Source organism: Condylostylus longicornis, unplaced genomic scaffold (genome assembly GCF_029603195.1).
Source record: "Condylostylus longicornis isolate FDR11 unplaced genomic scaffold, ASM2960319v2 ptg000049l, whole genome shotgun sequence".
Lineage (NCBI taxonomy): Eukaryota > Metazoa > Arthropoda > Insecta > Diptera > Dolichopodidae > Condylostylus > Condylostylus longicornis.
In genome coordinates this window covers 7613096-7757274 of record NW_026578018.1, presented here as the reverse complement: position 1 = coordinate 7757274, position 144179 = coordinate 7613096, and the positions used below count along the sequence as shown (strand labels likewise).

At 25.3% G+C, this 144179-nt stretch overlaps 9 protein-coding genes across 10 annotated transcripts; 4 read left to right on the top strand and 5 right to left on the bottom strand.

Annotated features, from left to right (window-relative positions):
- Nucleotides 1–9241: 9241 nt before the first annotated feature.
- On the top strand, nucleotides 9242–10533 carry LOC129611424 (uncharacterized). Its single transcript, XM_055524570.1, has 3 exons — nucleotides 9242–9452; nucleotides 9615–9910; nucleotides 9995–10533. The coding sequence occupies exons 1-3, from the start codon at nucleotides 9290–9292 to the stop codon at nucleotides 10502–10504; spliced, it is 969 nt and encodes a 322-aa protein (XP_055380545.1). The 5' UTR covers nucleotides 9242–9289; the 3' UTR covers nucleotides 10505–10533.
- Nucleotides 10534–10582: 49 nt separating this feature from the next.
- Nucleotides 10583–11471, bottom strand: LOC129611409 (39S ribosomal protein L17, mitochondrial). Its single transcript, XM_055524553.1, has 2 exons — nucleotides 11198–11471; nucleotides 10583–11096 (listed from the first exon to the last, which is right to left on the bottom strand). Exons 1-2 carry the CDS (start codon nucleotides 11393–11395, stop codon nucleotides 10692–10694), a joined length of 603 nt encoding a protein of 200 aa, XP_055380528.1. The 5' UTR covers nucleotides 11396–11471; the 3' UTR covers nucleotides 10583–10691.
- Nucleotides 11472–11915: 444 nt separating this feature from the next.
- LOC129611322 (required for meiotic nuclear division protein 1 homolog) lies at nucleotides 11916–13168 on the top strand. Its single transcript, XM_055524405.1, has one exon. The coding sequence runs from the start codon at nucleotides 11934–11936 to the stop codon at nucleotides 13077–13079; it is 1146 nt and encodes a 381-aa protein (XP_055380380.1). The 5' UTR covers nucleotides 11916–11933; the 3' UTR covers nucleotides 13080–13168.
- On the bottom strand, nucleotides 13095–15261 carry LOC129611321 (anaphase-promoting complex subunit 7). Its single transcript, XM_055524404.1, has 5 exons — nucleotides 15142–15261; nucleotides 14592–15081; nucleotides 13850–14517; nucleotides 13517–13797; nucleotides 13095–13451 (listed from the first exon to the last, which is right to left on the bottom strand). Exons 1-5 carry the CDS (start codon nucleotides 15211–15213, stop codon nucleotides 13232–13234), a joined length of 1731 nt encoding a protein of 576 aa, XP_055380379.1. The 5' UTR covers nucleotides 15214–15261; the 3' UTR covers nucleotides 13095–13231.
- A 938-nt stretch (nucleotides 15262–16199) lies between these two features.
- Nucleotides 16200–35874, top strand: LOC129611440 (protein purity of essence). Its single transcript, XM_055524617.1, has 16 exons — nucleotides 16200–16321; nucleotides 16428–16525; nucleotides 16641–17011; nucleotides 17072–19193; nucleotides 19264–19767; nucleotides 19827–21212; nucleotides 21330–21575; nucleotides 21649–22761; nucleotides 22818–25998; nucleotides 26068–26272; nucleotides 28847–29542; nucleotides 29607–31240; nucleotides 31307–31786; nucleotides 31851–33459; nucleotides 33515–35501; nucleotides 35591–35874. The coding sequence occupies exons 1-16, from the start codon at nucleotides 16200–16202 to the stop codon at nucleotides 35668–35670; spliced, it is 15834 nt and encodes a 5277-aa protein (XP_055380592.1). The 3' UTR covers nucleotides 35671–35874.
- A 991-nt stretch (nucleotides 35875–36865) lies between these two features.
- On the bottom strand, nucleotides 36866–38521 carry LOC129611369 ((Lyso)-N-acylphosphatidylethanolamine lipase). Of its 2 annotated transcripts, none has more exons than XM_055524492.1 (2): nucleotides 38383–38521; nucleotides 36866–38136 (listed from the first exon to the last, which is right to left on the bottom strand). In XM_055524492.1, the coding sequence occupies exon 2, from the start codon at nucleotides 38131–38133 to the stop codon at nucleotides 36919–36921; it is 1215 nt and encodes a 404-aa protein (XP_055380467.1). In that variant the 5' UTR covers nucleotides 38134–38136; nucleotides 38383–38521; the 3' UTR covers nucleotides 36866–36918. The 2 variants fall into 2 exon arrangements, with proteins under 2 accessions (XP_055380467.1, XP_055380468.1); XM_055524493.1 differs by having other exon boundaries at nucleotides 36866–38126; nucleotides 38383–38508.
- Nucleotides 38522–39343: 822 nt separating this feature from the next.
- Nucleotides 39344–44835, bottom strand: LOC129611366 (uncharacterized). The gene is made up of 5 exons (XM_055524490.1): nucleotides 44473–44835; nucleotides 40674–40792; nucleotides 40313–40595; nucleotides 39962–40238; nucleotides 39344–39861 (listed from the first exon to the last, which is right to left on the bottom strand). The coding sequence occupies exons 1-5, from the start codon at nucleotides 44779–44781 to the stop codon at nucleotides 39659–39661; spliced, it is 1191 nt and encodes a 396-aa protein (XP_055380465.1). The 5' UTR covers nucleotides 44782–44835; the 3' UTR covers nucleotides 39344–39658.
- Nucleotides 44836–46375: 1540 nt separating this feature from the next.
- Nucleotides 46376–49518, top strand: LOC129611351 (GATOR complex protein WDR24). Its single transcript, XM_055524449.1, has 10 exons — nucleotides 46376–46579; nucleotides 46633–46802; nucleotides 46857–47122; nucleotides 47183–47294; nucleotides 47350–47438; nucleotides 47492–47903; nucleotides 47955–48110; nucleotides 48170–48658; nucleotides 48720–48905; nucleotides 49060–49518. The coding sequence occupies exons 1-10, from the start codon at nucleotides 46480–46482 to the stop codon at nucleotides 49408–49410; spliced, it is 2331 nt and encodes a 776-aa protein (XP_055380424.1). The 5' UTR covers nucleotides 46376–46479; the 3' UTR covers nucleotides 49411–49518.
- Nucleotides 49519–53446: 3928 nt separating this feature from the next.
- Nucleotides 53447–114261, bottom strand: LOC129611348 (hybrid signal transduction histidine kinase A-like). The gene is made up of 8 exons (XM_055524443.1): nucleotides 114172–114261; nucleotides 100100–100231; nucleotides 74004–74325; nucleotides 56674–59504; nucleotides 56402–56597; nucleotides 54263–54458; nucleotides 54062–54181; nucleotides 53447–53864 (listed from the first exon to the last, which is right to left on the bottom strand). Exons 1-8 carry the CDS (start codon nucleotides 114244–114246, stop codon nucleotides 53678–53680), a joined length of 4059 nt encoding a protein of 1352 aa, XP_055380418.1. The 5' UTR covers nucleotides 114247–114261; the 3' UTR covers nucleotides 53447–53677.
- Nucleotides 114262–144179: the final 29918 nt, after the last annotated feature.

The following is a 144179-nucleotide window of genomic DNA, read 5'->3' as shown; positions in this document are numbered from 1 at the left end:
CATTTTATTGCTTACTTTATTCGAACTTATAATAATAAGTTGTAAATAATATGCAATTTTTAAATACAATTCTTAAAACAATTATATATCCTATAATTTTCTTGTATAACATGTAAAATATAGTGTTATTTCTATGTTTATGTTTATAAAAACCGATCATTGATGGTTAATTTTAATTTTGTTTTTTTTTTTTCTGTTTTTATTTTTTTTTTTCATACTCTAAAGCTTGAAAAATATTATGTTGAAGTACATTTTGTTTAAAACGGCAATAAATAATTTTCGCGTAGGACTCCTTTATTTTATCCTTTTTTTTTTGTTTTTTTAATAACATTAATATGAGAGTTGTGATTTCTGATCGAAGTATTTAAGATTTATTCTTATTGTAAAAGTTAATTTGTATATTATTTAAATATTTAAGTACATACATTCAGTTAAATAAGAGTAAATAATATAATTCATAATTTTAATTTTGTTACCCCTAAAAGTATGCAAAAATTATTAGGTATATAATTTTATGCAGATTTATAAATTGTTATTGAGTATTATATAATGTTAACATTTATAATGTTAAAAAATAATAAAACTTACATTGAAACCATGTTTGCAATCCGTACTTTTACTTAGCATAATCAAATTTAAAATTTCTAACTATACTGTTACGTATTTGTTTTAAAAAAGTGACTTATCTTAATACGTTTTACCTAACACAAATTGATTCCTAAACTGAAATTCTTAAATACGCATATAATAAAATTATTTGCGTACTTTCTCGATTTTAAATCAGAGTCCTAGTTTAATAAGCAGGTTTCGAATTCCACTCAAAATCCCGGCTCATCAAGAATTTAAAATATCAAAATTTAAATTTGAATAATATTATATATTGAACAACAAGTTAATAATCTCTTGCATATTATAATGGTGTAGTTGTACTTAAAATATAAAAATTTTTGAAAAAAAAATTTCCAATTCTTTTTATCTAAATTCTTATCTTCTTATTATTTTCATATTCTTGTTTTAATTTCGTTTTTATTTTTTTTTTTTGTTAATATATGGTGAATAAATAATAATTTTCGTGTTATATTTTGTTCATATGTTGAATATTCAAATAAAAATCATAACATTGAATAAATTTACATCAGAAACCATACGATCAAATATAACGTGTGAGAGCTTATACTTAATAATATCAGTATATAACAATATATAACAATAATATAAGAGTAAAAATTACAATATATGTAAGTATAGTTAAAAGAGTATAAAATCAAGCACATTGCATGTTTTCATCGAAGTTGTTTTCTTTTTGTTTTTATTTTTTTTTCTTATTTTGTTTTAGACACACATTATATTCCTTGCAATTTGTTTTTGGAGTATATACTTAAGAAGAAAAAAAAAAATACATGAGTATTTTGTATAATAATATTATAGCCAAATAACGCAATTAAGTAAAGTTAGATTAACGATGATAGGAGCAAAGATTGTGGTCAACAACTCAACAGATCAAATTAAAAAGAAAGAAAAGAGAAGAGGAAAACAAAAAATGAATGTAAAAGTTAAGTTATTTTTCTTTTCTAAATTTTTTTTTTGTTTTTTATTATTTTTGTTGTTTTTATTTTTCAGTTTTATTTTGCTTTGAATATTTGCAACCAATTGGTCAAAGATTTGTTGATGTTGCGGAAGTTTATGATTGTTGAGTCAATAAGACATATCATTTTTTAATAAATAATTTTACAAATTCCAGCTGTAATAATCATTTTTTATTTTTTATTATTTTGTTTCTCATTATGAGCAATTTTATCCTATGTTTTTTTTTTTTCCCTATAAAATTGAAATTAAATATTAAAAGAGAAATTATGAGAATTGTTGTATTTGTGTTATATAAAATTTTTTTGATTTTCTATTATTTTTTACCGCTTACTAGTTATTATTATATTTAATTATCTTCACAAAATATTTTAAATTTTATCATTACATTTTACAATATGAAATGTATAGTGGAGTTAACATTTAATATAAATTGTTAACATTTAATATAAATTATTTAATATTTTTTTAACATTTAATATCAATTGCAGTTTTATCTATACTTGTAGCAATTTTCTTAAATATTTAATTAGAACTTAAATTTTAATTGAGTTTTTAATCAAATTGTATATAATATACATATGTAAAATTTAATACATATATATGTATATATATCATATATGTATGTATATACTATTTGTACATATTTTGAGGACGATTTTTTAGAAAATATTTAATGTAAATTTAAAATTACAATTTTTTTTTAGCGAAATTAAAAGAGATAAGGTGATGAATAAATTATATAATATACGTTTCTTAAACAAAAAGCAAAGTGATATAAAATACGCTATAGTTTTCCTTCAAGATATCTTTAATATTATGCTAATTAAAAAGATACAATTTAAATTACAAAGGTTTAATTTAAATTGCAAAACAAAAAATTACAGATTATTACAATGTTAACTGGTTTAAATGACTATTTAATTATTCCTTTCCAGAAATGTTATTGCTATATGCCCGGAGCAATTATTTAAATCATGCACTAGATAGAGGATTAAAATTCAATATATTTTAGTCTAAGTAAAAATATCGCTGCATATTTATTTTATATATGACGTAACAACCATATTTATCAAAAATTTGCACAAATATTCCAATGCTCTGATGCTTCAATACTAGACTAATTTGCACTGTTATATATGAAATCCTCTATTATTTTAATACGTATTTAAGTATTAAACATTTTTCGGCAGGTTCCTTCATATTAATGAATATTTTTTGCAAAAGGTGAGTTAATTGTAATTTTATATGTATCATATATATAAAAGATATATATGAAAATTCTGTTCTCGAAATACTTATATATGTATTTTAATATTATGCTAAAATGGACTTATACATATGCCGCTTTAAAAAATCATCAATTTTTTAAATTAGAATAGGTATTTAATTTAGTTTAAGTTCAAAAACTGCTAGTATTTATTACATAAATATTATTGACATATGTTATGTAAATATAGATTGTAGATTGTAGATTCTAAGGGAACCGAGTAGGACAGTAGCATCCCCCCAAGCCACCGCAGCCATTTTTGACTTATTGTAGCCACCCCACTCCCCCGTCTATAATATCCCCGTCCCCATCACAAAGCCGGAGATATCCCTAAGGGAGTTGGACAATAGTTCCCGAACACTTAGGGACCCATGTCCAAGACAATTGCGGCGCCGAACAGCCAGTGCCGGACAGTCGCAGAGAATGTGCACGGCGGTCTCATCGCCACCCCCTAAAACCCATGTAAATATAATAAAAACTTCATAACAAATTATAAATTTTAAATCTACATATGTATAAAAATTATTAAAATAACATTCCATTTTTTATTTTGTTTTTTTAATACTAAAATAGAGTTAAATTTATTAATATTAATTAAATTAATAATATTCATTATCTATATATATAATATTTATATAAATATATTAAAAACTAATAAAATAGTTAATTTATTTAAAAATATTTTACATATAAAATTTATTAAAATGTTCATATACAAATATACAATAAAATATATATTTCGTTTGTTTACTTCAACACTGAGATAACTCAAAAATTTGAGCATTTAAGCAAAAACGAATTTTAAAATTTTAGAATTCTGATTATAACAATATTTTATATTTCATAGTAAGTGACAATTTTCAAGCTAGAGAAATTGTACTTTTCCACAAATAGAAATGCTTTAAGGCCTTATTTCTACATTAATAACTCAAAATGCTTATTTTTGGAGTTATGTCACTGTTGCATTAAATCAGTGATATTTACACAATTTATGTAAACGTTCACATATACATATATAAACTTTTTGAATATGATATGTTTTTTACAAAATATTTCTTTATAATATACATATATTGAATAAATTATTAAAAAATAAAGTTTATTCAAACACCCACAGATATTTAATGAGCTTAGTAAAGAAATCAAACTAGTGACAATAAGTATGTAAATAATATGTACATATATATGTATGTATGTGCATATGCGCCAAGCTTAAAGACAAGAAAAAAAAAGATAAAAAATTTAAAAAAATTAAATTTTCACTGCTTGAAAACTTTTACTGTTTTCAACCAAAAATAATATAAAAAATAAAATAGAAAATATTAAAAATAATATGTTGAAAAAAAAAAACAATTTCGATGTGTTGATTACTTTAACCTAGAAATATAATTTATAAAAAGAATAAAAATAAAAAAATATCATTACCACTCTCTTAAATAATTCTTTCTTTTGTACATATTATGCTTTTCTCCTTTCGGTAATCTTTAGTATTTTTAAAAGAGAAAAACAAAAAAAAACAGAAGAACAATCGACGCGTGCTGTTTTCTCAAAATATTTTTTTTTTCCATATTACGCTCTTTTCTAATATTTTATGTAGAAAAGAAAACTGTCGTTGTATAGAACTGTCGTATATATGTATATAGAATTGTCGTATAATATGGTATGTAAGAGTAAGTTTTTGTATTTTAATATAGGCGATTATTCTATTTGAAAAAAATATTTCATTTCGATCATATCATTAGTTTAAATTAAAAATTGATAAGAACACCATAGTGTTGCGTGCTTGTCCCGAAGTATGCCACAAAAAATAAAAGCAGTGATACTCCAAATTATATTGCTGAATTTATATTTAAACTCTGCAGTTTATTATTAAGCAATTTTAAGCAATTTTACTATACAAAAATTATATAATAATTAATCTTTTATAACGTTTTATTAATAAAATAAATTGAATGTTTTTATTCCATTTGTCCTATAATGGAACATCGAACACCAAAAAATTAAAATAATAAAAATTTTACTTTTGTATATACTCGTATGTATAGGTTAAGTAATTTTAATTTAATTGTTTGTAAATCTATTCATTCACGGTAATTAACCTAGTGCTATTAAAAAAATTTAAAATTGATTGGAATTCAATTAAATACTATATTAAATAATTGTTTTACTCAGTTATCGTTATTATTGTATGATTACTTTAAAAATTCTTAAAATATTTTATGTACATATATACATATAAATTAATCAATGTAGTATTGTACTGAATGAAAAATTATAATATGTATTTAATTACATTATAGATTTTCCGTATAGATTATTCAACCAAAAACAAATATATTATAATTTATGACAAGCTATTGAAGGATTTGATTTTAACTTATATGCACATTAACATGTGTATATATATACATATACATTGTGTCTGTTCAAATAAAACTGAAGAAAATATCCACTGTTTATAGTTTTCAGTTTAAATGAAAAATTATTTCAATATTATAATTTGTGAATGCATCTTTTATCTCTTTTACAATATACATACATATAAAATATATTTTATTGAATCAATATTGAATTCATTCACTGCGGGATATCCTTAAAAATATATGTATAAATATAAAGGTATAAAAGAATTTTTGTATTATGATTTTATTTTTATATTTTTCACTATTTAATCTTTTATTATGATAAAGAAAAAACAACTTATCTTGCTTGGTGGTAGTTAAAATTCTTATAATATTAAAACCAACAAGTTGTATAATATCGCTGTTGTCGTGCGGTGTCATATAACCATTTATATATAAAACATTTAAAAATGTCATCAATAAATTCATTTACAGTGGCACTATTTGGTGACGAAGATCTTTTTCCAAATTTACCATATACCATATTATTATAGTTTATTAAATATAATATTATCTTATATGAATATCAAAAGATTTTTATCATGAAAATCATATTTTTTTGATAGCATTATATTTATGTTGTATAAACGTACATATATAACAATAGTCTATAATAATTATACAAACATGTATAATACGTGCTTACTTATGAATATAATATAATACACGTACCATTTTTGTGAATTTAAGATTCCATTCAAATTGAATTTGAATTAATTATATACTCGTATTTGAGAAAATACAAGATTTATGTAAACCTAATTAACAACAATAATAATAATAATGTGCACATTTGTATATATTAATTATTGAATCATTAATTATATAATATATAAAAATATTGTATTATTGTTACTTAAAGTAATTCCTTAAATAATCATTAAAATATAGAGCGTAGAATCAAAAATGATAGTACTGAAAAAATTGTTGAAAATTGAAAAAAAAAAGTAAAAACGTTTCAGTCAGTATAAATCGACCGAATTATACCCTGCACGTTAGCAATCTGAGCTTAAAATTTATTTTTGAAATATCTAGAATTAGCTCTCATTGTTATATACCAAGTATTCAAACCTAAGAAACCACTCTATAGAAACTGCATGAATATGGTTGAACTATAATTGGAAACACAACTGCCAAGTTTCATGAATTTAACTCTATTATTTTCCCAAATTATTAAAATTTTCTTATGGAGTTGTATGGCAGCTACCCGAATCTGTTAGGTCATTCCAACAAAACTTCTGGAATACATGTGACCAACAATTGAACAAATGACTGCCAAGTTTCATGAATCTAGCTTTATTATTTTACCAAGCACTTAAAATTAGCTTTTGGAGCTGTATAGCAGCTACCCAAACCTGACAAGTCATATCACCAAAACTTCAGGGATATATGTGACATATATGTAATTGGACACACGACTGCCAAGTTTCATAAGTCTAACATTATTATTTTCTCAAATATTTAAAGTTAGCTTTTAAAGTTGTATGGCAGCTACCCGAACCAGTGCAGCCATTTCATCAAAACTTTCAGAACATATGTAGAATGTAATTGGACACATCTTTTCAATATTTAATAATGTTATCTTAATTATTTTTTGAAATATTTAAAGAAACCTCTTTGAGTTGTATGGCAGCTACCCGAACTCGTTGTCTGAATTGTCTCAATTATAACAGCAGCCCGTCGTTTGCGCATAAAAAAAAAACAACTTGTGAAAGTTTGGTATCGATTGCATTATTCGTTTTTGAGTAATCGTGTGTAACAAGCAAAAATTAAGGAAATTTCGAAATCAAATTTAGACACACATTTCATTAACGTCTATAATTAATCATTTGAGTTTTTATAGTTATCTAAAAAAAATCTAATTGAATATTTTAAATTCACTTTTCAAATTTTTAATCAATATAAATTTACTAAAATTTTAGGCAAAAAATATGGAAAATCTTGATAGAATTGAAGAAATTTTCTATACATATAGAAAATCAGAAATGGGAGAATTTCGAAAAATAAACAAAATGGAAAAATATACGGATTTTAACAAAAAGCCCTCATATAAATTTCAAATAAAACCTGAATTTAAACCAAAAAATATTTATACTAAAAATATAATTTCAATTAGGCATTTGACAACGCCTGATAGTTTACTTGTATTATGTTGTACAATATTAAGTAAAATGCCTCTTCCAGATGCATTTTGGTGGAATAATTTTAAAGTTATAAAATGGATTGAAAATTTAGGATTTCCGCAATATAAGGTGTAAACTTCTGTTATTTACCCAACAAAATAACATAAAATTTTTGTTTTTAATTTTAGTCAAGTTTTTTTGAAAATCAAATTACCGGTTTGAATTTACTTTTTTTGGAAGCAAAACATTTACAAAAAATGAACATTAAATTATTTGATGATATTCAAATTATTACGAAAAATATCCGTTCAATTTATGGCATTGAAATGATTCAATTTTCAAGAAGTATATCACTGCCACCTCGTTTACCATTAACACATTATTTTTATTATCGGGCACATACAGGATACAAATATAATGAAGCGAAACCATTTAAACTTTGGAATTCAATGAAAATATTAAGAAATTTACCAAATTATTATGAACATTGGGATTTATTGTATGAAACGCTTAATAACCGACGAAGGAATTATAAAAATCCGGAAATTTTAGCTTTTTCTTCAAAATTTAATTTATATAAAATAAAAAATTATAGAAAAATAGAAGACATGAGAAAACCTACACGACATATTTCAATTAAACAAGAAAATTGTAAATGCACTTTATTGCCTTGTACTTGTGATGAAACCTATACAAAACCAATTCGTACAAAACCATATAAATTTTTACATAAGATTAATGAAAAAATTGAATTAAGAAAAAAATTTGATTCTATTAAAGAAACAGAGCATGGGTTATGCCAGTGTAAAATTTTTTGTACCTGTAATTTAATTGTAGATACAGTAAAATCAACTTTGACAATATTAAGTAAAAAACTTCCTGAAAAATATGGACCAACAATAGTAACTTTACCTCATATAATTCAAACAGAGAAATCTTTTAAAAAGGGAAAAATCTGTTGATGTTAAATTTTTATAATAAATATAAAATTTCTATAATAAAATTTTGTTGGAAAAATTTCTTCAATAAAACTGCTTTTAAACTCTACTTCTTTAAAAACAAAATAAAAATTTTCTTTCAAAAAACTGCAAACAAATAAGATGTACATACAACATATATATGAATGGGTGCAATAAAAACAAAGATGTATGTACGTAAAAATTTTATCATAAATGTGCAATAGAGTGAATAGTTTATATTTTGAATAGCATTAAAGAACGAGTATATAAGAAAAATTGTAACAATAAGTATTGTAATTATTTCATGCTTAGTGACATAAACGAACCAAAATTGTTTGGAAAAACTACAGAAGGGTTCAAAATTTATGGTGTATAATGAAGAAATCATTACAAATTCAAACGGCGCTTGATAGTAAAATTGAAATATGTATGTATGTATTTAAAAAATGTTTAAATTTTTAAAAGTAGAAGCGAAAACTACATAATGTGTAGTAACAAATGTGTATTTATTTTTTAGTAAAAAAAATGGTATTTTAGAATTGTGAATTAAAATTTTTAATATTTTACCATCACCGGAGTCTGATAGCAATATATACATACATATATGTAATCTTTTGTGATAGTATAAAAATTTATAATTTTTAGTCATACATTTTTATTCCTCTTTCATAAATTGATTTGAGAAACAAATTATACCCCTATGTACACCTGTAAAAAATTATCAACTGATTCACTAAGGTATAACAACTTTAGTTTTTTCTTTATTATTATAATTGATCATTGTTGTATTATTATGAAAAATGAACAATACTAATAACACTAATGTTAAATTCAGCATAAAACAATAAATCTATTTAGGAAAAAAATAAATTCAGTTTTTGTAAAGACATGACTTAAAAAAGACGTTCACGGTATATCTGTTAATTTAAAAATATTGTTTGAGTCCAAAAAATGATATTGTTCAAAAGTGGTGCTTTACATATTTTTACATTATTCTTAGTTGTTATTTTAATATTATTATGGGAGATAGGAGAAATACAATCTAAAGAAATTGCTAAAAGGGGTATTATGGACAATATTAATAATGGAATACGTTTTGCAGGGCAAATTTTTGGTAAATTTAATATTTAAAAAAATTTTAAATAGCCAAATATTACAAAAACAAAATAAACTTTACAACATACGTTTACATATTTGAAAATTCAACATCAAAAACATTAAAAACAAATGTACCTATTACCCATATTTGTATTTTACGAAAAAAAATTATCTGTAGGTATTAATAATGCTGCCGATGTTGCTAATTTAGTGGCAAAAGCTTTTGCACCTAAAACTTTCCAAAAACCAGAATATTCTGCTAATAACCTTAACACTGCAGAAACTTTAAATACTGGCGAAACTGAGCAATCATATTCTATATATCAAAATGCAAAACAAAGCGAAAATGAAGATACCGAACCAACGCCCTTAAACACAGGTTTTGTGATTGCGAATATGTTAAAACTAATGGGTCTAGATACAGCAAAGTTAGGAGCTTTAGCTCTTAATATCATTATAGTGATAGCACAGATGGTAACTTTAAATTTACATTTTTATGCATACTACACTCCTTTTTTCGATGCTAATTAATTTGAAATTATTTGAAATTGTATTTAGATTGGAAGTACTTTTACCCAAAATCAAAGTTCAAAAATTCATTCACCTGAACAACATTTAGACTTAGATTCTGGGAGACAATCGAAAATATCAGATCCAATAAATGATTATAAAAGCAATATTTCGGATACAGACAAGTTAAAACCTGGTTCACCATTTGATTGGATTTTGGAAAATCCATCGGAAGAATTAAAAAAATTGCTTCAACAAATTAGAGATGAAAAATTACCAGAATATTTTATTAGTCAAATAAATGAGATAGAAAAGGAAAGTGGAGAAGGAGATTGTATTAAAATTCTAATTTGCAAAATTCAACCATTCTTTTGGAGTATGCAAAAGCAAGTTATCAAACGTATTGATGGTATTCAAAATGAAGAAAATGAAAGTGAAAATGATAACAGAACAGATGTGTTCTATAAATATTTGCCAACTCTTAACGATTTCAAAAAACATGGAGATTTATGCGAAAAGAAATTTCCAAAATGTAATTTTTATGTAAGATCACGTTAAAACTGGCTTAAATTTGATATTTCAGACAAACTCATACACTCAATTTTAAAAGAGAATTAGAATATAGCAAAGTTATCGAAAAAAATATTAGCTAATTATTTTGCTCATTTGTTTTCTTTTTCCATTAAAAAATTTTGCTAACCGTACAATTTGTTATTTAAGGCAAATAAATCAAATAAAAAATTATTTATTTCGTTTCTTTCTCCTGCTTTGTTTCTTCTGTAGTAGTTGCTTTAGTGGCCGTAGTACTATTTTCTAATTGTGTTTGTAATGCCTGCAATTTTTCTTTATTAAATTCCTTTTTAGCTTCATCTAATAAAACGTTATGTAATAAGTTCCTATTTAAACTATAATCGGGCAATAGGGATGGGTAAGGATTTCCTCTTAATTCTAAAACGGATCTACTATATCCTCGTTCCTGATATTCCCTCGGTGCTCTATAGATTTTAGTGAAAGAAGTATTGCAATTCTCAAATCTGGGAACTAATACTCGGAATAGCTTATACATTAATGGCTTTTCGGTCAACCAATAGTCTGCTATTTCAACAGTTGGTCTGTGATTCTCACCATAACGTATCGCATCAGAAATCAACTGCAAGAAAATTATTATGTGCAATATTACTTCGAATTTGTAATGATTGAATAAAAATCATAATTTGCTCTATTTTTTAAAGTGGTAAAATTAAAACTTACTCTTTCAGCATAACCTCTTGCTTCATCAGCACGATTATAATTTAATTCAATCCTTTCATGTTTAATTAATGCCGTAACAGTTTTTCGAAGTTTGTTTAACCTTCCTTCGGGACCATCTTTATTCTTCAAATTTCGTTGGCGACTTCGCACAGCAATTTTTAATTGAGACACCAATTTCGTTACATCTGCTTGATTCATACTTTATATATTATTTATAAATATTTTGGAAAATTTATCATGTAGTTTTTAATTTCTTCACTTAATTTAACCAACATATGTCATTGTCAAAAACATGAATAATGAGTTCACAATAGTAAAATTCTTAAAAAAATTGTCAAAATTTTACAATAGTAAAATTTATAAGAAAACTGTCAAAAATTCGTAGTTCCGTAAAAAAGCTGTCAAAATTGAAATTAAATTTCGAATTCGAAAAAACGGTTTTATTCAGATAATAAAAACAATATGTTTATGAAAATACAAACAAAAACTTTTTTTTCTTAATTTATATTGCTAACTTACATATATTATACAATTATGATTCTATATTTTATGTCAATTATCATTTCATATTTCGGAACAATAAAAAAAGATGTCAGTTCCTTGAACGTGGCTGTAAGAGCCTTTTCTGTAGAATTTCTGTAAAGTTATCGTTGTTGTATTTTCATATTCCAGCTGTTTTCTCAAAGTCTATTGGGATTATTAGTAAATAAATTCAAATACTATCACTATCAGTGAAATGATTAATATTTTTAAAAATACTCTTTTTTTTACCAAAAATCCTCCGTTGAGGAAAATATTACAAAAAAAAATCTTATTGTCCAAGCACTCTATACTATTTTATCAAAAGAACTGTTTTGCAAGCCAAAATGTTTTATCTAAAGGTGAAAAAGTTCAGGATGCCGAAACTATAGTAAAACTCAAAAGAGATCCTGCAAATAAGAAGAGCAAACAAGATTCTTTTAAAGCACAAGGATTCTTTAATGTTAATGCGTATACAACTGCAGAAGAATATGATCTTGAAAATTTACTTCTCGGAATAGAAGAGCAGGAACTATATACTCCCAAAAAGTTTTTCTCGACTGATTACTTAGGTGCTCAACAAGATGTTTTATATGTTCGTGCTAAATATGAAGTTGATAAAGAGCCAAGAGATATATTTTTTTTCCGGGAAGGTGTAATAGTATTATGGAATTGTGACAGCCTGGAAAATAACAATGTTTTAAATTTTATTAAAAATTATGAAAAGGATCGTTATTTAAAACCATTAATTCAAGGTGAAAGTGAAGTAATGCCTTACGCTTATGTATCTGAAAATGAAAAAGCTAAATTCAAAGATTCTACATTTTATTTGAGTCAACAGGAAGACAATTTCTTAGAAAAGTACACATTTTCAAATGCTCTTTCAACTACAATAAAATTGGGAATTTGGGAAGCAATATTGGATCGCTACATAAATAGCTTGCATTTTATTACTGAAGACCTAAAAAAAGGACGGAAAATAAAAATTACTAGAGCAGAACTTTTGCGGAAAACCGGAGAATTATTTGCTCTAAGACATTCAATTAATTTAAGTTCCGATCTTTTAGATACTCCGGATTTTTACTGGGATCGTGAAGAACTAGAAAATTTATATAACCAAGTTTGCAATTATTTTAGCATTTCCCGAAGGACAAGAGTTATGAACGAAAAACTTAACCATTGCATTGAACTAGCCGATTTAGTAAGCTCCAATCTTAATGATGCCCATCACGTTCGTTTAGAGTGGATGATAATCATTTTGATTATGGTTGAAGTAGCATTTGAAATAGTTCACTATGCCGATCGTTATTACGAATCAAAAATGGAAGAGGATAGACTGCAAACCAATTTAATTTCACAGTAATTATTTGTCGGAAAAAGTCATGACGAATTTAATGTGTTTTATTAAATTTTTTTTTTCAATCGATAGCTAAAAGTAAACATTTTTTTAAACTTACTGTAATTTAATAATTTCTTATCATTGTTTTTAATTATACTACAATTGTATATTTTATTTCACTGATTCAACTCAGCATCTATGTCGGACCAAAATAGCTCCGTTTCAGATTCCGCCTCATTAGCAGGAGATATTTCTACTAATTCAAAAGAAGGGTATTCGACGACCTCGTCTAAAGATGGTGTAGTGTAAGAATCAGGCTGTTTGTTAGCATTTCTTGCTGAGGGGTTTCCGATTGCATTTAATCCAGCTAAGGCTTGCGAATTCGTTGGGTCCATGCTTGAAAAAGAATTTAAATTTCTCTTACAGTTATTTTAATTGTATATGTTAGTATATATGATTACTTTAAAGCTGTTGTATAATTATCTAGGGCGCCCTCCATGTCGTTTTCAGTGGACAAAAGATCTCCCAACACAGAATACAACCAACAATTTGGGTGATAAGACACTTGTTTTCTTAACAATTTAATAGCTTCGCCAGTTTCACCTTCTTGTTGCAATATTTCAACCTTAAGTTGCACCGCCTGGTAATTGTACTCATCCAAAGCTAAAGCTTTATCTATAAACGACTTAGCCTTCTTTTTACCCGTGGGGTCTTTCGACAGCATTAAAGCTCTGGCTAAAAGCTAGTAAAAAGCTAATGAATAAAAATTAAGTGAGATTAAAAAAAATTCTTACAACATAACTTCTTGGATCGTTTTTAAAAGATCTTATAGAATGTGCAGCCATAGTTTGGGCATGCCTAAGTCTTCCTAGGGCAGAAAAGCAATGTGTTAGAGCTTTATAAGTTTCAAAACGATATCTAGCTAAGCTTTGAGCAGTTTTTAAACATGTTAAAGCTATATTCAATTTTTTAAGCTGACAAAATATAAGCCCTTTTAATAAATGTGCCTCAAAATTCCTAGGATTTTCCGCGATTGCCTTTTGAAGAAAATAAATAGCCTTACTATGTTTATCATGCTTATCTTCAGCTTTTAAATGTTGTGCTGCTACAAACCAATTTTCAGAGGAATATTCAATTATTGGCATTTGTGGCGTTGCAAGTTTTTCTAGCTCCTGGAATTTATTTTTTTTAGCATAAAGTATAGACAAAGCCATAATACCATCTGTCATTTGAGGGTTTGTCATATATGCTTGTGATAAATAGTTCAATGCCATATCCGAATTGTCGTTGTAGAAATAGCATTCCCCAATCAAACTTAATAATTTATCATTATTTCTTAATTTTGAGTTTTGATTAATAGTTTTGAATGTTTCAGTTGCTTCAGTCAATTTACAGTTAAAAAGAAGATCATATCCTTTTATCCAAGAAGCTAACCAATCTGAACATTGAGGTGAGCTGCAAGCTAAAAAAATCATTAAAATAAACCATGTATGGTTCATGTTAAGTCATAAATATTAAATATAAACTTTATTTTACCATTAATAATAATTGAATTCACTTCGTGACCGTTTACACCTATTTCTAATAAGCATTTAATTGTATCTAATGCTAAAGGACATTCAAAAAGAACTTCTTTATAAGAATGAGTAGCACTGTTGTCATCAGTTCCATAAACGTGTTGCAATTTCCCTAACAGGTAATTCATTTTGGGACTTTTATTTTTAATTGAATGAAGAACGAAAATTGCTTTTTTCGGTAACTGCATTTCTTTTAGACATATTGCAAAGCGGTATTTACTTTCAGTGTCTGAAAAATGTTCGTATGCTTGCTCAATTAGAATTAAACTAGCGGCTTTGGACCGTTGCAAAGATTTTCTAGTTTCTATGACATCTTTGAAATATTTAGCTGCAGTGTTATATTTTCGTTCAATAAATGCAGAATTTGCTTGGAAAAGCAACAACTGATATTCTTGTTCCTGTGTCAAAATACTGCGGTCATTTTTGAACACTGTTTGAAGAATATTAGCCTACGATTTGAAAATTCATTAAATTGATCGGAAATATGAAAATAATTAGTTTTTGCTCACCAGCATCAAAACTTCTGAATACAGTTCATAATCATATAATTTCTTAACATTCATAAAAAGAGTATTATCCATTTTATTCAAATTTTAAACCAACAACTAATTTATTTTGTTTTGTTTATAATTTGATCAAATAATGACATATGCTTCATAACAAATTGAATAGAGTTGTCAATTTCAAAAAATTTTAGTAGATATTTTTTTACTATTTCAATATGTACAGGTAAATAATTAAAAAAAAAAATTGGTAAAAAATCAGCAATCATTTTCACTTAAATTTTTGTTCTTCCTATTTCGTCTAGTAAAATTTTCTATCTACCCCTTCTTTAAAAAAAATTATACTTTGGAACTTATATAGCTCGGCACCCATAATAATATTTGTAATATGATAACCATTGGAAATATTTGTCATTTGAATGACATTATTTTTGATCTTGTTTTTTCCCCAACCCTCCATTTTCTAAATCAAGATGAAAACAGAACAAGAGCTATTTTCCGTGGCGGGATGCGGAAATTCACATAGAATACGGATTTATAAATGGGATTATTCAGAATGAAGCGAAATTATCAATGGAATTGGATTACCGGCCATGAAAGATTCCAAAAAGCAACTTCATGTGCTGGGGAATTTTAGACATTAGCTGTTTTAGCTGATGTCTGTGATATTATATGCAAAATACTGATTTTGGCGTTCCGCTGTTGTTTTGTGTGAGCAACGTAAATTCTTCGTCGTTTTCATTCTCCGTTTTGGATTTGTTTTAATACTAAGTTTTTCGGCTTCTTCAAATAAATTAAATATTATTGAAGAAAAACTGAAGAGGAACAAAGAGGAATAAATTACAAAATAACTCTTTGACTCTGTGCAAAAATGTAAAAATGTTAGCAAAAGAAAACTTGGCTATGTGCCATAATTTTTCCCTAAATAAACTTGGTTTTCTGCAAATAAGACTTGTTGTTCACCGTTATTTTGCAAGTCAGAAAAGTCATATGTAAAATGACGTTTGTCATTTGATATATTTAATGTATGTATATTCAATTTATAAAATTCATTAATCAAAAAAATGGCTGCTCATAGTGGAGGAGTAGATTGGGCTGCAATTATAAAACCTTTTATTTTATCGAACAATTATGGGAATTTAAATAAAACAGATATAATAAACATTATTAAGGCAATTTTAAAAGGGTAAGTTTTTCAATTCAGTATTAGGATGATTTTCAAAAATAGTTGTAAAATTTTTTATAAAGCTGCCATTATGAAATTCCGAATTGATTTTTTTTTCTAATTGTAGGGAAAATGAGTTTTTGGATCATGATTCCACTTTTGGTCAATTTTTCATGGCTTTTTCAGCGCTTGCAGCTGATGCAATTAGTGGCCAATGCAATTTAGGTGAGATTAAAAATTTTTTAAGAAAAAAAAAAAAATTTTTTCCTTTATGATTCATCTCAAACTATTTGACAATGAATTGTGTAATTCTAAATTGATCCTTTTTCATATTTCGTAGTTTGCCAACAGCAAGTACCGCAAATGATTGAAGCAAGTACTATATTGATTAAATATATATTAAATCGAATAAGCAAATCATCAGTAAATGATATTCTATTACTGTTACCACCGCTTAAAGGTCTTTGTGACGGAAAACAACAAACTACAAGCTTTGATAATGCAATTGTAAGCTCGTTACTAAAAAGTTCCAAGTTTCCGGAACATTCTAAAAATAACGTTACTAGCGGTGATAAAGATAGCCCAAAATCGGAAATGAAAAGATCGCGTTCTGATTTATCAACTGTAATATTGCAACAATTAACAACGCCTTTAGGAGCTAATACCGTAAATTGTTGGGCACCATTAAGTGAAGAATTAACTGATTGCACAGTAAGTCGATTTTTTTATTTTGAATTTCTGAAATTTATTAAAATTACATCAATTTTGTAGCAAATGTTTACAGTAGCAAACATAGCCTGCTTAGAATCATTAAATGCGGGAGATATAATATTAGAAGTTTGCTCTTCATTACCAATTTTGTCCAAATATAAACTTAAATATGAGGATTGTGCCTTGCATGGAAAGCCTCTTTATTTGCCATTAACAGCATCAGAAGCAACTCAACTAAAGAATCTGTTTCCACAAATGTCTACTGATATCAAAATACTGTCTCAAGCTTTGTCATTACCAATTTTAGAGCCATTAACTCCAAAGAAAATCTTGCAGTTGTCTCAATGTGCAATGTCGGCTTTGTATTGTGGAGTATTAGTTTCCATTTCTGGTAGTGTGTTGTCCATGTCAACGGGATATTCTTCACAAAAAAATCAACAAAGTTCGGCGAGTGCTATTCAACCACAAAAAGATAATGATGAGCTAGATGATCATGCTCGGGTTATAGTAGATAAAGCCTTGGAAATTTTTACAACTATTGGAGATTTATTTAGAAATTCAGCGCGGAGTCACATATATCAAAATCATTTATGCTTCGGAGCATGGTTGCTTGTCACAGGAATACAAGGAGCTATGGGAGCTTCTGGAAGTTCAAGTTCAAAACAGTCACATGATGAAAAAGGCAAAAGCCCCGCTAGAGTTAGTGGATTTGGTTCATTGGAGCAACAAATTCCATCTGCTCGTGTGAATTTGTTCAAAGTCCAGCAAGGATTTGGCGTGCTAAATGCAGCAATTGCAAATCATAGTTTAATTCTGTTAACAGAGTTAATAGAAGATTTGAAAATAGAAAGTCGATCTGGTGAAGAAAACAATCCAAATCAATCTAATATTAATGCTAGTGAACCTGCAGGTTTTGAGATCTTAGAGCAATATACTTCTTTGCAAAGAGTTGTGAGAGTACTGAATTCCACAACTTTACAACAACTGTTAACATTTTTAGCTACAGTATCTTATCGAAAAGCATGTAATTTGAAGCGATCGAACTTAAAAGACCGGACGGAGTGTGACCCAATAAGTTATTCAGATTCTACAACATATTTCAATGACACGCTTTCTTGTTCAGATGATTCAGAAACAGAAGAGGAAGATAGTGAAAGTTACTTGGGTTTGTGGTTCAAAGAAACATTATCTCCCGAAGCAAACGACGAACCAGCAGAAACTACTGGACAAGACAAAACAAGTGAACCACCCAAATCTAACATGGTTCCGGTAAAAGACGAACCGCATGAATACTTAGATTTGTCTTCCCAAATATTTTCATTCTTGGATCAATCTCTTGGAACAAATCATAAATTTTTGAATAAATACGTTGAATCTGGTTTGAGCGAACAACAAATGGTTTTGTTAGCTAATATTTTAAAAGATTTAGATCGTGATGCAGCAAGAGGAGAGCCAGATAATACGGCATGTATGCAGTGGCAAACAGCTATGATAAAATTTTCTGGTGCTTTAGGAAGATATTTGCATAACCTTATATCTGGTTCGTTATTAAACGAAACGTTACAGTCTTCGCTTTTATTGCATTTGGGCGTATCACCGTGGACTCAGGATACAAACATTTGGCCTTTACAAGTTTACTCCAGGACTTTGTCAGTTTTAGTACAAATTTTATTACTGAAACCTACGCAAGAGAAAGAAGCTGCATGTTTATCAGTATGGCATCGTCTTGTAAATACATTGGTGGAAGGAGTTTGCTCATCTGGAAATTTAAACCAAAATTCTGAAGATTATGAAGATTTAAACGTTGAACATGCGCAACTTTTATTATTTTTGTTTCATTCATTGAATTTAATGCAAAAGAAATCGATTTTGCTACTAACTGCTGGTGGGGTTATAAGATGTGCTGAAGTTTGTAGGAGCTTTTCGCCGGAAAAACCTTTGAGAGATAATCAATTAATGTTATTATCACGATTGTTACTTTTCCTGGAGTATTTAATGAAGCATTTATACAACGCTCCTATAGTTTTGTTGGAACAAGTTCGTTGGAATCTATTTAGTGTAATAACATTAGATGCTAATCAAAAAGTTTCCGATCTAATTAACAATAAAACAAAAATGTTATCTTTTTGTCGCAAAGACATTGAAGACCGATATAGAAAATTTTCAACAGAATATGCTAATGGTACGTTCATATAAAATTCTGGTTAAATATTTTCTTTGTACATATGTTTAATTTTTTTTTTTAATTTTAGCAATTCGGCCAAAATTCTATTCCCTAGCTATAATAGATTCAAAAACACAGCAAGAATTTAAGCTTGATGGTCTTGCTTGGAACTTTATATTATGTACCCCAGACAAGTTAAAATATCCATTATTAGTTAATGCCTTGATTGACATACTTTCGGTAACAGATATTTGTATGGCTAAAGTTCCTGTTCATAGTTTGTGTGCGGTACACTATTGTTTTAGTCTTTGCTGGAAATTATTGTTAGGATTGCCACCATCGACTCCGCATGTTGAAGCGTTAATGAATGAGAAAGTACCAAACTTACATTCTTTAATTTGGTCAATAAGATGTTTAAACCCTCAACCAAGCTCACATTACCTTATAGTTAATAGTTTGGTCAAACAAGGAATGTACACACAATCCGCAGAAACTTTGTGGAGCAAAGTAATAGAACATGTTGGAGATACACGTTATAGTCTAAAAAATAGTATATTAGGAATAGAAAATTTCAGCAAAACTTTTAACACTCGTAAGCATAAAGATTAACTAATATTTTATGAACATTTCTAAAAACTTGAATTTTTACAGAAAATCCGAGAATATCTAAAATTGTGCTTTTGGATGCAATTATTTCTCATATGCATGCTATATTTTGGGCTGAAAGAGAAGGTGTAAAACCATCAAAATTGAATCCTTCTAGCAGTGTGAATTCATCATCACATAGCAATTCACCTTCACCATCTTCATCGACAACATCTGTGGGTGCTCTTGTTGAGCAAAATGCTGCAGTAACCGGTTCCGATTCAGAAAACGTGGAACAAGAAGGCATTTCAAAAGATGATTTATCACGAGATCTACTTTCTAAATTATTAGACTCAATGGAAATTCTTCGTGATATCACTTTCAAAATAATGACACAAAATTTGACAGGCCCAATAAACTCTGAAATTTTGAACAATTTAATCTCTATAGCTGGAAGTAAAAGTTCATATTCTACAGAAATATCAAATCAATTCATTAATTTATTATCCGGCACTGATAAAGACATTATTAACGGCGAATGGAAAAAGCAATTAAATATTTCTGGAGAAGAAAATTTCACTAGCGGACATTATCCAGCGGAGGGCCACACTTTGGGCGTTATCGATGGCCATTTACAGGAAATATCAAAAAATGCAAATTATTCTATTCTGCTATCATTGAAACATGCTTTAAAATCAACTGTTCATTTAATTTTTTACCTTTTACCTTCATGCAAAAATAATCAAGATATAATGAATCATTTAAAGGAAATTTTAATTCCATTTTTGTTTGATATTCGAACAGAATATATTTTCGAAATTTCCAACAAATGTGTTGAGGCTATGTTAAGTGGAGAAAATAGTATAGATGATTACCAATTTTTCGCTTACAGTAATATTTTGAAATATTCGTATAAAGTCTTAATAGATTATTCAGAAGAGTCTCGTCAGGGTAAAAATGTAAATTTAGATGAAACAATATTAACTACAATTCTAAAATCGTATGAAAAAATGCTTGAAAAACCTATGGGAATGAAAGCGATGCAAGATTTTTTTTACGTAAAAAAATCTGGCTCATTAATAGAACTTTTGCTGTCTTTTACCAATACTCAACTTTCGCAAGGATATTCAACAAAAATCTTGCAGTTTTATGAAAAATTGTTCCAATATGCAGAAAAATCAGATTCCAAATTTTCGATGGATGAGTTATCGCAATGCATTTCAGAAATGGGGCAAATTGATATAAGTAAATTAAAAGTATGGCTCAGCCATATTCTTTTAGGACCCGGAAATCTTAATCAAATCCAGCAAGCATCAAGTGGTACTTCTAGTAACGCCCAAACACCCACTAATATGGCAACAGTTTCGGCAATACCAAGCATATCAGATCAAATTGCGGCTCATTCATCAGAAATGGAACCAGAAGATATGGAAGTTGATTATGATTGGACTGGTGGAGCGACTGGTGCCGGTGCTACCGTAGCTACTTTGCCAAGTAATAGTGGTGCCAGTGGTTGTGGTGCCCAAAATTCAGCCACGGGAGGTGTGCAAACTTCAAGTGCATGGCAAGTCAATAGTTTCCTTACCAACAGATCAGAAACTTCTCCAAATGATGAGTGTGTTGAAGAAAACGGTCGTTTATTGCAAAATATTACGAAATATTTAGTGGTTGAAAGTAAAATTTGTTCAACGGTTTCAACGGCATTATTTCAGGCTTTAATTCATCTTGGCCAGAATTTAGTGTCGTCGTCTCAAGACGTTTTAGATTTTACAGATTTATTACTAGTAATGGTTACTTTAGCTGATGCTTCCCAAGGTAAGTTAAAATTTTTAAAATAAAATTTTCATTCTTCACCATGAACAAAAATTATTTTTATTCTTTAATACAGGAAAAGGTCATGGTTTGTTATTCCCAGCTGCAGTATCATGGCTAGAAGTTTCTAAATGTCATGTTCTCGAAAAACAATTGAATAAAAGTCAACCGACTACAACAAAAGCTCATATTTCTCTCGAAAATGTTATTTCATTGCTACGATATATGAGTGATCTTTTACAGGGCTTGGGATATAAAGGTAGTCGATCTCTGACTCCGCCATGGGAAGAAGAAATGCAGGCTGATTTTGAAGATATTTTAGACGACTTAGGTGGTGATGAGGAAGATAGTGCTGTAGAAGATTCTGATGAAGATAGTCTCGGGAATAAACTTTGCACTTTTTCGCAAACTCAGAAAGAGTTCATGAACCAACACTGGTACCATTGTTATACTTGTAACATGGTGAATTCAGTTGGGGTTTGTTCAGTGTGCGCTAGAGTGTGTCATAAAAATCATGATGTAAGTTATGCAAAATATGGAAATTTCTTTTGTGATTGTGGCGCAAAAGAAGACGGATCTTGTCAAGCATTAACTCGACGGGTAAATACTTCTAATACACAAGAAATTACAAATGCTGGAGCGTCTTCCTCAAATAAAATGTTTGACTCATTCAATGATCACTCAAACATTTCAAGAAAACGGATTATAGCACCACCTTCACAAATTTTAACACCAAGCATTAATGGAACTACACGAATAGAAAATTCTAATGATCGTACTACAAACTTTTACATGACAAAAATGATTGAAACAAGTAAAGACCAACTAAATGATCATGAACAGTGGACGGTTGTAATAAAATGTATATTAGAATTCTTTGAATCGCTAATGCCTGCAATTCGGGAAAATTGTTCATTATATTCAACCGTTGGATGTCAATCAAGGGCTCAGCAAGCTTTAGACAGACTTCATCAACCAGATAAATCTTTTCAAATAAGTGATCAAATAATGGTTCCAACCCTGGGATCCCAAGAAGGGGCTTTTGAAAATGTAAGAATGAGTTATTCTGGGGAACAAGGACAAACTATAAAACAACTATTGTCATCTGGTTTAGTGAGACGTGTTGCTTTATGTTGTTTATCTTCGCCGCACGGAAAACGTCAGCATTTAGCAGTGAGTCATGAAAAAGGTAAGTTATTTCAATTAAAAAAATGTAAGTAACATATCAAAACATTTTATTTTTAGGGAAAGTAACGATTTTACAATTGTCAGCACTTTTGAAACAAGCCGATGCAGCAAAGCGAAAACTAACTTTAACACAACTTTCGTCAGCCCCAATACCTTGCACAGTTCTTTCACTTACTGCTAATCCAGCAAACGAGGATTGTTTAGCTGTGTGTGGCCTAAAAGAGTGTCACATTTTAACCTTTTCAAACACTGGCGCTGCCAACGAGCACATTGTTTTAACACCGCAGCTGGAAACAGGGAATTTTATTAAAAAAGCTATTTGGTTACCGGGATCCCAAACAAAATTAGCATTAGTGACAGCAGACTTTGTCAAAATATACGAGCTAGCTGAAGATACTTATAGCCCACAATATTATTTCTTAGTAGCTGTTGGAAAAATTCGTGACTGTACTTTTATATACCAAGAAGGTGTTTATTATATGGTTTTGATTGCATCATCTGGTTATATTTATTATCAACCTTTGGATGAAGAAAGTTTAGCGAAACATGGCGATTTTTATGTTACAAATACTTTAGAGCTTAACCATCCTCATATTAAAGATATTAGCGGTCAAGTTGGAGGAGGTGGAGTGTCCATTTATTATTCCCATACATTGCAGATTTTGTTTTTCAGTTACTCTCTGGGGAGAAGTTTTATGGCACCTTTAACTGACATTAACAAGGGAGTGAAGTCAATTATGTTGTTACATACTGGACCGCCAAATACTAAGAATTCTTCTAAAGGACCACCTCAACCATTATGTCAATGGACTGAAATTCTTGGACATCCAGGGTTGATTTGCGCAATGATGCAAACTTCTAATAACCCTGTAATTTTCATGTTGAAACCAGATGGAATTGTGATGCAAGAAATTAAAGCGCAAAGCTCAAAATCCAAAATAATGGATATGGTAGCAATTCGTCACACAGTTTCTGGGACTGAAAAGACTACCCTAATATTACTTTGTGAAGACGGAAGTTTAAGAATATTCACAGCACATAATGAAAACACAAACTATTGGTTATCTCCTGAAGTACAGCCCATAGGAAACCAAATGTATTCAACAAATTTATTTGCTAAATCGTCCAGGAAAAATAAAACAAAATCTAGTAGTGGAAAATCTCATCAATCGTCACAGAAAAATGGGGGTACAGCTTCTAACCCAGTTTTTCCCATTGATTTCTTCGAGCATTGTAGTGTAATGTCAGATGTGGAGTTTGGTGGAAATGATTTATTACAAATTTATAGTACACAAAAATTAAAAACACGATTATTTTCAACCGGAATGTATGTTGTATCTTCTAAAGCTAGTGGTGGGTTTACACTGGAAATTAATAATCCAGATCCTAATATAGTTATTGTTGGTATAAGAGTTCAGTTAGGGACCCAAGATCCTGTTAGGGCCCCAACCACGGTTACTATCCTAAACAGAGTTATTCAAACACCAGTATCGAGACCCAGATGGTTTGATATTCCATTAACTAGAGAAGAAAGTTTGCAGTCAGATAAAAAATTATCCGTTGTATTTGGAAAATCACAAGATCCAGAAAACATCTGTATGTTGGATAGTATTGAAATTTATGGAAAAACAAAAGATGTTTTTGGATGGCCAGAAGAAACAGAGGAACCGGCCGTAGCCAACAATGGTGCAGCTTCATCCAATGCCGTAGGTAATTCAGGAAATATTCAAAATGGTGCCTGCGGTAGTGTAAATGGATCAAACGATTCCGGGGCTCAAACTATTACTTTGCTTGATCGGATGGTAACTGCTATGTTAGAAGTGCTCGATAGTGGATTAGGTTTATTAGGAGGAACAAACGTTGAATCAAATTTAAAACAGAAATCGATGCATGTTGCTACGGAGCTCTTATTAATGGCTACACCAAATCCAGTACAAGTGCAAACGAAATGTGTGCTAGCTACATTACATGGAAATCGCAATGCTTATCATACATATAAAGATAAAGAAGTTTTAAAAGAAGTTGACTCTGAGCTTCAAAGATTAGACAAAATTGAAAATGTAAAATCAATCGATCCAGAAGGGTTTTATCGCCTTATTTTGATGACACGCGGAATAGCTGTAGCTCGGCCACAGACACTAACAAAGATATGTATTGAAAATAATTTCAAAATTTTGTCGTATTTATTGAAATTAACGAAAAAAATGTACAATATAACACCTAGACTTGATGAGCCTTGTTCTATTGTAAAATGTGGTCTTTCTCATACTGATGCAATAATTCATTGTTTGGTCGAAATTATATATGCATTTGCTTTATCAGAACCGTCACAAGTGGAGAGTATGACAAAATATTTTGTTGAACTCCTACTTGATCCTTCAAAAATGATAAGCCATAGCGCAAAAGATGCTTTAATACTTTTGATGAGCCCAAGATTAAAACGACGTAAAGTTGTAATTGTAAGTCCGCCAGCATGTTCAACACCAACACCTTTAACAACACCTGGTGCCACAGTAGCAGGCAATACAATACCTGGCATTTCTGGAGCAAGTTCAAGTGCCATTTCGGCCCCCGCATCAATTCCGGTTCAAATCCCGGTAGATGAACCGATTCAAGGTCAAGCAGATCAATTTGTTGAAGTAGATGACGCAATTGGATTAGATGTTGGTGGTAATCCAGCGTCACTAGCTTCCATTGAGGCTCTTTTAGGAGCCGGCTATCCACAATTATTGGATTTACAACAAGATGCAGATGATGAAGCAATTATGGACATAGCTATTGCTTTGAGCTTACAACAACATGATGGTGATTTATCTCAATTACCTCAAAGCTTGGGAAACTTGCAAAATGTACGAGTTGGTGCAAGTAGCTCATCTGGAGTCGCAGAAGCTTCAGTAAGTAATACCGCTGCTGGTGAAACAATTGCTACATCTGCTGGAGGGTCAGATGACGAGGGCTCAAATGCAGCTACAGATGGTTCAACATTAAGAACATCACCTGCGGAGCATGCTAGCGGAAGTGGAGGTTCTGAGAGCGGTGGTAGTGGTGTTGAAAGTATTGGCGGAACTTCTGGGCGTAGTAGCACCTATGGTGATCAACCCATTAACCAATCACCTCCAAGAACTGATATTGTTACACAGAATACAAATGAAACAACAACGCAAAAAAATACTCCGATTACAGAAGAACAGGATGAACATTCTGATAGTGAAAACATTGCAAAATTGCATAGTTTAAGGTAATGTACTAAACAAAATGATTTTAGTCTTTTCCATGTTTTATTTTCTTTTCTTTTATATTGTAACAGGTGTGCAATTTTAAATAAAATTGTTGAAAATTTCAAATCACTGGATGAATGTAATGGTCAACAAGCAATCCCATTATTGCAAGTAATTTTAATGCTGACAACGGATTTAGATGGCAATCGTGAATCTGATCAATTAATATTGAATAAACTTTTGTTATCACTAGTCGAAAAATTAGAAATAGTTCCAGCAGCTCAGGCAACACAAGTAAATATTTTTAAAATCTAATTTTTAATAATAAAATGCAAAATTTACTTTTTTTTTATTTTATTTAAAATATCGATTTCTAATCTTTATATAAAATAATTTAGTTATTAAATGATATTCGTATATGTATTTACTATTTATTGCATGTTACATTCTTTTTAACATACAAAGTATTTAAAGACCTTAACCTAAATAATCACGATAGGCTTATGATATCATCAATATCCTTTTACGTGAAATGCCATAAAACAATTTCTACTTGATGACATACATAAATGTAAATTACATTTATTACATTTAACACTAGCTTTTTTGGTACAATTCTCTAATTTACATCGTTGTGGTTTTTTATCCATTAAAGGCCAATGGTCCATACCATCATATCTAATATCTTTAATGTGAGGTGAATTTGATAATCTGCTTTTTTTATTAATTGGCATTAATCCAAGTTGATTAAATAAATTTCTTGAATTTTCATTATTGTTATCATCTTCACTGATTGATCTTGATCTTTTATTACTCAAATAAATATTTGAACTGTGATTAACTCTTAATAAAAGTTCAGCTGTTTTTAATGTAAATTCCAAAAAATCTAATATATCTTCAGAATTTTTTTGTTGTTCCATACAATCTTTTTGATATTCTAACCAACTATTTTTTATAGCTAATCCAACAAATGAAAATATAACACGTAAAACTTTTCTATGTTTTTTAAGTTTTATTGTATTTAAATATAATAGAAAAGGAATTATTTGTTCATCGACACAGGGATTCAAATCACTTGCCAATATTTGACATTTTTTTGTAAAACTATTTACAATTGGTCGAATTCGCCATAAATTGTCTTTAATTCCACTATTATTTTGAAATGTTGGTTTATTTTTAACAATAATCAAATTATTTCTTAATGTATCGAAACGTTCTTTTGACATTCGTTCTGTTATTGCTTTAATATTAAATAATGGACTCCAATACATATCATAACGTGGATATTTTAATATATTCATTAATATATGTATACCAAATAGTTCTTGTATTTCTAAAGGATTTGTTGCAATTGACATTTCATTAGAAATATTTGAAAAAAAATTGTCCGGAAAATAATTTAAAAAATATTTAAGTGCTGATTTCTGACCATTATCATCATGATCATTTATAATAATTGATGATTGTAAAACATTATTGTTAACTGTTTCAATTATTTTACATAAATTTTGTGCTTTTTTCGATATAAATTTATCTGCTGGCATTTTAGATATTTCACTTGAATTCTCATTATCACTTTCATCATCATCGTCTGTAGAAGATTTATAATTATTTTCTGATGGGATACTTGAATTTATTTTAATATTATATAATTGTCTAAGAAATTCATCAACATTATTTGTTTCCTCAGTTTTTATTTCTATTGACTCAACGCTTATATTTTTTTCTGGTATTTTTATGCTGTTTTCATCTTCTGTTATAATAACTTCAGCTTCAAACATTTTTTGCAAAGTTTATTTAAATATTTTTCTGAAATTAAAGAAAAAAATATTTTATCAAAATAGTTCTGATATATTCTGCAAGAAATAGCTTTCCTTTAAAATTCTTATATTAAATTATTTAAAGAAAAATTACCTTAACAGACTTGTGTTCACTTCAATATTCAAAAACAGAATAAAAGTTTTTCTATTGCTCTTTCTCTTTATATGAATTATCCTTATTGTCGTCCTTAATTTTGGTTACCTGGTTTTTATACCTACTACAGAAAACATTTTTCTATAACTTTTTGTTGTAAATTTATTGGTCCTAAATTTTTGATGAAAACTCTAAAGTCCAAAATTAAGATTTTTCATTTTTGTTTTGTTTAAAATTTTACATATTTTTAAGTAAATATCAGGTCCATAAAAGTTTACAACTATTACCTTTTTGTCATCCAGGTAGAAAAAATTTATATCTAACATATTGTGTTATGTGTGAATATTCTTTTCCTTTGAATGTAATAATAATCCATTGCTTTTATTATTAACACCCATACACATCTGTGTGTTCTTTTAATTTTCAGAATTTTTTTAATCTATCAGGTATTTAAAATAAAAGTTGTGTTTTATGAAATCTTGTCCCATTAGCTGTTTCAGTGGTTTCTAAATTGGCAAGAAAAATAAAAAGTTTTTTGATATTTCACTTTCTATAAGTTAAAATTTACTATGAAAATTTTCGCAAAATGATGGCAAAAAGTGGTTAATATCTGGGTCATATCTACAGCTATCATTTCCATTTTAAACTTTTAGAAAATTTTCTGTGAATTATGATATTATTTGTATGTATATTTCTTTCACAATCATTATTTATTGGAAATTTATATCTTTGCACATAACTCCTTTATACAATAAAATTTGTGCAATAACCAACGGAAACCTAAGAATCATATCAAATACTAGAACTTAGAAAAACTTTAAAATATCTGTAAAATTAAAATATGTAAGATAGAACTTTCATTAACTTTAAAAATAGCTTCCTTTTTTTCTATATTCAACATAAATAATATTATGTATATAAAAAATAATTTAACACACATTATTTTTTTATCAGATGGTTAATCGTACACCAAAAACTGAAGTTCAATTGGCAATGTTATGCTTATTTGGTGTTTTAATGGGTAAAACAAAATCATCATCAAAACAAGCTGGTACAACATCACCACCACATCAATTTAAGGATAATGCTTCATTTGTTGCAAATTCAACAGCAAATATTTTAATGAAAAGTGGAGCAATACCATATTGCTTAGTTATAATGGAATCATTTTTACCACATTGGAAAAATTTATCAACGAACGGAGATAATACTTTATCAAATTTATCTATAGCTCCAGTATCATCAGCCAATTCAACAACTAATAACCTACTTAAACCAACAAATTACGGACCGAAACCAGATATATCCTCATTAATACCAATAAATTATATAAAAAATTATCCAGATGTTTTTGATGCATATAGCGCATTGCTAACAGAATTCGCTGTACGTTTACCATATCAAATATTAAAACTATCATCTGGTCATCCATCTGCTTACGATTGGTATCATAAATTCTGTGAATCGATGACATTTACTTTATGTGAATATATGATGCTCAATTTATCGGCATTATTAAGACGACAAGTTCGCAAACTTTTAATGTATATTTGTGGAAATAAAGAAAAATTCAGACTTTTCCGGGATGGACATTCACTGGATGTGCATATTAATGCCATTAAGAAGTGCTGTGATTTGTCTTCTGCTAAAGTAAGTTAATAAATATACACATGTATGTATTCTATTTTTATGAGATTGATTTTTTTTTTTGTAGATGATTGGTTCCTCTAATCATCCCATTTTAAGTTATGATGCTTTGGTTGAGTTGACTGAGCATTTAAGGGCATGTTTAGAAGTAGCTCAAGTTCGTACAGGAAATTGGCAAAAATTTTGTGTTGTTCATGAGGATGTAATTTCATCTTTAATTCAAATATGTTGTTATCAATTAGATGATGGTGTGTCTCCAATAATTTTGCAATTATTGCAATCTGCTTTATGCAATACTGGTGGTAATAAATCCGATTCGAAGTCATCAAGTGGTTTAAAAAGTCGACAAGATCGTGATAAATCTGAAGAAAATGAATGTACAAGTGATTCAAAATTCGATTCTTCACATTGCAGTACATTTGTTCATCAAATATTTAGATTTGTACCAGATCAACTATTTTCGAAATTCATTAATATTTTCCTTTTGGAAACCAATATAACGTCAATACGTTGGCAAGCACATTCATTAATATATGCTGTATATGAAAACAGCAATGACAAACAAAAAGAACGTTTATTAAAATTTTTGTGGGATATGTGGCCGTACCTACCAGCATATGGAAGAAGGACAGCTCAATTTGTAGACATTTTGGGTTATTTAACACTTAGCACTAAAGCTCTATCCGATAAGTTGCCTGAATATACCGAAAAAGCTGTTGCTGTCCTGAGGCAACAAAATGAGCTACTTTCCAAACATCCTAACGGACCAATTTACACCGGATTAACGCAAGTGTTAGAATTAGATGGTTTTTATTTGGAATCAGAACCTTGTTTGGTATGCAATAATCCGGAGCTACCAATGTCAAACATTAAATTACCTACTATAAAATCGGATTCTAAGTTTACAACAACCACTATGATTGTTAAACTAATTCAAAGTCATACAATATCAAAAATTATTTTGCGAGTTGCTGATTTAAAACGAACTAAAATGGTTCGGACAATTAATATTTACTACAACAATCGTACAGTTCAAGGTGTAGTTGAACTAAAAAATAGACCTTCCATTTGGCATAAAGCACGAACTGTTTCTTTACAATCAGGGCAAACAGAGGTTAAAATAGATTTTCCTTTACCAATAACAGCGTGCAATTTAATGGTAGAATACGCTGATTTTTATGAAACAGTTACGGGCTCAAGCGAAAATCTTCAATGTCCAAGATGTAGTGCAGCCGTGCCAGCCCACCCAGGTGTATGCGCTAATTGTGGAGAAAATGTATTTCAATGCCATAAGTGTCGGGCAATCAATTATGATGAAAAAGATCCATTTTTATGTCATTCTTGTGGCTTTTGCAAATATGCTAAATTTGATTTTAGCATTTACGGTCGGGCTTGCTGTGCAGTTGATCCCATAGAATCAGCCGAAGACAGAGCCAAAACAGTTCAAACAATACATTCATCGTTAGAAAAAGCTGATCGTATCTATAGGCAGTTGCAGGCAAATAAACAAATTTTGGAAATATTAATTCAGAAAGTGAATGAGCATAAAGATAGAGGTATTGATGAAAGCTTTGGTACAGTGGTTAGTTCATCTCTTGTTAACAAAGCCATACAGTTATTGGCCCAAAAATATTGTGTGGAATCTAAAACCTCTTTTGAAGAATTAAGTAAAGTGGCACAAAAGGTCAAAGCTTGTAGAAGGTATACGAGGAGTTTTGAATTTATTTTTTATTTTTTTGAAATTTAATAAAATTTTTTATCTTACAGAGAGTTAGTGGCATATGATCGCAGTCAAGTAGATTTGCAGGTTGGGCCATCAGATCAAATGCAGTCTGAACCTGCAGTAATAAATCGTTGCTATGGCTGTGCTTTAGCTTCTACAGAACAGTGTTTAACTTTGCTTCGTGCTATGGCATCAAATCTTCCTTGTCGTAAAGGCTTGTGTGAACAAGGTTTAGTTGAAGAATTGGCGCAAAATAATTTACGTCGCGGAACACCACAAATACAAGATGAAGTCCGAAGTTTGCTTTGTTTACTTACTAGAGATCTTCCTCAACCTTGTAATAGTTTATTAACTTTGATACATAATCGAGTAAAAATGGTTTTACAAGGAACTGTTCCATTAGCTAACCTGGATATGGCAGTTAGACATGAAATGGCTCTTCTTGAGTCAATGATGGCACAGGATGATACATGTTGGGAAATGAAATTGAAAGTTGTACTGGAATTATTTTTAATGGCTTATAAGTAAGTAAAATATTTTGAATACAAAACAAGATAAAAATGTTTACAAACTGAACTTTTCTGTCAGAGATCCTAGAGGACCAGCTATTTCAGTAATACAGCCATGTCTTCGCATTATTCAACTATTAATATGCCCTCCACTGCCCACTAGCAAAAATCATAAAGAAATGGTTACACAAGATTTAACAACACTTTTGAATATAGATGGTTTTAGTGTTGATTTTAACAAATGGTTAGATGGAAATGAAAAGCATTCATTTGCGGCTTGGAAACAACGAATGCCTCTTAATGTCAAGCCTAATAGCAGCGGCGCTAAACCTAAAAAGCAAGAGGAAAAACCCATTCAACCTCTTCCACAACAAGTCACTAATAATACGGTGACACCGAAATCAGGACAAAGAATGTTTGGAGCTATTTTAGAACATAAGAGAATGCAATATCGTCGAGCATACTTAAGTGAGAAATATGGTAGAAAATGGAGAAATATATTTTTGCAAAAAGGTGTTCCCAATCCTCCGCTAAAATTGACAGACTCTTGGCTTCAACCTGTTTTATTCAATACAAATTCTAGATTTGGAAGACAATTGGCATGTTCTATGATTTCATCATTAAGTAGAACACACGAAAGGAAACGTGAAATTTTGAATTTATTAACGGACTTTTTGAAATATGTCGGAGAAGCTGGTGAAGCAAGCGCGGAATTTTTAACTTTATACCGATCTTTGGCAGTTGAAAGTCCATGGCGTCAATATTTGGCATTAAAAGGTGTTCTTACATTAATTGCTGATCTTTTATCCTCTGAAATCGAAAAAATTCATAGACTTGAAGAAACCACATTATCATCAGATCTCGCACAAGGATATGCTCTAAGACAATTTGTTGAACTATTGTCAATGTTCCTTGAAAATTCTGCTATCAGACAAGCTTATAAGAGCAAACTGCTTGGGCCGGTGTTGCAGGGTTATTTGTCACTGAGAAAATTAGTTGTACAAAGAACTCGTTTAATAGATGATGCACAAGAAAAACTTTTAGAAATGCTTGAAGAGATGACAACTGGAACTGAGGAAGAGACAAGAGCTTTTATGGCAATACTAATTGATACTGTTCAAAAAACACCACTGAATGATATCAAAACTCCAGTATTTATTTTTGAACGTTTGTATTCGATTATTCATCCTGAAGAAAATGATGATGGTGAATTCTTTTTAACTTTGGAAAAAGATCCCCAACAAGAAGATTTCTTGCAAGGAAGAATGTTAGGGAATCCATATCCATCAACAGAAGCTGGTCTTGGACCTTTAATGCGCGATGTTAAAAACAAAATATGTACAGATTGTGAATTAATTGCTCTCTTAGAGGATGATAATGGAATGGAATTACTGGTCAATAATAAGATAATTAGTTTAGATTTACAAGTTAAAGAGGTCTATAAACGAATTTGGTTGGCGGAAGGTGGTGAGCGAGATGCTATGCGCGTAGTTTATAGAATGCGAGGTCTTTTAGGTGACGCAACAGAAGAATTCGTTGAAACTTTGAACAATAAGAGCCAAGAAGAAGTAGACAATGAAACTTTATATTGCATGGCAAATGTTTTAGCAGACTGTGATGGTTTAAAAGTTATGTTGGACAGAATCTCGAACATTCAAAGCATTTCTAGAACCAGAGAATTAGTTCAGGTAATTAAATTTAGTAATATATTAGTTTTCTAAATAAAAATACTTTATTTTTCAGGTATTATTAAAATTATTCCTTATTAGTGTTAAAGTTCGTAGATGTCAAGAAGTTTTGTGCCAACCAGAATTAGGAGCTGTTAACACTTTACTTAAAGTTTTACAAATTTGTTTACAATCTGAAAACGATCCACAACAGTCCTCAATTACTGAACAACTTCTAGAAATAATGGAAACTATTCTTTCAAAAGCAGCCAGTGATACTTTAGATTCATTTTTACAATTTTCATTAACATTTGGAGGTCCAGAATATGTAACAGCATTAATTTCCTGCACCAATTGTTCAAACGTCCGAAATAATCCCTCTGTGCTAAGGCATTTGATTCGTGTGCTAGCAGCACTTGTTTATGGAAATGAAGTCAAAATGGCATTATTATGCGAACATTTCAAAGCTACTTTAGATTTTGATAAATTTGATGCAGAACGTTCTCAAGAGGATGAATTTAAAATGGAACTATTTTGTGTATTAACAAATCAAATTGAACATAATTCGATTGGTGGGACTTTGAAAGATTATATCATTGGCTTAGAAATTGTTGGAAAAGCTATTGAATACATTACAAATAATGCACCGTGCGTAAAACCAACATTATTAAGAACTGATTCTGATGAACTTAAAGAATTTATATCCAGGCCAAGTTTAAAATATATTTTGAGATTTTTAACTGGACTCGCAACTAAACATGAAGCTACCCAACTAGCTGTATCAAAAGATATAATACCAATCATACACCGTTTAGAACAAGTTTCAAGTGATGAACATGTTGGCAGTTTAGCTGAAAATTTATTGGAAGCACTTTGTACTGATCCAGCTACTGCTAAGAGAGTTCAAGAGGTCCGCGATTTCACGAGAGCCGAAAAGAAACGTTTAGCTATGGCCACAAGAGAAAAACAATTAGATGCATTAGGAATGAGAACGAATGAAAAAGGTCTTATAACAGCTAAAGGACCTATATTACAAAAAATTGAAAAATTAAGAGATGAAACAGGTTTAACATGCTTTATTTGCCGAGAAGGATACGCTTGCCAACCCAGTAAAGTACTCGGTATTTACACGTTTACTAAAAAAACTAATCTGGAAGATTTTGAACTGAAGCCAAGAAAAACTTTAGGCTATACAACAGTAACACATTTTAATGTAGTTCACGTTGATTGCCATACTTCGGCTATTCGTTTGTCACGCGGGCGAGATGAATGGGAACGTGCCAGTTTACAAAATGCGAATACACGTTGCAATGGTTTACTTCCACTATGGGGTCCAGATGTAACGGAATCTGCATTTTCAACTTGTATGACACGTCATAGCAGTTACATGCAAGAAAGTACTCAACGCTGTGACATTTCTTTCGCTAATTCGATTCATGATTTGAAATTACTTTTGAGTCGTTTTGCATGGGAGAAAAGTTTTCATGAAGATGCTGGAGGTGGTGGACCTCAATCAAATATGCATTTGGTCCCGTATTTATTATTTTACTCTTTATATATGTTATTATCTGCGAGAACATCTTCACGAGAAGAAAAAAATCTTACAACATATTTGGCATTACCTGTTGGCGAAAAATGGCTTGAATGTGCTTATGATGTTGATGGTCCCTTATATCAAATAACACTTTCGCTTGCATTACATAGTCCCACAATTTGGAGAAATAATAAAGTAACTCATTTAAAACGTTTATTAGCAGTAGCTCAAGCAAGAGAAATAAGTGCTAATGTTTTGTGTAAGGCATTATTATCAAATGCAGATCGTACTGTAAAAGACTACAGTGTTTATCGACCGTATTTAATGTTCTGGGGAATGATTGATTTAATTTATGCAAATTTATTTAAAACTGTAACTACACCAAAAGAAGAAGACTGGCCAATATCATTATTTGATTATATTCGTCGCAATGATGAAGCTAATTTAAAAAATAGTGATACAATTTTGCAAACTTTCACTGATGAATATATTCCATGTGCTAGTTTTGCAGAATTTTGTGATGTAGCAGGTAAATATAAAAAAGAAAAAAAAATATTAATTTTTTTTTTTTAAATAAAAATTTTAATGTTTTTAAACATAATGCAATTTTTTTTTTAGGTTTGTTGAATGACATTGAAAATCCAGACCAATTTCTACTCGATATATTATTAACTTTACCATCAAGTTCATCTGCTTAAAACTTAATAAAAATTAAAAACTATTATTCAGAAATTTATTACTAAATTAAAAAAAAAAAATATATAAATTTTAGTCTTTTAAATTTTAATATGTATGTATTTAACCAAAAATAAAATGCAAAATTTAAATAAAAATTATTAGAATAGAAGCACAATTTATCTCTTTATTAATATGCATTGTTTGAAAAATAAAATATTATAATAATGAAATTAAAATGAGTTTTACTGAAGCAAATAACATTTTTACAGATTTGACGGATATATTAAGTTACAAAATTCCAAAGAATTAGAAAAAAAATCAATTATATAGTATGCAGATAAATGCGATATGTATACAAATAAAATGTTAATGTAAAGAAATTGTTAGACACAACATACATACTAAATTTTGCCAATCATGTTTAGTTATCGTTAATTTCTACTTTTGAATAATTAATTCAAAACTTATATGCACATATAATTAAATGTTCGGCTTATTTATTATCAAAATTATATGTTATGCTTAACCATTTGTAATTGTTAGTCATACTATTTATATAAAATAACAAAGTAAAAGTTTTTAAAGTACCCACTTATTAAACAAAAATGACCTTTGCCTTTGGAAAATTATTGCAAAATACATAATATAAAAGAATAATAATTTTAAGTACCTACATGTGTAGTTTATCTATACAGTACCATATAACAAAATATACCTTGAAATTTATTTTAAAATTTATAATAGATTAATGACTAATTTGCGATTAAAATGGGAAGCCAAATGCATAGTTTTATTCAATATAATTTTTCTATATTTCAATTTGTTAATAATTATTACAAGGTGCAAAAATTTTTTCTTTTAAGTAATAAAAATTTAACAAAACTCGTTAAAAATTTTTTATTTCTAATTCCTTAAAGATAAATTTCTTAATTAAAAATATTGTATTACTATACAAATTTTTGTTTTTAATATTGTTCGATTTCAATTTACATAATTTACAACTAGGCAACTTTTTTTTTTTTATAAATTAATCAAAATGACTAAGGATGTGATGATAATTTAAATTTGTTTCTTTTTACAATAACCAATAATACATTATAAAATCCAATTAAAAAATAACTATATATTTAGATATTTTTTTTCTATTAATAAATAACACAGAAATTTTAAAACATGTTTTAAACTGATATTATTTTTCCTTTTGTACGATAGGTACACAATTTTTCTACAAATCCAATTTTTAAAATGAAAATTTAATAAATTTGAAATTAATTTGATGAAGGTTGTTGCACTGGTTGTTCTCTGTTTGTCGTAATACTTCTTTCGTTATCTTGATCTGATTCAGTAGCTTCAGGAGTATTCTTTTGACTATCTGTACTTGTATTACTAATATTACTTAGATTTTTTTCTTCATCCAATTTGCTATCATTATCACCACAAGCTTCTAAAACATATTGATTAAACACTGAAGGTTTGTCAGCATAAACATGATGACCTGCACCATTTATTATTCTCATATTTACAATACTGTTTGGTCGAAGAATTTTAATTTTATCTCCAGCTGAACTATCAATCCACGATCTCGAACCGTAAATTACCGTCATGGGAACATCCTCTCGCAAATTTTGTATTCGTTTAATCATTGGATTTTTCGCCCATCCAAAACTTTCCATCATTGAATGAAAAGCACTTTCTCCTGATGGTGATTGAGCGTTACATTGATGAATATATTGTGGTATTAAATCAGGTTCATCAATAAGTATTGAAAATTTTCTTGTAATATCAGGACGTGTTTTTTCTACGACCCATTGTCCCCAAGGACCAGCAGCACGTAATGCCCATAATGGATTTAAAGGTTGAACAACGTATGCAATTGTTTTCACCCATAACGGCACACTTTTGAGTTTTTCTGGTGTTTCTGCTGGTTTTTCTGGAAATCCCCAAGGATCTGCTAATATCAAATGTTTTACATTATCTGGATAAGATATTGAGTAACTTGCTGCTAAAAATCCTCCCATAGAATGCCCTAGCAAAATCATTTTATCAATACTCATTTCACGACGCCATTCTTCAATTGATTTAACAAATTGTTTTTCGCATATCATTGCATCATTTGAAAAATTAGGACGAGAACTACGACCAAACCCTAATAAATCAATTGCATACACGGGTCTATTTGTTGAAAGTGAATCTAAATTTAATACCCATAATGCGACACCAGCACCTAAACCATGTAACATAACTAAAGGTGTTTTGAGTGATTCATTATTAATGCCAATTGTCCATATTTTATCATTATCTCCAACAGCAGGTCCGATGTCTACGTAAAAGCCTCTATGCGTTGATTTCAAATAAGACAAAATCTTTTTCTCAATTGCCCGCAACATATTTAATGATGTCCCAGTCCAATTAAATGGAAATGTGTCTGATATTCTAGCTAGTAATCCTTTGGTAACTACTTGTTGATATTCTGGTTCTGCCATTGACTTAATTTTAAATATTAAATTAAATTATAAGAGAAAAAATAAATAAAAATTTACTAACTTATATGTATTAAATATCAAATATTTTTTCTACATAAAATTACGTATGTGTACTCAATGTCAGCAATTTTAATAAAATAATTTAAGTCCAAATACGCAATTTATTGACCTTGGTAATATTAAAATTATCGGTTTAGAATTCTAAGATTATTTTTTAAATTTTAATTAAATTAAGTTTAAAAATTTTACCGTCAATTAATGGTAATGTAGTATAAAATAAAATTAAATAAAGTAAACTCCTTCCTATTTTAAATTAATTGTTATTTCTTTTATTGTGAAATATGTTTATATTACTGAATCTTAATTTGATCTGACACATAAATACTTTTAGAATGAAGTTGTAAAAAGAAAAGCAAACAAAGCAATTGTCGAATTTTGCCATGTAACAGCTGATTTGTCATTTTTCACCTGATATTGAAGTCGTGTTGCGTTCTTATGTAGTTAATTTACTACATATAGTTTTTTCTTATTTTGCTAATATACATAATTAGAATTACTTTAATAAATTTTATAGATTCAAATTATTTCTCTTGAATTATTTTTGTTTACTTTCATTTATTAAAATGGGGAACAATCAAAGATATAAAGTTTTTCATGTTTGAACATTTATGAAAGTCATTTTTTTGTAGATAGAACATTCTTGGGTCTTCTGAAAGGCCGAGATAAAAGTATTTATTTTGATTTTTGGAAAATATATATTTTTAAATGTAAGTCATGCCAACAAAGCTATGTAATTTCTTTTGCTATACTCAGATATTAAGAAATCAATAAACTTAATCAACTTTATTAAAAATAAAAGATAATTAAAAAAAAATAAAATATTAGTTTTGCTAAATTTATTTCCAAATTGCCAAACAGATTTTTTACTTTATATACTTACATAATAAAAAAACTTTCATTAATTATACATACTTTATTAAATCACATTGATTTATTTTAATTTTAAGGATATTTAAGAAACATTTTCTGATTCATTTACAAAATACAATAAAATTAAGGATTAAAATATTCGTTTGAAATTTGAATAAAATAAAAAAAAAAATGGAAATATTTTAATTACGGTAATAATTTATCACACATTTTAGAAAATCTATATCTTCCAAATTGACTTATTACAAAAAATTTATAACATATTTCATTATATTTTCATCAAATTTAATGCCATGTCATTTTCAATTACATAAAATAGAACCAAAAAAATTTATGTTCGTAAACATAATTAAAATTTTTTAAGAGAAAAATCCATAATAGAAAAATACAAAAATAAATACAAATTTCAAATTAATAGATTAAAATTTACAATGACTATTATAATATTAATTTAATAACATATTGTTGTTCAATATTTTTTATTAATCTTTTCATTAACCAAAACGTTAATAGTACTTTTCCTATTTTTTTTTTTTAAATAAAGATTTAATTATTTCCTCTTTCATTTCCATTATATTTAAAGAGTTAGATAATTTTATAATTTTGCTATACCAGTTTTTTGGGCAACATCTTCTAAAACATGAGTTTCACGAAGGTGTTTATAAATCAAATCTAAATACTGATCTGGATATTTTAAGTAATGCATAACATGATGTGAATCATCCCAACATTGCCAAGTTGTTTTGATTCCAATTGATTCCATATCCTCCTTAACACTCCAATTCGAAGGAACCGATCCTAAAAATTAATAAAAAATTAAATAAAATCATCAAAAATTCGTTTTAAATACATATAGAGTACTAATATATTATATGAAATTAATTATATTGTTACTTACCAACAGGATCTATTTTTGATACTAAAAATAATGCAGGAGCTTTCAGTAAAGGAAAATGGAAAAAATTACTTGAACGAGCATAATGAACTGTAGCTGCTTGATAAAATGTTTTTAAATGATAAATAGCATAATTTCGTAAAGCCGCTTGTAAAGTTAAATTTTTTGGAAAAATAGCTTTTGGTAAACCAACTGATATTTCTGAGATATCAGCAGCACTATCCCAAATTTGAGCTCTAAATTTGTCTAAAACTGGTTGATATTTAGGTAAATCACGTGACTAAAATGAAAAAAAAAAAAAATTACTCATATAAGAAATTAATATTTTTCATTAAAATTTCTTTAAAAAATTACCATTATAACCATTAATTCTCCCCATTGATAACCACCAACAGAAAATCCATGAATTATCATTGGAGAATATTTTTCTTGATTGTTATATAAAAAATTGACAGTATCATTAGCAATCAATTGTGATCCTTTTGTTGGCCATAATAATTGCCATGGTGTTATTTCTACTAAAAGTACATCAAAACCAAGATCTGTGTAAATTTTTGCAAATTTCAGTAAATGCTTTTTTTTAGCTAACATATAAGAGAACAAAAGACATAGTGGTCTATCAATTGGTGTTTGGATTCTAAAAAATTATAATAAAAGAATATTAATTATATATTATAAGTTTGTTTTATATAATAATAATTAATTCTTTACTTACTTTAAATTTTTATCAATTTCCAATTTTTCTGGTCTTGCTGAGATATATGTCAAATTTTTAGTTATTGGTTTTACAATCAATTTTTCTTTTTCATTATGTTTTTTCTTATCCATTTTGTCCTGTAAAAAATACGGAAATTTTTTTTTTTATTCAATAGTAAATTTTTAATGCAATAACAATATAAAGTCAAACTTATTTTAACTAAGTAGGAATAAAATATTAATTTATGTGCGTTCAATACGGAATAGAATTTGTGCTTGAAAGTTATAATAAAAAATTAGAAAGCTTTATTGATAAAATGCAGTTTTTTTTTTTATCATAGTAAATTTAAAATGTTTGTAATCTCATTCGAATGATTACTTTCATATCATTAATAAAATTTTTATATGTATATAAAAAAAATCAATTATTCAAATAGTAACACTTACTAATCAAAATGATTTAAAGCGGAAAAATTAAGCTTTATTCGTATACCTTAGTCAATACTGTTTTTTGCTTAATAATGTAAATGACATGTGAGTAAGTTCTATTAACTTAAAAATATAGAGACTAGAAACTATATAATGCTCATATTATTCTCTTTCGTCTTAGTAGACAGTAGCAAATTATTTGTTTTATATTTCGCTGAATAGCATAATTATTTTTCAGATAAGACAATTTTTTTTTTTGCTTCTAATCAACAATTCTAAAGTAGTAGTCAGCAACTCTTTAATATTTAATGTTTTGCTGTTTCAAAAGCTCTTATTATTTTGTCATTATTTTTATTATAGTATGACAGTATTTAATTTTTTATGTAGGTCCCTAATAATTTGTATTATTAATTTTCTGTTCTTCATAAGAAATTTTAATGCAAAAATTTGGATTTGTTTTAATGATCTACTGTGAATTTTAAAATTAAATTTATTTACATACCTACCTACTTAGCAATTTTTTTTTGTGAAGAACAATAAGTTGAAATTGTAGTTTATTTAGCCATGTTATTTAACAACACATTTCCTAATAGAACAATTAAACGAGGTTTTGAATTTCAATTAATAATAAATAAAATATTTTTATTTTTGGAACTCTCAAAGTAATTAATAATAAATCATTGGCCTAATAGGATTCTAACTAGCACAAATTTTTTTTTTAACTTCTTAACGTGTTTTCTTTTTATTTTCCCATAATTTGAATGATTCGACTGATCTTCATTCTAATAATAGAATATTTTCTTTTTTTTTTTCTTTGTTTGCAACAATTATTTTTAATTACAAATTTAATTTATTGGTAATAAATAAATAGAAAATTTATTTGCATAAATTACGCATAAAGTTTCATTTGCATATTTTTGCAAGAACAAAAAAAAATATTTTAGAAACTCTAAGTAACATTCAATTGTCAACTAAGGTTTTATTGCAAATTAAGGTTATAAAAACAAAATTATCGAAAAATAATTCAATTTACTTACTACTTAAACGCATAGTATATAAAATTTCTAAATAGAAAATGGTGTATTTAACATTTAATTACATAAAACAATTTTCTTATCTTCTGTTAGATTAATAATTTGGGATCAAATGTACACCTGTTTAGATCTGTTTATGAGAATTTTTTTTTTAAATACAATAGGTAATTTAAAGTTCTAGACTTTAAGATGAGTAATTTTAATTTTTATACAATGTCGCTATATTGCTCTTTTTTTGTATTTTATAGTCCTTGAACTTTGAGCTTATTACCGAAATTTTATTTCGTTTCTTTTTATAATTAAAATAATAAAAATTAAGTATGTTTATTTACAATCATAGGGTAAGAAAGTTTTTTATATTCCTATTTCTAAGTGCACGTTATAGATCCAAATTCCGCTAAGAGTAGAATTGAAGGAACATTAAAAAAGTGTGTAGAATAGCTTACTTAGGTAAGGTATGAATATTATTTTCTCATATATCTATGTAGCCTAGTTTATTTTATATTAGCCTAAATATATTACTTCAAATCATGTCATTCAGTAAGCAGGTATTTAAATAGAAGATTAATATGAATTCAACCAACTTATGATTGTTGCTTGTCTTTATCTAAGAAAATAAAGTACAGTTTCCTAAACAATTTACACTATGTTAAAAGTTGGCACTAAAGTCGGTAGGAATTTAACCAAAAATTGAATTGCCTAAATCAATTTTGGATAAAATATTCAGGGGCAGACATAGAAGCCCCACATATTATTTTCAGGATTGGAATGTGCTCACTAAATATTGTATTGCATCTTCATTATTTTTGAACAAAACACTTTGTCGAAACATTTTAAACATTAATGAGAAATTACAATGAATGCATAATTATAAATTAAGTATAATATTATTACCGTAGTAAGAAGACAGGAATGTAGAATGATATTATTAATATAATTAAACATTAATTATTATGATTTTTGGATTATTTTTTTTTATTTCAAAGTTTATTTTAAAAATGAACATTAAATAAAAATTTATTAAATGAGAAAATTTATGGACATAACATAAAATGAAATATTCTAGTAAATATATAATATGTAGCTAGGTGTCTGTGTTCATTATTATAGAAATTTTTTAAATTTTTAACCAAATTGTAGCTAAATCTACGCAAATATGTTAGGTACCTATATCTACATAGATGAAGCTACAACTTGACATATTTTTTTATATATGTACATATACGGATGTAGCTATCTATAAATGAAATAGGTATATTAATATTTGATTAAGTACACCCATAACTACGGGATATGAAATGTAATTACCTATGCGATACGAATTTCAATTGCATAACAAAGCTTGAAAAATTATTTATCTATTTTTGAATTTTAAAATTTTAATGTTATTCTTTATTTTCATTATTTATATGCCGTTTATAATATTTGAATTATTGCAGACAACAAATTATTTCTGATAAATACTTTGTTGCCTTTTAAAAGCTTTTTTTTGTTAGGTAAAAGTACCTACCATACTTTAAATTAAATAAAACGAAATCTAGATAGAATAGTGAAAGTAAGGGTAGGTAGATTACTATATAATATGTACTTATTTGTATTTTTTTTTAATTGCAATATTATGTTATTGTCTGTTTTACTGAATGTCGACTGAATTGTTGAATGAATAATTTTTACTCAAATAAGTACTAAAAGTTTATCACAGGGAATCAATATAAATTGTATCTAGAACATTATATGTTCGATACCTACATAGGTGCTATGTAAAAATACAAATTATGTTAAGCTTGTTTGGTTTAGTTTCAGTAACCAGTTGTTCTACAATGTGCATAATTCACACATATTAAGTAAGAAGATATATATCCAACTACGTACATGCCTCCTATACTATTTATTTTATAGACATACATTACTTTCAGAAACCTTAAATTACTTCAGTTAATTATTTAAATACAAACATGTAAATTTAGAAACCATAATTAATAAAACTTAAAAATTAAAATGTCGTTTCTTTTATTTAATATAGTTAATTCAATTAATATAAAAATAAAATAAAAAGAGCCTACCAACAATACATATATGTAATTATATGGAAAGGTAGAAATATAGATATAAAAGAAAAACATACTTATAGTTTTCATATTCTTAATAATTAATATTTATATAGATAATGTATTAATGTACGTATCATTGTATCCACTTTAATATAATATGTACGTACATATGTATACAATACTTTACCATAAATGTTAAAGAAACCGGCATAACAACTAATTACAAAAAAATAAAATGTAGCTAGGCTAGTAGGTACGTTATGTTGTAATATTTTATTCCATTAAAAGTATGTTTGCAACTTACTTGACTATATTCCCTCCATGGCACATGATGATTATTATGTTTAAAAAGATCACTATAAAGTTGAACATTTTCATCAGAATTTTCAACTTCGATTTCAGTTACAAAACTTTTTGAGGAGTAATTAAGAACAGGTACCATTGAATAACCAATCATTCCAAGGTTAGGATTAGTTTTTAAATTCATTAAATATGGAGAAATTGATTCAAATTGTGATATTCTATTTATATTTTGTAGCATTGGTCTCATGGTAACATAACATTTGCCACTTGGTATTAAAATTTTTGAGCTTAAACGAAAAGCTGCTGACATGGTTTTTTTTTTGTTTTCTTGTTTTTTATTCAGGAAATGCAATTAAAATGCAAATGCAGAAAAATTAAAATAAAATAATAGAAAAAAAATATTAAATATGAATATTGAATTTAATATTGAAAACAAATTATAAGCACTTTCCAAATTATTTTATTATTTTTTTTCTTAATCAATAATTCAAACACATTTTTCTACTTATTGACAAAGTCGTATCGATTTTCTTTTTTAAATTAAATGGATACTTTCAAATTGATTTATCACAAAGTTGAATTTTTTTCCACCATTAAAAAAATATTAAAAAATAAATTTTCAAATAATGCACGATTGTCTTCTTCTTTCTTTATTTGTTTGTTGTCATATTATCTTTAATTTGGCTGAATAATTTTGAGTATTCTATTTTAAAAAAATTTAATTTATCAGCGCTAAATGACAAAAGAAAGATAAAATAAAATGCACAAATGGTTGCACAAACACAACTTGAAAATTAAAATCTAGAAGTAGAAAAAGAATGGAAATTTAGCAGACGCAAACAGCGGATTTTGACAAGTAAATTTTTTCTTTTATGCACGAAGTGGAAGCTTTTAAGTCCAAAGTTCAAAAATTACCACGCGTTCAAATAATGTTAAAAAATGTCACCGAAGGAATTCGTTTGTATATTAAAACTAAACTGACGAGATGATTTAAAAATAATGTTTGGGTAGGTTGGTTTTTGTTGTCTTTAGTAAACCAAAATACGTAATAATTGCATATGTATGTATGTATCAAATCAAATAAGGTATAATGTATTAACTACATATATTGTATTCCTCTACTTCTACTTTTTTTTTTGTTGTTCATTTTAGTTTGAGATTATGTTGAAATTCCTTTACAATTTCGTGCTTGAACTTTCTAAAATTATTAAATAATTACAATAAATTATAATACGGCTAAAAATTATAATCAGTTTACCATAACAAATAATAAACAAACTAAGTACTGTTATATTGAGATTGTAGATCTTATCTGAAGGTAATTTTCATAATAGGAATATTATTTTGTTTGATTAGATATTGTGTGTTGTAAAAATGTTTACAACATATTATAAAGTTGTATTCTTATTATGAATTTCGCAATTGCAATTACGAAATAAAATTGACGTTAAATATAATTTATGTCAAAATTTCTTTTGCCAATTTTTTTAAGCTTTCTAAAGCTTTAAAGATTTTTGTATTTTTTGTGTTGAATGCGTTTTGTCAAAAATATGATAAAACCTAAAAAAATTTTTATTGTAGTTTTTAAATTTAAAACGGAATACTTATACTTTTTTAAACGTAATATGTTATAAAATCAATTTAGCTAAATTTTTATTTAATAAACTTCATAAATAATGTAAAATCGTAACAATGTGTTTTCTTTCAAAACTAATAAAAATGACATATCTGAAAAAAATATTTTTTTATCTTGTTGTTTGACAATTAGTATTTGGAATTGCAAACGCTCCTTAATGTTTTGATTTTAATGTAAAAGTGGTGTTGTGTGTAAATTTGTCAAATTTGTAAACAAATGGTTACTGTCAAAATAAATTATATGTAAAAATTTTGATAAAGTCATAACGTTAAGATTTTTAAGAAGTAATCATTTTTTTTTTCCAGGATAGAAAAATTTTTGGTCTTGTGAATTAAAAATTGAAATTTTGAATGAATTTTTTAATATTAAAATATGTCTACAACATTTTCAATAAGGATTCGCCAAGAAGGTCATGCGAATGCTCTTGCCCTCAATAAGGATTGTACGCAAATTGCAGTCGCCGGACGATATTGTAAATTGAATTTTTTTAATCTGTCATGTAAAATCTTATATCTATTCTTTTAGTATTGAAAATATTTTCTATTGAGCCTGATGGATTTAATGAAGTATGTAATATGCGTGGAGCTAAAAACCACCAAATTCATCCATCAAATGATATTGTTTGGAGCCATGTGGATTCAAATATACTAGCCACAGCAGCCACAAATGGTGTGGTATCAGTTTGGGATCTTTCGGTTTGTCAAAAATTTTTTAATTTGTATTAAATTAATAAAGTATTGCGTTTGTAGAGATTTGGCAGACAAAAACAGTACTTAGTTTATAATGAGCATGAGAGAACTACTCACACAGTCACATTTCATAACACAGAACAGTTATTGCTTTCTGGATCTCAAGATGGGACAATCAAATGTTTTGACTTAAGAGTTGATAAATCGGTCTCAACATATTTTAGTAACACTGAAGGTGTGCGAGATGTAAAATTTAGCCTTCATCATACGAATAACTTTGCAGCAGTGTCTGAGAACGGAATAGTTCAACTTTGGGATATTAGAAAGTATACTTTCACTTCATATGTAGTTAATAGACTGAGTTTTTGAATTAAAAAATTCTTTAGACCAGATAAGTGGATTTTAAATTACACTGCTCATAGCCAGCCTGTGTACACATGCGATTGGCATCCTACAAAAAATTGGTTGGCAACGGGAAGCAGAGATAAAAATATAAAAGTCAGTCTTAATTATTAGAAAATTAAGTTACGTGCATACACATCTTATATTTTAGGTATGGAGTATGGAAGGGAAAGCATCGTTGGAATACACAATTCCAACTATGGCAGCGGTTTTGAAAATTAAATGGCGTCCTGATAAAATGTTTATAATTTAAAAAAAGTTTAATTATTTAAATTTACAAGAAATATTTTTAGACACCAAATAGCAAGTTGTGCGTTATTGAGAGATTATAGTGTCCATGTTTGGGATATTAGAAGACCTTATATACCATACGCTTCATTTAATGAACATACTGATATAATAACAGGTCTTTCTTTTAAAGGAAATGACGCAAATACACTTTTTTCTACAAGTAGAGACTCAACAATATTTCACCATGTTTTTAGTGATGCTGTATATCCAGCGCTCAAAACAAATAACCATGGCGCTGCCTTGAATATTAAAGGTGATATTCTTTATGCAGATAAAATTAAAATCGCAAATCCATCTCCGACAAGTAGCTCCAAAAATTCGTTTGCTGGCTCAAATCGATCAAAATCAACTATAATTGAAGAGCAGTTTCTCATGGCTCAGTCATCGTTAAATAAATTCATTCTTAAAGCTACTGTAATATAAACTAGTTTTGTTTTCCAAAAAATTTTATTAAAATTTTTTCAGTATAATGGATTTTCAGAAGATAATAAAGTAAGAACTCCTTTAAAAGAATATCAGTGTTTTGTAGGCTGTGCTAAAGAATACATATTAAAAGACGATACGTTAGAAAATATATGTGACCATAACGCAAAAATTTCAAAAAAATATGGTAAACACAATGTAAGTCATAATTTTCTTTTTGTTATTGTAAAATCACGAGTACTTATCAACTTTAACAGGCTACCACTCTATGGACTTTTATAAAAAGATTTTATGCGTCAACTGACTTTGTATACAAAAAGAAGGAAACACGAAATTCACTTTCTACTCAAAATTCTTTAACAAGTCGCAGAATGACACAAGTTGCAAATCAACCATTATTGCAATGGGGTAATGAGGAGTGTAAGGATGATAAGCAATCTGAAAGTGATGATGGAATTGTGTTAGATGACCCTAAAATTATGGATTTTATAACGCCAAAAAATGGAGAATCTAAACCCCTCTTCAGTAATGCATCTCAAACAGGGCTAATAATATTTGAAAAATCTCAAATAACTTCAGATAACTTTAAAAGTTTGAGAGATGGTTTTTTGTACGTTGGTACTCATCATCATACTAAAGGACTTATATTTCCAGAAGCAGACTTACATGATTTACAAAATACCTCAAAACAACAACAACAACAAGCTATAACTAATAGTAATGAGAGCAGGGAAGAAACGACACCGGTAAGCTCATAATTTTTGCAAATTTTATTAATCCACACAAAAAAAAATTGTAATATTTTAGCCCCCTAATCCTCCAAATACATTGAAATTAAGTACAATTCCACAAATACCAATGTGGGAGCCTCATCAAGTTATGACAGAATGTCTGTTGTTACAAACTGAAGTTGGCGATGTACAAACATCTTTATGTATTTTAATAGCTATGGGAGAAAGTAGAAACTATTTGTCAATTGAAGAGGATTTAGTGGTATGTTTAATATTTTATAACTTTTAAATATTATTTATAACAATGCAACCGCAAATATTCTTTATAATTTTTCGGACATGTTCTAATACATGTATATAATGTATGCAATATAATAAGACTAAGATAAAACTAATTTCATAAACTTTTTTTTCAGGAGTATTGGTTTCATTCGTATATCGAAGAATTACATAGAAATCAATTGTGGAACGAAGCTGCATTAATAATAAATTTATCTTGGATAAAATCGGTTCGTACCCTAAATCAACAATCAACAACAGCACATACAGGATGTGGCGAATGTGGCCGCGCAATCGAATCAGTCGTTGGGTGGTATTGTTCCAAATGTAAGACTACCTCAAAATGTTGTGTTTGTGGTTTAGTTGTGAGAGGATTATATGCATGGTGTCGCGGATGCTCTCACGGGGGTCATATAGAGCACTTAAAGCAATGGTTTTCGGTTCAAGAGAAATGTCCTAAATGCGGACATATGTGTATATATGATTAAAATTTTTATTAATTATATCAATTTACATTTAGATTTGATAGATAAACTTAGTTTTATTTTAATTTATAAAAAAGAGTTATAGATTGTTAAAAAAAAAAAATGAAAAAAACTGAAATTTAGGCATTTTTTTATATTTTTATTATATGTATAAATAATTGATAATATTAAAGGAATCTTTTTTTTAATCAAATTTGTTTCAATTTTTAACAGGAACAGGTTATAGTGTAAAAAAACTTTTGTCTTCTTCTCGTCTGTGAGTGAAAATTCGAAACATACAAGTTAAACTAAAACTCGTAACCGTAGTTTGTATTTTATAATTTTAATAAAACCTTTGGATTTTCCACTTTATTAAAGAAATTTGCTGGTACATATTTATGTTGGAACATTACGTTATTACATTATTTTGAAGTATAATCCTCAAGTGCTCCTCGATAAGAATCAAATTGAAAAAGTTTTTTTTTGAAAATATTAAAAACACGTTAAAAATTTATAATTAATAGGACTTTATTAAGTGTATTTTTTGTATATATATTCGTATAATTATATGTTTAATAATTTTTATTCATTAATAATTAATATTTTTTTTTTCCATAATACAAATGATCATTACATATTTAAGCATCCATTTCGCATTAAGAGTATGGATGTTACAAAAAATGTATGGTTTTTGTCTCTTTCAATTTATTTTATATAATTTATTATTTAGTTTCCTTTGTTTTTTATTTTATTTTATTTATGTTTAATTATTATATATTTCAATGTGGTTAAATAAATTTTTTTTTACTTATATGAATTTTTTTCACAAAATTTATAATCTGGGTTTTTTTTATCTCTTGAAAATACTTCTATTTTTATTGTAAACTTTTTGTTGTCTTGTTTCTATATAAATAACGTGTTTATTTTTTTTTTTGTTTTTATTAATCTTATATTTTTACGGTCATATTTCTTTATTTATTTCTGTATATATTTTATTATATTTATATATTTATATTTACATTTCGGTGAAAATTATTAAAATAATTAATTTATAATATTTTTATCTTATTTTATTATCAATTGTAAAAATTTTTTAAAATCATAATTTTTGATATTTATGATATTTATTATAGACGGTTTTAAGAAATTAAATTGAATAAAACTAAATACAAAAAAAAAAACAAACAGTTCCTTTCCACTGAATAACAAAAATTTTAGAAAAACATTATAATATTAATATTTTGTACGTATATAAGGTAAAATTGAAATAAAAAATGAAATTTCATAAATTCGGATAAAGTACTATGTTTTTAATTATATTAAAATAAGCAAATTATGTAAAAAAATATACATAATTATGTTGATACATAAATTTATAATGATAGAATTTATAAATCTTCTTTGTTTGTAAGACTATTTTTAATTAAAACATATTTTTTCCAATACTATGCACATTAAAATGGGTCTAAATCACTTAATTCAGCTTTTGTCTTTTATATAGAATCAGATTTTTTTCGCATTTTATAAGAAATTTATAAGTTTTCTTTTAATAAACAAAATAATTGCTGGGTCTATTAAATTTAATTTTTTGTTTGTGTAGTTAAGTCGTTGTTTAGTATACAATATATTTAAAAGATAGTTAAAAAAATTCGTACCTCTTAATCAATATCATCATACAGGTCCTTCTGAATCATCTGTTGATAAAGATATGAACTGTTAAAAAATTGTAAATGTACATTTAATAAACAAAATCGATTGGTAAAATTCCGTATTTCGAATTTTATTAAACTATATGAAATATTATATAAAACTTAAATTTTTAGAGTATTTAACGAATTCTTCGAAACATTTTCACAAAATTATATATTTAATTGTTTTGTTTTTTTAATTATTTTATTTTATTTAGTGTTCTGGCCTTTATTTAATTAATATATATATATATATATATATATATATATTTTTTTTTTAAATTTTGCATTGATCGCATTGTACAGTCTGAATAGAAAAACAAGAATTATAAGTATGTTGTATATGCTGTATATGCAATTTATTAATTTAATTGAAGAAAAAAAAGTATTTAACATATTATTAATTAAATTGTTTAGAAATCAATATTAAGTTGTATTTCAAATTTATTTTTTTTTATAAACAAATTTGTTTGCATTTGAACATTTCTTTAATTTCATCTTAGTTATATTTGCAATAAAACTGAAAAAATTTTAACCTGCAAAATATGTTTGGAACTTTCCCTTTTTCAAATAATTACTTTTAGAAACCATGTTCGTTAAAATAAGAACAAATTTTTTTAAAAAATGTCATCAGTTTCACAATTTCTTGAATAATTACTAATAAAATCGCAGCAAAATAGGAATTAAATTATAATAACGTTAGTTACTCAGTTATTTGTAGAGAATTTTAAATTAAAATTAAAAATTACAAATTAAAAAAAAACTGCGATAAACTAATATAGTACGAATAAATCAACTAAAATAAATTAGAGATTTTTAAATATATTTAAAAATATTATTAAGTAAATTAGTTTAGCTACAATTAATTTACTATAAATTGATTTAAAATAAATACTTTAAAATTTTTTAATATTAAAAAAATAAAAATTTACTTGAAAATAAAAACTTATTAATTGCACATACATATTTTTTTTTTTTTGATGATTATAATTAATATATTTAAATAGTTTTCTTATACATAATATTATAAAATAAAAAATTTTTAATTGTTAAATCTTTACTTATTTATTTTTTTGGCCTATACGTTTCAAAATTAGAATATAATAAAATTTTTTTAGAAATATTTTCATTTTATAATGATTTTTATATAATAATTGAAATTATTTAACAAATAATTCAAATGATTTTTTTAATTAAATTTTTATATGTTATATGTATAATTAATGTACTTATATAATTAAATCTGATTATTAATTTAAAAAGTTTTCTTTTCTTTTTAAAACCTCTTTGAGATTTCACAATATATTTATATATAATATAGTAAAAATATTAAATTAAATTTTCTTTTTAGTATCTTTTGCTTTTTGGTTTTTCTTTAGTGTTAAATTTAAATTAAAATTTTATAACTACATACATATTATGTGATAAAAATTGCTTTTATACAAGAATTTGGATAATTGGATACAATTCATTTTTATTTATATATTTAAGTTATTTGTATATTTTATATATAATATAATATGTATATAATTTTTATGTATCAAAGTAAAATAAAAAAGAATGTAATCAAATAAAATTTGTATATAAATTTGGAACTTGTTAAAATATTTAACAAATTATTGTTGAGAGTGAAATAAAACTCAAGTTTTACAATTAAATAAATAAATGGGGTTTAAATTTTTATATAATATATTAATTATTTATACAATGTACATAAACGTAAATATTTTAATACTGTTATATTTTTATATTAATAATTATGTACGAATTAATAATGAATTTCACATGAGTTGTTTTTTTTTTTTTGTTATTTATAACTTATATAACTTAATACTTATTATTAATGGATTATTATTAAATAAAATAATAGTATTGTTGACAAAATTTTATGAAAAAATAATAATAAATTTTTAATAATATTTTTTGCTTTTTTTTTCTTTTAATTTTGGATTATGTTGCTGGGGTAATTATTATATTAACATGTTTTTCTTATATTGTTGTTTTTGATATATTTTTTGTTCAAAATTTTATAAAATGTTAAAAAAAGAAATAAAATTTTTGGTGACAATAATTATTTTCTATTCTATGATTATATAATATGTAAATATTTTATTTATTTTCCTTTGGTTTTTGTTTGAGTTTTATTTCGGTTTTTATTTTTTAATTTTTTTTTTTAAATATTTTTTAATATTTTCAGTAATTTTTGTTTTATATTGTTTTATTATCTTTTTGAAATGAAAAGAAAAACAACAGCCTCGTTTATTAATTCTTACATAATATGTATTTTATTTTTTAATTATATTTTTAGTTTTTTTTTTTTTGTAGTGAGTTTTATTTTTCTCAGTGTAAAATATTTATTTATTTGTTTTGTAAAAAAAAAGGAAGAAAAACTATGAAAAGAAAAAAAATTTAACAATGAAATTTTCAATATTATAGTACATGTATAAATGTATATATATATATATAATATTATTATATGTATAATGTATAACAAATTTAATTTATTATCATTATAATAATATGTGTATTTTTAAATTGCTGTTTTTTCCTTTTGGTATATTATTTTATTTTTATATACTTTCATTTTAATATAAATTTTAATTTTAAAGTAATTGCACAATAACTGGATCCAAAAGACACATATGCTCAGCACCACGTACTGGTAAACGATTTATACAAAAATGTCTTATCATTTCTGGTACTGAATCAAATGGTCGACTAAATTGACCCAAAATATATTGATTTGCTTCATTACGTTGTATTCGCATATGCATAAAACCTTTAGCTCCCCTAAAAATATTATATTTTTTTATAATTATATATATTTAAAAACATGTATGCATGTGTATTATAGCAATTAATGCATAAAATATACAAATAATTAAATTTAATATTATGTGTTTATAAAATATTTATGTACAACACCCAAGTAAGTTTAAAATTGGAAAAATAAAACTATATATCAATAAATAATATCACCCACATACTTTAAAGATAATGAATAATCCTGTTTAGTTGATTCACAATTTCTTACTAAAAAACTTCCTTCACTTAAAGGTCTTAATGTTGATTCAGCTTCAAGTCTTGTTATTGCTCCATGGTACCATCTTAAATAATGTTAAAAATAAAAAACAATTATTTTTCAAGTTTATCATTTTTTTGTTTTTTTTTTTAAATTTTATATATACCCTTGTCTTTCTAAAGGTATGGTAACATCAATTAGATCAACAGCTGATTGATATCCTATACCAGATGAGCTTAAATTTAAATTTAATCCTTTTAAATTAGGTGCACCTCTTAGATCGAGACTACCAAATTTATGATTATTTGCTGATTTAATTTCATTAAAATTTAATGTTAAATTTTGACGAAATAGATTTCCTTCTGAAAAATAAATTTTTATCAAATATTAGTAACTATATAACTATAAATTTAATTTTATAAAATTTTTTTTTCTTTTGGCTAATTATAATTAGTTTTCGTTAATTAATCATTAAATTAACATTAATCAAATTCTCTTTTATATGGGCAAAAAAATTATTTTGTGTAAAGGTGTTAGAGCTAGAGTTTTTTTTTTTGTGGTCACGTATTTAATATTACAAGATTTATTAGAAAATATTCAGATGTTACAAGATTAATACGAATATTATTTACAAAAATATTTAGCACATTTTAACATATGTACGTACATATTTATGTGTAATTTATTCTCCCCTCTTAAATAATAATTTTTTTTTTATATAATTATTTCTTAGGGAAAGAACTGAGTAAATATTTTAACATGTTCTTAGTGTTATTACCAACACATTCTAAAGTAAAAAATTTTCAAATCAAATTATGTATAATAATTAAGTTTATATTATGTCGGACATTCGCACTCGTTGGCAAATTAATCGTCCATATCAAATAGTTATTGATTTTATATTTTTTGGCTAAGTGCACCTGTTACCAAAAAAAAAAAAGTGATATATTTTATTTTTGAGAAGCACGACTTTTTTTTAATAAACTTTTTTCTAATTATTTATAAATTAACTTATTTGCTTTTATGTAAGATTAAAGTATTAAAATGTTAGCTGAATTTTTTGCAATATTGTAAGGCGTAAAAATTTCTATATGTGCATGTATAAAATTATTTTATGTTATGTATGCATGTTAAAAAGGGATTATTGATTTTATGTTGTAATGATGAATTGGTTTAATTTTAATTTAAGACAATAATAAGTGGTCAAAAGATTGATTGTATTACAGAAATAATCACGTACAGTTAACGTAAAATATTTTTAATGTACCCAATTAAAAGAATAAAATATGGAAAGTAGAAAAAAAAAAATTAATATAAAATAATATCGAAATTAAAATTACAAATACATACATACATATATATATATATATAAATATATACATTTATCTCAATGATTAACTGTCATTGAACAACATTTTACTTTTATTGTGAATGGTGAGTTTTATTTGATTTAATAATATTGAAGTTATTATAAAAACTGTTTTAGCTTTAGCAATACTCAGCCCCTGTGCATTATATGTTTATTGTAATTTAATGTAGGTATGTACAATACTGTGCCGTACATTATGTTATTTACAACACGTATACGTTGTTTTCAATACTTTATTATGACTTTTCAAAAATGATAAATACGTAAATATTATTATAAAAATTTCCCCACACCATATTTCGGAATCGGAATTTAATGGTGTAGTATTGAAAAGTATTTTATGCACATTTATATAATATGTTATACGATTATGACAAGTTGGGATTTATGTAATACACACACACATAAGTGCATATTTGGTTAACATTTTAGTATAAGAAAATATTTTTGACGTAGGTACTTTGAATTAATTTTATGATGAAGGTATTGTCAACTAAATATGTTGATGATATATTTTGACATATAATATGATTTGTTTAACTATAGTAAATTTAAATTTTTATATCATAAAGATACAATGAATGTACATAACTATATTTGACGTAATAGTAGTATAATTGTAAAATTTAACTTATTCATACATACTAAATTCTTTTAAAAGTTAACTGTCACTATAAAATGTTGTTGTAGTGTGAAAGTGTATTGAATTTAAAACCGCATACAAGGATGTTGATGACAAGAAACATTTTTAAAAAATTTAACAGTTTATGCACTACTTTTGTGCAATCGTTTTAACAAAGAAAGAATGGTAATGATAATAATTATATTAGATATTTTTTGCTAAAACATCAAAATTATTTCCGAAACGTGATCCAAAATCAAAAAGAAACAAAGCAGTACAATTGTTATATAAAAATTAAAATTCTTTTTATTTACCTAAGCCTGGTTTTTGATCAACAGAATGACTTGATGATGCTTGTGATATACCGCTAGATTCGGTACTTTGAACTATTAAATTATTTATTTGTTGTTGCTGTTGGCTGTTCATTCTTAAGCGCCTTCTTAATTTTGGCATATCAAATGGAAGATCTCCTAAATCAACAGAAGTTGCACTACCAGAAGTACAAACATCCTACAAATTATATAAAAATAAAATATCAAATGTTGAAGCCATGAAAGAAATTTCAAAAAAAAAAATGTATTCTAACCTGTTGTAGAATAATTTTTCTTCGTCTCAATTTTGGCATATCAAATGGAAGATCACGTAAATCTTGTGGTAAACCTATACTAACAGAATTAACTCCAGAATCTGGTAATTTTTCCGAAGCAGAAAAATTTAATTTTGGTAAACCAAAACGATGAAAAGCACTTTGAATTTTATTATCTTCTCTAGAATGTAATGATATTCCACTATCCGATCCTAATATTTCATCAGTTAACATTAAAAGTGCTTTATTTTGTGGTATTCGTTTTTTAACTTGTTTTTGTATACTAGGACAACCGCCACCACCACCGCCGCCACTACCAACATTATTTATATTATTACTGCCATTTCTATCGTTTGTATTTGTATTATCACACGTTTTTTGTTCTTGTTCTTGTATATTACTTAGTTGCCCAATTTTAGTGCCATCTTCTCCATTATTTAAACCACCTGGTGGCGTTTGTTTTTTATTAAATTCTGAAGCATCAGAAGCCGGTTCCAATGAAGATTTGTCCGATATTGGACTTAGGATATGCAATTTTGAATGTAATAGTATTGGAGCTCTTAAAGGAAACGCTACACTAGTACCCGACTCAGAGCTATGTGAACTCAACGATGTTGAATGCCTTGACTCTGAGCTGGTAGTGCTACGATTCCCTTCACTTGTACTTGAACGTAAAGATTCCATACTACCACCACTACTTGATGTTGCCATACTTTCTGTTGAAGAATAATTTATTGTTGTTGTTTTATTTATGTGTGGTTGGTGTTGTGTTATATTTGGATTTTTTTGAATATTTACTTCTGTTTTCGTATTATGTATGGTAACACCGTGGTGATGGTTATGGTGATGATGCCCTCCATTACTATTCATTGTTTTATGAGCACTACCTGTTCTTAGTTCTAGTACTCGTCCAGACTCTAATACAACAATAGAACGAGGCCTGTCTCGAGTTCTAGACATTGATGAATGGGTAGAAGATTCTGTTACGACCATTTGCCCAGTTCCCGAATCTAAAAGACTACTGGCATTACTACCAGTTAACAAATTATTTACGGAATCAGATTGTGCCGTTCCAGCAGAATCTTCAACACTTGCAGATAAACCTAATTGCTGTTGACGTAACGATTTTATTGGAAGACGTAAATCTCTAAGTCTTGGATGGGCCGGATTTGAAGATGGTAAACTTGGAGCACTTTTTATACTATTCATAAAAAAACGATCATGTTTTCCAGGAAATTTAACGGGTAATGGAGCTGTTGAAGGCGGTGATGGTGTATAACCACGTGTAGGTAACTGTGAAACTGATGTAGTTGCTGTTGCTTCGTTTGTTGTATTGTTCAGTTGATCAACACTGTTATTATCAATATGAATATTTTCTAATTCGTTTGATAGTGTTTGAATACTACCAATAGCATTTTTATTACTGCCATTGTCTTGTTGAATTTGCTGATTTTTAGTATTTTTTTGACGTTTACCTTCATATCGTAATTTATTTGATTTACTAGTCTTTAAAGATTTACTCTTTAATTCAAGTGGTGGTTTTGTTTTCAAATTATTACCGTTTTCTATTTCTAAAAGGGCATTATGACTAGTTAAACGTTCCACAACCTCATCTAAATCATCATCAGATTTTGGCACTTTACAATCGAATGCCGTTTCATATATTTGTCTAGTACGACCGCTACCACCAGTACCTGTACCACCACTTGACATGTTGTCTTCTTCGTTTGTATGTTGTTCTCGTCCACTTGATCTAGATCGGATTGATCTATTAGATTTATTGGATTTATCGCTTGATAAAGTTGCAATAGGGGTTACATTTGTTGTATTATTTTGATTAATTATGTTTGATCGACCACTACCGGTTGTACCGGCAGATCCGGGACCTGGAATACAATCTGCGCATTCGTGAACACCCTGCGGATGAACATAAAACACGCTTCTTGGACGAAAATATTCATCCATGTCATCGTTTAAAGTAGCTGGTGCAGTACATGCACATACTGTTGGACCTAGTATTCTATGTGGAGGCATTGATGGATCACAAGGATCACCACTAGCACCACAATTTCCTAATATATTTACCGATTGTAAATCAACACCGTTTCCACTTGATTCAATAAAACCACCTACTTGTAAAGGTTGATTAGCATGTACATTACAAGTTTTGCGAACTAAAGCTAAAGCTTTAGCATGCCATTCACGTCTTTGTTGACATTCACTACAATCTGAATCATCTGATGTTGTTGTGGATGGTGATGTGCATCTTATAATACGAACACCGTCTTCGGTTATTGAATATCTTCGAGAATGATTTTCAGGTGTTGGCAATGTTTTATGTAGTCTTTTTTGTTTTGTTGCCGTAGATGTTTTTTGTTGTTGATGTTGTTGTTTTTGTTGTTCTTGACAATGTTGTCTTTGTTCTTGTTTATTTGTCTCTGAAGATATTACACATTCATTGGAATTAACTGATTCATTAGTTTCAGGAACATCTAAACTTGTGCTTTTACGATATGGTGTTTGTGTTTCAGTTTGTGCGGTTTGCGGTGGTTCTGAAGCTGTTGATTGACGACACTTTGTTTTCTCTTCTTTAGTTTCTTCCTTTTCTTTAGATTTTAAAAGATCAGAATAATAATATGGTGAAGGATTACGTTTATGAACTTCTGGTATTCCAGTTAAACGTTTTGGACTTTTATATGGTTGCAAAGGATGTACTAAATCTTCTGATATACTATCTGGTGAATTAAGTTCTGGAACTTTTCTAGATCCTAATTGATTGTCATTCGTTTTATTATCATCATCATCTGCTGAAGATTTTGGTGCCGATGAATCTATTAAATGGAAAATAAGAAATTTTAAGATTAAATTTATTGGAAAATTGCTTTTCATTTTTATTGCAATTAAAATGTTGTTTTGTAAAGTGGCAGTTTTTGCAATTATATTTACAATTCAAAATAACTTTTGAAAATTTTCAAAAAAAATAATTTTCACAGATTTTTCATTTTGAGTGCTCTTCGTTTTTGAAAGAGATTTTTTCAAATATCATGATTTTCCATACGAAATATTTTTGAAATTTCTTCTTTCAACCACTTGTAAAGTAATTAAAAAGTGAAAGTGTACACCTCAACATTTACGTTTTTACAACTCAATTGAATTTTTATTCAATATTGATTTTTTTATTAATTAAAAATAAAAATTGCAAAGAAAAATATAAATCGCGTAACTGAGAGTTTTCATGTACAACTTATCGCGTTCTTATTCAGGAATTGGTCATAAACAGTACAATATTCATAAACATTTGTATTTATACACATTTCTATAGAATGGTATGTACATAGAGCATACTTTTAGGAGTTGTTGCATTTCAAGTTGGGATTTTTTTTTAATTTTTTATTATAGCTATTAAAATTCATTTATGATTTGACAATGAAAAATTTTCAATGACAAATTATTACTTTAATTTGAAAAAAAAATTGGTGTTTAATCAATTAATTTTAACATTACCACTTTTAATCTGAACTACGATACATACACTAAAAGACCAATCTTCTGCAATCTCTTAGAGAAGAAACCTTTTATTCTTTAATTCACTATATTATAAATTTTTATTCTTCTCTTCTTTTCATTCAATTTTTAAGTAAATTTTTATGAGATGTTAAAAATTTTTATAGTATTCTATTAAAATGGGGGGTTTGCAAATTTAATGTAAATTTTCTTATATTTGAAAAAGAAAAAACTTGATAAACTTTATGTAATTTTGCATAAAAATTAACAATGGTTTTCTCCCCTACTTTGTTTTTTTTTATTTAAATTTTAGCAAATAAACATATTTAGAATAAATTTATTTTAACTACATGCTTGAACAATACAAAATTATATACGGTAATTTATGTTAAACTTGATTCAAAAACCTATTAAAATTTTGTCAAAATAAAGTGCAAATATTTTATTGACTAGACAAAAAAATTTCTTTTTTTTTATAATGGGCTATTAACAACTTTTATTAACGTGCTTATTAACTGAATGATGGTATATAATTTTACACTTTTTTATGCTTAAATCAATAAAAATAATTTTGGTAATTTTTTCACTCTACTTATGTAGATTCGGTAGAGTAAAATGTGAAATTATCACATGGTTCAAGTTTTCTATTTTTATGAATAAAATTAAAACAAGTTTTTTTTTCTCTAATGATGTATAAATTTAAGCACAATTAAATTTGAGTATATTGTATTAGTTCAATAGATTTTGATTACATTCCTGATTGCTCCTGAAAATAAATTTATTCCAATAATTCAAATATTAATTGAATATAAGAGTGTAAAAAATGAAATTTTAAATAATATTTAATTTATTATTTTTTGCTATAGAATGGAATAAATTTACTTAGAGTTTTGTAAATTTTTAAACAATTTTCATTTATACTATTGAACAATATGAATTTGTAATAAATTTTGCATAGTTTTAGGGGCAAAATTTTATTTTGTATAAGAAAAAATCCTTTTAATCAAATCATATTTAAAATTATGTTAATTAATTTAATTCTGATTAAATTTGCTTGTGTTTCCTTAAAAAATTAAAATCAATTTTAAAAATAATTTAATTTTATTTTAGTAAGTAATGAAATAATTCAAAAAAAATTCGCTTAAATACTTGCAAATAAATTTTACTTTAATTACAATTTCTCTTATGGAAATTATAAAAATAAAGATAATCAAAAAATATTAGTGAAAAATGTGACCAGCAAAGAGGAAAAAGGGAGAAAATTAAAAAAAAAAAGAGAAAAATAATTAAAAATATTTTTCCTTCCTATTTTTTAAATTTTTCTTTTTTTTTTTTTTGGGGAATACAATTTCCTTTTTTTCGTATATAATTTGTATTTTTTGTCCTCAAAATTAATTATTTTCCTGGCTATTATTACAAAGAAATCATTAAAAAATATAACGAAAACATTTGTAAAAGAAAAAATGAAATTTTTATTCGCTAAAAAAAAAAAATTAATATTCAGTAGACCCTTTAAATGTACTCAAACCATATTGGAGTGAAAGTAAAATAGAAATTTTTTTTTCGTTAACATAGGATATTATGGTTTTCATTGTCATCAGAATCATTTATTTCTGTATGCTCATTCCAGAGTATAGTTAGTTTAGTTTGAATGAGAGTAATTGCTGATAACTTGGCTTACATATGTGTACTTAACGTTTTGTATGTAACCTTTTTTTTTTGTATTTATTTTTACATATTTGCATATAAACGACGAACCCAATTCGCGTTTTCTGTTTTCAATTATTTTTAGTTTTTCTTTATTTACAGATTTATGAAAAAAATTTATAGATGAATAAAATGGATTTTAGATGAAAAATTAACGTCTGTCTGTGATTAAATAGAATTTATTTGATATTGCGATTTATAAAGCGAATATTTTTATTGAAGCCTTACATTGAAATTTTTTATGTAATATTTTTCATATTAATAAAAAACTGATTCGAAAAATATTTTCGATTTAGTGAAAATCTGAATAATAAATTTTCGACACTTCGAATTGATCAAAAAATTAAGTTAAAAATATGGGTAAGATTTAGATTTAAAATTTATGTAACTGTTCTTCTGATTTTCTAAGTTAATTGCAGCTCCTATAAGTATTTCTTTTATTTCCTACTCCTATTCAAATTATTCAAAAACAAAAGCGAGCTTTGTTCCACAAGGGAAATAAATTAGCCTCGATTTGGAAATTTTGGATGGATTTGCATTTGAAATTAGAAATTTTAAATTTAAATTTGGAAAATTTAAAATTTCAACTTTACTGGATTTTTTGTAATAAAACAACATACAATCTTTTGTTTGTTATGAGGAGTATTCAATGACTTTTTGCAAATAAAAGGAAATTATTTCTTTGATTTCCGCAAGCCAACTGAATGTAAAAAGAAATTTGAAAAGTGCTGGACCCCAATTATAAATATGGTAAAAAATTCCTGTTCCATTTTATACTTTGTTTTCACTATTTTTAATGTTTGCTGAGTTTGCATCATATAAAATACAGAATCTGTCCATACAATATGTTTATGGTGCGGTTAAAATTATAGTCTTGAATATTTTTGCGCTTTTTTGGAATTTATTTTATAAAAAGAAATTTTTTTTTCCTATTTTAGTTTGCTATTTCATTTGGTTTGCTTTTTCATTCTTTTTTAATTTTAATGGTTTATATCTCACTCTAGATGTCGTTGTTTATCATTTCAAAATTGCATATATAAAGTATTTTTTGTTCTCATTCTGCTCGTATAAACTGTTGTCACTGGTGTACAGGCTGTTTTTAGTCGATACGGTTATCTTTTTTTCCTGTGTTTTTTCTACTACATATATTATATGTTTTGAATTGTTGTGTGTATATTGAAAACCATTCATTTATTTAATTTTTATTTGGTTCCTTTATTTTTGGGTTCTAATTGGGCCACCTTTCTCTTTTTACATTGAATAATATCTATTTTCATTCTTTATCTGTGTTCAGATTGTAGAGTATAATCTGAAATGAGTTTTTGGTTATACAAGGATTATAATATAGTATCTGTATACCGTAGTATATTTTATTATTATGTGTGTATAATTATTTGTTTTCAATAACTATGTAACTGATAAGAATGTAATATAAAAAATTTCTATTATAACGTATTTTAAGAGTTAGAAAAAATCATTTCGTAGCGTCTGACGCCCATTAGAACTAACACTTTTAAAATACAGCCCTTCTTAGTTTTTTTCGGGTGTTTCGAATATTTTGGATGTTTTTTTTGGACCGTGCAAAAGTGGTGAGAATAAGAAATTTTCAAAATTAAAAAATTTAATTTTAATTTCTTGAATTTGCATAGTTATAGAAAACTATTGCAAAATTACAGTTTTATGTACTTTAATACTAATTTCTTACAGTTGTATGTGGGGATAAAGATTCTCGTTTGTCTTAGGTCTCTGTAAAAACTAAAGAGAAATTTAAAATTTCACACTAGAAAATCGACACTTTTTTTTTTCTTTTTTTTTTTTTTCTTTCCCGGGAACCAAGGCACTTGAGCCCTTCTTACATCGACCCATAGAATCTTATATGATTCCCATCACCATCTACATTAGGCCTACACCTAGGTCCCTGACAAACGGCAGTATTGTAGCCACATCAAGCTACGAGATCCTCTCCGGGGTCACAAAGACCCCACCACTCCTCCTCCGCTCGAAGCGTCTCAGTCGCAAACAAGCAACGTCTCGTACTCACACAGTAAGTGCTCCATGGTTTCGTCCTCTTCCAGACATAAAACACCACTCAGGAGGTGAAAGAAGGCCTTCTCAATCAAACTTCTTCTTATATGAATAGACATATGCACCAAAATGCTGTCAGAATATTGAATATGCTGGCTTTTATCAAAATACTAAATAAGAATCTTGCAGAAGCAAAAGGCGTTACGTTGAATTCTTTGGTTCCCATTTCAACTTATTTTATTTTTTAGCCGCGATTTTTTTTTCCAAGTATACATGTACATAAACATATACGTATATAAGCAATGCTGTTTTGAAAGGATAAATGGACGATATTTTTTTTCTGTTTTATTTATTATAATAAATGCTCTAGACATGTCACAGTTACCGATTATTATAGAAGCAGTGTCATACTGTTTAATAATTATACCGCATATTGCGGCTACTGGACTTGAAACAAAAAAAAAATTATTTTTTTTTTTTTATATATTTTTTCCTTTTTTTTTTCTTTGAATATGACATGTTTAAAGAATGCTTTTGACATTTGAATGATTTGTTTTATTATAATATGTGCTTGATATATACACGAATGATAGCTACATATTTATAAATATATTTAACTATACATGAGATTTTATTGTTATTATTTTTTTATTGTATAAAAATAATTTATCAAAATAAATTTGTTTAGAATTTTTTTATTATGAATATTTTTTGATTGACAAAAAATATTCATTTTGTTATAATGGTCTTCATTTGGGGGTTTTTTTTAAAGATCTTGATGATTTCATAAAAATTTATTTATTTATAATAGATTACAACAGATATGAGTCAAAAAATTTAAAATACTACAAAAGAAGATGTTATAGAAAAGGAATATGAATTTTAAAATTATTAACAAAGCGTACACTTTATGTAGCATACAGTATACTACGAGTACAAATGAGGGTGACAGTATAATGTCCTTGAAAATTATAGAAATTGTTTAACGCCATTAATAATGTTAAATCAATTCACTCATAATTATTTTTAATCAATTAAGAAAATTGATAATTTATTAATACTAAAAATTTTGATTTATTTTTTAAATATTATCAGAAATTTGTTAAAAGAGCTTCTAATTTAAATAGATTTTCAGACAAAACGTCTTAAAAAAAACTTTTATATGAATTTTTTCAATTAAAAATTCTTTTTTTTTTTCAACACATAATCAATAAAGTATAAACAGAAAAACCAATTTAATTAAATTTAAATTATGCGCGAATTATAATTGTGAAATGCATGAATAATTTCTATATTTTTTCTAGCTTATTAATTGGCTCCTTTTACTAAATACTCGTACATCATATATCCTTTATAGTTTCCTTTGAAAAAAAAAATTAATCGTTCTTAAAGAATTTTTTATTAATGTGAATAAATAAAATTAAAAAAAAATATATATTAAAATAAAATCACATATATGTATGTAGATAAAATCAAATTAAAAATATAAAAATTGAAATAAAATTTTTATTCGAAAATTCAAATCATTCGAATAAATTCGAATAAATTATATGTGTAATAGAGAATATTAAATTTATTTTATATTATACGAGTATATAGAATTAATAATTTATTTGCAATTTATAGTATTAACGATATGAGAACACAAAATGGGGATTATGAGACACAATATGAGAATAAAAAAATATGCAATATTATAAAATTTAATTTTATTGGCTCGCTGAATTAATGAATTTTTGGAAAATTTTCAAATTTAAAAGGATTTCAAAGAAAGCAAGGAACATTTTAGTATAACATTAAGAAAATATTGTCAGGTTTTAAATTAAAATATATTATTTTTATATATTTACAATATATGTCTAAAAATATATTGTATTTATTTTATATTTATTTTATTATATTAAATTATTTCAAGATGTTCAAGATGTCTGAAGCAAAAAAAAAAACAAAATTCTGTTTTTTAATGCTTTTTAATAATTTATTCAGGAAGAAAAACAAAAATATCCATTTCCGATTTTTGTTATATATTTATACATTTTTTTTCTTCTTATATTTTATCGAATTTAATCATCCTAATTTCATTTTATATTCGAATATTATATTGTAAAATTTTGTTTTATATATATACATACATACATATATGTAATAAATAAATGAATTTAATTTAATATTCTAATCATGTCCGGTCATGAAATTTATGTCATTATCCATATAATATAATATCCAGTTGCAGCATATTTTAACTTTGTAATACATATGCCCTTACATTTATATATATAATATGATCATATATTGGAAATTATATTTCCCCTTACAACAGTAACGATTCATTGAGAAATAAGTAAAAGGACTGCTGAACAAGTACTCGTACTTTATAATACAAGCATATATAAATAAAATAAGATTACAAAATGTTGTTAGCGCCTTCTGTTGTTTATTTATTTACATTATGCATACGCGTTTGTATAATACTACACAAATATATAAAATATGTATGAACAAATTGATTACATGTTATAAATCTCTTTTTTTCTCGATAACTGTACTGTGATATACCCAATTCTTTCAAGTATTGGATTTCACTCTCACAAAATTTCCGTTTTTAATTTTTTTCCATTTTTTGACTGGGATTTGGATTCGTTTAGAGGGCGATAAAAATATAGCAATATTAAAAAAAAATGTATATAAAATAAAAATGTTATATTATTTTATATAACAATATGCCTGATGTCTGTATACTTTTATACATGCGATATTAAATTGTTTTACACACATACATAATATTGTAAAATAAATATTTATTTGATTTCGAATATTAAATAGAGTAAATTATCACGAAAATAAGTCGAAAATGCCTTAATATCCAAAAAAAATTTTTTACTATTAATTTTTAAGCCTATTTTGGGTTTTAGAGTAAAATACTTGAAAGCATTGCACTTAGAGTGAAGCATTCACACTTTGTTTGTTTAGCTAAAAATTCAAAGAAGCTTAAACTAATATAGTTAATGATTTGCAATTTTTTTTTCTATTAGGTGAAAATATCTCGAAAGACGAAGAAGGACCTATATATCCTAAAAAAATCATTTAAACTCTGAACGAATAAAACTGGTCCTGCAGACAAACTATTACCTCTGCGCTAACTTGGTTTTTCCGTACAGGAATTAAATACTTTCCATAAGGAAATTGGTATTTCGTGTTAAATTGAAAAGTCTTGTTCGTTTAAGTCTTTCTGTCATAACGCCATTATCTAGCAGCTGAGCTACTTCCATATTTACATGCTTGCAAATAGGAATATGTTTTTAAAAATTTATATTTAATATTTAAAAATTTAGTATTTCCATGATTCTGAACTACCAAAAAATTCGATTATGAGAAGATTTTATTGTAGAATCAGTCAAATTTTGAAAAATCAGTCGATTTTTGAATTTTTGAACCACAAAGTCTTTGAAAAACCAAATTGTTCTATATTATAAAATATAGTAAATTATGCAAATATTTTTCCATAAATCAAATTTATTTTGACAAATCTTTGTACAACATTAATGTATTACCATCTTGTACCTAAATAACCAACTGAAAATTATAATAAATATTACTATTCTCAAGTATGTAAGCATTTCGAATATCACATATTGTAAAAATTTTAATTAAAATTATATTTTATATACAATTTTAATAAAATAATGAATTTTAATCAAAAATTCCGTCGGTTTCTTATATAGCTTTCAAATGTTATATGAAAATTATATATTGAAAATCGATTATCCTTTTAATATTAATATAGGATTAGTAAGATACATCTTTCATTCCTTACAAAATTTATAACGATAATATGTTTTATTCAAAAACTAAATATATTTAAGGGATTGTTAACTTGAAGGAGGAGAAAACAGATATAATTTCGCTTTTATTTCTTGTTTTACTCTTGATTTTCATTATACAATTAAAATGAAATCAGAGTACACTGATGTGGTATACCACATATGGTAAATGATTTTTTTTCTATTTTTTTTTACTATTTTTTGTATTTCAATTGAAAAATTATTTCATTTTATATTTGAGAAAATTTTTATTTTATTCAGTTTAGTATTATCCTGTATTGTGCGAGAATAATCTTATTTTTTGTAAAAATATTTTGTTTTTTTTTTTTTTTTTTGAAAATTAATTAATTTCATATTATTTAATAAAATATTTATCCGCAATAATCTATATAGAATTGATTGAATTAATTATTGAGACTGTCTTAATAACTTTTTAAAAATTCAATAAAATATTACGATTTATATCAGGACTTCTTAAACTGTGGGTCGCGACCCCCAGGAGACTACTGAAAACGGGTCAAAAAATTGTTACAAAAGTATATTTTTTCTATTGAATAAATATATATATATAGTTTTATGTCATTCTATTTATTGTGTTTTATTACGACCGATATCCCATCAACGTTTCCAATTATATTTATATGAAATGAATGGGTACGTATTCTTTAATCCTTATTTTATTTACATTGTAAAATAGTGCGATATTACATCTACATCTACGGTTAATATATATTTCATTATATGGAGGAGGGGGTCGTTTAAAATTTCCTAAGCTTGAAGGGGATCGCTATATAAAAAAGTATAAGAAGCCCTGATTTATATTATATTCAGTTCTAAGAAAATAAATGAAGAATATTATTATGTAGTAAAAAATCTTATGAAGGTTTGTTATTCATGGCATAGAAAAATTTGGAAAATTCGACACATACCAAAATGCTGCAAATTTTCTTCTTAAACAAACGATATAGAGAGTTTTCTTACGAATTGGTGTAAAATTTATAGTTGTATATTTAATTGCTGTAATACGCATAGTTATAACAATCTTTTGAAAATAACTATGTATTCGCCTGGAATTTGTATAAAACAAATTTATTAAAAAAAAATTTTAATTTTAAAATTTTTAAGTTCTTTAATTAATATGGAAAAATTATTTTCAATTTCTTGTACGAAACTGTATTTTCTAAGTTAGTCTTTTGTGTTATAACTATAAGTAAAACTTATATAATTTTATTTTCAAAATTTATATATATTTTAATGTAATGAAGACCACAGAATTTTAATTACAAGTTAAAAAGTACAAAAACATCTCTTATATGTATAAAAAATATTTATACGAGTATTAAAGATTTATATATTAAGGATATCTACTAAGGAACTAAATATTGTTCAAAAATTCTCTTATCACATTAAAATATTGTTAGAGTTAAAAAAAATCAATGAATAACTTTTTAAAATATTTTTATACTTTGTTGACATTTTGTATAATGGTTTTAGAATTTTATTTTAAAATCAATTTTGGCAAAAATAACAAATGTCTTTAAACAATCTTTCAATATTAGAATTTTCATGCTGGTTTCTTATACTTTTTGCCACATAATATTGGCTTGACATAATAATGAATATTTATTTGACATGAAAATAAACTTTATTATTATTATTTGTACGTGGTTAATTACCTTTTAACAGTTATCCTCCTCTTATAAGATAACTTATAAAATAATAATAACAAGGATTAAAATGATTGTGTAAAATGTATATATGTTCATATAATGCAGGAGTACGTCGCAAATACGTATATGTACATGAATACCGAGCAAATATTAAAAAGTTGTTTTAATTTTTGCGTTGTTTTTATTTTATTTGTTTTCGTTCAGTTGTCCTTTAACATCAATTATATGGTAACTAGCTATACGGAATGTTTGTGTCTAAGTAGTTTTTATTAAATAAATTTTACTCAAGAGTTTTTTTTTTCTGTGTATACATAATGTGTTCTTGTACTATATACACATGTACGTATATATAATGATTATTGTCTGCAAAAATTTTAAGAAGTAAGAGTTTTGATTACATAAAACAAACAAAAATAAGTATACTAAGTGTAGAACAAAAAAAAAAAAAAACATGAGTCCTTTTCATCAAATGGATTATTTCCGGTATTATAATCTGAAGAGGTCAAAATAAACTTAACCTTAAAATAGACAAAAAAAAAGCAAATTCATCCTTAAAGAATATTTTTTTTGTTTTTGTGCAAAATAACTGTGTCTGTCTGAAATTCAACTTTAATGTTATTTTTCTATTTTGGTCTTTTTTTTTTTTTAATGCGTATATAGCATAACAGACTTTGTACACATTGCCGCAGAAATACCATTGTAGATTTTCTAGGCAACGAAAACGATTTGTAGGAAAAAAAAAAATTTAGATGACTCAAATAAGAAAGGAAAATTTTTCTAACTACAACGTTTATGTGTCTGTTGCTTCTAGTTTGTGTTGTGCATGAAGTTCTTTGTTTCACAAAAAAAAAATGTATATAATTTGGCGCAAAAGTATATTTAAAATATTTTTCTCAGTAATTTTATTTTTTTATCCTCTTAAAACTTTTATTTTTTGTCCTTTAACAAATAATTATTATTTTAGTTGAATACCTATATATATATATAGTGACTATGTGTGTATGTATTTAGAGTAATGAAGTTTACAGACAATGTTTGTTCATTATTTTATTGTACATATAATCTTCATTTCTGGTTGAAATATTAAAGAAAAAAAAATTTGTTATTAAGTCTATATTCGGATTTTATTTTTTTCTTTGTGTTAAATTTACACTTTCATGTTATTTCATTAAGATTTTGTTCTAAAAATCTGCAGTACCAATTTGTCTGTCCTGCAAACTGGCTAAATAATATGTTTAAAAGGAGACTTTTAATATTTAAGTATTTCATTTCTATAACTATGGAAGAATGTTTCGGACCATTAATATTACCAAAAAAAAAAATTATTAACAATAAATAAACATAGAAGGTTGTCATTTTTTATGGTACAGCAATCCCTCCTATAACGTAATTTTTGTTACCGAAAAATTTTTACGTTAAGTGAAATTACATTATAGGAGGTCCAACTAAACTAATATGACTAATATGTATGTATGTACTTGATATTTGCCTAAACTAGTAAGTTGTCTGATGGTAAAGAAAGAAATTTAAATGAAAAAAAAAAATAGATTATTGCATATTAAATTATTTTAAAATTACGTAAAACGAGGTAAAAATTACATTAAGTGAAAATAGGTAGGAAAAATAAAATTTACATATATCGAAATTATATAGTAAGAGGTTACGTTATAGGAGGGATTGCTGTATCTCATTCATCGGGTGAGAAAAAAATGAACGAATTATGTTTTTGCAATATAATTTTAAAGAGAAAATATTTTTTCCGTTTGACCTCTCTCTTTTTGATTTCTTATTGCGTATTTTCATTTTTCAAAGAGAGTATTGATTTGTATATTCTAATCTCATTCTCTTTATTTTTCTAAAATGAGTAATGACAAAGTTTATATATAATTATAATTAAAAAAAGAAAATTCTCATGAATTTCAAAAATAAGAGATGCAATTATGCGAATTGATGAGAATTCTGATTTGAAATTTCCCTAAAAGGATGAATGAAAAGGTAAAATTTTGTGTTTTAATTTGATTGAAAATCAATGACGAAGAATATTTTTATAAAAACGAAGGATAATAATTTTGATTAATTCTGCAATAGGAAATTAGACTAAATTTAAAACCAGCAAGTTCTTGAAACTTTCTATACATTATTTGAATTTTTGAAATTTTGAATTTTATTATTTTGGTTAGTATTTCAAAATTTGTAATGAAATTTCTTAAATTTAAATTTTAAATTTTAAAATTCCACTCGCGAGATATGAAAAGTATATTTATAGCCTAATTTTTCTAAAATCATTGAATTTAAATAATTTTCACAGATTTTACAGAAGAAATGAAGCAATTTTGTAGAATCAGAAATTCGAAAATTTTGCTGGTAAATAAAAAATTTAAGGCTTTTTTTTCCATGAGACCTAACTTTAGAAATGAAGTCCATAATTCGAAATACAAAGTTTTGCCGAAAAATATTTATAGATATGATTTTTATTCAGAATAATATTAGGTATATAGGAGTAAAGGGTAATTAAAGTAAAATTAAAACCTTCATATAGTTTTTTATTTTACTCCAAAATCTAAACGTTTAGATGCAAATAATTTTTATATATTCTAATAAATTCTAGTATTTTAATAGTTTAAAACTTTATGCTAGTTTTTGTTATGTAATTATGAATATAAGTATATGAAGGCACATAATTTCATATACATATAAAAATTGAAATTACTTATTTCAAAGGAATTAAAGGAATTTAATTTTTTATTCTATATTGTTTTTTCTCATTTTGGTAAACCGCACTAAAAAATAATTATATAGCGAGAAAAAAAGAAAAAAAAATTCTAAGTTTTTAATCGTTTTCAATGGATAACATTAAAAAAAAAAAAAAATAGAAAAAAGTCATTTTAAAAAAAAGTAATTTATTTTTAATGCAGGATTAAATAATTTTGCAATGCAAACGAATTAAATATAAAAGAAATTGAAAACAAAAACAATATTTTTAATTGGATTTAATTTTTAGTTGGTATTTTATAGTTATGTTTTCACACTATCTTTATAATCTTCTAATTTCAAAAGGGATAAGTATAAAGAATATTGGGTTTAGAAAGTTTGTTTGCAAAAATTTAAGGAATATCCGGTGCGCATATTCAAACCTAATGTTCAATATTAAAAATGTGAAATTTTATTCTAAATTACTTTATTCTAAATTACATTTTTATATAAAAGAGTAGTTGTTAATCCTAAAGACTTTTTTGGAAATGACTTAAAATTTTCGAAATTAGTTACGCCTTGAGTTTGGAATTGTAATAATACTGTAATGATACAGATTTCAGCCTAAATATTCAGTCAATTTAGCCAATTGCTGAGTTATCTATTGATACGGTATATTATTACAATTCCGATGTAACGGATGCTATATGGTTACCTAGAGTCATAAATGAGAAATCAATAAACCTGACTTAGATAAGTAAATTGAAGTTTAATAAATATATTCTGCATATTTCTTAGAATTTATTGGATTAAATATTTTTATCAAATTTTAGATTATCCTGACAAACGTTGTCATGTTTTTGTTAACACAATGAATGTGCAAATTTCTTATTTTGAGAAAAATGAATCCTCATTGTTTGCAGGCAGCACGTTTTTTTTTCAAAATTTTAAAAATTGTTAATTTGGAACGTGATTTGGAAAGACTTCTATGGTTTTGGTATAATAAGAAAAAGCAAATAATTTGGCATCCTTAACTCAAAACCTACAAAAAAGCACATTCATTGTTTTGGGGCGTACGAAATGATTATATGCAAATCAAAAAGTTTTTAAGTTACAAATGAGTTGAAAAATTCAGAATACGCTTAAAAGAGCGAACAAGTATGTTTACAAATAGTTTTTTAATAATTAAAGTTTTTTTGGAATGTAAAAGTCACAACGTTTATTAAAAAATGAATTTTTTGTTAATTTTTTTTTTTTTACAAATTTGAGTTTAAATAATTTGAAAGGATTTCGTTTGTGTTTTTTTATCTTTTCGTAATGAACCTGCAATTTGTATAGTATAATAAAATGAAAAGTCAAAATAATTTTCCACTTATTTTAAATTGCTACCATATACGAGTACATAATTATAGTAATTCACATCATTGCTTCATCTACACATGTATAGGGTATTTATGTATACATTTGTGAATCTGTATGTGCACATATTATTTTATTTTATGTATAGGCTTCTCCATCCTTAATTATGGTACTTAAAATAATTGTCGCATGTTCTTTCAATTAAAAAAAAAAAAATTTTTTTTTCCTTTAAATTTCTTGCTCATTTAACAATTGAAATTAAAATTTGTTTTTGTTTTTTTTTAAAGTTTTAGTTTTGGAAATTATATTTAAAGATTTTCTTGAGAAGGTTAAATTGTACATTGAAAACAATTAGAATTTTGTAAACTATAATAGGAAAATTACTTGTAGACTATTACTTAAACTCTATATATAATTTAAATAAAAGGAATACATTTTATATAACAAGGACTATATGCAGTAACCAGTTGGGTTTAACAATTTTAAAAATATTCAAAAATTTCCAATTTGGTAAATAAGTTTTACTATACGATAATTTTATATAAATTCTTACCTGAATTATAATTATTTCTATTTATTGTTGTTGTATCCTTACGAGATCTTCGATTTGTTCTTGGTTGTGTTCTAGAATCTTTTGGATCTGAATATCCTTCAATAAGTTTAACGTTTGTATATTGAGGTTGAGATAATTGTATTATATGAGATTTTTGTTGTTGCTGTTGAATATATTGTTGTTGTTGCTGTTGTTGTTGTTGATGATGATGTTGTTGTTGTTGCTGCTGCTGTATATGTTGCTGTTGATGATATTGTTGATGTTGTATTAAAGTAATTGGAGGATGTTTAAATGCTGGCACTGGCGGATCTAAAAATGATACCTGTAACAATAAAAATTAAGAAAAAAGGGATAATTAAAATTATAGTAAGAAATTTTTTTTTTGTAAATATTTTGTATACATATATATTTAACACTTTCACAGTTATGTTATTTGACAATTATATGTTATTTAAAACAAAAGAAGAAAAAGAAAAGGTGGAAATTTTTTTATTTTTGAGAAATAATTAAACAAAAAACAGAAATGTAATTAAAAAATGAATAAAATTAAAACTATTATAATAACCTTCAATTCAATTCCGTACACTTTTTTGTAAATGGAAGTGTAAATGAAATGAAAATGTCCTTGTATACGTTTTCCAATTAAAGATAATTTTTAATTTTGTAAAAAAAAACTTATTAAAAGTAGCTATACAGCTTATTTTTTTATGATTTTTTTTGAAATTTTAAATTTAGGGCCCTATTACACCAATTATTTTTTTTTTACGGTAGGTTTGTCACCTACCTATTAAACTCAATGACGTAAGAATCTGGTGTTCATGGTTATCTACAATATCGTGCACTAGCCCTATGCTCCTCCTAGGAGCAAAGTAGGAATAAAAAAATTAGTAGTGCCAAGAGTCAATATAGTATTGAGCTGTAATAATTAAAATAGTACTTACTTTTGTAAGAAGTTGAAAAATAAGAGCATAATCAAAAGTGGTTGGTGTAATAGAGCCCAGGACTAATATTTCATTTTAAATTCTACTCGTAATAAAAGTATGATACAAGGAATTTGTAATTCGTCATGATAATCTATATAATTATCTTATAGAGTTTTTGAGACAACAATACAAGGAGAAAATTTCTGAATAACAACTAGGAATAAATTTTCATATATATTTTTGTAAATAATTATATATGCATATATGCACAAATAAATTCTAACAAATTGAGAATTTTAAAAGAAAATTTAAAAAGCCTTAAAGCTCTCAACAATAAAATTAATAACAATTTATTAGTATTTATAAAATTGCTCCTAATTTATATAATTTAATGTTTGACTTTTACTTAAAAAATAAAAATATCTTCCTTAAAGAATTAATATTATATATATATATATATATATATATATATATATATATATATATATATATATATATATATATGTGTACATGTATATGTAAAGGTTTCTCTTAATATTAAAACTTCATTCTTTTTATATTTAATGGGAAAACATAAGCACCAAATTAAATTTAAACTTTTTCCAATTGACCATTGGAACCAAAATACAGGGTGAAAAATAAAACAAATAAATTGAAAATAAAGAAATAAAGGAAACAAAAGACAAAAAAAAATTTTTTTCATGAGGAAATAAATCAAATAAATTGATTCAATTTATTTCTGTTGGTGCGGTTCCGCACTCTTTATTTTTTGAATTTTTGTGTAAAATATTTCATTCTAAAAGCTATGTAGGTTCTTGTATTGGCTTTTCAACACAAAACAAAAGATATTTATATAAACATGTTTGTATGTAGGTATATACACATGAACGGCACAAAAAAGAAAAATAATTGAAATTAAGATGAAATTTTTCACGTTATTTGGGTACCTTTACATATATTGTTTAATATTAAATACAAAAACAAGTAAACACATATATAATCATATTGCTCCAAAAGTAACTCAAAAACACCATTTAATAATTGAATATTTGGGTATTTTTAGAGTTATTTGCGGGTAAATATTAAGTGAATTTTTATTATCAGTTTATGGCAACAACACCGAACAGATATGAGAACAAGAGCAGAACGAATTCTTTGAAGATTACCACATTTGCGACAATTACGACAATTGTGATAATTATGATACTTGCGATACTTCTAATAGATACAGCATTTACGACAATTGCGGCACTTACAACAATATTGGTACATTTACGATAAATATGATTATCACGACTAAAGTAAAAATCTATAAATCATGAAATTTATTTTAAAAAATAATCGTAATTTTGTGAAGCCGTTTTTTCTTAATTAATTTTCCTTATTAAATTTTTTGCTAATTAAATTTTTGGGGGTCAGCATAATTTTTTTAAGTTCAAAAACTAATTTTTTTTAATTTATTAAAAATTAATCAAAGAGGCTTAAACTTAAAAGTGTATTTCAATGTATTTGAACTCTTGAATTACTACAATGTATAAAATTTTCCCTCAATTATCATATGTATGTAAAGTTAAATTTATACTTTTTAAGAATTTTCTGAATTTAATTAAAAGAAAACATTTTTTTTTTATATTTGTTCATTCAATTCCGCAAAACATTCACGTGACACGGAAATAAGAATTTTACCTTCAGGATATACAAATAATGAAAAATTGTTTAAAATTTACATTAACATGAAAGCGTGTAAAAAATTTTTTTACATTTACATTTTTATAATTTCAAAATTATTCACATTTTAATAAAGATGCAGGTTTAAATGTTAAAATTTCAACCTGAAGAAAATTTTCTTATATTTTATCTGATATTAAGTTTTTTTTTTTTCAATTTTTAAGAAGATCTTAAATTCAAAAACGTATACATTATACTTATAACATCATCTTAATCATATTTTAACTTTGTTATACATATATAATAATGTTATACGTATACGTAGTTAATATTGAAATGAAAATGACAGTGAAACGTTATTAAAGAGAATTATGGTAGTTAAAAGAAAAAAAAGTTATCGACATTTGGACCATTAAATTTATTTATTTCATATTTTACACGATATTATAACTCTCTCTTTCTCTCTCTCTCTCTTTCTACTCTCTCTTTATATATATATAAATACATATTAAATATAAATTTAGTTGATAGAAGAATTTGATAAGTAAATGAATATTATGGCTGCAGAAATAAATGAAAGCCTCAAGGCTATACACAGTATATTAAGTATATAATATAGAAGATACTGTGGTTATACTTTATAGCATATATAGCATAGAATAATAATACTATATAATATTTACGTCAGCAATATAATGAAAAGATTGAGAGAAAGAAAAAAAGTGAGGAGAAGAGTTTAATATTATAGAGAAAAGAAAAAGTGTTTTTTCTATTTACACTTCGTTTAATTCTGTCGTCTCGTATTATAATATCACCAGGATACCGAATAATATTAAAAATAATGATAAAAATAAAATATGAAATAAAACGTTTAATATTGTAGCCTATAGAGGTATGTGTGTTTTTTTTTTTATTTAAAAACATTTATTTTTTACTTTAACTTAACTATAAAGCTCTTAAATATTTTTTTGTGTAATATTTTGAAGAGTTGTGATGTTTGTCACAACGATACGTTCACTTTTCGTTTTATACTATTATATGTTAAGTTTTTGGAGAGGTATAGCAAATAATAGCCAGATGTTTATGAATACATTTATTATTTAATAAAGAATACCATAGGATTCGTAAAAAAAATTCAACAAAGCTTTCAAATGTATTATTAAATTGTTTTGATAATATTGAGTTGACTGGCCCCCGACCATGGGGCTCACATGTTTGAAAAGAGTTAAAATTTAAAATAGTATGTTTTAACCGTGATATTTGTTCTTAATTATTGTCGTATTATTAATTAAATAGTTCGACACAGATAATGCGACAAATAGTTTTTGGGAGTATAAAAATAACTGCCACCCGACTTTGGGATTCATAATTTTAAATGAATTATGAATTTTGAAATAATAAAATTTTGTTGAATTGCTTCATTATTGTTACTTTATTTTTACTATTTAAATAATTTCGAGACAAACAATGATCAGAACAAAACGTCTAATATAGTAAATAATAGTAAATAATTTTTTTTTGTATTTTTAAAATATTTTTTTCCTTTAAAGTAAATAAATATGTTGTTTTTTTTTTTGTTTTTCAAATAATTAATTCAGTTGCAAGCGACAAAGCAAAATAAAAATAGCGAAAATTGTTGAAACAATTATTTGATCAGAATGACTTCAAGGCTTTCTATTAGAAATTTAGAACATAGCATATTACAATGAAACCGGCTTTGGTGCGGTTAAAAAACTCATACAATATTTGAATTAAAATTATTCTTTTTATAATGTTTTATAGCTCAAAAGTGTATTCTATTTCATTTTGGATTTTGAAGTTTTGAAATAAATAAACTTTTGTATTCATTTTATCCTATTTAGTTGGGTGAACAAATAAAGAAAAAAAAATGTTATTTCCTGATTTTCTATGTTTATAAATTTTTTTTTCTATGCTATGAAAAAAATATCATCACATTGTTTATACGAGTATGTTTATTTCCTCTTTTTCTAACACATTTATTTTTTTTCTCTCTCTCTATTTTAAAATAACCATCTTTTCTTTCAAAAGATAATTTCCCACTAATAAACTCTCAAAACAGGAAATGGAAAAAAATATAAAAATGTTAGTAAAAAAATAAAAACTTTTTTTTATTATTATTATTATTTTTTTTTTGTTATTTTGTAAAAATAAAAACGTTTTATGAAATGAATTTTACCTTATTTAAGCTTTAAATTATGCCTGAATCTACTTAAGAATTATATTTATATATTTTCTATCTAAGCATATAGTAGAAATATATAAAGGATTCTTTTGCAATATTAGTACTTTTATATTATATAATATCTACATGCAAAGTGTTTCGCATAAGGTGGTAAATAATTTAAAGCTTGATTCTTTGATCAATTTCCAGCAAACAATTGGATGGTTGGGGGGAGGGCCGAATTTTTTTCTATATAAATAAATGCTTATATTTTCGCAACCATGCGACATAAATTAACTATCGGGAGCTTGTTTTACAGGTGATTGATTGTTTTTTATTTTTGGTTTTACAATTAATTTGATTTGAGCCATAGTTTTAGAGCTATACAGCTTGTCAAAGTCAGAATTTTTGTTTTTGTTGAAATTTTTTTTACAAAATTCGAAATTTACCAGATTTCTGTTATTATTGTTTTTTTCTTGTTTTTTTTATTCGCTACGATGAGATCTAAAAGTTAACCCACATAACATTTTGCTCTATCTCTCATAGTTTTGCCCGTAAAACGTGTTAAATGTGCTCAAAAAGCATGCGAAAAATGCATTTTTCCCTGAAATTATTTGTCATGAATCATCCCTGAAATTATTTGCCACCTTATGCGAAACACACTGTATATATAATATGTAAAAAAGGATTTTTGAATATGTATATATAATATAATAAAAAAGGAGAAAAATAAAGCAGTTTCCTGCATTTACCTATACCTTTATATATATACAAAATAGTATATGAAAGCAACAAAAAATATGATGCTCTTAATCATTTTAGAGAGTTTTTTAGTTTTAAACGCAGTGGGAATGAGATAGAATAGACGGGGCATGGAAAATTTTCAAGATTGTTTTTTTCTTTTTTTCATATTTTATTTTATATTTAAAAAGTCTAGGTTTTTAAATAAAATGAGTTATAGAGTAATCTTTTTTTTCTTTCATAAAAAGTATATTTATTATAAAAAATCTAACTTTTAACTAAAATAAAAGAAAATCTTCTTATTTCTGCTACGTTACAGGTTCTTTGAAAAAATTTTTACTTAAAACATTACTTGAACTCAAGTGTATTTTAAGAGTTATAAGTTTTGAAACTAATTAAATGCCTAAAAGTTAAGGAAGGGACTCAAAATAAAAATCATTTTAATTAAATTGTAATGAGTGTAAAATATTAGTAAAAATAATTTGTCAGAAAGCCATATAAAATGTGATTATAATAGGCAGTAATAAAATTTTCATTATTGTAAGTTCGATGCTTTTGCTATAATTGCTATTTTGTGATTTTTAAATTTTTTCGATTGAAATATTATATTACTTCTGTTTGATTGGCGATCATGGCAGGAGAATGTGCCGCCCCGCAAACGATCATTGTAGGAGCTGCTGTGACGAGGAAAAATAGGAGCTTCGTGTCCGGCACTGACGAATTTTAAGCACAAGTTTTTTAAGCGGTCTACGAACTTAGCGAATGTACATAAATGTTAGTAACCTTGATTGTTTTCTAAGCAATTAATGCTGGATATAACGTAGGGGAAAGGGAGAGATCCAGCTGCACCAAAACAGGCCTAAATGGACTAAATGTACCTCTTGGGTGGCCGGGTCAACCTACGTTCCTACCTATTGCCTTTCTATACAACATTAATTTTTATTGTTGCTTTTATATTTAATATTTAAATAAATTAAGTCTTATATTGTAGTTTATGACACATAAAGGCTTCAATTTTGAAAACATATTATTCACTCTTACATCGTGTATTCTTAAGCCTACAAATGAAAATTCTAATCGTTTGTTAATTGATAAGAACAAAAAATAATTTGCATTAATAAAAAATGAAGTGAAAATGCTACCAAACTTTCCAATTTTTTTTTTCTTTTTGTGAATATTTTTTACTTTTTTTGCTTCCATTTTAACTTTAAATATAATGTCAAAATTATGCAAAATGTCAATGTGTTAAGAAAATTTTATTTTGTAAAAAAAAAAATTATTAGAAATATTGTTATATCAATGGTTGGCTAAATAAGCCTTAGAGGTCTGAGGGTTGAACGAAAGAAAAAAATGTATTTTTTAGAGTATACTCCAGAGGGTATAAAAATAACACGTTTTTCACATAATTATGAAATTGATTGAGGAAAATTTAATTATTTTAATTATGTTTCCTGTTGTTTTAATTATTTTTTTTATTTTTTTTATTTTTTTGAAAGAGTATATGTGTATTTTTAATTGAAACCATTTTCTTAAAGTTCTGAAGAAGTTATAAAGATAAAATACTTAATGTAGACGTATATTACGGCATGAAATTTGAAGAATTCTTGTGTGTATGTAGCACACTTTCAAAAATAATAAATTAATTTTATTTCTTTAAATAACAGAAAATGGAAGAAAATATTGAATTATTTTTTTTCCTTTTCTTGTAATAAAATTTTTTTATTAAATTTTTAATTGTTTAAAACTTTAAAATGAAATTTTAAAGAATTTCTTTCAGTATATTTTAATTCAGTTGGCTGTTAAAGTTCCGTGAATTTGGTATAATATTAAAATTTATATTGATTTATTTGATTAGAATACAAGAATATCAAAAATTTGTTAAAAGTTCATAAATTATTAGATAACATTTATGAAAATATTAATTAAAATTTTGAAATTTATGATACTATAGGAAAAAATTATGAAGTCTTTTAATTAATTATAGGGGTTGTTTTGAATTTTAACCGTAGAATTTTATTTATATTTCATATAAAATGTTATATTTCAAATGTATATAAATATAACATTATATAATAACAATTCAGTACATATTTTGTCTATATATGTAATAATAATTCAATTTGTTTTGTTCAGACATTTTAAAATTTATTAATTTAAATTTAAAATTAAATATCTGACAAATATAATTTTCAAAAGAAATTAACAAATGTTCGTGACACGACAACAATTTAGTGATATTATAATGGGAGAAAAAACGAGAAACAAAAAATCAGACATGCTACAAGGAGTACAGCGATGATGAGGTTCTACCAGGGCCGGTTCTAACTTATTCGACAGCTTATGCGGTTTCCAAAAATACTCGATTTCCCCACGCTTTTAAATTAATAAACAATATGCAATAAACATTACATACATTGCGCATACTGTTTTGCACTCTTGTTTTCCGGCGCTCATTGCATATATGGTAGATTAGGCGTCGGGCCCTACTGTACTTGTTTTTTTTTTATATTTAATTTCAAATAATTTGAAAAATTGAATATTTTTCCAAAATTTTATTCAACTGAACTGATAAAATTAATTAAAATACAACAACAGCAAAAATTACGGAATTAAATTTTAAATTTTCCTAAAATTTATTTACAATTTCTTTTAAACTCAATCGCTATATTTAAGTTTCTTCCCCATATATAGTACAATAAATAATTCAGAAATTGTAGATTAACTTTTTTCCAAATCCCAATCAAAAATTTTTATTGATTTAATTTTAGATAAAAATCGACAAAAATAAATTGAATATTTTTATATGAAATTTTACAAACGTTACGATCTCTTTTAATAAATTTTTTAAACGCTATTCGTCTCTACAATATGCAATTTTTATTATTCTTTAAAATATTATTGAAAAGGAATACCGAAAAAATGAAATTAAGGATACCGAAATTCTTCATATTTTTTTTTTTATATGCCTTATGAAAAATTAAAAAATGAAAAATATTTTTACTAAAAATTTATGGTATAGCTACGTATTGTATAAGAGTATTTTTATTGTTTAATGGTCTGCATCATCAGTCTTAATTTTTTATATCCTTATATGACGAAGATTTTTTTTTTTACCTTTAAATATTTAAAGAATTTCGTATTTTTTTTTCAAATATGCTATTAGAGAATATTTTTTTCAACTATTATCTTTTAGTCTTTAAAAATATTTTTCTTTTTCCAAAATTTCATAAATTTTCATATAAAAATGAATTATGAAATGATTTACGTGGTGTGGTTTAAAAGTTTCAGGCAAGATTGCAGATTTTTATGTATAATTATATGCAGTGACACATGTAAGTTGTATAACACTAATAATAATTTTTTTTTGTAAACATTATACAAATAATTTAATTTGCAAGAATTTTTTGTAAAGTTTTTTTTCGAAAAAAAATTAAATGACAATTAGTATAAATAAGAAACGATCTTAATCAATAATTTTAATTTTGCACAAAACTTTCGTTAATGTATACAAATTGGATAAACATAATTAAAACAATGCTTTTCACTTTTAGTGATATGAACGACTCAGTTTCCTTACTTTAATATAACGCGTTGTTAAAAAATTTAAAAATTTGAAAATATTCTCATTGATATGTAAGCCGCTCATTAATCTTAACGGTGGTGCCATTTATTCTTGTAAAATATTTGCAGATTTGCAAATGACTATTAAAAAAGAGAATTAAATAGAGGCAACGGTTGAATCAATACTTTTAAAACATACTTTGTTACATAAAATATTGGGAGCACTTTCTATTGTATAGAAAAAAAAAAGAGATCTTTCAAATCAATTTTATTTTTCTCATTCTTTCATTTTAAATAAAATGAAAATTCTTTATTCTATTAAAATTTTATGTCTGTATTCAACTATTTATATAAATAAATGTATTACAGACAAATAAATAAAATTCATACAAACTTATATATGTACATATTGTTTTATATACATAAATATAAAAAGTACAATTTATTATAAAAACAATAATCCTCTTATATTCTTTATCTTTATCGCCAAGTAACAGGTACTTTACTATGAAAGTCTAAGTTTTTGTTTTTTTTTTTTGTTACGAGTATTTATAATAAAAATCTCGTCCTATGTTATTTCAAATTTTATTTTCAAAAAGTAAAATGAAGTACGAGTAAATAAATTTTACAAAAAAAAAAGCAAAACGTTCACCTTTTATTATATTTTTTGTATATTCACACAAACAGATGCACTACTACTTACTATCAACTTTACTTACACACAATAATAATCCTGATGAAAGTAAAAACAACAACCCAAAAAAAATTCTCTTTTCTATAAGAACAATCATCAATAAGCTTCGAAAATGAGAACAAAAAAAAAAAAATAAAATCGCCTCAAACCTCTAGAACAAAACTCTAACCATTTTGGGGAAAAAAAATTTTTTTTTTTCTTTCAACTCATTTTATTTTTAATAATAAAATCTGGTATAAAAAGCCGGGCTATAAGAGAAAAGCAAAAGAAAATATTTAAATTTTTTTTTTTTTGGAATTTCTCATGCTTTGTAAATTTTCAAGCATATTTTGATCAAAATTATACAAAAAATGTGGAATTATCAGTTTATTTGACTGTCTTTTGTTGTTAACATTTTAATATGAAGAACTTCTAATATAAAAAATTATTATATGCATACCATAAAACAGCGTTTCTCAAAATCCATGACAATGTGACCACAAAAATTAATAGATAACGATTTCGTGACTCGTTAAAAATGTTTTCTATGTACATACTAGTAAAAACAAAAAATTATGCAAGTACCTCATTCATCAATTAAGGATTGTTACTAAAATAGTTCCAAATTTTATTCGAATATTGTTATAAATGAATATTTTATTACAATACACAATTTACATACTGATAATATTAAGATTTTAAGTCTTAATGGCTTTTGCGTTGCTCATACTCCTTAACCAACTTATCTACCACCTACTCTTCCTTCTATCGAATTAGTTAAACTAAAAACTTTGTATTTGTAATTTTAATTTTTAATATCGCGCGACTTTTTCTATTCTTGATTCATATTTGGTTTCGCGATCTACTGTTTGAGAATTTCTGCTATAAAATAATTATTTTTCTTACCATACATGGGTTTCATAAAATTTTTTCTAATATTCTGTTTTTCTGAGAATTTTTTTTTTTTAAAATATAAATTATGAAATGTGCTTTTTTGCAAATCATTAGTTTTTATTTAATTTGTTTTGAAAAATATAAGAGCAATTCTCTGATATCTCTTTATTATTTCTCAATGTGGCCGTAAAAACAAAAAATCTGTATTGATTTTAACAGTTGGTCTTAAATAATAAGTGAATGTTCGGATTATTTGATTTAGTTTTTTTCATTTTTCTTTTTTATTCTATCTCCATTTACGCAGTAGGGTCAGTGTTTCTCAAGGTTTTTGTATAATAATGTATAGATTTTTAGTTTCACAATATTGTGATGCACACAAATTGAGATTAATAAAAACTTTGTTGCATGCTCACATTTTTAAAAAATAAATTAAAACTAATATGAGAGTTTGGTTTAGAAATTTGTGCATGGGATACAAGTAAAGTAGGAGAAAATTGTTAAAATGACTATTGGAAATGAATAACGTCTTAATATATATAGAAGGCATATTATGGCTGAAACAAAAAAATAATTTGAATAGCTTCATACCATAAATAGGAATTCGCAATATATTCTTGATATGTACCTTGATTTATCTTACTTAATTTCATTATACGTGGATTGAAATAAAACATTTCTTCACTGAATTAAGAAATTCCGATTTTTCAATTCGAAAGTTCGATGGTTAATATTAGTATATAACCCAAATGCTTATTATTTTTATTCTAAGTTTCGGATTTAATATTGAACTGAAAATATTTTTTGTCGACCTCTTTTTGGCAATGATAATAATAATATGAATTTAAATTAAATAAACAATGTGGTGAAGCACATTGCACTACAACTTTAAATTGTTTTATTTTGCGATTCCAGAAAATTTCGAATATTTCAATTGTACCTTTCATTTTATTCTCACAATATATTTAAGGTTGCTATAGTGTAAACTCAATAAGCATTTTATCTCTTATGAAATATTTATATTCATGATTATCAATTTATGTTGAATAAATTGTGGAAGAGGTCCTCTTTTTTCACAGATCCTTTAATATAGTCTTGTGCATTGAGACACAACTTTTACTAAATTATTCTCTTTTTCTATATATACGAGTATTAATTCATAAAATTTTTTTTCTATTTGTTCCTTGCCAATATTTTGATTATCCTTTAAAAGAATTAAATATATACGTTTTTGTTATTTACTTAACGCGGAAAATCAAAACTGATTCAAATTAGGGTGGAAAAAATATTTTTATAAAATTTATAATGGAGTGATGGGGAGGGAAGGGGGTTGGCGCTTTTTTTGTTATTTTAGTCTCGTTTTTTTGTGAGTTTATTGAAAGGAAAATTAATAATAAAAAAAAAAAATGAAATATGAAAATATTTTGAATTGGAATCCTTTAAAAAGACTGGATTTGCTTTTTTTTTTTATTTTTGTTTATTTCCACGGTTACGCATGATTTTTACGTGCATTTTAAGGTTTGATATAAAGCATAATGTTAAAGTTAAATTAGAGATTAAAATTAATAAAATATTTGAAAATAATTTTTGTTTTTAAATTCAAAGTGAATTTTTTTTTTGTAATAAAAGCGAATGAGTACCAAAAAGATTTTTTTTTCTTGCCTATTTTGAACTTGAAATTTTTTGCCCCTCTCCCTTAGTAAAGTAAAATTACCATGCATATAATAAATTTTCTTAATGTAAAGAAAATTATTTTGTAATATTGAAAATGTTAGTGTATAACTGTTATACGTTACATACGTATGTATGCAGTTTGGTATACCTTTAGATTTTAATGTAATCAGAGACTTCAAGCTCATTAACATCATTATTGTTTGTGATAATCAAAAAATCAAAAAAAAAAAAGAAACAAAATTAAATAAAATTTTATTAAAATTTTTGGAGTTGAAATAATATTACTGGGGAAGGGTTTTGATTTTGCAAGAGAGAGAGAAAGAGAGAATATTTATTACGAAATAAATTTTAATATACAAATAAATTGTATAAATTGATGAAAAATATAATAAAGTTGAATAAGTTAAATAAAGAAAATGAATTTTTAAATTAAGGAGCAACTTAAAGTCTTATTACAAAAATAATTTGCAATTTGCAAACATAAATATGATATTATGTGAGTTTATATAAGCCGATTTTAGAAATTTTAGACAAAATTGACTGAATGTTAATTAAATAAAATTCAAAGGAAAAATTTAAGAATATCAAAAAATAAGACCCAATAATTCTAAAATTTTAAAAATATTTTAAAGGTATTATAGAATTGATTTTCTGTATATATAACCATAATAATATTATGAATTTGATATAGATTGTATTAATTTTAATATTGGATTCCCAACTTGCTTAGATTGCCCTACCTACATAATAATCTTTTGTTTTTTTAAAATTGTGGGGCTTTCTTAACATTTTTATATAATATGTAAGAATATAAAATGAAATCACCATTATAATCTTTAAATATACTCACTTATAACTTTGATTTTAGAATTTGTAACACATTATACATTGGCAGCTCTTTTTATAGCATAATCGGATTGGCATATTATGTCAAATTTGGGCATATTATACACGAAATAGCTTAAATGATAATATTTCAACCTATTTTTAGATTCAGTATCTGTTAAGTGTAAATATGTCAAGTGCGGTGACTATTAGTACTATTTATATACTATTTTTTAAATTCTCATTATGAACTAAAGCTTACGAGGCATCTATGTTGAAAAACATTTATCCAAAATTTAATTAAATATAAATAAGTAATACTTTCTTCTATACCAAGGTAATTTATAATAATTATTACAAATTACAAATATAAAGAAATCTTATAGTTGTGTAACACATAGATTGATGTTTATATAGTCTATTATATATATATATTATTTATATCCTATAAATTTTGGTGAATAATACAAATTTTTTTTTTTTGATATTTTCATTAAAATTTTCAGTTTAAATTACTTAATGTTATGGAAACCATATACTGTATGAGTATACGAGTAATGAGTATGTCGTATATATGTATATACATTTACGATAAGGAAATTATTTTACAATATTACGGAGAAGGGGAGGGAATCTTTATTTAAAACAAAATTTATAGTAAAATTATTTGAATAAAAAGAATTTTTGCAAATTTTTTATTCAAAACAAAAAAAATTCTTTCGTCTTGTTTTCTTCTGCTCGAAATTTTCCATTTTTCAGGGGTTACAAAAAAAATTTTTTTTTTTTTTATTATTTTAATTTATGAAATATTTGTCTATGCAAAAATTGTTCATTCATTTGAAAATTATTTATTTATATATTGATGAAAATTTTATCTACATTTTCATATAATAAATACCTTTAAGCTAAAAATTTATATATAAAAGCTCATTCCTATATTGTATACTACATTATTTGGGGTACTATACGTGGTGAGGTACTCACTATATTAATTTGTATATAAGTGTTTCTATATAACAAATTATTTTATATAATAATTTAAGAGGATCATGATTTAGAAATAGAAACATTTCTTTCTTTACTAATTTTTATATTATTTATAAATAGAATATAAATTTATATACAAATGAAAGTAAAGTACATAAGCAAAATATATACAAATCGTTATAAAGTATATAAAAGTCTATATATATTATATGATCTGTTGAAAGTATGTATATTTAATTTATTATAATTAAATGCTTTGAGTTGAAAAAATACTTATGTCTATATTTATAATGTTCTTATATATCCTTACAAACCTAATAGCTATGTAGTATGAATTTTCATTATAAATAATAATTAGAAATTCTAATTTATTATTAAATTATCTATGAAATAATCTTTCAATTTCATGCAGAATTTTTTTTGATGAAATTTTATTTTTCACAATTTATTTTTGAATTTTGTAAATTAATTTTTTCTTTCACCAAAAAAAAATATTCCAGATAATGGAAAAATTTTTAAATAATAAAGTGGAATTATAATTTTTCGAATTTTCCAAATTTATCGCTATAATGTAAATGCATTTGAAAAGTGAGATTTATAGATTCGTATATAATTTATAATTAATGCATTGGAAGTTGATTTTTCAAAATTGATTTTTCATTTGAATTTTACGAAATTTAAATTTGAATTAATTAAAATATGAGATTTACAAATAATTTTTAAAATAGACGTAATAACTGCGAAATAATGAAAGAAAGTGTAGAAATGCGAAATAATAGAATGCGAAATTCGATATTTAATTATGATATCGAAGTCCATTACTGAAGTCTTAAACCTCCTATCAAAAATTTTAGGAAATTTACGAAATTATTTTGAAAATTTGATATTAGGCATTTTTTATATTTTAATTGCAAAAATATATTTTTAATTTTAATTTTAATAAAAGCTCATGATATTTTCAAATATGGGTTCACGTTAGTTTAATTATTTAATTGTAGTTTATTCAAAAGCATCATTGTTATAAGATTCTTAAAATGATGTTCGTTTAAATCCATGGTATTATTATGAATTTACCTTACCTTTTGTAAAACTTTGAAATAATCGTCTGAGATGTTGGCTGATATATACTTGTCTGTCCGTCAATGCATTATAACTCAAAAACTAATTGAGTTAAATTTACCAACTTTCCAAATATTTAATTTGTTATTGTATAAGCCAGTAATCGATTTGAATTAGATGTGATTGGGATTGTTGTACGAGAAGCTTTCATATTTAATATTGAAATTTCTCACACTAAATATATAATAGATGTAATATTTTATGCTTGGCACAAGTTGTTGAAATTTCATGACTCATATTATTCATAAATACTGTTACTGTTTTTCTAATAACATAATTACCATCTATATAAAAGAATTCCTTATAATTTTTCCTTAATTTCTATATTGATTTTACTTTATTTTCTATTGATTGTTTTTCGTATTTCAAATTCTACAAATTTAAATTTCATAAATACAAAAAAAATTTGTTTTACCCCAATATTTATTTATTGCTTCAATTTGTACATATTGAGGGGAAACCCCAATAATTGTATTAAAATCTCTTCTCTATGTTTATTCCATGTATATTGGTTTTCCAATATTTTATATAGATTTCTTATTCTTTTTTATAAAAATTCTCAAAATAAATTCTTTATAATTAAATTGACATAATGAAATTTTAAATAAGTGGATCGATATAAAGAATAGGAATAGAAAAAAATAGAAAATTGTATGTATGTCTGTATACGGAAAAATCAATTTGAAAAATAAAAAAAAAAAATTTAATGAAAAAAATTTGAAATAAATCTACCAATTTCAAAAGAATTTCCTAAATATAAGGAAGTTCGAAGAAGATTTCCAATATGAAAAAACTGAAGTCTACATAAATTGTATATTTCGGTATTTAATGCAGTTTTTGTTATATTAAAGTTGTAAATTGTAAAAAGTATTTTGATAAAAAATTTAAGAATTGATTTGGATATGCGATCTGTATTAGTATATTATTAGTTTGTTTAGCCTATTTGTATAAAAAGTCCTGTTTAAATTAATTACAAAATTATTTTATAGAAAATATTTTATAGAATTATTAGTAGGTGTGCTAAATTTTCTTGTAACTGCTCTTAATATCTGTCTTTTTCTATTTCACGAATAATTTCCATATTTATACTACAACTATACCATATTTGGGGTCCGTACGACAAAATAAATCTTATTAAAGATTTACTTTTAGATTTACGTATATTACTTTACTTAATTTTACGTCTTTTCTTAAATATTTACAATAGAATAGTCTTTTACAAATAAAGAATGCACGTATTGCTTTTTTTTGATAACTGAAATATTTATTCAATTAAATTTCAATAAATTCGATTAAAGATATTGTAAAAATTAGTATTTTGTATGAAATTTTCATAATATTTGATTATTATGGTATCCCATATTATTGAAAATTCAATGACATATAAATTTAGGCTGAAATAGAAAGGATGGCCTTTTAAGAATGAGCACTGCACTCAATCTACTTTCCTACCCAAAAGAGGAAATAATATTTGAAAGAGCATTAATTTTATTTATAGATTGTTAATGGCCGAACTATAGAAATGAAACAAAACTTGCGCAAAATTTTTAAATTATCTAAAAGAGAACCTTAAATTGATAAGAAAAAATTTTAGGCTTAATTTTACTTAAATTTAGCTAAAGAGAATTTGAATTATTATCAAACTACTAATCAAATAATTTTAATTTTAAAAATATTTTTATTAATTTTCACAAATTTTTAAAATTTTGGAATCAACTTAAAAAAGACGAAATATGTTGGACACTAGTACAATTGCTAGTATAACACCTTGGTCTAACTCCAAAATATTTTTTATATTAATATGAGAATTTTCCACATATAAATCCTGGTTATATTGCCCATGATAACAGACACTGAGTTGAAAATTTTATAAAATTTATACAAGTTGTATAAAAAGTATTTACCCATACCATTTTATATATTACATTTTCACATCTAGATACGAACTTGTGTTTTATATAAAAAAAATCTTCATTTTTCACTTAACCATTTTCTTATTCTATTTTTATTATCTTTTATGTCATAATCATAGTAGAGAAATGCTTAAAATTTTGATTTATATGAATGTGGAAAATTCATTATGATAAAATGCTATTATATACCCAGTTATTATAGAACAGCAGACTATATATGCACACACATATATGTATAAGATTTATGATAAGAAGAAAATCTTTTACAGGTAAGAATATATGCCCCTACTTAAATATTTTTACATTTTCATAAAAGTTATATTTAAATGTACTATTATATAAGTTTATATATATAGGATGCTGAGTTGCTTTTGTTTGATAACAGTTTAATCTATATTATAAAAAGAATAATAAAAAAAAAAATTTTTTTTTCTATTACACAATTTTAAAAGAAAGTCAAATATAAGAGAGCAACATTATACATTTTAATAATAATAATAATAAGTATTGTAGTAGTACAATATTGTATAAGGAAGACGGAGTCCTTTTTTTTTGCACAAAAAGGAAGAAAAATGGCAAATAAGTTATGCATAACCAGAAAAGCATAAGAACAAGGAAAAAAGAAGGAATCATTTCACCACAGGATCTCTTCCCATTAACAAAAATAAAAAATGAAGAAATTCTTTCTTTCATATTTATGTTTTCGTCCTTTTTTCCTTTTCTGGTTTTTTTCTTTCTGTTTTGTTTAATAAACGCTTTCTTTCTTTTTTTTTTTTTGTTAAGAAAAAGCGAATTGTTGTACGGGTATGTGTTGGTATATATGTATATATAGTATTAAAGTATAAACAAGTATAAAAGTTGATTCATTGAGGTAAAGCATGTCATTTACATGAGTATTTTGCATAAAATAACATCATTCTTTGCATTAAAACCATTTTGATTTTATGTTTTTTTTTCTTTTGGGGAATCTTTAATATTTATTTTATTTTGGTTCCAAAATATCCTTGTATATAATATGTAGCTTTTAAGTGTTAACTATACAGATTTTGCTTGCTATTTGTGTTTTTTTTGGAGCAGTTTTAAAAAAATTTCCAAAATAACATGCTTATTAGTTTTATTTTAAGGGTTCTGCAGTAAGTGTGACTAGTATTTGCAAAACGTCTACACTATTTGCGTAAGAAAGCGGAAATATTTATAAAATGTATTTAATCAGAAACCTATATTTTTATAAGAGACTTTAGTCTCTTTTAAACTCTTGAAATGAGCATTTCAAATGGCAGTTTCTGATAATTTATTATTTTGAAGTGGTTTGAGTTGATCTAGTATAAAAAAGGATTACAATTTTCTTCTCCTATGGTAAAAAAGCTTTGAAAAATTAAGGAAAGCTTTGGAAATGAATTTACTTAGGTAAAGTGACCGTTATCTCGAATTAGAATTTTTTCTAATTTTTGTTATAAGTTTACTTCTAGATGATAAGTTTCGAAAAGTGTTAGGCATTAATATAAGATAATTTTTATTTTCTTCCGTCTGGTTCCTACCAAATAAGCGAAATTCTCAATTTCCGGTAACTCATTATTTTCTCTCAAATTCTCAATTTCCGGTAACTCATTATTCTCTCTCAAAATCTCAATTTCCGGTAACTCATTTTTGTTGATGCTGATTTTGAATTTTATTAATATTCTAGAGTATAGCAGAGAATTGATGATAAATATTTTGGTATTAGGAAATAGATAGTGATAATAAAACGCATAGTGATAGATGTACCAAACAAAACACAACCTCAAAATAAATTTTAATTTAATTAATTAGTAGTAATACAATTTTAAGTTCAAAATAAATCAAGTTCATCTTAGATTTTCAAGTTGATCTTAGATCATTTTTGTAGATACCCTCTCATTTTAAAAATTTCTTTAAATTTTAGGTTTCCCCTAAAGGTATGCAATACGAAAATACATTGCAAATTAAAAATATCGTTTTATATATTTTTATAAAGGAAAATGTGCTACCTTGCAAACCATGGGTTTTATTTAAGTTTGTTGTTTAAATTGTATATATACAATGTAGATATGTAACACTCGGACTCATATATTATGAAGATAAAAGATGTTTGCATGTATAAAATTATGATGGAGAGTTAGAGATATTATAAATATAATAATATACAGATAAACATGCATATAAGCGACAAGTATAACAGAATTTTAGGCTTAAAAGAATTGCAGTCCTATGGTGATATTTTATGTTAATTTTTAGAAAATATTATTTGTATTTAGATACCAAAAGAGTATAAAATTTATACGTAAATATATTATGTTTATTGTGTATAACAATAATAACAACAACAATAACATAATGATAATGATTATGATGAATATAGTGTTGATAATCATAGTATACAATATGATTTGTAAATAGAAGTTGAGGTGTTTGTATTTAGAGGAATACTAAAATGCGATGACAATGTTGATAACACTATGATAAAATTTGAAAAACAAAAAAATTTCAATAAAATTCCTATAAGTGTTTTGAGAAGGAAAATTTTCTTTGTATATGAAAAATTAAAATGAATTTTTAAAAAAAAAAAAATGATGCACAAAATATTGGGAATCGGAAAAGAGCTGATGAATTTTTTTTATTTTTCTTTAGCGTTTTTTTATATGTAGTTTGGTGCTTCTATAGTTGTTGAAGGTCGTAAATTATTATATGAAGTCAAAAGTGAATAATAAAAATATATCAGTTTTGTTGCATAAGTGTGTGTGAGTAGAAAAGAAGCCACCAAATGTGTGTGATGTGGAGATGGAAAAGAAGCCACCAAATGTTTAGATTTTAAATATTTTTTTTTATTTTTTTATTTCCCGGTCTCTTATTTTTATTTGTATACTTTTTGCTTTGTATAAAACCACAAAGTTACGATTAAAATAGAAGGGTGACAAAAAAAACAACCCAAAAACAGAAAGGCTTTTTTTTATAATTTTTGCGTTACGTTTGCGTTATTGTTGTTGTTTTCTTTCAGTTTCACATGTATACCCTTTTTTAAATTCAGTTTTATGTTACTTTGCACTGCTGCTGCTGTAAAATTTTTTAAGTTGGGACACTGAAAATTATAAGAAAAACTGAAAAAATTTTTGTGTTTTTGTCTCTTCTCTTAAAATTTATTTTGGTTTATGCTTAAAAATATTTGAATTCAGATTTTTGTGTTTTAATTTTTTTTTTGTTTTCTAGTAGCACAAAGTTTTTCTTTTCCGTAATAAAAAATATTAAGCGTTTTGTATATTTCTTTATGGTTTTCGTTTTTGTTATCCGTAGCGACAAGTTAAATTTTTAACAATAAATATAAAATATTTAAGAATGGAGGAGGAAAAGAATCTAGTGAATGGATAGGAACGGAAAAAAATTACGTAAATGAACGTCAGAAAGCTTTTAGATACCAAGGGTTGTTTAGGGTTGTTTTAAGCTTTAAATTCCGTTGGCGTTAAATTTAACACTGATTTAATTTCAGTGATTCTACGAAACAAAAACAAAAAATAAGATAATTAGACCACAAAATAACTCGGATTTGCATTAAAACGCAATTCAGATGGTGAAAAAGTGTTAATTTCAAAATATTTTATAGCAAAAGTCTTTATGTATTTCTCATGTCATAAAAACTCAATTTTTGTGCCGCAAAATTTCACAATTTAATTCATATATGGCATTGTCACAAACACCCATTTAATAATGAGTCAACAAAATTCTGCAACGTCTGCATGAAATTTATTGTTATTTTGAATGTGACGAAAATAATGGCCATGAAGATATTTATAGTTTAGGAAATTTAATGCACAAGATGTTGTTATATTTGATTTTTGAAAATCTATAGAATATATAGAGAAATTTAAATAGAAAGAAGAAAATTGAGTTCGATACTTTAAATGTAAACAATTTAAATGTAAGATCCGCTCTGCCATATAATGTTTAACGCGGAATAAACAATTTTAATTTAAATCTAAATATTTACATAATTTATACTATAAATATATTAAAGTCAGAAAATAGAGAATAATTTATAATTTATAAGCATACAATTTATTGAATATTATAGCAGCATACAAAATTTTTTTCTTTTAATTTTCCGTATTCGAGATTAAGTAACAATAGTTCTTGTATAAATGTAAAATACAATTCCAATAATAATTTCTCCTCATTTAACTAAGCATTTAACTAACACCTTCAACAATTTAGTTAATAATTATCCGCCCATTATAAATCCAACCTAATTTTCATGTAATTTTCTAGAATTTACTGTAATATCATTGTAAAAATTTGTGTACCCCATATAGTATTTAAAATTTTTATACTTATATAATTATATTATGATATATACCTATATAATTATATGAAGATGAAAAAAATATTTGTGGTATATTATGTAAAAATTTAAAATTTATAAAAGGAAATAGAAAACTGAGGCAATAAGAGAAGAAAAAAAAACAACGTTTTATTCTTGTTAAGAAGTTGTTGAAAGATATTTTATTCATGTTTTATGCTTTCTTTTTTACAATAGTCATCATCATCATCGTCATCATCATAAAGTTATCATCTAATAATTTATGTAATACGCATATTTACTCCATTGTAAAGTGTAACCACCTAAATTATATATACAACAAAAAAAATGAAAAGAAAATCAAGAGACTTGAAGAAATTTCAATAAAACCACCATTTCTATGGTTTTAAAATAAAGAAAAAAAGGGCCATTTAAAAGAGAAAAAAAAAATTATTTTTTTTTTTATCGAGTCTTTTAAATGTAGAGTATAGAAAAATATTTTAAAGAATTACAAAACAATATTGTGGTAATTTCCTTAAAAGATAAAATATTGTTAATGTGGTTTTTTTCGAGTTATTTTTCCAAAAACAAAAATTTCCTTATTTATTGTGTCTTCTGTAGTATAACAATAATGACGAACAAAAACCAAAAAAAAAATATTCTAGTTATAGCAAATGAATCACCATAAATTTTTGTGTTTTTAAATGAAAATTTATAGGAGAAAATTTATTATGCTCATACATATTAAATTAATATTATAATTTATGGATTTGAACATTGAAATTATTTTAATAACATTAAATATAACATTAACAATAGCATTAAAAATAATATATACTTATGTATAATATTAAAATATTTTTTAACCTAATAAAATTAAAGAATGACAAACAATTGACTATATAACACGGTTTTTAATTATATAGAATAAATATAACAAAATTTCAAAAGGATTGCTAAATAGATTTTCCAGAATCAGATATTCCTTATATATATAACACAAGCAATATTATATATTAATGATTAATGTTTTATAGTTGTTTTTTTTTGAGTATTTTGGGTGTTTGTTAACACATTCTTTGTTTTATAACCTAAAAAATTAAATACAACAAATTTTGGCCTTTTGATTAAATTTATAGCTTACTATAATGTTATTAACATCAACTCATGTTTGGGAATTTTACTAAATTTGGCACTACTCACACAAATCATATTTAAGTTAGTTTATAGGGAAAACATACCAGTAATTATATAATATACAAATACTTCGCTCTAGAAGAATCTAGAATAATTCTTATATTATATATCGCCCAAACTTAACTAGTCTAGTATTAATAAATAGAAAGGAATATTTGGGATATATTTAGGATATATATCCCACAATTCAAAAGATTCGAAAATGTTTAAAGATTTCGAAAATTGACTACTAAAGGTATGGGCTATATGGTGAACTTTGTAATATAAAATGAAATAAAAATTCAAAGATTTAAAGAATATTTTATTTCAAAATTTAGATTTATTCAAAATACTGTAAAAATTTAAAAAATTTCCTTAAAAATATTGCAAATTTTGTTATTTAATTTGAAATAAATTTTACAGAATAGCTTTTCAATAAGTGCATACAATATCCTTGCTGTTAAAACACTAACACACATATATAAAATTCAAATTATATACAAATCCTTTTTCTTCTGATTCCATTAAAAGCAATTACGATCATAATATATTAAGGATTAAATTACTAATGTCTTTTTAGTCACTATCAATTTATTGGAAGAAAAAACGTAATTTTTCTGATGAAATTTTTTATTTTAATAAATAATATATCAAGGATATGCGTGTAATTCAATAACTTTTTTCCTTTATAATATTCAGTAGACAAAAACAAAATAAGAAAATATAAAAATTTCAAAGAGAGAAAATTGCTTTCATGTCCTTATTACAGTTAAAGTTATTTTTAAAGAAAAAAGTCATTTTATGTTAAGGTTAATCACCTTTTTTTTATATTACACTTTCATTGAATTTACTATAGCTCCAAAAGAAATTTTTGTCCTAACACAATAAGCATATAATAAATATAAATTTTAAAATAGAAAAAGTATAAAATTACAAAATGTTAAATGTAATTTATATTAAAAATTAAATATAAGAAAACAAGAAAAAAAAAATATAAAATTCAAAAAGGACAATGAATTTAAAATTGAAATTGATAGTAATAAATTTGAGAATGACTAAAAAGAGAAACCAAGGCAAAACTCAAAAGAGAAACAAACAGAAAAAAATCAATTATAAAAAAAAAATTTAAGGATATTGAAATGAAAAATCATTTGAAACTCTTTTCAAATAAATTATTGGTCCTTGTTATCTCATTTATGTATGCTTGCATATAATAGAATTTTTAGTCCTATACAATTTTGTTCTTATTTTTTCCTGTAATTTTTAAATGATTCATCATCATTTTTGTTTTTGAATATTTTTGTAATTAAAATTTAATTTTGTATTTGAATTGAAAAGGATTTTGGTACTTTATTTATTTAAAAATTGAAAAAAAAAATTATTTGTTTCTTGTGTTTTTGTTGTTAATTGGTCTATAAAATATTCATTTTGTTTTCCTACATTGTATGAATTTTAAATGCTGATAAATTTCGTATGGGTTAAAGATTATTTTAATTATGCATACAAAACATCAATACATACAGTTTTTTTTTTAGTATAAATTGTACACAATTCAAATGATTAATTGGAAATTTTTCTAAAGAAAAAAATTTATGGTTAAAGGGGCACAGAATTTTTGTTTTCATTTCGAGATTTGAATAATATAGTAGACATACAATAATTTCAATTAAACAATTTGCTATGTAATCAAAAAGTGAATAAAATTGTATAAAAAATAATTATTCGAAACGGGAATGGTAAATTTTTAAAATAAAATTTTATAAAATAATTATTAATAATTATAATAATTTTAAAAATGGCATAAAATTGCAAAAATTTTTTTTTTGAAATCCTTTATTATTTCACTAGTAAAGCTACCGTTGTGACGGTGTCACTAAAAAGTCACTCGAAAAATCACTCGAAAAAGTCACTCAAAAAATTACTTCAAAAAATCCTTTAAGAAAGGCACTCAAAAAATCACTCAAAAAAATCTCCCAAAAATGTCACTCAAAAAATTCACTCAAAAAAATCATTCAAAAAAATCATTCAAAAAAGTCACTCAAAGAGTTGCTTCTAAAAGTCCAGACCCCAGATTTTTACGTTAAGCCGTTTTCATATTAGAGCCATTCAAAAAAGTCATCAAGAATGTGAACGACCCACAAACTAACTAACATACAACATTGAGCTATTATCATAATATATTGCTGTAAGGAACATTAATTTGTATATTTGAAGTAAAATTTTCTCTGAGCATACGAGTATATAAATTATTTTTCAATTCACCATTTAAATTAATATAAAATTTATTATTAATTTATTTAATTCAAATTATTTTTTAAATCATGTAATTCCGAAATCTTAACAGAATATAATTAATGTAGATATTCATGAGAAAGCTGTTATTATGAGGTTTCCAAATTATATTTAAAAATGCGTCTGCATTACACAGGCACGGAGTTATACTTAAAATTTAAAAAAAAAAATCAATCGAGATTGACTCTAAACCCCTATAACCCCCGAACCAGTTGAGCTGTGAACATCGTCTCCGTACAAAAATTTTGTGTATATACTCATGGGGGCCTTTATATAATGGTATATAGGCAGTTTAGTTTAATACGAGACATCATATATAGTCTGATTAATTTTAAACAATACGCCTCCTTTTATATAATTTGGAAGTTATGGACGGAAAATAATTCTGAAAAACTACATCTAATGGAATTTACATTTTATATTTAATATAAGAATAAAATTTTGCTTTGTCCTCAAATATCATAAAACATAAGGCAAACAATATAAAATAAAAAATTCGAAATTTCGAAATTTCATTATTTTTCTCACTAAATTTTATTTTATTATTCTAACACATTAATACACGCAAACACACACAATAATCTCATTCATTCATTAAACCAACTTTTTAAAGGAATTTTAAGGAATTCTTTAAATTCCATTTTTTAGTTCAAATAAGCAAAAAGTTTTTTATTTTTTTATTATTATAATGTCCTTTTTTTTAATGTCTATAAGAATTCTAAATTCTATATGATCCAGGACAATCTTTCATTTCTAATTTGTTCATTTTCCTTGTTCTCTTTAAAAAAATATACTTTTTTTATACTTTGTTTTTTTTCTTCTTTTGGATGTTTTAAAAATTCTCTTAGTTCTCTGTTGGACTAACAAAATTTAATTAAAGAAAAAAATTTTTTGTTTTATTTTTTTTTTATGAATGCCGTCGAGACCAACGACCAACACAAAAGAACGCAAACACACACAATAAAAAAAGGGAAAATAAGGATTTCAAAAATTGACAAAAAAATAAATTTTATATAATTTAAATCAGAAAGGAAAAGTTTGAACAAAAAAAAAAAACAAAATAAAAGAAGGACATTTTTTGTATAATAATAAAGAAGAAGGAGAAGGAATCCTTGCAAAAACAAAATAATAAAAAAACGAACATAAATTCAAAATGAAAACTTACATGTTCTGATAAAGGACTCGGTGCTATAACTGCCCAATTATCTGGTAATGTTTCGGCCAAGCATGGATCAAAACTGGACGGTCGTTTTTTTACAAAATCGATTGGCAGGCTGTAGTCATCACAGACGGATATCTAAAAATAACATAAAGAAAATAAAATATTATAGTAAAAAATGTCGGAATATAATTTATTTTTGAAAATAAAAAAAGGATAATTAATTTTATTAAAAATTTATTTTATATTACAATGTAATGCGTGTATATAGTGTTGGATATAGGTTTATGTGGTAGGTGACAAAGAGTGACAATAATTATAATAAGCTTTATGTTGTGTCATTGCTATCATTTCAGGATAAACTTCAATATCCTTTTTTGTTTCTTTTTTGCCCAGATAATTATTATCTTTAATCTACTTAGGATAGATTATAAATTAAAATAAAATTTTTTATAATAGTAGGATTAATGATCTTATATAATTAAATTGAGAAGAATGTCATTTTAATTTCCTATAATCATTAACGTAGGGTATAATGAACAGAAAGGATTCAGTTTTGTTAATATTTTTTTTTTCATTGATATTAAAAAATTATTTTATAATCAAAGAATCATAATTTAATTAAAGATATTAAAAAATATAGCAATTATAATAATATTTAAATTATTTTAATGGACTGTTAATGAAATAACAAGAAAAAATCTGTTAATAATTAAATGAAGAAACATTTAAAAAGTTTTTATATTGAAAAGTTTTTTTTATTTGGTGAAATTAGCCCATCTGTCTGATTGCATGTTCGCCCAAATAAATTTTGATTTAAAAATAACATTTAATATTTTCCTATATCATTATAAATTATTTGTTTTTAATTAATATAATTAATTTATTTCGATAAATGTCCTGTTTTTTATTCAAATTCAAATTTCATTTAAGCTAAATAATAAGTACTCTATCTGTAGCATCTTTAAGAAAATCATTTAAGAGTCAGCTTTTCAACGAGACTAATATTTGATCATATTTAATTTCTTTTTCTTTCGAAAAGATTCCAAATTATTTCGAAAATTTCAACTTCGAAGACAAATTTTCCGAATAAAATTTGAATAACTCAAAGAGTCCTTTTCAAAATGACGGACGTGTAGCATGAAATTATTCGCATTACGTTTGGAACAGAAAAAGTTCGTTTTCAGGCAATATTTTCCAGGTTATTTCAACTAAATCACCTGAATGATGAATTAAACATCTCATCAAAATTCATTTTAATAGGTTCAGTAGTTAATTAAAGAACATATATACGCACACTCGCCAAATTGTTATTTTGGTATTGTAAATGATTAAATAATTTTGTTTAGTCTTTTGTTATTTATGCTGTAGGTTAAATGTTTGAATGAGAGTATAAATATTACAAGTACTTAAATTAATAGAAAATTTTGTTTAAACTAAAAACAAGGGGAGAATCAGGAATCAGTAAAATTATTCGAACACCTTGAGAAGAATAAATTTTAAATAGTTTATCGCTATTGAATGAATAATTTTCAGAAATATTTATTAAATTTTATTAAATTTTTCCATAAAATAAATTGATATTTTCACTAAAACACAAAAAACAAACATATTATGTCAAACATTTGTGATAAAGTCAAAAATGATAGTTAAATTTTGATTTACTATGTAAAATATATTGTTTACCTTTACATTAAATTATGCACTTTATATGTATATATTAAAATATTCACCACAAACAGAGTTAATCAATTTATTGTATAATTGTTATTCCCCCCTATGTGGTATAAATTTTTTATATGGTAAAATACCATATATAATTTCGCTTTAGGTAATAAACCATATAAATTAATTCTCTTTCAATATTTAATAATAATTTTTTCTCTTTTATTTTATTTTTGAGCTATGAGCTATATACTAATAAATTTTTATGGTTGAATATAAATTTCATGTCGCAAATTTAAGAGTCATCAAAGTAAAAGTTTACTGGAACATGATAAAAATTTTTCATAATTAAGTTGAATTATTTCTTCTTTTTTGTGAAAATTATTCGAGCGTTACATAAACTCTTATATACATATATACAATAATAATTATTTCCATTTTCAAATACATATATATATATATTATATACATTGAAAGTGATAACCCTATGTAAAAATATTACATATTTTGTGGTATGTGTTTACATGAATTTTAACAGATAAAACGAGTTGTAACGAGCGCCCCTATCGGAAAAGCCAAAATCTTATATAAAGGATAGTGATAATAAAAAATATGATAAAAATTTAGAAAATGAAAGCAAAAAAAAATCAAAAGCAAAGTTAAATTAATAGTAAAAAAAAAAATAAAAAAAAAAAAATTTTGTCATTCTTGTCTGTTTTTGACACTTTTATATAACAAATTATACGAGTATATACAAATGCGATATATACATAGATATTGTATATCTGTGCATCCTTTTCATTGTTCTTCCTTTGTTAGTATACGCCCCAAATATAAAGAAATGTTTTCGTTTTATTCAACGTTCCATTAATTTTAATATTAACGGTAGTGACTTTTGGTCTTCAGACTTCACATAGTTATTATCGCAATTATAATTATTATCACAATAGTGAACAATTATTATGTCATACTAAAAACAAACTGTATATAACTGATAATAAACTATTATTTAACAGAATGAAGGCTCTGCACTTACTGATCAAAAAATCAGTTGAACCCTATGATGAAAGGAAATACGTCATTTTCTCGGTTAAAAATTCATATTTTATGCCAAATTTATTTGGCTTATTATTTACTCATTTTCTAAAATTTTTGTTCGTATAATGCCTAGTATAACATAGGCAAATTAATTATATTTATTTTGAGCATTATGTTCGCTATTCACTTAGCAATCCGAACTTGATAATCATGTATATATTAGAAGATTGAGTAGGGTTGAATGTGTTGAGTAGGTTTTGGAGTTTGGTTACAAGCTACTTAATAATTATATTTCAAGATTTTAAATGTTAAAATTAAAAATTTCTTAAGTAGAGAAATATTCATTAAATTAAAATAATTTTAGTCTTATATGTTTAAAATTTTCTATTGTCAAATTTTCAGAATTGAAATTTTCTAAATGTAATTGCAATTTAATTTTATTATTACCCGAAACCGAAGTGAGTAATAACATAACCAACATAACAACTGAAATGAAATATTTTTTGGTTTCTTAAAATTAAGTTGCAATTCCAGCTCGCATTTGAATTTTCACCAATATTATGGATTTTTGACATTGTAACATAACAGGTTTCAATAATTATGGTTAAATGATTATTATTTTATACAATTAAAAATATTTTAATATAATATTAAAAGTCATCTACAGTTTGTTCTTAATGTTATAACGAAATTTTGTAATATTAATTTTCTTTCTGCTCATAATGCACTGCTATGTGTAAAAAATAAATCGTTTCAGTCATAATTCTCCTTTTTTATTTTCTGTTTTTTCTTTATTAAAATTCCTTTGTATATTGTCATATATACTTGAGATCAAAGTAGAAATATATATGAATATGGTGTGAGTATTAAAATAATATTTTTATTTACAATTATCAGCAGGAATGTTGAAATTTGTACATATGTATGTATATGTGCTTGTGTATGCGTGTTTTTGTATTAAGTGAAAGACTTGTACTTCAAAGTGAAGAATGTGAAAAAAGTCCTTTTTGAAAATTTTTTTTTTTCGGTTTGGTTTTTTCTTAAATTGTTGTGATTATTAATAGCCAATTCATAAGTATTAAGAGTATGTATAAGAATATAATGTGTACGTATGTATGTATAGAAAGGAATGTGTATAAAAGGGGAGGAAAAAAAATTATTGTGAAAAATTTTTTTACTATTTTCTTATTTTTGTTTTTAAATTTTCCTTTATAAATTTGTTTTTTTTTTATAATCGAATACCAACGCAAGAGATGAAGAATGAAAAAAATACAAAATTCATTTCCAGATTTGTTTCTTCTTCTCTTTTATGTTTGCGATATAAAAAAATAAAAAAAAAACAGAAAAAAAAACGGATGAAGGAAAAATTATTAACTAACTTTTGCTTTCATATTATTAACCATTACCACCGTCACTACTATAACAGCAATCACCACTATCGCCGTCTTTACTTTTTAGTTTACCACCATCAACTATTTTTGCCCATTACCATCACTATCACTACATTTTTTTTCTTCTTTTTCTTATTTTTTTGGTATGAATTTAACGCTAAATAAAATTTGAATTTTTAGAATGAAAAGTGAAAGTTTAATTTGAAAACAAGAACAATAACAACAAGAAAAAGAGGGAAAAATGAGTTATTAAGGATTTTTTATTAAATTGGAAAAAATTAAAAGCGAAAATAGAGAAAATTAGTTTTTCTTTCTTTTGTTTTCCTTGGGAATTATTTTAAAAGCTTTTCACTTTATAATCTATTTTTCTTTCAGTAAAATTATTTTCTTTTTATATTATAAAATTTAATAATAATTAAATTGTGCTGAAGAATAAAACGGGAAGAAGTCTAAGGGAAGGAAATATTATTTTGAATGGAAAATTGCATACTTTTAGGGGTGGAATGCTCAATGCTCAAATAAAATTTCTTCGTTATGCTTTTAATTTAAAAATTGCATATTATTCGGGGTAGTATGTATTTTCATATTACTTACAAATTTTCAGTTACTTCTTAATTATATAGAAGATTTAATAGTTTTCTGATTAATTAATTAATTAATTAATTAATAAAATTAATTTAATTAATTTTATATTTTAAGAGAATTGAAGTAAAAGCGGGAGAATTGAATATTATAAAAAATGTTATAATATTTTGTCCAGTTTGAAATAGATAAAATAATAGATATCTACTTCTAATGTTGCTAATTTCTTCTCGAACTTACAAATTGATACAGGGGTTCTAAAATACCCAAATTCCAAAATTGCTATATTAACATAAAACAATTTTGAAAATCATTCCTGTTTATTATGAATCTGGTTTTAGAGTGAGAAAGACCGGGTTAAAATATGTTTACTCCCACCAAGAAGGGCAATTCTAACAAAATATAAAATACCATCTTTCTCCCATTCGCGTCTTCTCAAATATAAATAGCGAGATTTACGGTAATTCACGTATTTACGGTTAAATTTATATATGAACTTTGAAATATTACGAAAAAAAACTTTCAAGTCACTTTTAAATTATTCAAAAAGTTGAAATAAAAATTAACAATTTTTTTGTTATTGTCATTAAGTGTTTTAGTTGAAGAAAAATTTTCTATTTTAATTTTTTATATTTAGAATACACACATTTTACCCTACATTTTATTGTATAAATTTTTTGTTTTATTGTCATTAGAATAATTTCATAGTAATAAAATATGCGTACTTATGTACCATTTTATTTTTTTTTTGTTACAAAATAATAAAATGGAAAATATTATTTATATAAAAAATTCATTTCATTACATAATGTAGAGTCGTAAAGTTTGGTTTTTTGTTGTTGTTTTTTTTTTAGAATATTCAGCATTTTAAAAAGAACCTTAATAAAAAAAATTACACACCATAAGTTCATTTCGTATATATGAGCTTTCTTTTAGAAAATAAGATCTTTTAAAAAATTGAATTTTTAAGGAAAATGAAAATATGTGGGTGTATTTGGTTAAATTTACCACATCTAAGGTGAGTGTTACCATACATATAGGGATATACTTAATTTTAATTTTTTAGGGAGAGATGAATACGTGAGGCAAAAGGAGCAACATAAGACGGTTATTATAATAATTGCGTCATACTCCCACAGAACTGTAATATTAAAATTTATCTGGTCAGTTTTTAATTATTAGTCTAATTTTTTTAACACTTATTAGTAATTCTTGTAACACTTTTAAAATTTATCTGATTTTGTGTTTCAATGATGTAAATTTTACCAAAATTTCTCAAAGAATTGCAAATTTATACTGCATGCCGCTTGATACCAACTGATTATACAACAATTCTTTTGTATAAAAAACTATTTAATTCTAAGCTAGAGATTTTTCTGTATGAACAAATTTAATTTATATAGAAATATTTTAGTCGTCTTCCTCCTTTCCATTTTAATGGTGGCAACACTCTTCTTTCATATGCGCAAATAACACTACTTTTAATATGAAAACATAACTAAAAAATTTCAATTTATTTTTGTTAACTTGTTTTACTACTATTTTATTTTTTTTACTCTGTTCCATTATTCCTTTATCCTGAAATATAACGCTATTGTTATATTAAACTTTCTATTCTTTGGGGTTTCATTATACAATATGTGCTTATTGTCATTTTATACCCACCATTCTAAATTTCAAAATCTTTACTTTTATAGCAAATAAAATATTACACACATAAATACAACGTGTCCTTTCTTTTCTATTTTCGCATAATTCTTTGTGATACGAACTTTCATATTTTAAAAAGTACATATGTAATTATATATGTATAAGTATACGGGTAGGTAAATATATGCATATAAATATGTGAAGAATACAACAACAAAAAAAAAGCATGTCCTTGTCACATCTTCAGTCATTCGTGACAGTGTTTACATTTATATGCAACTATAAAAGAATAATAATAATATGAATACATGTGTGCAATTTAAATAAAAAAAAAAATGTAGAGAAAAGGACGAACACAAAAAAAAAAAAAACAAAAAAATGAAAAAAAAATTTGCATTTTTTTTTTTAATATTTGCGTGAAAATAAGTGTAAAAAATTTTAAATTGAATGGCGTCTCATATATTTTGATTTTTCTTTTTCTTATTAAATTTCAAACTATTTATATAAGACAAGTTTTAATGGTTTCTAACAATAAAAACTATTCATAGCATCAAATTAAAGAGAATGTAAATTTGATTTTTGAATAACTTTTGGTTTAATATATGAAAGCAATGCTGAATAGATTTATTTTTAATTAACGAGAGTATTTGAATACAGAGCTACAGTAGAAAACTTGAGTAAAGAAAAAAAAAATTTATTTCTTACGAATTAAAAGATATTAAAAGAGGGAATAAACCATCGAGACTAAAGAAACAGAACATTGAGACAAAGCTAAATCTGTTAAAATCTAATTTGACGAATTATTTCTGATATTAGAATATTTAATGTTTGTTGGATAAAGCTATTGGATTTATATAAAAAAAATTCTCCAACAAATCACCCAAAAAGTTATCAAATCATTGTCAAATAAATATTATCTAAAATTGAGATAAGCAGGGTCTTAAAATTAAAAATGATTTTAAATAGAAGCGGCAATTTAATTTCCAGAAATATTTTAAAATTCACAAATTAAAACTATTCCGATATTTAAAATGAATTTAGGACCGCTCTGTTATACCTACAGTTTTTATAACGACCTTAAATTTTGCAAATACGTGATGTTTATAATCAAAATAATTAAGACAATAAATTAAACTTTATTTTTTATTTACCAAAAATTCCAATTTTTCATATAGAAATCACGAATTGAACGGCCATTCTCAGCAAAACACCCTTGTAACGCTTAATTTTAGGTAATTTTTTCTTATTTTGCTCGCCATATTTTACATGACCTGGTACAATACAAAAATACTATTTAAATAAATTTAATTTTCTTTTATTCTAGAAAAATAACAATGGCTCTATATGTAGATATACATATATAGTTATTATTAAAGTATTAAGTCTATATGGTCATTATTATATGAATCATAAATCTAAAGTGAAAATATTTTAAGCTTATTTATATCTTAAATACCTTTAGGGTAATATTGTTTTCCAAATTTGCAAAAAACAAGAAACGAGAACCCAAAATAAATTTATTTTATTTTATTCCATTGCACAGAAGAAAAGCCTAAGGATATCACTAAAAATAATTTAAGTATGCACCTACACACGAGTATGAAAACAATATAATTTTTAGAAATTTTTGTATTTCAAAAAAAAGAAAAACAAAAGAGTCAAATTTCTAGTTAAAGTTACCGACTATAACAAAATAATAAATTTTCGAATTTGAAATTAAAGCTTTCGAGTTGGCTCCACTTTTTATTAAACAAATCAATTTTGTTGATGCTGTTCTAGCATTAAATAAAATTAATCGATTCGGTTAAACTTCGATTAAATTCGGTTCGAATTTCATGGACTAAAAAGAGTCGATTTTTAATTAATTTTCCAAAAAATAAGAGTTCTATACACAAGGATTTTTTACTAGTTTATTAGTTACTAAATGCAAAATGCAAAAAAATTTAGAAAAAATCTTTTAAATTAAAAAAAAAATTTAAATTCTATTTAATTCATAAATAAGAAATACAAATTATGCACAACCTCGATCCGTTTTTCTTTGAATTTCACTCGCAATCCTTTAAACATCGTGTTTTTAGTTAATTTGAGTGAAAAAGAAAATGGTGAATCAAAATCAATGCATAAATCTCTAATTTATTTTTATAACACTGAAAAATTGTTAACACAAATCCATATATTCATTTCTATTTTAAAAAATATTTATTTATGGCTCATAAAAATAACAAAAATAGTTGAAATTGTGTTATTTTCCAAGTGTTCATGTATACGAGTTGAAAGTTTTTAATTTTACATTCATTTTGTTATTATTTTTTATTATGTTTTTTTTTTTGAGAATTTTAAGTTTTTCATTTCAATTGGTTAGTTTTGTATTATTCATTCTTTTTGTATGTTATTCGTTGTTTTACACTAAAAAAATAAATTATAACAGTAAAGTATGAGAACGTGTCATACAACAATAAAACTAAAAATAGATGATGAAAAAAAATCCTTTCAAAGGATATTTTAAGGAAACTTCTTAAAATTTTTTCATTTTTTGTAATTCTTGCTTTATTTATGGAAATATTTTGTTTTTTTTTTTTAGAAATTGAGTTAAAAATTAAAATATACATAAACGTGTATACTAAAATATTTAAAGAGTATGAATAGATGAATGATTTTTTGTTTCTGTTGTAAATTTTAAAATGTTTTCATAATTTGATTTTTAAAAAAGTTTTTAAATTTTATATGCTCACATATTTGTGATTTTTAATATTAAATGAATAACAGTTATAATTTAGTTAGTTTGAACATATGCACACAATAAAAAAGAATTGGTGTGAAGAATTAAAATTTTTAAAAGTAGATCAGTTATGAAAGATTATTAAATAAATAATTGCAGTATATTATATTAGGGGTAACGAACCTTCTTACTTCCACTTATTAACAAGGAGAAGGCTAACACCTATTTGATTAATACAAATATTTAAAATATGAGTTAAGGCCTTAAAATCCTTCAGTCACCTAGCCTGAGCTCCACAAAAATTGACTAAAATCCCTAACGTTAACATTCGCTAAATCCGCAGTGCGCTCGAAGAAGTAAAACCCAAGAAATATCTGACTGGAGTTCAACAACACCTGCCATGAATAGAGAAGATGGGTCACCTCCTCCTCTCCGTTACAGAAGCTCCTACAGAGACCACCCGGTAGGCCTATTGTCATTGCATGTTCGCCAATTAGAGAATGGCCTGTCAGAACCCCTACCACAGCACTGATATCTTTCCGTCTGAGAGAAGTCAAATAGTTCCATTACACATGATTCCATTCTCCCATATTAGATTGGTGCGTTACACTATGCAGCGTTATCCAGTTTTTAATAACCTTAATAAAACACAAAATTATTTTATGATAAGACAAAAAAAAATCAAAATATTTCAATCATTTAATAACAGGATTTCTTTACTTTATTAATTGACTACAAATTCCCGGAACTCGAAAAAATCTACTTTATCTTTAAAAATAATCTTTAAATCAATTTATCATTTTAACACCTATATACAAGAGTATCAATAATTCTTTTGACAAATAGAATAATTATATAAGTATGAAATACTATTATAACCCCTCGAGAATTTCTATAATATCTTCTATTCTAAGTATTTATATAATAATAGTTTCAAACTTGAATTTCTCAATAAGAAAATATTATAATAAATGTATATAAGGATAGAAAATATGATCTACCCTTCTTATTTTATTTAAATTGGCCGGAAATACTCACTAAAATCAAACAGGATACAAAATTGTTTATGTATAGCAAATAATATTTCATGTAGTAAAAAAACTGTAAACACAAAAAAAATATTTTGTTAACTAAAGGTATAAACTTGTATTATAGGAGTACAATGTATATATTATGTATGTATGTACATATAATAAAAATGAAAAAAATTATGTTATAATAATAATAATAAAGAAGATTTAAGGAAGGATGACTTTTATATATTATGTATTTATGTACAAATATAAAATGTTAATGCATGTACACATCCGGTTTTAAATTTCTGACTGACGCCCTACGCGCTTCAAAAGGAGCGTTCCCCCCTCTGCCATAATAAATTATACACAATAAATCTCTTTCATGTAACTTTATCATGCTGAATGTAAGATTAGTCATAGAATTAAATTATTAACTTCATGTTCTGCAATGTTTGTATATAGGTATCTGTTATCACGTTAATTCTGTTCTAAATAGAAAAAGAAACATTTTTGGAATAGTAAATAGAACAATTTAAATTTTTAAAATTTTCTTATTTTTTTAAGTTTGTAATGGCAGCCCCTGCCTTGCGGCGGCCATTTCAAATGCTTACATTTCTTATATGGTAGATCCGTCCCTGTGCGTTTATACAAAGTAAAATTGCATATAATCGTTTGTACATAAAAGACAAAACAACTTAATTTTACCGAAAAAAAAATTCCCCACTATTTTTTTTTGCTTTCATTTTCATTTACAATTTTTTTTTTTTGCTGATGCCGACGATAGTGATTCTTTTTTTGCGGTTCATCGAATGTATATCGAACACAGCTTGTGTAATACAGGATGTCATTTCAATATCCTGGAAAAACTGCTCTTAATATTATGCGTTTTTTTTTTTGTTTTTTTGTACAAAATATGCATTATACTTGTATGTTTGATAGTATATACAAAATATTTAATGCAAAAAGTAATTGGGAAAACTTTTTTATACTTTTTGGGAAATTTGTTAAGAAGTTTTTTATATAAATATTATGAGGACTATAAAAGCTGAAAATATTGTATTGTACAAAATCAATAAATTGATAAAAATTGGAATAAAAAGGATTCTGATTTTATCTGAAAAAATTTTTTTTTTCACAAAAATTTTATTATTTTATTTTATTCCACCAAAGTTAGTCCACCAATTTGTTGGCAATTTTCATACAAAAAAATAAGGCAAAATTTTATTTAAGAATAAATTAGCGAAATCAATTTTGACTTATACGCAATGTATTGTAGAAACAGTAGGTGGGTTCTATGATGAGAAGAAAAGTATGTCGAAATTATAACGTGAACGTATTTACAGTAATATAACAGAAATGAATTGGTTTTTTGACAATATTTTTGGTGCAAAATATAAAAATGATGTTGACGGATTTGATAGCAATTTTCAGCAATAAATTTTATGTACATTTTGATTTGCTGGTGAATGTTTAAGTAGTCGTGAGCTTGAAAAGTGATTCGTTTTCGAATTTAATGATTTATAATGAATTTCATTTATAATAAGTAATTTGGGGAATATTAAAATATTATATTATGTTAAATTGATAAGAGCCTGTGAAATTTAAAAAAAAAATTTAAAAGTTCTTTCATTAAAAAATCAAATTCGAAATAAGAAAATCGAAAATTTCTGTTTTGACCTAATTGAACCTACGCTTTAGAATATTCGAAAATTTATTGGTACACACTTTTGAATGCTTGGATTATTGGATGGCAAGAACAGAAATTTCGCATAATTTTGATCATTCCAAAATTCAATGGGATCTCCCGCTCCCAATACGAAATGTATGGAATATTACCTCAATACGAACATCAAATAATCTCAGCACGAACCTTAACTAATCTCAATACGAGCTGTAAGAAAGTATTGTTTGCAACTAACGATATTCAAAAATGTTAAAAATTATATTTGATTTTTAAAATATATTAATTATAAAGAGTGTATTGCTCTTACACCTTCGAATTTATGACAACTATTGGCCGGAAAATCATCATAGTAACAATAACATATGAAAAACGCTACCAAATTTAGCCAAATTTGCTTTGAAAACCAGTCTTCTATTCACAAAACATATGGGCCACTAAATTACTAATCAACAATAATTCTATGTGAAAATGTTTTCTTTCAAACTCCAATTGATCAAATCAAATTTTAATGTAGATTTGATGATCTGCCGAATATTAAATTTTTTTTCTTTTATTTTTTAATTCATCAAAAACCTTCTGACACAAAGCAATGTTTAGTATTACTGTATGCGTGTGAATTAATTTTCTTTTTCAAATTTATTTCCTTAAAAGAATTACTTATTTTTTTTGCAAATCCTTTTAAATCATTTTTTGTTTTAGTTCCTTAATGTCTTATAAAGTTAAGGGCAACAAAAAAAATAGCATACTTTCTTATCGTTTTTATGGATTTTTTTTTTGGCTTAGGATAAAAAAATTTTTTTAGTTACTCTCTTTTTAATAATTTTTTTTTGTATTTTGCATTCCTCTTTCTAAAATTTAAAAATGAAATTCGCTTAAATTTAAGGCACTGCGGGATTCGAATAAAAAATAGTAAGAGGAGAGAAAAAAAAAATCAATTCCTCAAAAATTTAGTTGAAGAAACAAAAATATTCTTTGGAGGTAAAACTGAAGTTGTGGGAAGAAAATAAATTAGCATATTCTTCTTCTCTTCTTCTTCATCTTGAAGATAATAAAAATATTGGGATTGAATTTTGATAAAGTTGTAAAATTCGAAAAAAATAAAAATTTATTATTGAATTTCTCAAAAAATTTTTTCTTTATTTTGGATTTTATTTCTTTAAATTTCATATTTAACACAAAAAGTTGTAGGTGGAAAGTTGTAGTTAGAAATTTAATTTTCTTTTTAATTTGTTAGGCTATAAGTAAGTTCAATAGTTAATGAAAATTTTTATTTTGGATTGGTATTTTATGTTGGTGGGCATAGAAGACATTTTAGTCGACATTAATTTTAATTATAAGTTTTTTATTTCAACTCGTAAATTTTAATATTTTCGATTAATTAAAAAGATAACTAATAAAGAAATTTAAAAAAATTTTAAATTTAAGAGTTTAAATTACATAATGTACCGAAATATGAAAAATTTAAAAATATCAAATAAAATTTTGAAGAATTTGAATTTGTAAATTTTACCCTATCTTTATAGGGTAAAATTTGTCTATCTATTTTCTATAGTGATTTTCCAGAATTCAACTTCAATTAATTCAAAATACTTTTAGCACCATTTCTTTTTACTATTTTGCACACAAAATTTTTACAACAAATAGAGGATTAAAATCAACAAATGGAGGATTAAGACTTAGGGGTGGTTTTTCAGTAGAAACCTTTGGACTGATCTCTTAACATGGGGCTGTAACAAACAGGAAATCATGTCTCCTAAGTGAAAACACAATTTTACTTTTTAAAATCATTTTCCAAAGTATGATGCTTTACAGGTCCGAGATATGGGGTACGTAAGCTAAGACATACTTAAAACGTGTTCAAATTAAGCAAAATAAGATTTTGAAGTTGTTGTTGAACAAATAATTTTTCTTTTCATCTTGTGAGGTTACACGCAATTAAGTAGTGTAAAATATATATAAAAGATCATATTATAAATAGAAAAAAACTATTTTATTATTAAGAGTAGTAATTTTAACAATCCCTTAATAAGGAATGTATTTAATTGGGAAAAAAATAGGTAGAGTAAACATTTTTATTTTGCCAAACTCCATTTTCTTCCCTCTCCCTTTCCCTTTCCTTTGCTAGTTTGTAACAAAGATTAATTTTTTATATCAGTTACGTAAAATAAATTCAAAGTACATGTTTCTGTTCATTTCCTCTTACATAATACTAATCTCGTCTGTAAAATTCATTTGCAAAAATTTAAATGTAAAAATAAATATTCAATAAAATTTCTTATACAATTTCAAAAGAAAAATTACAAAGAAACAACAAAATTAAATTTCAATTTTACCTTAAAGAAAACCTGAAGTTTTTTTAATCTTCTACATATTTCACAATACCATATTAAACGTTCTAATAATCTCATATTATTTGCAACAGATTCTTTTATTTTAGCACATTTTACATGAAATAGACCATTACATGGACCAAAACATTGTATATAAAATTCACGTTCTTTAAATTGTATCCAACAAAGTCGACAAAAACGTCTCGATAACATATTTGTTGCTGATATTCACAATTTATTAAAAAATTCACAATAATGTATTCACAAAAAATTGCTAAATAAGAGAAAAAATAAAAGAGAAAATTTTAATATTTTTGAAAAGAAAAATAAAAAATCGTCCTTTTCATCTTTTCTTCCTTTATTGTAATTATTTAAAAAAAAAATTTAAAAATAACTACACTTTGTAATATTTTATATTTTATATTTTTTTTTTGTATAGAATAAAATGAAATGTCCTTCAAATTATAAATACAATATGATAAATTACAAAAACAAAAAAAAATTTATAAGGATACTTTGTATGTCCTTTCAACTTTTGTGTGAATGCACATAATATAACCATATTAAAATATTTTTGAACATTTTCTTGTGGTTCTTTTTTTACAGAAAAAAAACAAAAATAGTTTCACTTTTAATGAAAACACTGAAAAAAAAAAATAATTTAAAATTAAAATAAAAATTCAAAAATATTTTTTTTCTTATTTTTTATTTTTAACACTCAAAATGGAAAAAAAAAAATTATTCTTTTTTTAAGAACGAATTCAAGTGAGATCACTTTCAATTATATTTGAATTGCAATACTTTTTTAATTGACTATTTTTGATAATTCACACACATTTGAATTATTGAAGTGTTCAACATAAATTAAATGCAATTTCAGTGGAAATTTATTAACTAACCCAAAACTTTCTTAAAAATAATTTTAGAATAACAAAAAAAAAAAGTGTTTTTAATGCATATGCACTGAGACAAAGTCTAATAAACTAAAACAAAAAAAAATTATAAAAAAAAACTGAATAAGAAAAAATTCAAAAGAAAATTTTATTTTGTGCCAATTTCAGTTTATATATTGAATATACATTTATAGAGAATGTAAAGGAAATGGAAACTTAAAAAAATCGACAATATTGAATAATTCAGGTTTGAATTAAGGGCTACAAATTCTCAACATTAATTTGCAATGAGCTCAGGAAAACAGTAACAAACAATAAAAATTTTTTTCCAATCAATTAAAATTAAAAATAATAATTTCGGAAAATGTGCACTTATTGGAAACTGAGTGGGGCGCTAAACAAGTCTGAACCAAGTCTGCTCGTACCAAATATTTTATTTAGTATTTCGGGAAAGTCAGCTTTAATTATTTCTCAGCGATCTCTCATAAATTTATATGTTTAAATTCTATCATTTCTCGCTCATCAAATAATTTTTAAAGTGAACTTTTCTGAAAATAATTTTTTTTTATTGTTATTCAATTTTCTACAAGTCTGTGAACCGAGAAACTAGAAATTTCCGAAACCATGGATTTTAAACCATAATAAAAAAAAAATTATTTGCCTTCAAATTTTGCAGATATTATTGAAATGACAACATAACTGGTATAATGTTAGTTTTAGTACATGAAACTTTTTCGAATCTAATTATGGGCTGGATATAATATTAGACACAATTTATCTATGACCAATTCGTTATACACATATTGTGAAAATAAACTGATCATTTACAAATAACACCTTGGATTCCGGTAGTTTTAATTAAATTCAAGACAAATTGAAATCAAATTATATGAACATTTTGAAAAATAATTCTTCTGAATTTCTTTGTTCTCTGTTGAAAATTTTATTAATTAAATTAAATTTTTATTCTCTATTCATTCTAAAAAATTGAAAAATATTTTAATTTTTTCCATGAATTTTCTATTAAAACACAACAACAATCTTAAATTTTCTATTTAGCTATACTCAAGAAACTCTCTTTAATTTTTTTCAATTCCTTAAAGATTAAAACAATATTCCAAGAAAAAAAAAAAATCAAAATGAAATCAAAAACTAAAAATAAATTAAATAAAATCCTTGTCTAGTGCCTAAAGTGTCTTTTTGTCTATCCAAATTTTAATGTTGCCATTAATGTTTGACAATTTCTAATATTCTTCTTATATATTGGAAAATTATGCTATTAGAGGAACAACACCCTTAGAGATCCATTAAACTTAATCCGTCACTGGTCCCTTTATAACCTATAAAAATCTGCTTTTTTTTTATTTGTTTTTCGAGAAAAACAGCAGGAAAAAAAAATTAAATATAAAGAATAAAAGAAAATGAAAGGATTTTTGAATCCTTTTCATATTCTTCTCATTTTATGTATAGAAAGAAACAAGAACAAGAAAAGGAAAAGCGAACATATATAGGATATAATGGCAAAAAAAAAAAAAAAAAAAAACAAAAAAAAAAATGAAATAAAGAAAATAAGAAAAAAATCATTAAAAAATTTTCTTAATAGCATTTTTTTTTATAAAAGAAAAGAATAACCACAAAAAAATTGAAAGAGAAAAGCGTAAGCCTTCGCACACCTGAAAAATATCTTCAAGCATCTTTCTTTCCTCTCAACCCTAAAACCATGATAAAAAAAAAACTAATTTAGATGTAAGCATCTCTTTTACCTTTACTTTTTAAGTTTTGATTCTTGTGTTTTTCTCCTTCCCTTTTATGTTTTGAAATAGGGTGTAACATTGTCATTATCATCATCCAATTTATTTTTAAGGAATTTAAAGCCAATATGACTTGAACAGGTGACATGTTTTCAATCGTAAATCATCAGGTGTATTTCAATCGGTTTTATTGTATCTCAATATAATTTAATTGAATTAAATTATGAGTAAGTTTTTAGAAAAATATACCTATACTTCATAGTTTCCCTTCCTATGCATGGAATTCTGTTCCAAAATGCAAAAATCAAACATTTTTCTATGAAATTGAGCAATTAAAACTTTAAAGATGAATTATTTATGAATTTGTATAATAATACAAGAACAACAGCTAATTCCGGATCTAATGTCAAATTGATTTATTCAGTAATTAAAATTGTATTGCTTAATATGTCGTCAACTTAATCTGTCTTTAAAATGGAGTAATAACTATGGATAATTGAGTATTAAGGCGTAATGTTGAAAGATTATGATTAGTGCAACTTTTGGCAGTCGTGTATAAGCAAAAAAAAAAGAGCTAAATTTTATAAAACTGAAGTTCTCTTGCGAGCGTATTGCAACAATTTATTCGTGGTTTGAAAATCACAGTAACATGGTAGACAACATGGACAAATGAACTTATTTATTAATAATATCTGAATTATTGCAGTGTTATTGCAGTTTTACTGCAATTTTATACAATTTATATTAGAATTTTTTACTATTCGGAGCATCCTGTATTAAATGAATGGCTATTTATGCAATCATATTTTAATATTACATGTGGTATATACCTCCACATTATAAAAGAGTTTATTTTTACCGATATTAATGCCCTATTTGGAGGACATTTCTTTTTTTTTTCTCTCTTCTCTTTACATAATTTTTTTTTTACCTCTGTGTTACAGATAACATACTTTAAAATTTTTTGTTTTATTTTTTTCATTTCTTTTTCATATTTTTTTTTCATTGCATTTTATTTCATTCCGTTCTATTCTACTCAAGTTTTATTATTACCCACTCTCTTACCCTCATCTCCACTCTCTCATCCCTCCTTCACTGCTTGAATATTTTAAGAGAAAAAGAAAAAAGTATGAATTTTTTTTTCTCTTTTTTTATTGCTCTATAAATAATTAATAACTCGTCCCTTTTCAATTGCTTGCTGCTATTTTCTAAAAAAAAAAAAAATTGCTTTCATTTGTTTTGTTTTTCTTTTTTGGTTCTTGATAAGTTTCTTGTTCTTGTTTTAATACCTATATAAACGGATTCAATTCTCAACTCTAACATAATAAAAGTAACATAAACCAAAGGTGATTGTGAAAACATAAAAATGTCCTGGATGCAAAAAAAAAAAAAATAAAGAAAAATATATAGAAAAGGACATCAGTGCATATATCTACCCACCTACCTACCTACACCTATATAACAACATACAAAAGTTTGTACATGTAAAATAGAATGAGTTCTTAGGGGTTGGATGGAGAGATTTTTCTCTGTGTACTGATTGCGATTTATTTAAGTTTTTTTTTGTTTTCTTTTTTTATAATGAGAAGAAGTAAGAGTCTTATGTAGGCATAAATAAAAAAAAACTTTGTTGTTGTTTTCCTGTTTTATGTCATTTATGTTACTGGTACCAGTAATCTGTGACGGTGGTGACTTTATATACGATGGCGGCAGTGGTATAACAGTATAATTTTTTAGTGGTTGTATAACTTAATGGTGGTTAAAGTTGTTGCTATATTGATAGCAATGGTCTTGATGGTGGTGGTGATGGTGATATTGGATGGTAGTATGAATGGTTGTAATAATGGGGATGTAAATAAGGTTTGGGAAGTTGGTGTTGTTTGTGATTGTATATCGAATGGCTATATTATTGAGCTTGGAGTGTTTTTTAATAGCTTTTGGGGTAAATATTTATTATTTTTAGTTGAAATAAAATGAAAATAAATAAGTAGAATTTTTTTTTCTTTTTATTTATTTTTAAGGCATATTATTTTAATATATACATATATATATATATATTTTTTTTTTGAGGTCAATTTAGATGAAATTAGGAAATTGAAATAGAAAATATCAAAAAGTGCCATGTATCTAAAAAAAATTTTTTTTTCATGGAATGAGTATACGTAGAAAAAGAGATTACAAAAAAAAAAAAAAATAAATAAATAATAGTTCCTTTGGGGTGTTGCAAGGATTTTAAGGATTTGTTTTTCTTTTTGACTTTCTGTACATGTGCGCCTTTTTATTGCAATTGAAATATTTGAGAAAGAGTATAAATAAACACATAAAACAGAGTCAGATATGAGTAGAATTTTTTTTTTCCGTAAATGGCCTAGTATGGGTAAAACGTACTCATATACTAAGATGAGTCTCCTTTAATTTACTATCTTTCTCGAAATACAAACTTTTATTATCTCATATTCATTGAATTCGTACATATATGCACGAAAATTTATTATGTCCTACAAATGTGCGTATATACTCGAAAATATACGAGCTATATAATATGTTCTTATAATTATATTAGATTAGAAAATAATGTACACCTGTAATTTTTATGATTCTTATAAATTGTTTTGTAATAATATGAAAATATAGGGCTAAATATATAATATATAAGTATATATAGAAAATTGTAATGTTTTATTCGGAAATGTTAAAGTAAAAAATAATCAATATACGGCTTTACAAAATAATAAAGAGGAAAATAAAGCGATATAAAATTTCTTTCATCTTGAAATTTTAGTATATATAAATAAATGAGAATCATAATAGAGTATGCAATTTTATAGTATAGGTTAAATTTTTCTTTAATTGATATATTGAGTAAAACAATTAAACAGTCCTCCTCCCCTACTAAGGTTAGGGAGAAAATTATATAACAGTATATAGGAAAGTTTATATTGATTTAAATTTCAAAAGAATTTAATAATGAGAATCAAATAAGAATTTCAAGATTTTAATCATTATGTACATACAAGCATTTATATTCAGAGAGAGAGAGGATTTTAGTAAAGAAAATTATGGGTAATTCAATAGATTTTTTTTATTGATTATCAATTTCTAATAAAAGTATATGAAGAAGATTTGTGGTCGAATTGGTTTTAATAATAAGGAATTTTTTCTTTTGTTTTTCAAGTATGTGCCCTTTACTTTAAAAAAAACTCATACTAATTTTTGCTTTTCAATATAATCCGTAATTAAATTTTAAAATTTTTAATGAGAAAATTTGTTCTTGTTTTTTTTTTTATTAATAATTTTTTCCGAGCTATGAGTAGAGTTCTTATAAAGTCTTGAGTGGATCGGACTGTGTTTTTTTTTATTGCAATGAATTTGCCCAGCATAAGTCAAGTGTAAATCATAATTAAATTCAAGAATAAAAGGTACATATTTGCGTGGGTAGCTTTTTACTTATTTATAAAACTATTTTTTATTGAAAATTTTGATTTAATCGAAACTCCTTCCTTACCGACATTAATATTTATGAAGGCTTATAAAATAATTTCTGGATTTTGCACTTATATATGAAGCTATTCTGATGGGATAATTTAAATGGCTATGTAAATACTACATACTACAACATATAAGATTTAAAAGACATATATAAGACTTAAGATTAAAAAGATTTGACTCATAGTTAAAAGCATATTGTTGTGCTAGACAGCTATCAAATTCTGTACTAATTACAATTTCGGGCGAATTACGTTCTTATAAATTTATGAAAATTATTTAATTAATATAGTTTCCGTATTAGATCAAATTAACCTCAAATTTTTGGTAGTACCCTATATTTATGCATACTTTTTCCTATATAATAACTTGTAATAGCAATTAAAATTAATATTCTAATAATTTTTAGCCAATAACATGTAAAACATATATTTAAAAATTCATTATTTCCCTATTTGTTTGTTTATTATAGGCAAGCATACAGATTATATAAAAATAAATGAAAATCTTTTAAAATCATAATAAAATAATACTATATGTAAGAAGATTATTAGAGGTTTTAAATGACAATATTTAAGCTTAACCCCAAACCTTAAGTAGGTGCCATAATTATACAAACAAATTTATATTATTTCTATACATGTATATTTTGTAATCTTATAATGTTGGGTATTATATTACTTAAAGAGAATATTATTAGTAAATGTCTATGTGTGTATTGTTATATTATATAGGATAAGATTATAATCATTAGACTAATTACCATAGATTATCGCATATAATACTCAATATAAATTCTAAGAATATGGTGTATTAATCTCTTTTTCTCATCTATTTTTTTCTATCTTCTATATAATATTATATGAACATAATAGGCTATAAAGTTCTAATCATATTCATATAGGCTATAATTTTATTTTGTTTTATAGATCTAAGTTTATGTTTATTATGTGGTTATACATACAAAGTGAGTTTATATGTGTCTTATTCACAAAATATTAATGGTTTCACCATATTATTTTTAACACATTTTCAACGAGATTGAGGAACAAAATGTGCCTGCTAGTTTTGATCTGTCCGTCATTTTGCAGTTCGTAACCGTTAACTGTCTGCAAGAAAACTTTGTAATTACCCTATCACCACTCGCTTTCTCTCTTCCTCCCTTTTCTTAAGTCTTTTCTATCGTCTTCGAAGGAGCTAAAAATTTTTGGCAATTTATTTTATCGACATTCAAAACCCTTTTTTTAATTCGTAGGCATAGGAAGATAGCCGCTGGTTCTAATTTGCTCAAGTAAATAACGCTATGAAAAAATGGCCGCCAAAATTTATTTGAAGGTAAATTTTTAAAGTTTGGAGTATGTAGATTATATAGCAACTTAATTTATGTTGCTAGAACTCATTTCTTCAAAACTTTAAGGTCTTTTTCAATTTCTGTAACAGTATAGAAGAAATAATAACCGTATAATCAATTATAATTAATAAATGAGGATTTCTTTTAATTTCATCCTCCTAAAAGTATGTAATTACAAGCGTTATATTATGATATCGAGAAAAGAATGTAAATAGAAACTGTTTTCACTTGAAAAAAAGAAATGTGCTCCTTTATAAAACTATTATTTTGGCCCGAAGTTATATTATATAATACACACACTTTATGGAATTGTTGTTTATAGCTATACAAATTCATATAAATTAATAAATAATTACTATATGGTAGCACATGTTTAAGTCCCTTTTCTGTTTTTTTTTCTCTTTGAGAGCATTTTTATTAAGTAAATCATACCAATATGATTTAGGGACCAAAACTTGTGTATATGAAATAAAAATTTATATTTATAACTTTGCATATATGTAGGCTTTATTAGTAATACTAATATTCCTACAGATTAATTTCACTATATATATATATATATATATATATATACATTTATTGGGTACATATTGGGATTGTAACTAATGTAGTGTATACCATTTATGTTTATAACACAATTTTTATTATAATATTTATAATACGTTATGATGTCCTTCGGCAAAATTTTAATATATAAATTCTTTAATAAAAAATATTTATATTGAGTTTTGTGTATATTCATTAAATATGTACAATATTATATTATAGGTAGTAAAGAATGTCCAAAATGAATTACTTATGTACTTACTTGTAAAAATTTTTATTACAATGAGCGTTACTTGAAGCATTTTGATTAAAGAAGAAAATAGGCTGGTCATTTATGTATGATTTGGTATGATTATTGATTTAGTATGATGTATGATATAGTATGATTACGACTTAGATTTTTTTTGGTTTAATTTGGTTTATTAGATATTTCTTTTTCACTGTAGTTTGAATGAAAATTTCACCTTCAAATATAGGCAAAATTATTAAATTCGTTGATGATTTTCTTACAGAAATTTAAGAATATTAGGAAAAAAATTTCATGTCGCTGGAAAATTTATATATAATTTGTTTAATAATCATCTAAAATTATACGATTTGTTCAAATGTAGAAGTGTACAAAATTTCTAATATCCTTGTTGGTATATCATTTTATATATAGCAACAAAACAGGAAGCTTTGTTTAATGTTTATACGATGGTTTATTCATTAATTTTGAATATGAAAATCTGAAAAAAAAAAAAAACTTGAATAAAATTCAATAGATGACCCTTTTTCTATTATAAAGTCGCTTATAGCTATTATTTTCTTTTTCATCTCTTACTTTCTTTCTCCTCATTTCCTTCTGGTTCCCTCGCATCCGAGAGGGCTTTATAATATTTTGTATACGTTACATATTATCTTAATTTTTATATCAAAATGTAATTTTGAGTAGGAATTTTTCTGCAAAATTGTAAAATATGAAATGAATGGCTTAGCAGAAATAAAACAGTGTAAGTCAAAAAAATATTAATTTTGAGATATAATTGTATTAGAGAGAAATTTTGTTATTATATGAAATTATATGAATTTTTTTTTGTCAAATTACAATAATTATGTAAAAGAGTCGAACTTAAAATTATTGTCAAGTAAAAGGCTTAAGATTAAAGTATCATTTTAATATATCAACTCATTTTTAATTGTAAAATGACTTACACTGATTGATTTCTGAGCCATTAATCGTATGTAATGTATATATGAATATTATATAATATTAATGAAGGTATAGAATCTATTTTATCAAAACGTTAAAGACAAAAATCTCTCAGTTTACATACATACACTCATACATGTATGTATATTTTACATTATATTTTTTTTCATGTACACATTTTTTGTTTATGGGGATTTGATAAGGGATGAATGATATGTGAAAATAGAGATAATAATTGAAATTCACTTTTATATCCTGAGGCTTGATGTCCTATAAATATTATATTTTCATTTAAAATCATATATCTCATATGATATTTTTATTTACCGTTTATTTTTAAATTATATATACAAAAACAATGAAAGGATTGAGGTTACATTATAAAAGAAAAAAAAAATTTTTTTCTGAATCCTTATACATAGATTTATACTATGTACACATATAATGAAAATTTTAAAAATATTTATAAATATTGAGTTCTTGTATAGATTTACAACGAAAATTTTTAGTATTTTTAGGCGATTTTTAAATTAAAAATCTTATAGTATATTTTAAGATAAATAATGTTGGCACTATTGAAAAGTAAAATTTTTGTAATGTTGGAAGAATATTTGTGTTTCTCAATGCCAATTTTTTAAACTTCTGATTAAAATTTATATTTACATTTGTATATAAGTAAAAAACGAACCTCACATAGTATATTGCGATATATTATAATTTTTAGGGGCTTTTATTGTTCTTAGTGATTTTATATTTTCAGGGTTACAGTTTTTAGGCATTTTGTTGTCTAAATATAATTTTGATTTGGTGAAAAATTGAACTAAAGATCTGATTTTTTAAATTTATAATTGAAGTTACACAGTTATTATAAAAAAAATGACAGCACTTTGTTATTGAATGAATGAGAAATGATTTGTGATAATGATTTTTCTTTTAATTCAAAACTGAAATAGAAATTCTTATAAACCGTATATTTGAAGGCATTAAAAGATATCCTGACTGCTACCAGAAGCTTCTTAAAGGGTCAAAATAATTACCTAAAAGTTAAAAATATTGATGATTTTTTATATAATTATTAAGGTAAGAAAGTCAAAAAAACGAAGTAATTTAAAAAAAATTACAATAAATAGAGAATATGAGAAAAAAAAGCCAAACGCCTACATATATGCAATATTTTGTATTTTATGATTGTTACGATTAAATTTTAAACTAAAACTTATATCAATAGATTTGTATTCGCTTTTCATTTTCAACGGCAATATACGGCTGTTTTATGATCTCATATTTTCTACATTTCAATATCTTATGTGTTATTTTAAATTCTCAGTATAAAATAGTCTAGTCTGCTTTAAAACTGTATGTATATTCTAGGCTAATTTTTTATTCAATATGTCTACATAAATGTTCATAGTCCTGAAATTTTTCACCAGTTTCGAGATTGGCTGAATCTGTTACATATTGTTGCAAGAAAACAAAATTCGAGAACATTTTTATACGACTATGTGTATATGAATAAGCGTTTTTTTTTTAATACAAAATTCGAAAACTTATTTAAATTCGAAAAACTTGAACTTATGAAATTTTAACAAATAAAATGAAAAGAAAAATGTCATGAGTTTGGGACCCATATCAATCTATAACATTTTCTTTCATGCCTTGTTTTTTTTTTCTTCTTTTCGTTTCTAAATGAATTTTCCTTTTGTAAATATTTTCACACCAATTTAATAATATTTCAATCACGTTTTTCACGCTTGTCTGTAAAAGCTATATTGTATAACGCTTGTTTATTTATTATTGTTATTATTTTTTAAAAAAACTTCTTCTTATATGTGTAAGACAGCAAAAAAAAGGCCGTAAACAAGGCAAAATAACATAAGGAACAAGAAGAGCAAAGTACAAATAAAAAAAAAAGACTAAAATATCTGCATATGTCACCATTGTAAAATGAATAAAAAATGGAATAAAGATTAACTTAACTGTAAAAAAAATAAAAACAAAAAAAAAATTATGGAATGAATAGGTAATAAATATATTTATCGTTCATGGAATATTAGAAAGAAAAAATTAACGCAATGAGAATGGAATAGAATTGTGTTGTCCCGAATTTCATACAGCCTGAGATATTTTTTTTTAAGGAAAAATGAATTTAATCAAATAATTTTCCATTTCAGAAAATATTTCATATTTTCTTTGTATAATATGTGTTGGGATTTCTGAGAAAAAGGTGATTGTTAAAACTACTTTCAGTTTTCTATGGCAATCATTTATGGTCACCAAATTCAAGATTTTTGTGGTAATATTAATAAAATTTTAATACAATAAATTTTAGAATTTTTAATACGATTGTGTAAAATCAATATTGGGTACCCTTATACGCGATTCTTATAAGGTAACTATTTCAATTGCTTATTGGTACGCCAAGTTCTTATAAAGAAAAGCGAAGGTTATTGGTAAAATAATTTTTTTTTCTTATCGAATTTTTTTCGTATGAAAAATTCAACCAAAAAATTACTGCAAAACTTTTACACAAATTGATAATGAGAAATTCCAATTAAATTTTTGCTAAGTGAAACGTAACGAATTAAAAAATTTCTTTCTTTTACTGCTTCTATTTCAAAGATAATTCGCCAGTTTTAAAATTATGGCTGTTTGAGAGTATAGCAATAAAGTAGTGTAGAAGAAATTTTTCGATTTTAATTTAACATTGCATTTTTTTATTGATCAATCCAAAAGAAGAATAACTTACAAGTAACTACATACACTAGGCACAAGTTATTTCAAATTCAGCAATTTTCATAAATTTTACGGGAAACAAAGTAATAAATCGCGCTAAAAATCTAATCCTATATGTGACATATAAAAAATTAAAAAATTTAAAATATGTTAGACCTAAAAGCTTTGTAACGTTATTTTTTAACTGTCTGCCTTATCATTTGCCTTGTCATTTACAAAATAAAAATATTTCACAATATCAAATTTTGCTATTTAATTCATTATTCAATGACATTAGGTACATATCTGAGACATTTTGTATATATTTTATACGTGAATGTGTTTGTATGTGTATTCGTTCTTCCTTATGTATGTATAAAGTGTATTTGTGTAATTTTTTTACTCTTTTATTTTTTATTTTGTAAAAATATGTAAGAAACAATATGTGCTTCCAATCGATCCTATTTCAAGCCATAGAAGATATTGGACTTTGATTTTTTTTTAGTTTTTCAACTTTGTGCTTTTTTTTTTCAATCGCGAAGGATTTAAGAATATCGATTTAAAAAAAAAACTGTAAAAAAGCAAAAATAGTTGTGTGCGGTGAGTGGAACAGAAAAATGACAGGTAAAAGTTTTCTTTTGACACTTTAATGGGCATTTAAGTTAAAAAAAAATTTTAAACTTAAGTTTTTTTTTAAATTTTCTTTGCTATAGAAGAAATAGAACGAAAAAATTTTGAAGAATTAACTAAATTATCTATTAAGTCGACTTGAACTGACTGAATTAACAGTGTAATCTTAACAGTATAAAAATTTGTTTTGAAAATTCCTCAAAAACTTCGGGGATATGTCTGACCCACAATTGGACCCGTACCTTGCCAAGTTTCATGGCAGTTGTATAGCAGCTACGACGAACCTATCAAATCACTTCACAAAAAGTTTAAGGATATGCCTGCCCTGTAATTGGACACGCGGTTGCCACATTCAAAGCAGTTTAATTATTTCTTTAACAAATTAATATTAACTTTTAAAATTGTACGGCAGCTATCCGAATTTGTTTGTCGGAATTGTTCAATTACAAGTGTTTGCTTTATTCGTTGTTGAGCTTGATATATTAATTAATCAACGCAGAATAAGAATATACATATACCCTGAGAAAGAATACATGTCCATACCACAGACTATTATTTAAAGTTTTTGCAATCTCCGTACCTAAGTTAATATTATATCCTTCACGAAAATGCAGGCTATAAGAAGTAATACCCGAAAGTTGCATCATTAAATCCATAAATTAAATTGTAATCTTAAACAAAATAATATTAAAATTAATAAAATTTAATAAATTTCTGTATGAAATTATGAAACAAATTTAATTTAATTAATTTCTTTAAAATTCTTTAATATCCTCGATTGCATATAGGCACATATGCGCCATTTAAAAACTCAATAAATTTCCAATAACTTTTAATTTTACTTAATAGCTGCTTGCTGAAAATTTTATTAATTCCACAAATATTCAATTATTTGTATAACAGAAATATATGAGAAAATCATATGAGAACAAAATTTATAGTAAAATTATTTTTATTGAATTTTTACTTTCATCGAAGTTATTTTAGGTATTTCGAAAAACCGACAGACTTTAATACTTTCATATAAAAATACCTTTCAATAAAATCAAACAAAAAAGAAATTTTTTTTTTATAAAATATCCTTTTCCTATTTTTTTTTTTCGTATTTGTTTGGTTATTTTCAAAGAAAAATATTAAAACAAAACTAAAATTGTTGGAAAAAGAAAAATATCCTTTTTTGTTTCGTTCAATATGCAAGTGAGTATATTCAAATAATTTTAATTCTCTCAAACCACCAATATAATTTCTGATATTTTTCGATACTCGTTTAAAATATATTTTATGTATATACGATGAAAGTTTAGTATAATTCTGATCTCTCCCTCTCTCTCTCTCTCTGCCTCCTTCTTTTTACTTTTACGTGATATTTTGATATTTTCATGTTTAATGTTATCATACTTTTATACTGTGCACGGAGCTATACATATAAAGTATTTGCTTAAAATTAAAGCCGGAATTTAAATATTTTGTTTATTTTATCTCTCTGGCTACTGTTTTATAAAAATTTATATTTTTCTAGATGTTACTGGCATAGAATTTACAATGATTATCTGATTTTAAACTTTAAATATTTCTCCGATACTCGGCGTATTGATTGTACAATAAAGTTGGGTCAAACCAATGGTTTGTATTGTAGCACTTTTCCCTTAAACAAGTGAAAATACTGCTTTTAAAAACAGTCTATGTATATCCACCATATCTATTAAAATTATTTTCATTTATAAACGAAACTATTTCTAGGATTGCATATATTTAGGATGAACCATTTATGCAGTCTTTGAAATAAAGCAAAATTTAATATAAACAGGGGTTAACATAATGCTCGATTTTAAGGGTTAATTGTGTGAGTTAAGAAAAATAATTATATTTTTTAATTTCATGGAATTTACTGTTAACTTTTTGCGTTTATAGAAATTTGAAAAAACTTGCGGTTTCAGAAATATAAGGTGTCAAAAATGCATATTTCACAAATTTCAAGAGGCCATAACTTGAGAGGGGGTGGAGATGGAAAAAAATTTTCTTCTAACGAAATGAACTACTTGTTAATGTCTAAAAGCCCCTAAAATTTCAAGCTTCTACAGGCTGGGGTCTAGAAGAAAAACGACATGAAAAATTTGGAAAAAAAGGACTTTAGATAACGGTAAATTTGAACGGCCATTTTGTTTTTCTAAAGTTTAACTATAGTATACCGCGGTAGGGGAAGCAAGTCACTGCCCTTCTGCGTTTGCGAAATTTCAAAAATGCTTATGGTTTCATTGCAACAAATAGTTAAAATAGGCCATTTTTAGTGCTTTGGGGGGGTATAACTTCTAGAGGGGGGGAGATAGGTAAAAATTTTGTTCTACGAAAATAAGTTTCTAGTAAAGATCTATGTACGTATTAAATTTCAGCTTTCTATCTTTAAGAATGTAGAAGTTTTGTAAACAGACACACGGACAGACGGACGGACGGACGGACGGACGGACGGACGGACAGAGTGAAACTAATAAGCACTTTTTTTCAAAAAATTTTTGGAAAAGTGCTAAAAATAGTTGAATTTTTGTGTGTATATTAAGAATAGCTTGTACATGCTTGTGTTTACTTGGATATTCATGTAAATATTAAATAAAAATCAAAAAAATTATAAAAATTATATCGAAATCGAATGCAAGCGCTTTATCATAAAATTTACTCGTACTATGTATGAATTGAAAATTATCATCGATATAATAAGAGAGGGCGGAAGAAAGAGTGACTATTTATGAGTATAAAGGTAAAAGAGATGAGGCAAAAAAAAAATTAAATAAAAGGATACCAAAAAAGAGAATTAAATGTGATATGTTTTGAATGCTGCACATGTTACAACATTATTATATATTTAAATCAAATATATGCACATACAAGCTAGAAACATTTGCGTCAATAACCTCTTCCCATAATAATCTTAAATAATAGTACAATATCGTATAAAAATAATAATAAGAAAAAATAAATGATACAAAAAGAAAAAAATCCTGTCAATGATAAATCGATGACGTGACCAGAAACGTTTCCGTTTCATCTCCCTTCTACATATACAAATATTTTGTTTGCCTGTACTATTTACTTTGCATTTCAGTTTTCCACACAATCAAGCAAACCTCTTTTAATTTCATTGTAGAAAATTTCATTTTCATTCCTTATGATAAAAAATCATCATCATTATCATCGTTATCATCATCACATCATAAAGGTTGTTATTATTTTTATATTTTTTGCTTTTTTTCTTTCTTATGTGGTTTTTGTTGTTATTTTAAAGTTTCTATATGAATCTGTGATTTAACAAGATTTTTATAATAATTGCTATAATAGTATAGTATAGTGTATGAAAAGCTATTTTGGTAAAACATTTTGGTTTACAGTTCATAATAAGTTATGCAAATATAACAGTTTTTTTTAATATATTTACGTATATAAGAATGTATATGTACATAATATAAGAGAGTATTGATTTAGAGATGGTTAGTATAGGAAACAATCCTATTGCAGATTGAGAATGAAAAATTCAAATGTATAATTGGGTAGTAGATGTAGTTTTACAATAATTTTTGCAATTTTTTTTAAAGTCACAATCGGAATCGTGTAATTTGTGTTCATTAATGGCTAGTTTAATGATTTTAAATGATTCTTGTAGCTCATGAGATACGATTAAATAATTTAAATTGAATTTTCTAATTCATCTTTGCTGACAGTATACGGTTCAAGTATTTAAATGTGAATTATTTATAGAAATAGTGCATAGAGCTTAAGATTTAACTTAAATTACCTAGACGGGTTATGGTTTATATTTCACATAAGTTAAATGAGAAGTTAAGAACAGACCAAAATTAAGACTTAGCTAAAATCATAATCCATAATTATTTTATTGAACAAAAATATCTCATACAATTAAAATTTTGTTCAATAAAATAATTTACGTATCTCTATATGTAATATCAATAAATTAACAGAATGAAAATTCTGTTTGTTAAAAACCTTTGAAGGGTTGTTTATTTCTAATTAAACTCTTTAGTATGATATACAAAACAGGACAAAAAAAAACACATCAGGTATCATCAAATGTCATTAAAACATCAGAGATATAATGTTAAAAACTAGGAAACGGACACAAAAAAGGATGACTTCCTGGGCTAAATTTTCAAAAACAAGAATAACATAAAGAAATTTATATACGATAGAGAGAGAGAAAGCACCCTTTTCATTTGTAAAGTATCATATAGGTATTTTTAATTAAGTTAGAGTAAGAGGTAAAAAATAAAATAAAAAAAAAGAAGAAGAGAATAAAAAATATAGAATTACCATAGAGAGTATACATATACAAAATCAAAAACAAAAAGGAGAGAAAATAGAAATTTATCATCAAAAAAGCTGTCCTTATAAAACAGGAAATTGAATTTACGGATGCGTAACGATTAATATTAATGGACCTTCTATAGTTAAAGTATCAACAACACAAAGAATATGGTATGTGAGTTTATAAAAAATTAAAATAAAAAACATTTTGCATTGTAATATTTTTGTTTTCCTCATATACGAATTTAATATTGTTTTTGCATATATTCAGAAACGATTTACCAATAAAAACCATAATGGATTTAGTATCGACATTCTCGTATTTCAAGGTATACCCACCACCATACATACAAATATTTCTGTAAAATGAGGTTTGGGTTTGGGTTTAAAATCTATTTTGCATATATGTAGATGCTTTGTAGATATACACACAAGTATAATCTACATTTATATTGTTTGAGTACAGCGTGTTATAAAAATTATGCCCTGTTACATATAGAATAAAAAATTTTTACAAAATTGTGTTTGGGAGACGTTTATTAAGGAGTTGGTGAGTGAATTTTAAAATATTTAATTTAAGATAAACATGAAATTTCTCAAATAAAAATTCTGAAACTCAAATAAAAATTAAACACAGCTGTAGCCTCCCTTCCTCAAAAAAAATTATAGCTTAATTGCAGAATAAGTGACTTTAGTTAAATTTATGAAAAATTTTGTTGTTAATCCTTGACTTTTCCCAATTCCCCCTAAGTTAATTCCCATAATTTCTTTGTTTTATAAATTTTATACTAAAAATTTTCTGAGCACACTGTAAATTTTATATTCAAATACTATTATTAAACACATGTAATATGATAAGGTTTAAAATATATTTTTTTTTAATTTTTTAAGAGAAAAATAGAGAAAGAGAACTGTAACATTGTGTACAACAGTAATCAAATACCATAATTATATTAAAAAACAAACTAACAAGGATAACATTAAAATATTGTTAAAAAGTTTGAGAGGAAAAAAAAAATATCATTTAAAACTTGTATAATTAAATTAGAATTTTAAGGGTTTTCCAGAGATTTTGGGAAAAATACAAATCAACACCATATATACATATAGAGAAATATAGAGCAAGGTACCAAATGAGTAAAGAGAAAGTAGATATGAAAACCAATGAAACTTAGGTATTTATACAATATATTTCGAATGTAAAGTCAATTAAAAAAATACAATAATTGAGTTTTATGTTAAGAAAAGTGTGAAAATTTTCATAAAAAAAAATTTAAAATCCAATAATTATATTCGTGTACATGAAAAATGAAAAGGTGTGAATAAGGTTGTTAATTCCTTAGTAATTTTGTTCTTCTATGGGTACTCGTAATGACAGAAAATTAAATAAAATCAATGGACCGGAATAAATTTCTTCTATACTTTTAAATATAACATTCCTTTAGGGTATTATTAAAATGCGATTTTCTGAATTCTATGATAATTACATAGTTTTAATTTCGATAACATGATTAATCGATTTTTTTTTTTCATTTTAATTCTAAAGAGTTTCTAATCAAATAATATTGAGGTTATAATTGATGTGGTTTCTAATTCTTTAAAAATTGATTCTAGACGATTTGAAGAGTGCGGAAGATCGAAAACAGCAAATTTATATTTTATCTTTGGAAATCGATTTTAAATTAATTTGATTATACAATACAAAATCAATTTAATTTGCTTGAAATTAAATTTGAATTTGGAAATTTTCCATTTTGAATTTGGAAACTTGGTTCTTACAACCGTTTGGGAGAAATCCATAATTAATAAGCATTGACATGAAAAATACAGAGCGTCTAATGGGTCTTGTTAATAGTTCCCAGTATCGGAATTGCAGAAATACGTTTGTTCAGAAATTATAGCTCAAAAGCAGAATTGTATTTGAATATTATTTGAATTGAAGTATTTTTACATTTCAATTGTACGGATAGTTCAGCCAAATGTCTGATACTCGTATATTAAATTTTCGAATCAGGACAATCTTTCATTCAACAAATTTTTCAAAAACCATTTAAGACCCGAAACAATTCCTTGTTTAGCGTTTGCTTCAGTTTCTCTCTTTAATAATTGAATATTTTCCAATTTCAGAACAGTGGATTAATATTCAACAGTATTTCAATTGTTAAAATTGTAAAATATAAATTAAGGCCAAATTAATTTTAATGATAGCCTAGAGTTTTTACTTTAATTATTTTCAATTAATTAATGTTCGCAATAAGACTTTGTTTCAGGGTACGCCATAAAATCTTTGATTTTATTTCAAAAAAAATCTTTCATTTTCAATTCTCTTTTCTTATAATGTTGCTAATATATGGAAAAAATAAAGTAATTAAAAAAAAAATAAAATAATAAAAGAAAACGGATTGAAATTGCTGTGATCTTAAGGATTTAAAAAAATTTGTCATGGTTCCCATTTGAGAATTTCTTTTCCGTATTTTTTGCTTTCAAACATTTTTTCTTTAAAAGGACAATATTTTATTATAAAAAAACAGAACAAAAAAAAAAAACTTTTTTTTTAATCTGGTCTAAGGACTAATTGATTTTAATAGGGTGGTATGATTTTATTTACAATCGGTAGACATTTTTCATTTAATTTTTTTTTTTTTGTAATTTTCTATATGGTGTAGTATGGTGCGTGTATATGATTTTATTTACCCATTTCACTGGTAATCGACGGGCATCATACTGTTCAAACTTCCTTATATTCTTTTGTTGTCAATGTTGGAATTTTCAACTTTTTTATATTATATTTTTCCCTTTTTCCATCTTTTCATATAATATTCGCATTGTAAAATTTCAAATAAATGTACAATAGCACTTTTGTACACACACACACACACACACATTTATATTTGCTTTTGATATAAAATGTTTTTCCAATCGGTTGTCTACTAATTTTTCTATTAAATTGCGAAAAATATAGAAAATGAGAATATTTAAGGTAGATATGAGGGCATATAGTACTGATTTTTTTTTTTGCATTTTGTTATTTGCTTAAGGATATATCGAAAATCCTTCGTTGGATTATGCCTCATCTGCACTTTTAATTTTTTTTTCCTATTTTGTTTTTTATTGCTTTATTTTTCATTCTATTGTTAAATATCATCCTTATTTTTTTTTCTTTTAATTTACAATTTAATTTTAGTTTTGTATTTTTGTTTTATTTTTTTTTTTTAATTTTGTGTCCTTGTAAATAGAAAGAAGGTATTTACTTGCAATCATCATCAGATTTGTTTGTTCGCTGTTATTTTTTTTTTGGTTTTTTTCTGACAGTATGTGGTAAATTCATATATTGAGAAAATCAAGTGTGCTGCCATTAGTTAAATGTTTTTATTTAATATGATATTTTATTTAATTTTTTTTATAGTTTTGTTTTTTATATAATAAATTTGTTCATTAAAAGAATATACAGTCTTTTAATTTTAGCATATAGGCAATATTTTAACTTGCTTTCTGGATGTTCTGTTCTGACGAGAGGAATTCGGAACAACCGAGACTGTGGTGTTCATTTATGGTACTTTTATACTTGCATATATGTTATTACCGTGTAGTTTTATCGATATTTATCGGTGTTACAATATTTTTAAAATCATCAATAAAAGTCAGAAAATTGTCAAAAAATTCAAGAGAATCGGAAAATCAAAAATGTCATGTCCAGAATATGGATCAGCACTAATAATAGACAAAATTTGTTAATTTAGAATTATTTGCCGATAAAAATCTACAATTACGTAAAATGAACTCAGAAGCAAAGTGGCCTACTAACCCTTACTCCCAAAATTTTTGCTTTTTATTAAAAATGTATAGAAAATTATGTAAAAGTAATACCATCTTCATAGAAATAAAAAAAAACTAAAATTCTAACTCTTTTCGGAAAAATCTTGAAAAGTATGGAAGATTTCATTTATCTCGGTAAAAAATTTATGTGGATTAAGTTGTTTTAGTTTGAGCGCCTCATATTACGATTTGGCATATTATAAATTAGATTTATCTGAAATTCTTATGATTCTGTTTAATTTCAAAATTTACTATAGAAATATGTTGAAGTTACGTTCCCCATTCAATGAACATTCAAGAGGTGTAACATAAAATTTTTTCTCAGTGTGTAGACATTGATACAAGATTTGTTGAATTGAACAATTGATATTTAAGCTGCATTTGAAGCAATCTCTTTCAATTTAACCTTAAAAAAATCTGTGCATGCTATAAGCTGCAATTCCAATTGATATTTAAGCTGCATTTGAAGCAATCTCTTTCAATTTAACCTTAAAATAATCTGTGCATGCTATAAGCTGCAATTCCAATTAAATAAAAATTTTTTAATTTTGCAATTTTTTTTAAAATTAATTAATTGGGAGTACAAGTGTTAAAATATTTAAAAAAAAATTTTTCATTGTTTTTTTCTTTTTATTTTCTACTTGACCATAAGAAAGGTGGTTGGTAGCTTTAACATAAATTAAAAAAAAAAAATTCAATGAAAAAATTTAATCAAAGAAAATATACAGCCTTTTTTTAATTTATATACCATTCCAGACAAGCGTACAACAAGACGTGTATCCTGTATTTACAACTATATACATATATGTAATTTACGTTTTTCATGCTCAATTATATAAAAATATTATGTTTAATTTCGCTTCTTAACTTATTTTGATTAAATAAGTGAGCAAGCAATTTTATTCAATAAAGATTTTATTTATATATGTATTAGTTTTCTATATTTACCTAAAGCATTAAAATTATATAAGAATGTACAGGCCCGGTTCTACATTGTTTGGCGCCCTATCCGGTTTTCAAAAAATCTGACCCCACCTCCTACTACTGTGTTATCAAGTAAATTCCGCTCTAAGTAGAAAAAAAACATTTTTTTGGAAAATACATGATAGAAAAAATTGGAACAAGTTTTTATATTTTTTTAAATTTTCAATGGCAATTCTGTTTCCCGGCGGCCTTTGAAAATTCTTCCTTTGGATATATGGTAAATCCGACTCTGTTTGTGTATGTACATGAAAAAAAGGTGACAAATTTTCAATTAAATACACGGATATAAGGAGATGGGTAGGACTAGGAAATAATAATTCAATTGTGCAAAACAAGACTTCCTATGCTGATATATAAGTATAAGCGTTAAAATATATAAAAAAAAAGAAACGTTTTGTGCAAATCATCTACATCTTCTTGTACCATATAATTATCGCAGCATTCTAAAAGAAAAAAAAAAAATGTGGCAAATTTTCTGTGATTAAAAATAAAAAACTATATGAATTGCATAGTTGGCGGGGACAAAAGGTGAGGTGTGCTCTAGACACCAAGAGAATATAAAGAAATACACAAAAAAAAATGCTAAATGAAAACTTTTTACAGACAAAATAATAGCGTTAAAATTTTCTTTTCATTTTTCTCTTCTTTAACATCTCCTTTGTATTTAAAATTTCACTTTAGTAAAAAAAAACTTATAATCAATTTATTATATGTACTATTTATTATATTTTTACACCATTACCATTTATACCGTTGCTGGGTAAAAGGAAAGGTGGAGGTTTCTTTTTTTTTTGTGTTTTAAAATAGAAGCAATTGAATAAAAAAAATTTTCATTGAAAACAAGTTAAGAATTTTTAATTATGTTAAAAATGTACTTTGATTTTAGTCTACAAGAATTTCTTTTTTTTCTCTCTCTTTCTCTCTCTCTCTCTCTTTCATCTCTCTCAAAATAATTTAAAAATTACAATGATTTTTTATTAGTGCGGAACAATGTAGAATGTGTAGAAGAAATTAAAAAGGTGAATTTAATTTTTTTTTAATAAATAAATACGTGAAAGCTAAGGTGGGAGAAGGGTGAGTTTAATTGTTCAATAAGAAGAGATTATAAGAGAGTATAAAAATAAACGAAGAAGAGAGACCATTTAATAAGACGAACACTTAAATAAACTTGCAATTACCGTTATATTATTTATTTCTTATTTATTTTTGATATTAAAACTATTAAAGTTTATATTTAAATAGTCATCTGGCTTAATTATGGCGTTATCTAGATTATTCTGTGTTATTTTTGAATTTTAGTTTAAAAAAAAAATTATAGTTATTACGTTTTCATTATTTTTTGATGGCAGGTGAGGATTCTACCAATGAACGAACTACCGATGATATTTCTATTTGGCTGTCAATGGAGTCACTTAAAAATGAAATCAAGAACTAAGGCAATAAACCAAAAATGGAATGGAGTACGCGATGAAATACAAAGGTTAGATTTATTTTTTAATTTTTTATTTCTATTAAAGTAATTTAATATTAAATTTTATAAAATTTCATTTAAATTTTCATTCTTATATGCTTTAAGAAAAAAATATAAAAAAAAATAATTTTCATTTCTTTTTTAATAAGATTATTAATTAAAATTTTAAATATAAAGTTGAAATAAAATTGTAATTAGAAGACAGAAACTTTTATTGCCTAGTCTTTCTAATTCTATTATTTTTTGTTTTCTGTAAAATTAAATTTTAATTAAATTAATTGTCTTTTGATCAATTTTGGTATATTTTTAGAAAGTTTAAATACTTTTGTTAGAAAATGAAATTTTCATTAATTAAAATTTTAAATTAAGATTTTAATTAATTTTAATTTTGTCCTTTCCCTAATGAACTATATACTTATGACAAATTTTTATTTAAATTTGAAAATTTTAATTCAACAAAAACGATTGGAAAGGTGAGCTGAAAACTACATAAAATTGAAAAATAATTTTATTTTGTGGATTTGAAATTAAAGGCGGAGCAAGAAGAAGTAGATAATAATCTGATTGATGTTTGTTCAATTAAAAAGATATGTTTGAAGTAGATAACGAAATGATGGTTGTGATTTTCAAATAAAATATTAAATTTGTAGAATTTTGTCTCCATTAGCATTTGGTATAGGTGTTTATATTTCTGTTCAAAGCAAATTTCAACCAAAGCAGAATTCTCGGAAATGAGTTAGATTTCCTTGAATAAGTCATAATTGTAAGCTCTCGTTTCTTTTTTCTCAAGAACTAAACAAACTTAGTTATGATTTTGCCTTATCGCTGCGAATATAAAACTATAGTAATTTGCTAACAATTTTCTCTTTCAAATCAAAATACAAAATAATTCAATTTCGCTTCAGAGAATCACTCACAGTTTTGTTTGCGAGTATAAATAAATTTTAAGGTAAGAAGGTTTTTCCATAGAATATGTATAAATATAGACTCAATACAATGGATACTAAATAATAGCATAGTCTCCTTAATTTAAATCTAAATTTCGCTATAGTTAAGTGAATAACAATAAATTTTATCATTATACTTTTTTTTATATCTATTACAAGTTACTCATGGAATAATAATTGATTATTGTCTGTGAAATTACTTATAGTTTAATAAAATGCATAATACATAGTTATATACCATTTACATATAGTTCATTTGTAGCTATATAATGCAAAAATAATGATTATGCCAACATTCACTGAAAATTTTCTTCTTGAACGTTTAATTTAAAATTTAAAGTTCATTTGAAAGTTTTATTTAAAATCTTTTACTTCAATATAAAATATCACAAACTAGGTATAGCACCTATACCTATACCTATGTGAAAGATGTAAGAAAATATGAACTGAAATCAAAATTCTATATATTATTCAGTGTTCTGAATATATTGAGCAATTTTAAGAATGCAAAAGTATAATTTAAGAAGATTTTATCTTCAAAAATAACTGTATGCAAACTGATTTCTTCTTTCATTTTAAAAGAATTCTTAAAATCTTTAAGGATGCATTCAGAAGGAGTTCTATTTTCGAAGGAGTTTTTTTGTTTTCTTTATATATAGTTCATTTCAATTCAATTGAAAATTTTCACAATTTTATTCTTTTTATGTTTTTCACAACTTTAAATAACTGTGAAAAAAAAAATTAGAATTTTTCTTTTGCTTGTTCCTTAATTCTTTTACTTATTCTTAAAAATTAGCATTTTCAATTGAGAAGAGTTTGCAGGTACATATATGTATTAGTATTGTATATAAGTTTTGAAATTATACTATATAATTGTATGTATTGAGGAAATATTTGGCTTTAACAAAATTCTTTTCAACTTCATATTTTTTGGTATTTTATGCAATTTAAATGGAGCATAGATCTTATAGTCAATAGTTGTAAAAAAATTTTTTTTTAGTAAAAATTAAAATTTAAAATTTTGTTATCAATTTTACTGCAAAGAATAAATCGACTTACAATGGACATAAATTGAAAGTTACAATTGATTTAAATAATGAAATAAAAGTGTAAAGAATTCTCGCTAAAAAAAAAATGGGGAAAATATAAAAAAAAATTTCAAATTATAAAATTATTTGCAATATTACTAATTCAGTGAGTCCTTTCTTCTGGCAATAAATCATGAAAAAAAAATGTTGCCATTTTCATGTACACACGCGTATAAACACAATATTCTCTAAAATCAGCTAAAATGAAAATTGAACTAAAATAATAGAAGCATCGTTTATTTGGGGGCGGATTTCGCGAAAAAACTGGTATTAATAAAGTTCTAAGCATTCCGTATCTTGATACGTATTACGGAAACATTCCGTAGGATATTTCTGTAAAAAATGAAAATTTTGATAAAGTATAATAAACGTATTTATGTAGAGACTCAAAAGCAGTGGCTGGTGTCTTAGAAATGTCTTAATTACAGGAAATTTTGTGTATCATAAAAAACAAATTTTATTAGAAAACGTCCTCGAATATTATTCAAATTTTTCATATTAACTAATACTTTTTCATATTTAATGCCCTTTCATATTTTGGTTGGCTGGTTAACGTGGCAAAAGGTTCACCGCACTCGAATTAGCATAAATGTGCCGTTTTGTTACCACTACCCCGTGATCACCAGGTCGACTTTGAGCGTACGATTACTGGTTGCCCATCTAAGCTACTCAGTTCCCTTGGAGAGTCTATCTAAAGCCACGATACTAATCTTCGATAACTCATCTAACCTTGTCGCATATGCTCTGCTCCACTAGACTAACCTGGCTCCGCCTAGAGACAGACACTCGCAGAGATAGTAAAAAATTATCTCCTTCTTGCTCACCTCCCGGCAGCATCAGCCTAGTCCCAGGGCAGTACCAGCCTAATCGCATGCTCCTCTTAACAACCATTGTCTCTTTTAGACTGCCGTAAGGCAGACAATGTCCCATCGATATTTTACTTTAGCTTTTAAACATTTTGTTAAAAAAATTTTTATCTCCCATTGCCCTAGATATAGAAGCCATTCTCCTAGTTAAAGAACCTGTTTCAAAAACCACTAGTATTATGCAGATTGATATTTTTTACATAATTCTATTTACCTTATTTTTTAAAGTACACGTATACCAACTTGTATTAGTGTGATGTATTAATTAGAATGTATAATTTTCCACAAAACGCACATACCTGAAATGCAATAAAGAAAAAACTTATTTAATGAAAAATTCAAGGAATAAATTTGAAACAGGAATATTTTATTTGCAATTAAATTTATAGTTATATTACAAATTTTTATATAAAAAATATTTTTTAAAATTTGAAATTAGAGTACCAAAGTCGTGTAATAATTAAAAAGGTGTCCATACAAAATTACATTGCTAAATGAATTGTTAAGAATTACAAGAATTGCGTCGGTATAAAAGTTTTATAAAATCGGAAATAAATAACCAATTTAATAAATTTGTCCTCCAATCCTGTCTTATATAATCAAAGCTATTTATTTCATACATAAGAATATTTTTATTAATCCTTATATATTATGTAAAAATCAACGAATCGTGTTTGAAATTAAAAATTAAAAATAAACCATGTGTAATTTTATTTAACTAAATTATTCTTTAAAAATATTCCAACGCCCTTGACATGCCTAAAATTTTAAGATTGTATCCATGTCCAGCAGTTTACTCCTATTATTATTCTTTATAAATTATATTAGACGTACAACAATCAAAATATTTAGAAGTCCATACAAATGTATGGAATGTAGAAATTGTATAATAATAAAATAAATATCGAAAAAAGAATATAAGAATTAAATTTATCGATACTCATATATCTTTAATATTATCGTACATATAGAAAGCCTTCAGGATATTTATGTTAATTTTTGAATATATTTTTATATCTTTTACATTTTTTATTTAGAAAAACAAAAAACAATAAAGTTGGGTCAAAACAATGTTTTGTATAGTAGCACTTTTCCCTTCAACAATATTAGTGAAAATACTGCTTTAAATACAGTCTATGTATACCTATGACACTATTAAAATTATTTTCATTCATATACACAACTATTTCTAGGATTGCATATATTTAGGATGAACCATTTATGCAGTCTTTGAAATAAAGCAAAATTTAATATAAACAGGGGTTAACATAATGCTCGATTTTAAGGGTTAATTGTGTGAGTTAAGAAAAATAATTATATTTTTTAATTTTATAAAATTTACCGTTAGCTTTTAGCGTTTATAGAAATTTGAAAAAGCTTGCGGTTTCGGAAATATAAGGTGTCAAAAATTCAAATTTTACAAATTTCAAGAGGCGATAACTTGAGAGGGGGTGGAGATGGAAAAAAATTTTCTTCTAAAAAAAACGACATCAAAAATTTGGAAAAAAAGGACTTTAGATAACGGTAAATTTGAATACCATTTTGTTTTTTTAAAGTTTAACTATAGTATACCGCGCTAGGGAAAGCAAGCCCCTGACTTTCTGCGTTCGCAAAATTTCAAAAATGCTTATGGTTTTTATTGCAACAAATAGTTAAAGAAGGCCATTTTTAGGGCTTTGGGGGGGTATAACTCCTAGAGGGGAGGAGACCGGTAAAAATTTTGTTCTACGGAAATAAGTTTCTAGTAAAGATCTATATACGTACAAAATTTCAGCTTTCTATCTTGAAGGGTGTAGAAGTTTTGTAAACAGACACACGACAGACGGACGGACGGACAGAGTGAAACTAATAAGCACTTTTTTTCAAAAATTTTTTGGAAAAGTGCTAAAAAGGACATTGGTTTTATAAAAAATAACCATAGCATGTTATTGCTTTCTTTTATATGCAGTAATTTTACTATAAAGTTACAAATTTTATTTCGTAAGCGGTATGTGATTTGGAAGTAATTTGGTAATTAGTACATTCCAAGTATTTAAAGCATATATATAGCAGAAATTTGCGTTTTAAAAATTTGATTATTATGACCAAACTTGCACACCAGTATGATTTTAGAAGAGAAATCTACCCAGGGTTTGAGTTGTAGATGCTGGTTTACAAATGAATTTAAAAACTAATTGAACACTCCTTTGATTGAGAAGTTGGTGACCCTTAGACATTTCTGTGCTATTTGTTATTGATTCGTGTAATAATTTCCAATATTACATTATAAATTTTCTCCATTTTATTTTTAAACGACATCACTTACTCATATGTTTTGTTTTTTATTTTCTGCTTTTTAAGCAAAGACTAAAAAAGAAAAAATACAAAACAAAAAACAAAAAACAAACAAAATTTTATTTTACATCTTTTGATATTCTCATGAAGTTTTAAACTTTGATTTACTCCTTCTTGCCCTAAAGCTAAAATTTTCGATGTGTTTTTCTTTTAGTCAATATTATAAACAAAGTCATAAGGACTAAAGCAAAAAAAAAAAATTAACTACTATGTATGTATGTATATGAAGTTAAGAAATTTAAATAAATATTGAATTCCATTAGGGATAGCTATGCTGAAGTGATCAATAAAAAAATATTTGGAATACAAACGTTTTTACATACATATATAAACAATAATAACAAAAAAAATAAATTAAAGGAACAGGAGCAAAAAAAATATGCAAAAAAACTAAAAGAAAGGAAAAGCAATATAAAAAAAAATTCTTTTTGATGTGGTTGTTTTCGGATTTGGTTTTTTTTTTATTTATGTGTTTAAGTTTTGGGGGAGAGTGTGTGTACACTATTACACATAATATTCTTGTTGGTTTGCACTTCAAGGAAAAATATTGTAAATATTTAGTAAGTAATTTATTAAAATAATCGAAGAAAGATGATACCAGTATAGTATGTTGGTTTAAACAATTAAAGTGAAGAGCTTCTCACGAGGGAACTATATAGGGGAACTGCAATAATAAAGTAAACAAATAATATTCCCATTCAGACTTCTATGTTAATATATTAGTGTTTGAGAGTGACATTTCTTAGAGATTTTAATTTTAGACTAAAAATATTTGCTTTAAATAAAATTTTTAATTATGAATATGCGATAATAATTAGGTGTCACTGTACAAAAATAAATATTGTTTGGCACTTTGGTTTGATTCAGATTTTATTTCGGTTTATGTGTTGTAGAGGTGAAATTCGATAATAATTCTCTCGTTTGTTAAGAACACGAAATCTTTTCCTTAAAAAAATTTTTTTAAATTTTCAATAATTTTCAGAATATTGCAAGAACTTGCAACAGCAAATAAATTGAATATTGTTATTCTTGTTTCAAAAAAATTATTTCTTGTCACAAATAAAAAATTTTTTCTTACAACTCAAAAAAACTTATTTGGAAAAATTTTGAAAAGAAAGCCTGCACCCATTTTGTACTCATCTCACTACTTTCTCAATAAAATTAAATCCTGTACAATTACCCAACATCATTATCTGCAGCAAAGTACACAATTCAAATAAAAATCATCATCTGCCGCCGTTGGTTAATTTGTTATACTAAAACAAAAACAAAATTAAAAAGTTATTAATAAATTTTTTGCAATTAATTTTTCAGTTTCTTATTCTGACACCTTCTCATTCTAATTTTGCTTAATCCACTCTTAATAAATTCTATTAACACAACTTACTTATATTATACAAATGTGTATATCTATACAAAATTAAGAAGATTTATAATATAAGCGTACCGTAGTGCCTTTATATATAAACTAAAGAGAAGAGAAAGAAAACTAAAGAGAAGAGAAATTGGCTATTACTATACCCTACTAATGTCAATATCATATAACTAAAAATATTAAATTATTCTTATATAGTTACGGCAAACAAAAAAAAAAAAAAAACAGGCACAAGACTGGACTAATTTGTATTATCTA

Bases quoted from the DNA above. Each gene is read 5' to 3' on its own strand.
- LOC129611424 (XM_055524570.1), top strand. From the start codon at position 9,290: ATGATATTGTTCAAAAGTGGTGCTTTACATATTTTTACATTATTCTTA. The intron at 9,453-9,614 runs GTAAATTTAATA...AATTATCTGTAG, and splicing joins TTTTGCAGGGCAAATTTTTG to GTATTAATAATGCTGCCGAT. The intron at 9,911-9,994 runs GTAACTTTAAAT...AATTGTATTTAG, and splicing joins TTATAGTGATAGCACAGATG to ATTGGAAGTACTTTTACCCA.
- LOC129611409 (XM_055524553.1), bottom strand. From the start codon at position 11,395: ATGAATCAAGCAGATGTAACGAAATTGGTGTCTCAATTAAAAATTGCT. The intron at 11,097-11,197 runs GTAAGTTTTAAT...ATTTTCTTGCAG, and splicing joins CAAGAGGTTATGCTGAAAGA to TTGATTTCTGATGCGATACG.
- LOC129611322 (XM_055524405.1), top strand. From the start codon at position 11,934: ATGATTAATATTTTTAAAAATACTCTTTTTTTTACCAAAAATCCTCCG.
- LOC129611321 (XM_055524404.1), bottom strand. From the start codon at position 15,213: ATGGATAATACTCTTTTTATGAATGTTAAGAAATTATATGATTATGAA. The intron at 15,082-15,141 runs GTGAGCAAAAAC...TTCAAATCGTAG, and splicing joins ATTCAGAAGTTTTGATGCTG to GCTAATATTCTTCAAACAGT. The intron at 14,518-14,591 runs GTAAAATAAAGT...TGATTTTTTTAG, and splicing joins GAATTCAATTATTATTAATG to CTTGCAGCTCACCTCAATGT.
- LOC129611440 (XM_055524617.1), top strand. From the start codon at position 16,200: ATGGCTGCTCATAGTGGAGGAGTAGATTGGGCTGCAATTATAAAACCT. The intron at 19,194-19,263 runs GTACGTTCATAT...TTTTAATTTTAG, and splicing joins TTCAACAGAATATGCTAATG to CAATTCGGCCAAAATTCTAT. The intron at 22,762-22,817 runs GTAAGTTATTTC...TTTTATTTTTAG, and splicing joins AGCAGTGAGTCATGAAAAAG to GGAAAGTAACGATTTTACAA.
- LOC129611369 (XM_055524492.1), bottom strand. From the start codon at position 38,133: ATGGCAGAACCAGAATATCAACAAGTAGTTACCAAAGGATTACTAGCT.
- LOC129611366 (XM_055524490.1), bottom strand. From the start codon at position 44,781: ATGTCAGCAGCTTTTCGTTTAAGCTCAAAAATTTTAATACCAAGTGGC. The intron at 40,793-44,472 runs GTAAGTTGCAAA...TATTTTTTACAG, and splicing joins CATGGAGGGAATATAGTCAA to GACAAAATGGATAAGAAAAA. The intron at 40,239-40,312 runs GTAATTTTTTAA...TTTTCATTTTAG, and splicing joins GAGAATTAATGGTTATAATG to TCACGTGATTTACCTAAATA.
- LOC129611351 (XM_055524449.1), top strand. From the start codon at position 46,480: ATGTCTACAACATTTTCAATAAGGATTCGCCAAGAAGGTCATGCGAAT. The intron at 47,439-47,491 runs GTTTATAATTTA...AAATATTTTTAG, and splicing joins AAATGGCGTCCTGATAAAAT to ACACCAAATAGCAAGTTGTG. The intron at 47,904-47,954 runs GTAATATAAACT...AAATTTTTTCAG, and splicing joins AATTCATTCTTAAAGCTACT to TATAATGGATTTTCAGAAGA.
- LOC129611348 (XM_055524443.1), bottom strand. From the start codon at position 114,246: ATGAGATTATTAGAACGTTTAATATGGTATTGTGAAATATGTAGAAGA. The intron at 100,232-114,171 runs GTAAAATTGAAA...TGTTATTTTTAG, and splicing joins AACTTCAGGTTTTCTTTAAG to ATATCCGTCTGTGATGACTA. The intron at 54,459-56,401 runs GTAAATAAAAAG...TTTATTTTTCAG, and splicing joins TGATCAAAAACCAGGCTTAG to AAGGAAATCTATTTCGTCAA.